The sequence below is a fragment of the Molothrus ater genome, chromosome 18, assembly GCF_012460135.2.
Source record: "Molothrus ater isolate BHLD 08-10-18 breed brown headed cowbird chromosome 18, BPBGC_Mater_1.1, whole genome shotgun sequence".
Taxonomy (NCBI): Eukaryota; Metazoa; Chordata; class Aves; order Passeriformes; family Icteridae; genus Molothrus; species Molothrus ater.
This window is the reverse complement of record NC_050495.2, coordinates 9961018-10085292: the sequence shown is the minus strand read 5'-3', so window position 1 is coordinate 10085292 and position 124275 is coordinate 9961018. Positions and strand designations below refer to the sequence as shown.

At 55.1% G+C, this 124275-nt stretch overlaps 11 protein-coding genes and 2 long non-coding RNA genes across 16 annotated transcripts in view; 9 read left to right on the top strand and 4 right to left on the bottom strand.

Annotated features, from left to right (window-relative positions):
* The window catches only part of TAOK3 (TAO kinase 3), a 44123-nt gene extending 42006 nt beyond the window's left edge, over positions 1–2117 (top strand). Inside the window, exons 19-20 of the mRNA XM_036392891.2 lie at positions 1–61; positions 593–2117. The exon at positions 1–61 is cut by the window's left edge and continues 122 nt beyond it. Of these exons, the coding sequence (XP_036248784.1) occupies positions 1–61; positions 593–754 (223 nt within the window). The 3' untranslated portion in view covers positions 755–2117. The remainder of the gene's footprint in view (positions 62–592) is intronic.
* A 932-nt stretch (positions 2118–3049) lies between these two features.
* Positions 3050–5868, bottom strand: PEBP1 (phosphatidylethanolamine binding protein 1). Its single transcript, XM_036392892.2, has 4 exons — positions 5684–5868; positions 5262–5371; positions 4561–4661; positions 3050–3821 (listed from the first exon to the last, which is right to left on the bottom strand). Exons 1-4 carry the CDS (start codon positions 5816–5818, stop codon positions 3604–3606), a joined length of 564 nt encoding a protein of 187 aa, XP_036248785.1. The 5' UTR covers positions 5819–5868; the 3' UTR covers positions 3050–3603.
* Positions 5869–6580: 712 nt separating this feature from the next.
* Positions 6581–13058, top strand: VSIG10 (V-set and immunoglobulin domain containing 10). Its single transcript, XM_036393407.2, has 8 exons — positions 6581–6765; positions 6978–7262; positions 9986–10267; positions 11024–11317; positions 11398–11508; positions 12119–12131; positions 12243–12403; positions 12519–13058. Exons 1-8 carry the CDS (start codon positions 6681–6683, stop codon positions 12584–12586), a joined length of 1299 nt encoding a protein of 432 aa, XP_036249300.1. The 5' UTR covers positions 6581–6680; the 3' UTR covers positions 12587–13058.
* Positions 13059–13465: 407 nt separating this feature from the next.
* On the top strand, positions 13466–15976 carry CFAP73 (cilia and flagella associated protein 73). The gene is made up of 7 exons (XM_036393408.1): positions 13466–13713; positions 14122–14257; positions 14388–14492; positions 14559–14759; positions 14853–15074; positions 15327–15485; positions 15582–15976. Exons 1-7 carry the CDS (start codon positions 13655–13657, stop codon positions 15675–15677), a joined length of 978 nt encoding a protein of 325 aa, XP_036249301.1. The 5' UTR covers positions 13466–13654; the 3' UTR covers positions 15678–15976.
* Positions 15977–16056: 80 nt separating this feature from the next.
* DDX54 (DEAD-box helicase 54) lies at positions 16057–21604 on the bottom strand. Its single transcript, XM_036393406.2, has 20 exons — positions 21555–21604; positions 20874–21015; positions 20717–20787; positions 20449–20634; positions 20311–20360; positions 20161–20202; positions 19822–19917; positions 19608–19729; positions 19385–19446; positions 19132–19263; positions 18670–18880; positions 18271–18405; positions 17836–18057; positions 17673–17746; positions 17393–17590; positions 17092–17234; positions 16903–17016; positions 16711–16815; positions 16432–16535; positions 16057–16353 (listed from the first exon to the last, which is right to left on the bottom strand). The coding sequence occupies exons 1-20, from the start codon at positions 21591–21593 to the stop codon at positions 16124–16126; spliced, it is 2478 nt and encodes an 825-aa protein (XP_036249299.1). The 5' UTR covers positions 21594–21604; the 3' UTR covers positions 16057–16123.
* An 87-nt stretch (positions 21605–21691) lies between these two features.
* RITA1 (RBPJ interacting and tubulin associated 1) lies at positions 21692–24918 on the top strand. Its single transcript, XM_036393431.1, has 2 exons — positions 21692–21918; positions 22043–24918. The coding sequence occupies exons 1-2, from the start codon at positions 21692–21694 to the stop codon at positions 22575–22577; spliced, it is 762 nt and encodes a 253-aa protein (XP_036249324.1). The 3' UTR covers positions 22578–24918.
* Positions 24919–25806: 888 nt separating this feature from the next.
* On the top strand, positions 25807–68310 carry TPCN1 (two pore segment channel 1). Of its 3 annotated transcripts, none has more exons than XM_036393215.2 (27): positions 25807–25823; positions 26110–26686; positions 43380–43504; positions 45925–46101; positions 46940–47053; positions 47891–48021; positions 49189–49277; positions 49854–49888; positions 50427–50485; positions 51221–51320; positions 52238–52354; positions 53209–53333; positions 54893–54941; positions 55140–55203; positions 55982–56026; positions 57215–57271; positions 57362–57415; positions 57754–57826; positions 58035–58142; positions 59323–59394; positions 60330–60419; positions 61114–61229; positions 61908–61954; positions 62360–62513; positions 63811–63947; positions 64649–64729; positions 65728–68310. In XM_036393215.2, exons 2-27 carry the CDS (start codon positions 26575–26577, stop codon positions 65848–65850), a joined length of 2454 nt encoding a protein of 817 aa, XP_036249108.1. In that variant the 5' UTR covers positions 25807–25823; positions 26110–26574; the 3' UTR covers positions 65851–68310. The 3 variants fall into 3 exon arrangements, with proteins under 3 accessions (XP_036249108.1, XP_036249107.1, XP_036249109.1); XM_036393214.2 differs by lacking the exon at positions 25807–25823 and adding an exon at positions 25865–25929; XM_036393216.2 differs by lacking the exons at positions 25807–25823; positions 26110–26686 and adding an exon at positions 40177–40719.
* Positions 68311–69212: 902 nt separating this feature from the next.
* On the bottom strand, positions 69213–74859 carry SLC8B1 (solute carrier family 8 member B1). Its single transcript, XM_036393609.2, has 15 exons — positions 74280–74859; positions 73684–73836; positions 73533–73585; positions 73379–73436; positions 73042–73147; positions 72782–72949; positions 72598–72705; positions 72459–72515; positions 72163–72293; positions 71867–72008; positions 71402–71523; positions 71069–71222; positions 70902–70982; positions 70324–70388; positions 69213–70240 (listed from the first exon to the last, which is right to left on the bottom strand). The coding sequence occupies exons 1-15, from the start codon at positions 74415–74417 to the stop codon at positions 70043–70045; spliced, it is 1734 nt and encodes a 577-aa protein (XP_036249502.1). The 5' UTR covers positions 74418–74859; the 3' UTR covers positions 69213–70042.
* Positions 74860–76031: 1172 nt separating this feature from the next.
* PLBD2 (phospholipase B domain containing 2) lies at positions 76032–80337 on the top strand. Its single transcript, XM_036393573.1, has 12 exons — positions 76032–76268; positions 76394–76487; positions 76561–76719; positions 77125–77225; positions 77615–77829; positions 77898–77992; positions 78063–78223; positions 78767–78862; positions 79151–79222; positions 79322–79474; positions 79590–79752; positions 79858–80337. The coding sequence occupies exons 1-12, from the start codon at positions 76042–76044 to the stop codon at positions 80023–80025; spliced, it is 1704 nt and encodes a 567-aa protein (XP_036249466.1). The 5' UTR covers positions 76032–76041; the 3' UTR covers positions 80026–80337.
* Positions 80338–81880: 1543 nt separating this feature from the next.
* Positions 81881–85361, top strand: SDSL (serine dehydratase like). Its single transcript, XM_036393555.1, has 9 exons — positions 81881–81939; positions 82352–82697; positions 82899–83093; positions 83192–83231; positions 83324–83463; positions 83688–83776; positions 83965–84192; positions 84274–84398; positions 84811–85361. The coding sequence occupies exons 3-9, from the start codon at positions 82917–82919 to the stop codon at positions 85002–85004; spliced, it is 993 nt and encodes a 330-aa protein (XP_036249448.1). The 5' UTR covers positions 81881–81939; positions 82352–82697; positions 82899–82916; the 3' UTR covers positions 85005–85361.
* Positions 85362–87987: 2626 nt separating this feature from the next.
* On the bottom strand, positions 87988–95774 carry LHX5 (LIM homeobox 5). 2 transcript variants are annotated; one of them, XM_036393553.2, is made up of 6 exons: positions 94908–95774; positions 92953–93176; positions 92329–92382; positions 91619–91896; positions 90404–90569; positions 87988–89466 (listed from the first exon to the last, which is right to left on the bottom strand). In XM_036393553.2, exons 1-6 carry the CDS (start codon positions 95078–95080, stop codon positions 89099–89101), a joined length of 1263 nt encoding a protein of 420 aa, XP_036249446.1. In that variant the 5' UTR covers positions 95081–95774; the 3' UTR covers positions 87988–89098. The 2 variants fall into 2 exon arrangements, with proteins under 2 accessions (XP_036249446.1, XP_036249447.1); XM_036393554.2 differs by lacking the exon at positions 92329–92382.
* A 176-nt stretch (positions 95775–95950) lies between these two features.
* LOC118693225 (uncharacterized) lies at positions 95951–99062 on the top strand. The gene is made up of 2 exons (XR_004981235.2): positions 95951–96002; positions 96483–99062. It is a non-coding gene; the product is annotated as an uncharacterized LOC118693225 (long non-coding RNA).
* A 3308-nt stretch (positions 99063–102370) lies between these two features.
* Positions 102371–105262, top strand: LOC118693037 (uncharacterized). Its single transcript, XR_004981206.1, has 2 exons — positions 102371–103601; positions 104401–105262. It is a non-coding gene; the product is annotated as an uncharacterized LOC118693037 (long non-coding RNA).
* The last annotated feature ends 19013 nt before the right edge of the window (positions 105263–124275 follow it).

Genomic DNA, 124275 nt, shown 5'->3' with positions numbered 1-124275 from the left:
AAGGGAACTCCAGAAGCTGGAGCAACGGGTGTCGCTGCGCAGGGCACACCTGGAACAGAAGGTACCTTCCAGAGGGGATTCTGGGACAAGGGAAGGTGGAGCTGTGCTGGGGGCTGTGCTCCTTGCAGAGGGGATTTTGGGGATACAGGAGCCATGGAGTGTGCTGGGGGCTGTGCTCGTGTCAGAGGGGATTTTGGGGATACAGGGGCCATGGAGTGTGCTGGGGGCTGTGCTCGTGTCAGAGGGGATTTTGGGGATACAGGGGACATGGAGCTGTGCTGGGGGCTGCTGACAATGCTCATGTCAGAGGGGATTTTGGGGACATGGAGCTGTGCTGGGGGCTGCTGACAATGCTCATGTCAGAGGGGATTTTGGGGACATGGAGCTGTGCTGGGGGCTGCTGACTGTGCTCCTTGCAGAGGGGATTTTGGGGGACACAGGCAGAGTGGAGCTGTGCTGGGGGCTGTGCTCCTTGCAGAGGGGATTTTGGGGATACAGGGGCCATGGAGCTGTGCTGGGGGCTGTGCTCATGTCAGAGGGGATTTTGGGGCCATGGAGCTGTGCTGGGGGCTGCTGACTGTGCTCGTTGCAGATCGAGGAGGAGCTCGCCGCCCTGCAGAAGGAACGCAGCGAGAGGATCAAGTTTCTGTTGGAAAGGCAGGAGCGAGAGATTGAGACGTTTGACATGGAGAGCCTGCGGATGGGCTTTGGGAATTTGGTCACATTAGAGTATCCCAAGGAGGACTATAGATGAGGTTAAATTTCTTTGCCATTTAAAAAAAAAAACCAACAAAAAACAAAACAAAAACCAACAAAAACCACAGAAAGCAAACCAAGTAAGGATAAAACTTGCAAACCCAACATTCCCCATGTTGACGGGCGTGCTCTCTCTCTTTCTGTCTCTCTTACTGACATCGTGTCGGACCAGTGCCTGTATATTCTTATCCATCAGGGGCCCCTTTCCCCCGTCACGTCCCGGTGCAGGACAGCTCCTGGCAGTCTTTTCCATAGTATGTCACAGTATTGATGTCTCTGTGCAATGATTAAAAATGTTTCAGTGAAAACTTTGGAGACAATTTTAATGGAGAAAAAAAAAAAACAATATATATATATAAAAAAAAAAGCCACCAAGTGGATGTATGTTGCTTCTGAGCAATCACTCATTTTACCACCAATCAATGAAAGTACAAGCAAAAAAATATTAATAATTAAATGATATCTACGATCCCAGGGGGAGAGAGACTGAATCCGCAGCCTTACCTTAACTAGCTGCTGCATAATTTTATTTTATTTTTATTTTTTTGGTATTTATTCATCAGGAATAATTAAATAATAAAAAAAAGTTTTATTAAAGATTGAAAAAAATTTGATACATTTTACAGAAAAAAAACTTAATCGTGCTGTACATATCAGTGGTGACATATTATTACTTTTTTGGGGGTGGGGAGGGGAGGGTGACGACGTGGTGATTTTTAGGAGAACCATGCCAGGGGCAGCAGGGACAAGCCCTGGCCCCTGGGCATATTCTTGATTGTATCATAATCATTTTCTGCTGTAGCAGAGAATGTGAATACACTTAAATGAGCCCACAGGATCCCAGTAGCACAAATTGGGCTTTGTCAAATCGTGTATTTTGTGTATAGAAGGAATTTAAGGAGAGCTTTTACTTATTTTCATATTGTATTTTAACTGTTTCTCTGATCAAAAATTTTTTTACTTCTTTCCCCCCCTCCCTTCCTGCTCCAGCCACCCCCCACTCTCCAGTTCTGTTCTGGAGCTCAACACTGTCTGTTAGATCATCCCAGCCCTTTTCAGTTTTTCTTTTATTTGTTTTTTTGGGGGGTTTTTTTTTGTTCCTCCCCCAAGTCCACCCCCAACCCCATGATCTTGGTCATAAATATTGCATTATTCACACTTTCAAACTGTGTATTTTCTTACAATAAAAAGAGAAAAAAAAAAGGCTTTACTTCTTTTGCATGCACTTTAAAAAAAAAACCAACAAAAAAAAGGACAAAAAAACCAACAAAACAACAAAAACATTTTTCAGGTTCCAGGGAAGAGCATGAATAACTGTCAGAGCTTTTAATTATATTTGTAAATAAAAGTGTTCATCACAATGCCTGGCTGTGTCATTGTGGGAGGGGTGGCTCGTGGCCCAGCACAGGTGCAAGGTGGGGATGGGGAGGGGACACATTCCACAGGTGTCCCATTCCACAGGTGTCCCTCAGCCTGGGCAGGGCTTGGTTTCCTGGCACTGGAGGTTCTTAGGGTAATGGATTTTTAATTTTTTTTATGTCCTCCTTGCAGCCCAAGCAGTCTCAGGCTGGATGAGCCTTGTGAGCCCTGCTCCAGCCTTAACTCTGTGGGCCTTGGGCTGGAGTAGCTGGGGCTGTTTTCCTGGAAAACCAGTGATCCTCTTGAAATGTTTTAATTGCTGGGCTGATAAAAGTGCCCTGGGCCAGCACCATCCACCTGAGTTCTGGAATCCCCCATTTTCACAGGGGTGCTGCTGATTCCTGTTTGTCAGACCATGTCAGTGCAGAGCTGTGATACAGCAGCTTGAATAAAAGGGGGAAGGCTCCTGATTCTGTGAAGCTGAATTGCACTGGCTTCACCTTTTTATAGCCTACCAAAGGCTCATTTCTGCTCTAGGCACTTAGGGGAGACCCCCAGGCCTCACTGCAGAGCTGCTGGAGCAGCAGGAAGCACCTGGGACCTGCAGCTGGGCTGGGAAGTGGCTTCAGGTCAGGGAAGCTGGTGGTGCCCAGACTGACTGTTGGGGTGTCAGATCTGCTGTGGTGATGGGGGGGCTCCTGTGGAGGGAAGGAGCCCCCACGGGTCTGGGAGTGTGGGGAGATCCCTTGGGAAGGAACTGAAGGCTGGGAATATTTTTAAGATAGAAAGACATGATGGCTTTGAGCTGCGTCCCTCCAGGAATGGGGAGCCCTGGCACAGGGTCCAGCCTCATCCCAGGAACACAACACCACCCACTGCTCCCTGAGCACTGCCCTCATCCCCCTGCCCCAAGAAGACAACCAAGCACACCAAGTACCTTGGGAAGTTTTTAATTGTACTGTGAGCACAGGGCAGGTCACCACAGGACTGAACAGAACAAAGTGGTCTCAGCTTTGGGTGGCAGCAGAGAACAGAAGGAAGTGCTCTAGGCCAGCTCCTGCCTCCCCTCAAGCTGCACCTTCACTACTGTAGTGGTGATGTGGAGGCACTGGCCAAATGTAGGAGGGGGGAAAGAAAAGAAAAAAGGGGGAGAAGTTTCCCTTGGACTGCCCTCTCCTCTCCTGGAAAAGGGAGTCTCCACAGCCAGCACCTGCCCCAAAGTGGTTGTGTACCCACACCCCTGCCACCTCAAGCCATCCCAAGACAGCAGAGACCCCCTGAATTGACACTAATTCACAAAGGCTACTGTTTCCCTTAAGCAGGTCAGTTTGGAGCCAGAAGCAGCTCTAGCTAGGATACCACGGGCATCAGCACAGGGACAGAGCAGGGACAGTGACAGTGACATTGTCAGAGCGGGACACTTGGCTTCAACTCATTAACAGAACACAGTTAGAGCGCCGTGCCCAGCCCCACCCACAGGCCATGGCCCTACTTCCCCGAGAGCTGCTCGTAGAGCTTGGGCACGTACTCATCCCACTCGGCCTGGTAGCAGGTGCCCGCCACGGGCGCCCCCAGCCCGTACTTGCTGCGGAAGGCGGCCACCTTGAACTTGCCGCGCTTGTCCCCGGAGCGGTTGGAGAGCACGGGCTCGCTGCAGGCCAGCTGCTGCGGCTGCTCGTACACCAGCCACACGTAGCGGTGCAGCCCTGCGGGACAGACGGACACGTTCCAGCAGAAACCCTTCAGCCCAGCTGGCTCGGACTCTCTGCTCAGTCACAACATTTTATTATCGTTCCTTGCTAGCCTTCTGATGAAATCCTTGCTTCTGTTCTTTTAGTATAGTTTTAATGTATCGTTTTCTTTTAATATAATATATATCATAATAATAATCATAATATCTTTTCTCCCGAGAAGCTGAGGCCTCAGAAATCAGTTGTAAACAATAATTATCTGCTGTTGTGGAATGCAACAGGTGCATCTTTGATTGGTCTTGTGTGGTTGTTTTTAATTAATGGCCAATCACAGTCCAGCCGTCTCAGACTCTCTGGTCAGTCACAAGATTTTATTATGATTCTTTTCTGTTCCTTGCTAGCCTTCTGATGAAATCCTTTCTTCTGTTCTTTTAGTATAGTTTTAATATATCATTTTAATATATCATTAATATATCATTTTCTTTTCATATATCATAAAATAATAAATCAGCCTTCTGAAACACAGAGTCAAGATTCTCATCTCTTCCCTTGTCCTGGGACCCCTGTGAACATCACCACACCCCTGTGCCCCAGGTGAGACCACAGCTGCTCAGGAAAGGTGCACTAAGGCTGGATCCCTGCTATGTGCAGCCCCCAGCAATCCTGCATGGATTGTTCCTGCAGGGTTCCCCCCACCCTGCTGCACTGGGTGTGATCCACACAGCAGCACCTGGGAGCTGCTGCAGGTACCGACCTGTTCCCTTGGGAGGCCCAGAGCCAACATAATCCGACATGACGGTCCCGCTGCCCACATTGTTGCCTTTCATGTTGGTCACCAGGAAGTGATGCCACTCTCTGAAAGGACAAGGCACAGAACACTCTGGCAGAGCCACAGATAAGAAGAACCTTTGTCACTCCAAGCTGCTGCTTTTCCATGAGGCTGTCAGCATGGAGTGAACAAAGAGCTGCCATTCCTTGTTTGCCAAACCCGAAGAGCACCAGTCCCAGAGCAGGCCCTGCTTTGTTGGGATGCACAACCTGCCAAAACCAGCCCCATGTGGCTACAGGAAACCCACAGCCTGACCTCTGAGAGTGGGGATTGCAACCACTGCTGAAGCTGACTTGAGGAAGGTGAGCTGGTCCCAGATTTAAGATTCTGCCGCCAGCAAAGACCTAATTCCAACTCACATATGTGCTAAATTAGAGCAAGCAGTAAATGCTGCGCTGCTCCAGCTACAACAGACCTTTGAGCATCCTTGATAAAAGCAGCTGCTCCTCCCCGTGCTGTCCCTGGCTCAAGGAGAGATGCAAGGACACGATTTCTATGACAAGCCACAGCCCCACAGCTGCACTTTAGGTAGAGCACAGCCCCACCTCCTCCTTAAGCCTCTGCTCAGCCCAAGAGAAACGCTCCCTTTTCCCCACGCAGGACACGGAGCTGTCCATCCCCACTACCTGAACTTCGGGTCCTTCCGACTGGGCGCATCAGGGTCTGTGAGAACCAGGGTGTAAAGCTTCTGGGGATCGCAGCCGTCCCACTCGATGCTGGTGGGGCGATTCTGGACCTGCAGGGACGATCGCGTTAGCACCGGCCCCGCTGTCAGCGCCAGCCACCCGCCCTGCACACCGGGCCAGCACCGGCCTGCGCTGGCAGCGCCACCCGAGGGCTTCAAGGCCATTCGCGCCAGCTCGCCTCGGCTGTGAGAACCACGGGTTTTCTCTCCTGCGGCACGGCCGCCCCCGCAACTCAGCCCCTCTCTGTGCCGCGCACCCGGGGAAGCTCCGGCGGCAGCTGCCGGAGGGACAGCGCAGGAGGCCCGGCCGCATCCCGCCATTTTGCCGCACCAACCCCCGCGAGCGGGGCCGGGGCTGCTTACCTGAGTGGGCGTGAGCACCTTGCCCAGCTCGTCGATCTCCACGGAGCCATACTTGACCCTCAGCGGCTGCGCCGGCTTCTGCTCCACCTCGGAGAGGCTCAGGGGCCCGTCCCACTTGGCCAGGTCCACCGGCATGGCGACGTTTGCGGCTGCGACGGCGGCGGCTCCGAGCGGCCCGTGCCCCTTGGCGGAGGCACCGCCCCGCTCCTCTCCCATTGGTGGAGACGCCGCTATGCTCCCCTCCCATTGGTGGAGACGCACCGCCGGCCTCTCCCGCGCCAGCTCTATGGCGCCCCCAGGCGGAGCTGAGGGAGGCTGGCCGAGCTCCGGTTACCTGGGCCAGCACTGTCACCCCTACCGCTAATTAGGTTAATTAATAATTAATGTACCAGGGCCCAGTGGGGCAACCCTGTGAGTCTCAGCGCTCTGCTTCACGCACGCCTTTGTGCTTCCAAGCTGCCATGTGTAAGGTGTCCTGGAGAAACCCGAGGATAGTTGCACAGTTATGGTCCTCGCTGCGGGGTTACACAGAGGAGCAATCATTTATCTCTGCTCTTCCCGCTCCTCGGTTTGTGCGGTGTCTCTAAGTGGGTAGACTAGAGGAGTTCTCTGGACGTGCGGGTCGCTTGCAGCTCAGAGAACACCCCTCAGCGCACACCGCGCTCTCCGGTTCAAACACTCCCGGTCCGTGGGCGGCACCGGGGGCAGCGCCGGCCCCGCTCTGCTGGGGCCGCCCCCGTGGCCGAGGGGGGGTGAGGTGACCCCAAGATGGAGGGCAGCCCCGGGGGAAGGGGGGGTCCCAAGATGGCGGCTGCCCAAAGCGGCGGCTGTGAGGCGGCGGGACCTGCTGGATGGACGAACCCCATCACGGGCCCCTCACGGGCCTGGCGGGCGGGTCCCCCCGGCCGGGCACGCCCGTTCGCCCTCCCCAGGCCTGTCCCCGGGGCGGTGGCCGGGCAGCTCCGCCTCCGCGGGGCTCCGGCAGTGGTGCACAGCCATGCAGCGCCTCGGCGGGATGCCGCCGGCGCGGCTCGTCCTCGCCCTTTGCTTCTGGAGGCTGGTGCCGCGCCGGGAGGCCGCAGGTAGCGCGGGCTGAGGGGAGGGGAGCTGGGAGCTGTGTCCCTTTTCCTGATCCTGCTGTGCGCTGGTGGTTTTTAGTCACCTCAGAGGTCCCTCAGCAGTCCCGTAACAAGCACCCCAGAGGGCTGACACAGACCAGATATCCAGGTCTTTGCTGCAGAAGGTGGCTTTGCCCATTCCCTCCATCCCTAACGCCGTCCCCTCTCTCTTGCAGGAACAGATGAAGTGGTTTTTGGGCAGGTGGGAGGAAGCGTCCTCCTCTTATGCCGCAACGTGTCCAAGGAAGCCACCGAGGTGGTCTGGTTCCAAGGGGATCCGCAGTCCTTCCCACCTCTCTTCTCCTCGAGGGTCTCCTTCCCCCCTGATGTCCGCTTTTCCCTGGTGGACAACAGCTCCCTGAGCATCTCCGAGCTGCGTGTGCAGGACGAGGGCAACTACACCTGCAGGGAAGTGCTGAACAAGACGGACCACGAGCACAAGGTGCAGCTCCTGGTGGCCAGTAAGTCATCCCCACAGCTGGGCTTCCTCCCCTCGGCCTCCTACGTCCCCAAATGCATCTGGCACTGGTGGAAAGATAATATTTAGAAGGTGCAAACGGCTTTATGGTGCAGAATTTCTCACATCTGCTCACAAGCACCAAAATGTGTGTCCAAATGATCTGTCATAGATCTAGCATGTGCAGGGGAAATGCCAGCATTCAAGTCCTTGCTGTGTTTCTTCTTCATTGCTGATGATAAACGAGTTTTTGGGCACATCTTCCATTCTCTGTAGCTAATCTCCATAAACCTTGGGGTAGGGGCTGCTGCTTGCTGCCTGCTTTCCCTTGTTAGGATAGATGTGCTGTGCCATTCCTCAGTGCCATCCTTTTAGTGGGAGAACTCTTCCCAGCTGAGGAGTCTTACATTGATGGAAGCATGAAATTCCTCAGGTTTATGTGGGAGCAGTGTCCTGGGAGCGTACCTGTTATCAGCACAGGCCAGTTCTTTCAGCCCTTCTGTGTCTTCTGGTGCTGTCTCCCTTTTCCATGTCTATTTCATCCATTCATTCCCTTAGAAATGTTCAGAGGCACAGGTGGAAGTCAGGCTGGAAAGCACTCCAGCCAGTTAATCCTTCCTGCTTCTGCCAGGGACCATTATTTTGCCCTGATGCCTCATGTATTCAATGGGAACAGCCCCCTCCAGATCTGGTGCTGCTCTTAGTCCCCTCAGGATTGATAAGAGGGAAAATCTGCTGCATTTTGGCCCTCTGTACTCCCTTGGCCCTTTCCTTTCTTGCTGCTCTTTCCATGTGTGAGACCTGTTTGCCTTGAGGGTGTTCCTACCTTCTACCTGTGTGTAAACACTGCACCTGTTCTGTACAGATTAACCTCTTGAAAGTTTACAGGAATAAAAATTCTCTTCCTGCAGCAAAGAATGTGCAGATGGGGGTGTGAAGGGTTGAACCCCAGGCTGCTTCAGGGAATAGATATGTAGGCACTGGGCTGAGGAGTGGGGAGCCCCAAATCTGGAGCACTGGGGCAGAACACTTGGGAGCAAAACATATTTATGGGGTGCCAAGTGTTGGAGCTGCACTGTGGACTTCATTTATTAGTCTGGAATGAATTGTATCACTAATGTCTGAGTACAACAAAGGTGATGTGGGCATAGCCTTTGGTAGGTGAGGAGGAGATTTCTGGAGATGCTTTAGCTCAGCAGGAGGAGCATCAGTAAAAGTTAGAAGTTTTACCTCTGACCTGTAGCAGGGCCCCATTTTTTTACAACCCCTGTTGGTGGAACATCTTATCCTGGCCTGGAGCAAATTTTGGACACGGCCTTGGCACTGCTGTGGAAGAGCCTCCCAGGATATGTAGAGGTTTTTGTGGGAATAACCAGCTGCCAGTCTTCAGCCCATCCCATGGGTGGTACCAAAAAGGTTCTCTTTTTGTTGGAAACTGCACTTTGAAAACCCCACAAGCAGTAAACATTCTAGTGACAGGACAAAGGTGCAGCCCTGCCTTGGGCTGTGGTTCTGTGTTTGTTTTGGATGGGAAGCACCTGTGAAGGAGACGTGCAGTTCCACACCTCCAGGGATTCCTTGGCACATCTGTGTGTGGGTTGATGCAAGAACTGTTGGCTCTCCTGGGGGTCAAACCACAACAGGTCCTTTTTGCTGCTGTTTTGTGAGGTTGAGAGGGTGGAGATTTTTAGGCTTTTGGTTTGTTAACTTTGTGGGAGCAGATTTCTTTAGACAGAGTTGTGCTGGGAGAGCCTGGGAGTTCAGGATGTAAAGCTGATGGCTTCAGGAGACTGTTCCTGAGCTCAGCACAGAAAGTGCAGCTCTGGCTGGACATCCTGGAGGGGCTGTGTCCACCTGGACATCCTGGAAGGGCTGTGTCCACCTGGACATCCTGACAGAGCTGTGCCCCATTGATGTGGGACAGTTTGTGCTGGTTCAGGCTGACAGGATGCCCTATTAACCACAGCCAGGGTTTGGGATCAGTTTGATCCTCCCCAGAGGTGGGACACAGGGAGTGTTGCAGAGAACTTTCTTGCCAGAGCTGAGTGGTTTCAAAGATCACCTGAGGTGTGTGTACAGTTCCTGCAGAGACAAGCCCCAGGAAGGTGTGTTCTTGCAGCTCACGTGAGAGTTTGCCATGATGGTTTTTTAATTAATTCAAGTAATTTCAAAGTCTCTGAATAAATGCTCCCTAAAATAAGCCTCAGACATCCTTCTGACACCTCTGGTGTGGGGCTTGTTTTGGTTAGATCTCTTGGTGGGGTCTTGTTCAGCATTGCATTGGGCACAGTGTGTTAATCCTGCCTGGATCAGAGTCCAGAATCCCTCTGGCTGTTAAATCAGCACGTGTGTGGTGGATCTGTGTGTGGAAGGAGCAGCTGGGAGAGAGCCAGGACTGTGCCTTGCTCTCAAGTGATGACTCAGTGGTAGCTGTGCCATGAGGACCAGGGCAGTGGGATTTCATTCTCCTGCTGTGTTTATCTCATTTCCATTGGATAAAGCTGTGGCAATAATTTTTTCCCTCCCTCAAGGCTTGGCTGTGGGGACTGTCACAGCCTCTCTTGGTCCCTGCTGGCTGTCTCTTACAGCTGTGCACACCTGGGGCTGTGGGATGCAGGTCAGGGAGCAAGACTGGCAGGGAAACAGGAAAGATTTTTCAAGAGGGATGATGAAAAATGAATTCCAGCCCTGCAAGTGTTTCTGACCACATGCTGTCCTTGCTGATAGATCCACCACAGGCAGCCCCAAAGTGCTGGGCTGAGAGCTCCTCATCAGGGCTGATGCTGCAGCTGTTCTGCAGCTGGCCTGGAGGGTACCCCCACCCCACCCTGCACTGGAGAGAAGAGGGGCAGGATTTGGAGAACTCCAGCTGGGTCATCAGCTCCACCAGCTCCTCAGACACCCACGTGGAGACCCTGAACAGCTCCCACCTTGCCCACAGGAAAGTCTTCACGTGTGTGGGCAGCCACGTGGTGAAGCAGGAGCAGCCTGCCTGCACTGTGGAGATAAGTGAGTGGATTGCTGCCTCATTAACTGCTAATGAAGCTGGTGAATGGGGGCAGGTGGGTATCCTGGTCATTCCCTGCTCTCCAGAGCACTGAGGAGGTCAGAGAAGGCAGGAGGTGGCATGGCAGGGCACACAAGTGCAGCACAAGGCACAGATGTCCTGCAGCTGAGCTCCATCATGGCAGAGCTGTAGGTGAGCTGTGTTTGGGCCAATCTTCAGGGGCCCCAGCAGTGTTTTCACCTGTGGAAACCTCCCACACACCTGTGTGACAGTGAGAGGTGGTTTGGGGGCTGTGGGCAGCTTGAGATGAGGTTTGGTAAGGGTGGGTTTAAGGGTTATGTGTGCCCTTCAGGCATCTCGGGGATCTGAGTGGCTGATGAAAATTTGGGCTGTATTTATCCTCCAAGGGTTGTCAAGGCTTCACAAGAGCTCTGCTGATCCCAAGGGAAATAATGCCTGGGCTGCTCTTCTCCTCTCTGCCATCTGCCTGCTGGCTACCCTCAGACCATTTTTCCCTGGGGATGTGCAGACAGGTGTCAGAAGGGACTGAGCACCATGAAAGCTGCTCAGGTCACCCCTTGGGAGGCTCCTGAGTGAGCCAAATGCCAAACCCATAGCACTCCACTCCCAGACTCCTGCCTGCCTCCCTTCTGTTAATGATTATTAATCAGCCAGAAGCTTGATTGCTCGTTATGTTAATTGCCTCCATTCCCTCCTTGACTCCTGTTTTTGTTTCCTTTTGCCCCGGGGGTGTTCAGAGCTCCCTTCCCTGGAGTCTGAGCCCCCTCAGACCTGCTTTGTGGGTGACAACGTGACGCTGACCTGCCGGGTGACCGAGAGCACGCCGGCAGCTCAGCTCAGCTGGCTCAGGGACATCTCCCAGCCCGAGGAGGAGATCCAGCCTGGGGGGAGGTTCCTCATCACCCAGGAGGGCAACGTGTCCCGGCTCACCATCCAGAACTGCTCCCAGGCCACTGATGGGGGCTGCTACGTCTGCAAGGCCCAGAACCCCGTCGGGCTCAGGGAGCTCTTCGTCTGCCTCACGGTGAAACGTGAGTGGGGCTGTGGCAGGAGGGCCTGGGGGTGCTGCACACCTGAGAATCCCTCATCCAGCTGTGTCCCCTCTCTGCAGAGCCGGTGAACATCGTTGGGGTCGTGGGTGCTGTGGTGGTGCTGTCTCTCCTGACTGTTCTCACTGTCACTGGGGTTGTGTTGTACTACAATCCCCTCCTGTGCCTCAGAGGTAGGGATTGGTTCCTCCTTCCTGGGGCTTTATCCCCAACCCACCTGTCCCTCCCTGTGTGCTGTACTCAGTCAGGGTTGCCTGTGCCACGTCTGGGCAGGTCACTTCCAAGTCTGTGCCTCTGCTTGGAGCTGCCTGGGGCTCCCTTGGGGGAGGCACAGGATTGGCAGGGGTTGTCCAGTCCAGTAAAACCAGTGGCACTCCCAAAGGTATGGTGATCACATATCTTCTGAGCAGAGAGAGACATAATTCTCTCCCAGGATTTTCCTGGGAAGCTGTGAGAAAGCTCAGAGAAAACAATTCTTATCTTAATCTCTGCACCTGTTGTTGTGCCCATGTGGAATGTGTTATGGAGATTTTTTACCAAAGAGTGATTCCTTAATTGGACTCTGGTGATAGGGTTTTAATTCGTTGACCAATTAGCTCCATGTGTGTGTATCAGACTGGCAAGGGTGGTGGGTTTTTCATATAGTATAGTGTGGTAACAATAAAGCACTGATCAGCCTTCTGCAATCACAGAGTCAGTGCTCATGATTCCCCACTCAGGGGCACACTGCTACCATACAGAGGGGCAGTTGCTAACGTTGTCTCTCTTTTCTCTCCTGTTCAGGTGCTGCATTCAGGTGAGTTGACATTCTTCAGCCCAGCCCCTCATGCATCACTACTCAGCCTTCCTGTAGGGCAGGGAACAGGCTCTCCTCAGCCTTTCATCCAGCTTGCTCTGCTCTTCCCAGGAATGCAGACTCAGGGGATGTCCTAGTACTGGTGGACTCTGAAGATGACGAGGAGGGGAAGGGGTCTGAGGAGGCCCTGAGCAGCCGCAGCGAGCACGAGGCCATGGCGCTGGTAGGTGGGAGCAGGGCCCAGGCTGCTCACCTGAACCACCTCACAGAAGGTGAGGAGCTCCTGCTCCCTGCTGAGCTCTGCCTCTTCCCAGAGCAGCTGCCAGGGAGGGAGGAATTCTTGATGGCTGTTGTAGCTGAGATGCTGCTGCTCTGTGCTCTGTGTAGGTGACGATGACGAGCTCCACAGTGGGGTCTCTGCACAGGAAGTGAGAGAAGAGGCACGAGGCTCATAGCTTCTATCCCTCCTTGAGGAAGCACACGGAGCTCCAGCTGGAATCCAGCATCAAGCAGGCCATCACTGTGTGTGGCTGAGCACAGGCTGTCAGTGCCCTGTCCAGGACACTTCAGGCACCTCTCTCTCCACCTGCCACTTCCACAGTTTCACTCCATCCTTCTCCAGTCATGGTTCTCCATTTCTTCTCTCTTCCATTTTCCTCCTTCTCTTGGGTGTCCCTAAAACAAGGTGGCACCCAGCACAGGCAGAGCATGGGAGCACCCCCTCACTTCAATGCCTGTAATGGACTCGAATTCCCATGTGAGATTTTGGCTCAGTCCCAATGAGCAGCTCTGGGATGGACAAAGTCACCACAGGGCCACAGTGGTCCTGGGGCGAGGGAAGAAACGAGGGCTGTGTGGGCAGGACATGGCTGACACTGACTCTGGGAAGGCTGAATTGTTTGTATTATGAATATTTTTTTTCTCTTCCTTCTGCAGTGTTGCTCTGTGTCCACATCAGGAGTTAATCTATTCCTTGTGTGGGTGTAGGGTAATAGGGACATGAGCACACATATAGGGGGACAGAGGGGACCTGACAGCACACAGGGGGATCTGATGGCTTGTGCAGAAGGGAAGCAGTCCTGGCACATGCAGAGAGAGGCAGGGTTTGTGCTGTGGGTGAAGTCAGGGGGTCTGAGCCATCCCTGGGGTGTCAGAACAGTGGGAGCTGGAGCAGGCTGAGGGGCACAGGGAGGGCTGGGGATGGTGCTGGGGTCTGGCTGTGCACAGTGGTCTCTGAAGGGCTGAACAGAGGGTTCTGAGGGGCTGGAGCAGGATCTGAGGGCTGGAGGGAACGGAGTGTGGGTGGAAGGCTGGGATGGTTTGAGAGCGGGAGCCCCCCTGCAAGCAGCCCTGGTGCATTCCCTGTGCCCCGCACCGCGCCCTCGCAGCGGCGCTCGGAGCCGAGCCAGGAAAATCCCCGGGAGCTGCGGGAGCCTCTGGCTGCCCCTGGCAACTCTGTTGTGCTGCCAGCACCTCGGCTGTCCCGGCCCCAGCTCTTCGGGCGAGGAGGAGGCACCGCCGAGATGGACCCGGAGTTGGAGGAGCGGGTGCGAGAGGCTTTCCGGGACAAGCTGCGGCTGCTGTGAGTGACACCCCTCTGCCCTCCCCATGGCAGTGACCAAAGGGCTGGCACCAGGCCAGCAATGTCCTGCGTACCCCGTGATCTCGGTTAGTGTTCCCATCTCCGGGATGGCTGTCAGGAAGGAGAGGACACTGCAGCCACGGGCTGGGGGCAGGCAGGGGGATTCCCCGGGGTCTAACAAGAAAGCTGAGATTGTGGTGTCACCTGTCCTTCCCTAGGGAACAGCACTGGTGCTGGGGGGCTCCAAATAGGGGAGGCTGAAGTGGGAGGGCAAGAGCATGAATGCAGGCAGGGCTAAGGCTGTGTGCCTCCTGGCACCCGGGGGAGCGGGCCAGGCACAGCGGCGGCCCCTGGCAGCCCTGCCCGTGGCACGGTGGCAGATGCCCTGCCCAGGCTTTCCCTCCGCAGCCCGGCCGAGCTGCACGCAGCCCGTGGCAGGACGGGGGCAGCGCGGGGCCCCGCCACGCTGCCTCCATCCACCCGTGTGCTCCTCAAGAGGCGGGAGGCGGCCGAGGCGGAGCGGGAGCTGCAGAACCAGCGGCAGGTGAGGGCGGCCCCAGCCCCCCGGGCGCTGCAGGCGTGCCGTGGGGACAAGGGGCTGGCAGGGGTGTCCCCAGCTCCCCTCAGGTGCCCACAAACGTTGGCGATACTCCCGGCGCCCTGCCATCCCGCAGGAGTTCCAGCAGCGGATGCAGCGCCTGGCGCAGCGCCGGCAGCAGCTGGCCCGGAGGCAAGAGCAGCACCGCGACGCCGTGCTCAGATTCGAGTCCTTCCTCAAGGTGCCGGACCGGGGGCCGGGGCCGGGCAGGCCGGAGGGTCCCCGCTGACCCCGTGCCCCCGTGCAGGCGGTGGCGGCCCGGCGGGAGCGGGCGCTGCGGCGGGAGGGCGAGGAGCGGGCGCGGGCGGCGGCGGAGCGAGCGGAGAGCGCCCGGCTGCAGCGGGAGCTGGAGCGGCTGCTGCGGCACCGGGAGCGCCTGGCCCGGCGCCTGCGGAGCCTCCGGCCCTTCGGGGACTACCTGCGGGACGTGCTGGCCAGGATGGGGCAGGTGAGCTCCTGCGGTGCCACCCTGCGTGTCCCCAAGCCCCTTGGCGGGGCCATCCCTCCGGCCCTGCCGCCTCAGCCGCCTCCCACCGCCCAGTTCCAGGACGTGCCGGCCATGCTGGTGCATTTCGGGGTGCTGGCGGAGGTGCGGGCAGCCCTGGCACGGGAGGCAGAAACCGGGCAGGAGCAGCTGGCCCAGGGCAGGGCACAGCTCCAGCGGTACCGCCAGGAGAGCAGCACCCAGCTCCTGGGCACCAGGAACGAGCTGGCCCGGCTCCACACACGCCTGGAGGCTGCCCGCCGGGATGTGCTCCAGTGGGTAAGGAGGATGTGGGGTGGCCCAGGACCCCCAGGGGGAGGGGGCAGTACAGACCCCAGGTGTGCTGCACAAGGAGATGCCCAGTGTGGTGGCTGCACGCTTCTGGGCTGAGCTGAGGATCCTCACATGCTCAAAAAGCAGCAGCTCTGCATGGGGGGGGATACACAGCCAGGACTCCTGGGTCCCTCGGGCATGGCCTAGGGGGCACAGAAGGACACAGGGCAGTGGCCAGGAGCTCACTCTGTCCCCCAGGAGTCCTGCTGGACCCGCATCCAGAGCACAGCCACCCAGAAGACCCTGCTGCTGGGGCAGATCAAGCTGGCTGTGCTGAACCTCTTCCAGCAAACCACAGCACAGCTCAGGATCCCCACGGACGGAGCCCAGGAGGATACAAAGGCCCAGCTGGACATGGTCAGCACAACACTCTCCCCAGGACAGTGGGGCTGGGGACACACAGGGGCACTTACATCCCTGGATGGCTGTGGCAGCAGTCTCCCATCTCCACAGGTGCTGCTCTGCATGCAGGCCCTGGGTGACATCTGTGCCACTGGCACACACCCACAGCACCACAGGAGTGCCAGGCTGCTTCGGGGCCAGGAATAGCCCCTGGGGACACCTGCCTGCTCCTGGGGCTGGGGTGGGGCTGCCAGGGCCAGCATGGAGCCACAGGACCCACGGGGCTGGAGATAATTCCCTGCAAGTCTGGAAACCCCATGTCTAGAGGCAACATGGACAGCAGTGGCACAGTCACACTGGGGTGGCATCACACCCAGGCAGGGCCAGGGCACTCCCGAGGTTCCCTCCTGCACAGAGCACCCCAGGCAGGAGGATGAGGAGGAGGGAGCTGCTGTTGGCATCTCTGAAGGTGCGTCACATCAAAATACACCCAGCCATGCAGCACAGCACTTGCTTCTTCTTGTGTCTCTAGGGAAAGAATCACCCCAGGCACGATGCTTGGAGCAAGGACAGACGGAAGCTGGGATGCAAAACCAACCAATATTTACTGTCCCCTTGCCCAGCTCCCAGCCCAGGCCCAGAGGACGTGTGCCCTACATCCTCTTCCTGAGCTTGCCCTTTTTGGCGGGGCCGGCACGGCGGCCGAAGGCCATGAGCCGCAGCTCCTGCACGCGCTGCCGCCCGCGCGCCCGCAGCCGCTTCAGGCCCCCGCTCTGCAGGAAGCGCTGCTTGGCCGCCTTCTTGCGCTGCTTCAGGATCTGCTGCTTGTTCCTCAGCTCCGAGCGCACCCTGCCCTGCGCCGGGGGCTGCCCAGGGCCTGTGCCTGCAGGGGACAGGGCTGTGCTCAGAGCCAGGCTGAGGGGAACAGTGCAGGGCTCTGTGGCTTGTCTCAGGTACTCACCGTGCCCACGCCTGTGCTTCCCTCTGAACTGCTCCCTGCTGCGTGGCCCTTCCTCATCCTCATCCCGCTCGTCAACCTTGTACTTCTGCTTCCACTTCTCATAGCTGGATTGGGTGGGTTAAGGGAACATGTGGGGGACTCTTCACTCCCCTGTGCTGTGGTTATCAGACTGTGCTCCCTCCCCTGGCTGCTGCCCTGGCAGGGGATGGAGCCCTGACACACAGGTCCAGCCCTGCTCCTGCAGTGCCCAGGCAGGCAGCAGTGCCCATGGCAGGATACAGGTTGTTCTTGTAGGAGCTGCTGATGTAGCGCCCGCTCTCCGTCCGCACCTTCTTCTTGTCCTCCTGGCCCGTCTGCCCCACAAACCGCTTCTTCTTGCGGTCCCTGAGAGAGACAGAAGGGTGGTGGGACCAAGCAGTGCCACCCCCAGTCCTGATTCCCCCTCCAGCCCACAGGGCAAAGCCCACTCACCACTTGAGAAGCTGCTTGTTCTTGTTGAGGTTGTGGTTCTCGTCGCCCATGAGATCCAGCACGGCCCCGGCCGCCTGCTGCTCGAAGGCGCTGCCCTCGCCGCCCACGCTCAGCCTGCCAAGGGGGGTGATGAGAGCAGCCCCCACACAGGCTGGGAGGGGACAGCAGCAGCAGCCCCCCCGAACTTACCCCCGCTCACTCTCAAAGTCCTTGGGCCGGTATGGGATGTAGAAGTCCTCAGCCTGCTGTGCCGGCTGCTGCGGCTTTTTCCTGGGACCATCTTCTCCTCGGCCCCGTTTTCGCTTCTGGCCCCCCACATTGGAGAACACGTCCTGGATGGGGACATGGAGGGTTCAGGAGCCACATCCTCCCAATATCCCCACAAGTCTCTGCACCAACCTCCAAACCCCAGCACAATCTGGGGCCCTGGTGCTGCCAGCACCGGGCTAAGGCGGCTCTGCAGCAGTTCCTGCATCCATGACCCAATTACCTGGAGGTCTTCCTGCTCTCCTTCCCCATCCTGGGGCTCGGGAGGGGCTGGGCACATCCCCTGCCCTTTAAGTGCTGCTGCCCGCTTCTCCTGCTGCCCACGCTGGAACTTCTCGATCAGGGCGTGGTCGTGGCGCCGCTTTGATCGCATCACAGTGCTGGCCGGTGTCCGGGACGTGGCATTGATCTCAAAGATAGTCTGTCCCCAGGGCAAGAGCATCATTCCCAGTGAGCCACATGGGCATCCCATCATCCATCCCATCCCATCCATCTCAACTCACCGCCTTGGACTTGTAGGTTTTAATGCTATCCACCAACTTCAGCCTCTGCAGCTCGGTGTCTTCGAAGCGAGCTCCTGGGGAAGGCAGGCAGGGACAGGGGCACAGATCAGTTTCATGGGGAGGGCAATGGGGTTCCCTCCCTCGGCATCCCCCCAGCACTCACTGAAGAGGGGGTGCATGCCCAGCTGGGACACATCCAGGTCCTTGGCCCTCTTGATGGACTCAGGCGAGGGGCCGGGCCGGGAGCGCAGGTACTGCTTGTGGGCGTTGTCGGCGACGCGGCGGAGGCTGCGCAGCTCCAGAGAGTTCTCGTGGTCCGTCAGCAGCAGGCATTCCTCATCATCCACCAGGCTCTGCGGGACACGGCCCAGGACCCCACCAGCATCTGCAGCCCAGAGCAGTGTGTCACCTCCCCAGCACCCAGCCTGCATTTCTCACAGCAGAGCTGACAGCTCCAGGGAGCTTGGCACAGTTCAACCAGCATCCCCACACACAGAGTGTATCACAGCCCCCAACACCCCATTTTCCCCACCACAAGACCACAAACTCCAGCACTGGCCAAGGCGAACACCCCAGTGGCCACACAGCCACCCCTCACCTGCAGGCATCTCCTGGGCTCCAGCGAGGACGAGTGGGCGCCCCAGGAAGAGGTGGAGGTCGAACACGTAGGGCATCTCGTCGGGAGCCACCAGCGAGTAGGCAGTGCCACTGCGGCCAGCTCGGGCCACACGACCTGGCACGGGCAAGAGGACAATGGGAAACCATGCCCAGCCTGGCCCCACCCAGGCAAGGGATCCCCGGTGTCCCTGGTAGTCTACACACGTGACATTTACCATGGGGGCATGGCTGGCAAGAGCAAGGGGAAACTCTACAGGGAAGATACCAATCTTGCTCCCAAGAGCCCTCACAGTCCAGCTAGGACATCAGGGACCCTGACACTGCTTTGTCCCCAGTCTGTCCCTCAATACCACAACACAGTGAGGGCACTGGCACCCACCGACACGATGCAGGAACAGCTTGCCCTTGGCAGGGAAGCTGAAGTTGATGACATTGTCCAGCATGGGGATGTCCAGCCCCCGGGCAGCCACATCGGTGACCAGCAGCACCGGGCACTTGCCCTGGGAGAACTTGGCAATGTTGATCTTGCGGGCAGTCTGGTCCAGAGAGCTGTAGATGTGGGTGCAGCGGATGCCCTGTGCCGTCAGCAGCTGGCAAAGGGAGAGAAGATTGGATGGCTGTGCCCTCAGCAGAGAGACAGGGCCAGAGACTCCAGAGTGGCCACCTGCACCTCCAAATCCTGAAGTGCTCCCTCCTCTCTCTGAGGGGTGAATGGATGCAGCACTTCCATGAGGACATATTCTGAGATTTCTCCTTCAACCCAGTGAAACAGAGGGAGAGATTCCAGCAGGGACCTGCCACAGCTGCAGAGCCCACATGGGCACCCCCAAATGCCACTCACCTCCCTCAGATATTCCGTGTGGTGCTTGGTGGCCACGAAGACAACTGTCTGGTCCTGGGGTTTCACCACGCTGCGGAGCAGGTGGAGCAGCACGGCCGGTTTGTCGTCCCCACGCACGTGCAAGAACACCAGCTGCAGCACGGAGGCAGCGCTCAGCCCCGTGCCACCATTGCCACCCTCATCCCCTCCTCAGCAGCAGGGGGCTTGCAGCGGGTAGGGGGCACAAAGCCCCTCTTGAATTCCCCCATCTCACCTTGAGCTGCTCACTCAGCTTGGACTCCACATCCAGGCGGATCAGCATGGGCTCAGTGAGGCCTGCGGTGACACACAGGACATGGGTCACTCAGGGGTGTCCTGCTGGGGACACCCGCTTGGCCCAGCATTAATCCAGCCTGGTTTTCCCAGTGCTAGGCTTGGCCTGGCTGTGGGGCTGTGCCATGTCCCTGTCCCCAGTGCCACCTGCCCCAGGTCCTCACCAGCCCGGGCAAACTCAACGAGCAGCTTGGGCAGCGTGGCGGAGAACAGCACGGTCTGGTGGCAGTCCGGGAGCCGGGCAATGATCTCCTGCAGCTGCTCAGCAAAGCCCATCTCAAAGAGCCTGCAGGGAGGGGATATGGGACATGGCAGGTCCCTCCCTGGGCCTCTCACCCGTGTGGGGACACTGCCAGCCCTGGGGACAGCCCTGCTGACCTGTCGGCCTCGTCGAACACCACGTACTCCACGGTGTGCAGCTTCAGCTTCATCTCCACTGCCACGTGCACCAGGCGCCCAGGGGTGGCTATGATTCTGTGGGGACAGAGAGGGTGACAGGTCCAGGCCAAGGGGGAGACAGTGTCCCCACACCATCCTGGGAGCAGGTCCCAAATCCAACCCAAAGATGACACAATAGAGACCCAGCTGTCCCACAGGAAGTTGCTCCAAGGGAACACCAGGAATGCCCATCAGGCACAACAGCTCTAAACACCAGTGATGTTCCCAGATGGCAGGTGGCCATTTCCCCACTGGGTCCCTTCCCTGTGCCCCACTCACATGTCAGGGTTCTCATGCAGGGCAGCAAACTGGTCCTCCATCCTGTGAGAGAGGGGAGAGGCTGGGGTGGCACCGGGCAGCTCAGCCCCTCACCAGGTTTTGGGGAGGCTCAGGGAAGCGGGGATTGGAGAGGACATGGGGACAGCTTACTTGTCTCCTCCCAGGATTAGGGCTGTCTTCAAGCCAGTGAACTTGCCCAGCTGCAGGGCAAGCAATAAACATATTGGTGGGATGTAGAACCAAACCCATTGTCCCCATTGTTCCCACTCATCCCCATGTCCCCTGTACCTCCTTGGTGAACTTGAGGGTCTGCAGGGCCAGCTCCCGGGTGGGTGAGAGGATGAGGGCGCGTGGCCCGGCCTGGCTGGGCGCCTTCAGCCGCTCGAACATGGGGATGAGGAAACAGGCCGTCTTCCCACTGCCCGTCCGGGCCATGGCCACCACATCCCGGCCACGCAGGATGGCAGGGATGGTCTGTGGGACACCATCGTCACCGTCACTGTCACTGTCCCACTGCCACCCCCTGGGACAGGGACCCACCGCTCCCCAGGCTCACCTTCCTCTGGATGGGCGTGGGCACCTTGTAGCCCTTCTTCATGATGCCCTTGAAGACAGGGTAGCTGAGGCCTGGGGGAACAGGGACAAGTGAGGGGGCATGGGCAGGAGGGGACAGTCCCTGTCCCAGGGACAGCTGTCCCCTGCCTCACACTCACCCATGGACTGGAAGCCCCCGGATTTCTTCTTCTTCTGGTTCTGGGCCCGCACCATGGCCTGAGTGTCCAGCTCAGCGTCAGCGTCGGCGCCATCGTCCTCTTCGGTGGCCGTAGGGAAGGCAGGCAGTGGGGTCGCAGGCACCTGGGGACAGTGGGGGACATGGTTGTGGTGATGGGTCAGGTCACTGCAGCTCTGCACTGTCGGCACGGCAGGCAGGGCCACCAGTGCTGGTGACTGTGGTTACTGGGGACATTTGCACTGGGACACGGGTACTGGGGACACTGGCACTGGGACAGTGGCATTGGGACATGGGTATTGGGACACTGGCACTAGGACACGGGTACTGGGGACACTGGTACTGAGACACGGGTACTGGGGATTAAGGTACTGGGGACTAAGGTACTGGGAGACGGGTGCTCAGGACAGCGGCATTGGGACACTGGTCGTGGGGATAGTGGTACTGGGGACACGCGTACCAGGAATACGGGCACAGGGGACATTGGCACTAAGGACACCGGTACTGTGGACACCGGCACATGGACACCGGGGCCGCAGTACCGGGCGCAGGGACACGGGGCGCAGGGACACGGGGCGCAGGGACACGCCTCGCTCGGGCCCAGCCCGTTTCCACCCCGCTCCCGCCCCGCCCCGTCCATTCCCGGCCCATTCCCGCCCGGTACCGGCGCTCCGCGGGGCTGGCGGCGGGCTCGCGGCGCCATGTCGGTCCCGGCGGCGGATCCACGTGTCGGGGGCGGGGACGGAAGGGGGCGGAAGGGGCCGGCCCGGTCCGAGCCCGCCCCGCCCCGGGGCCGCGGCCATGCGGGCGGCAGGTCCGGCCCCGGCCGCTGGTGGCTCGGCTGCCGCCGCCACCGGCCGCCCTCCGCGGGGTCCCCGGGGCCGCCGCCGGGTGCGGCCGTCCTTCGTGGACGAGTCGCTGTTCGGCCGGCCCGCGGGGGCCCGCCCGCCGCCGCCCGCCTTCCCGCCGCCCTGGGCGGCTCCGGCGGCTCCCTCAGCGCGCGGCTCCCGGCCCGGCGGCCAGTGCAGGTGAGCCGTGCCGCGGGGCGCTCCCTCCGCTGCCCCGCGTCGGTGCCCTGCGGAGCCCCTCGGCTCCCCCTCTGCCTTCCCCCGCTGTAACCAGCCCGTGTTTCTCCGCTTGTCGCCCTGCAAGGTCCCGAAGCCACGCTCCGTCCTTCTGTGACGAGTCCCTGTTCGGTGCCAGTCCGCAGGGTCCTGCCTGGGCAGCTCCGCGGATGAGGAAGGAAGATGTAGCCAAGCTCCACTCGCTGCTCTGGAGCCCCCCGCCCGTCCCCCAGAGCCAGCCCGGCCTCTCCCCACGCCGCCGGGGCGCTCCCCTGCGAGCCGTCCATCCCCCGGCCTCCGCGCCCCCGGCCACATCCGAGCCCGGCCACAGGGAGAAGTTGTGTGCCTGGAGACACCCCGGGAGCGATGCTGGCCCCAAAGGCTGGGCTGCTCCTGGCAGAGCACGCTCCCAGTCTGTCAGCCGGCTGAGCACCCCCCCGGACAGGATTCACCTTTCTTCCAGCCTCGGCACAGAAAGGTGGAAGAACCAGAGCGCTCCAACAACCCCTGCTGCCCCCCAGGGCCCTCTGGTGAGGGGTCGGTCCAACAGCGTGTCCGGATCTCCTGTGCCCAGGAATGCCAAGGCAGCAGGTGGCTGCACAGCCAGACCCCCCTGGAAGTGATGCCAAGTGTCCCTCTGGATGTACATCCAGCCTTAGTCTGCCTGAGGCCAAGCCCACCAGGACCCTGGGCTTTTCCATGGCTGGAAACGAAGGATGGGGCTGTTCCGTGCTGGAAGCCAAGCCAGGAGCCAGAGGCGACCACAGTGCTGGGAGCAGTGACCTCCTGGTTCAGGGCACACCCCATGGCACCAGAGCAGGAGAGCCTTGGTGGGAACAGCACCCCGTGATGTGCAGGGGTGTCAGAGGAAGTTCCTGCTGTCTGGGAAATCCAGCTGGGAGGTTGGAGCAGCAGGAGACAGGAGTGCCCCCAGTGCAGTGCAGGGCCTGTCCGGGCACAGGTACAGGGACATTGTGGGGACAGGCAGGGGCTTTGCAGCTCCCAGGACAGGGGGTGCTGCTGGGGTGGGGTCCCAGGTGAGTCTGGCTGGGGCAGTTGGGGTCTGAGGGCCTGACAGAGACCTTTGCTGAGAGCAGTCCTGCTCCATCCCACCTGTGCTCGTGCCTGCAGGAATGCAGGACATCCCTAGTCTGACCTGCTTGAGGCAGGTCCAGTCAGGTGGTGGAAACCCCTAGGAATAGAGGCTGCACAGCCTCTCTGGCCTCCTTCCCACTGCTCCACTGTCCTCAGGGTGGAAATTTTCCCTTTATCCAGTCAGGACCTTTCTAATTTGATTTAGTGTCCTTTCCTGAGCACAAACCTTGGCCCAGCCCTCATGGCCGCCTCCTCTTTGCAGGTATTGAGAGGCTGCTGAGGCCCTCCCAAAGGTTCCCTTCTCCAGGAAATGAGCTCCATTCCCTCTGCCTCCATGCACAGGATGTGCCTTGGTGTCTCCCTGCTGTCCTTGCTTTGTGCCACCAACACCTTATGGACTCCTCTGACAAAGCAGGACGAGGACGAGCACAGAGGTGAGGAAAACACTGCCCTGGTCCCAGGCTGGGTGGGATTTGTGACACACAAGGATCTGTCCAGGGATTTTGGCAGCTCGTGGTGATGAGGTGGTGCTGAGTAGATCCATAATTGTGTGGCTGAGGGTTGTGAGGTGCTCACAGCAGTGCCACGGTGTCACCAAATAAGTGCTCTGAAACAAATCTAGGATCTGTGGGATGCTGCTGAGGGACCTGTGCACCTCCAAAGCTCCTCCACTTCCTTTGCTGAGGTGGGAAAGAGCAGCTCTGTGTGTATGGAGGTGGATAAAGGACATGGGGTGGGTGATGTGGGTTTGCAGCCACTGCTCCCTGGGGAGTGAGGCTGCAGTGAGGAGCTGCTGGGGTTACTGGGAGTTTGGTAGCTCCCATGCTGAGGGAAACACTCACATTCACCCGAGGACACACCAAGCCAGGTTAAGAGCATCATTCTGCCCCCAGAAATGATTTTATTGCACCTTGAGCAGCAGCAGGATGGAGCCTTGACCCACTCCAGCAGGTGGAGCTGGAGCCAGCCAGGAGCCTGCACTGAGGGGAATTTTTGCTCATTTCTGGGCCTGACAGGAAGCAAGCATAACCTGACATTATTAAAACCTGAGAAGGTGAGTGAGGATCCTTGTGATTCACTCCAAGCTCTCAGATCTCTCCCTATGCTTCCCACTGAGGCAATCCAGCAGCTCTTCTCCACTTGGGGTAAAATTGGAGGGACAGGAAAGAACTGTGGCCTTCTCAGAAGAGGGGTTGGCAGTGCTGGTGTCAATCCCAGCCTGATCAGCTGTGTTTGGGATGTAGGCGCAGTGATGTGCAAGCTGTGAAGGCTGCAGGTGTCACTGGGCTGGGAGAGAGCCCAGATGTGGTTTGGACACTAGATGGAGACAAGAGGGTTGAGGATTGACACGGGAGCAGGAATGCTGTTCAGCAGCACGTGGGAGATCCAGAGAGGCGAGTCCTCAGCAAACTGGGGAACTGCCCTGGAGTCTAAGGGAAGCCTCTTAAAATAAGGAGAGATTTAATCTGAAAATCAAGTTAACAGTGGCCTGTGTGGCCAGGATTGGCCACTTTACCCCCATTGCTGTGCTCAGGGTCTGAGGAATCAGTGGGGGAAATTAGAGCCCATCTATCTCATCAGCCACACTTTGCAGTCCCACACTGGCCCAGGTTGTCACCAAGGCCTTCCAGGAGGTCAGAATTGGCACTTCTTGCTATTTACACGTGAGGACAATGTTGTTTAAGTATAAATGTGTTGTTTGTATTTTGTTCCATGATTCTCACTCACATTGGTGCTTTACTGTTGCCTTGTCCTCTTGTTCTGCCAAAGCTGTGCAGCCCAGCATGAGAGCAAAAGCTGCTCTGTTACTGCTGGAGCTGGTGCTCACGTGAAAAAAAAAAAAACCCACATTAAATCTGAATGAAATGAGGTGGGGGAAATGTCCAGTTGTTTCCTCCCTGCAGTCCAGCCTGTCCTGTCACTGGTGCCCAGCTCAGGCCAGAGTTATCGGTACAGAGGCCTGTACCCAGCTGGGGATCCTCCCTGCTGCTGCTCTCGTTTTTCTGCCTGCTCAGCACTGACACAAATCTCACTCTCCACCTCTGACCGCACCCTGCCTTGTTGCTTATTGGGGGTTGAAGCTGTGTTGCTGCAGGGCTGCTTTCCACTGAAACCAGCGGAGCACTGGGCTGGAGTGGGACCCTCCAAAAGCAGCAGAGCTGGCAGAGCTGGCCTTGGCAGGCTTCGTCTCCTGCAGGACCTTTGGAGAGCCAGCGCTGCTGGATGCCCCTCACGGCACCCACTGTGCCAGGGCACGGCTGGGCTGCACTCGGGCCCGACCCATTCCTACCGCCAGCAGGATCTGCGCACAGCGAGGGCCTGTCTCCCTGTTCTTCTCCGTGCGGCCCGGGGAGAAGCGGCTGTCCCGGACCGGGAGCACCGCGGGGTCCCGGGCCCGCTCCCCTCGGTCCCCCAGCCGCTCCCGCCCGCGTTCCGCCGTTGCCCGGTGACCGCCTGACCTTGGGGCGGGGCCTCAGCACAGCCAATGGCAGCCCCCGCTTCACTCCCCCCAGAGCCCACCCCCGCCACCTCGGACCAATCAGCGCGCCCATCTGTCTTGAGGGACAGCGTTGCTATCCAATGGCAAGGCGACGTGCGTGAGGCGGGGAGGGGAGGCGGGGTTAGCGCGGATCCTCTGGCAAGCGGTGGGGGTAGGCTGTGTGCGCGGATTGGCGGGAGCCGTGAGGTCCCGCCTCCTTGGGCGGGGCCCGTGCTGTAGCAACCAATGGGAGGCGGGGGCGGGGCGCGGAAGAGCCGCGTCGCTGCGGGCGCCGGTTCGGAGGGGCCGGGCCGGGCCGGGGGGTGCGGGGGTCCCGGGCCGGACGATCCCGGGGGGTTTGGAGGGTCCGGGGAGTCCCGGGGCCGCGGGCAAGGGGGCTGGTAAGGAGCGGGTTCAGCAGGGCTGGGAGGAGGGCGCTGGGAGGGCGCCGGGCCGGGCCTCCCCGTCGCGGTGACAGCGGCGTGCCGGTGTCCCTCTCACCGGACAGGGACAGCGGCTGTGAACTGTCCCCGTGGCGCCGTCCTGGGCCTGCCTCATCTTCCTTTTCCATCACCTTTTAGAGCAATCCGTGACCTTGTGGCATCGCGCAGTTCGCAAAAGCGCTCCGGGAACTTGATGTGCGCGGACTGCCGGCGGCCCCGGGTGCTGCGGGGCACGGACGGAGCCATGTGTGCCCGGGACACCTAGCGCCATGCCGGCCCTGCTCCCGGAGCCGCGGCACCAGCAGCTCGCCCAGGAGCGGTTCGTGCTGCGTGCCCGGGCCGGGAGGGGCAGCCCCGCCGTGTGAGCTGAGCCCTCACGGCCCCACCGAGCCCGCACGGCCTCACCGAACCCGCACGGCCCCACTGATCCCGCTGTCCTGCGCTGTTCAGGGAGCTCGGCGCTGTCCGGAGATGGGTGCGCGCTGCGCGGTGTCCCGGTGCCCCGCAAGCCGCCCCGGGCTCGGGCCGGCCCGGCAGAGCTGCTGACCCCGCGCCGCCCCAGAGAGCTGCGGAGAGCCCCGGGGCCGCCGCCGGAGGGACGGCATGGCGGTGAGCATGGACGATGATGTGCCGCTGATCCTCACCCTGGACGACAGCGGGAGCAGCGCCTCAGCCCCTCTGGATGAGCCGGACCGGGAGGAGCTGCCCAACGAAAGTAAGAGCGCTTTGTCGCTGCCCGCACGGGGTTTGTCGCGTTGGGGTGGCCGCTGCTCCCGCTGGGACCGGCAGAGCTGGGCTCGGTGTCGGGGCTGCCCGGTAACAGCGGGTCCGGCTGCTGCCGCTCGTTTATTGCTCACAGCTCCCTGTGACACCGCGGGGCCGGACAGGTCCCACCAGTGCTGTTTGTACCATACAGTTTTGTGGTTTCCCCCATGACCTTAAGCCCTTTCCTGCGCGCTGTCCTTCCCTTGGCGCTGTCCCACTGCAGTTATCTCATGTCTTTTCCTAGCACTGTAAACATCTGCACTTTGTGAGGCTTGTTTTGTCTGTTTCTAGTTTACATCCTGATTTTTCCAAGAAGAGAAGTATTGATAAATGCCTTCCACGTCTTTGTTGTGTTCTTATCAAAGAGCCTGCAGTAGCTTTAGACAGTATGTGCTGTTCAGTGGGGCATCGCCAGCCTGTGAGCACTGGCAGGGGGAAAACAGCAGCCACCATCCCTCAGAAGCTTTGCTTTTCTCCTCAGTGTGCCTTCATTAAAGCCCTCGCCCTGCAGCAGGCTGGATGTGGCAGCAGATGTGTCTGAGTGTGTTCACAGAGTTTCTGGTTGGTGTTACGCCTCGTGGATGGATCTGTGCAGTTTTGTCCAGCACATCCCCATGACTTCCAATTGCAGGTGCACACACAGAGCTCTTGTGATCCAGCCCTTGCTGCCACAGGCTGAACTTTTGGAACAAATGCATCATTTCCTGGCCAGGCATCCCTTTCTTCCATGTTATAGCTCTGTGCCATACTGCCTCTGAGATTTAATACCTCTAGCAATAAGATGAGTTCCCTTATGGCTTCCCAACCCAGGAATTAATTTTGGATAATCAAGATTCTTCTTCCCTCCTCCTCCTCCTCCTCCTCCTCTGCCACCCCACAATACAGATCCCTGAATAAATTGCCCAGTTGACTTTCTTTGAGCTCTGTTTTATCCTTGCTTCATCCCATCTGTTTGTCTTTTAAAGTTTAGCCCTCTATTTTTAAGTTAAATAGAAGAGAGATTTCTTCCTCCATCCACGGGTGTATTTATAGGATTCCTTGTGACTAATTTTAATCACTCTTCCCTCTTTTCTTTCCCTCGCCTCCCATCCCTTCAAAGAAGTTGTGTGAGGCTTAACAATTGCTGGAAGCCAGCATGACTGTGTTAAAGCACAGGCATGAGAATGAATGTATTAATAAATAAAGTTCTCCACATTGAAATACAGGGAGATTCTTTAGGGACCAATTTTGTGCTTCTTACAGGATCGCTGTGTGGTTTTTGAGAACTCATTTCCTGGCATCCTTCAAATGAAATGTCTCTTATTTGTATGTTTTAATCACTGTTAAAGTTGGATTTGCTGCAGAAATATAAAGCTTATGCTCTGGAAGCAATGGGGAATGATACAGAGCCTTCTGAAGTCAGGGTGGGATGAGGGATTAGGAGGGGAAGGCTGGCATCAACAACTTGAAAGGCACCTTTATCTCTGGGAAGCGGGAAGCTTAAATCAGGGAGTGAGCACACTGACAGCAGCACTGGCAAAAGTAAGCTTGTTTAAAAACCAGCACGTGTAGCCCAGCTTTTGCTCTTTGCCTGCACAGAAAATCTGCTGTGAAATGCAGCAAAGTTGTGTCTCGTGGAAGCTGTGAGGAGTCAAATGTGTCCCCTCTGCTCTGCCTCCCCTTGGCTGCTGAGGGCTGAAATGGCATTAACAGAACTGTGTGATGTCACCTTTTCAGTCAGAAGCTTTTATTTTCCAGGGGAAAAGTGTGAGAAGTGCAGGGGAGAGAGAGCCTGCCAGGGTTAAGGTGAGGACACAGGGACAGGGAAGGTCAGGAGGCTTTTTCCTTCTGGCTTTGCTTAAACTCTCATAATTGCATATTCAGCCAGAATTTGGAGGAGCAGCTTCCTCATTACTGTGCCTGGCCATCATCAACTCCAAGGGATTCAATGGCAGGTTAACCACAAAACTTTCACTGAGCTGTGTCCCCAGAACAGGCTGGGACTGCAGTGAAGGACCCCCCATCCTCTCCAGGTGACACCTGGGGAAAGACAGAGTGGCTGTAGCTGCCCCTTGTTCAATTCAATCACATGTTTGAGGTTGCAGATAATTAAATCTCACCCTTGCTTTGTGCTCCTGTGTGCACAAACTCCTCTGAATTGTAGTCCATTCTCCAGCCTGTCACAACCATGTCACTGAGTGCTGTGTGCCTCTGGGGTTCAGTGGATCAGCTCTTGTGGTTTTTAAGGAACTTCTTGTGCTTTTAAATTAAAAAAAAAAAAACAAACAACAACCTATCCATAGTCTGGTTTTGTTCCAGTCAGGTCTTTGGATAAATGAATTTGTAGTTGTGGATTCTTGGTGTTGATTGCCTGGAACTGGAGACAAGTTTCTGGGTGGAAATAAGTAGAAACAGGGTTTTCTGAAAGCAAGCCTGTAGCAGATGTGAAAAGAAAGGACTGAAGTGCAGGAGTGAATTCCTTTCCAAACCTTGCAAGGAGAGTCTTCTCCTGGGTAAGTGGGTGTCTTGGGGTTAGAATAAAAGAGAGCTAAAGGAGGAAAATTGTGTGGAAAATTGCATTCTTAAAGAAAATGTCCAGCTGCAAAAATTAATCTCCCAAATCCTCCAGCTCTTAAGCATTTAATGAGAGAAAATACTTGCATGGGGAGGAATATTAAACTCTCCCTTGCTTGGCTTGTGCTGGGATTCAGGACTTCCAGGGAGTTCCCATCTGCAGCCACCACACAGGGTCAGAGTCCTGCAAAGTTGACAGGAATTCGGACCACATCCAGAAAAATGTGCTCCCTGTGGTGCTGATGGTTTTCTGACTGGGCTGGGTAATTTTTCTTTGCAGCTCCAGCAGCTGAGGAGACAGGGAGAAGCTCTTGCATCACCTGGATGCACAGTAATGAATGTGAGCTGCCCTTCCCCAGCTCATCTTATCCGAGCATCTCACACAAACTCCAGTTAAGCTCCCCAGCCCCTGCCCAAGGGCAGTGACTAATAGGAAACTGAATTTCTATAGAAGGCAAGAAGGGAGATGTGAACCTGGCTTGGCCTTTCCCAAAATCCTGTCCTGAGAGTGATGAGAACCTGCCAGGGTTTAGTGATTTCCCATCCCTCCTGAACTCCTGGGAAATGTTTGAACAGAGCTCTCAAAATACCTCCTAAGTGCAGTGTCTGTTTCCATCTACAAAGGCAGCCTGGATAGCCTTGAAACTCCAGGACAGTGTCTCTCCTTGAGCTGATGGGAGCTATAAACAATAAATGAGTGCACATTGATTTATCCTGTATTAGATCAGAGACAAGATTCTCCTTTGCCTCCTGCATGGAAATTGCTGTAGCCTCAAGTAGAGTTGCAGTGTGTTCAGAGCAGAAAGTACAGCTCAGAGTGTTGTACATGGAACAATGGAATATTGTCTGTTTTGTCACTCAATGGGTGATGGCAGGGGGAAAGAAGTCATCTTTCAACTCTGGGTTTTTTACAAGAAAGCAACTGCATCTGCTATTGAGGTAAAAATCTAATTATTAGGGAGGTGGGGGAGCAACTGCAACAGCCAAGAGCGATGTTTTCTAGAAGGATTGTTGGAAAATGGGAACTTATAACTGCTTTGAGTGAGGTGCAATCTCACTTTCTGCTGCCTGAGAAGTGAATTGTCAGGAAAACCAGAGCCAGCCTGGCCTTTTGGGCAGGTGAATTGTTTGGGAAGGTGAATACATGCCTGGCACTGCTGGGGACGAGCAGGCGGCCCAGGGTAGGTGAAGTAAATGAGATTTCTCTGTTGGTGAGGGTGAAGGGGCTGCCCCAGGAGTGCTGGGTGAGGAAAGCCCAGGGCCAGAATGTGGAGTGTGCTGGAAGGGGCCCTCTGCCCTTGCCTTGGGACAATTCCCTGATGGAATGTGGGAAGGGGCTTTCAGCAAAGCTGTTCCTTTTGTAACTGGCTGCTGGAGACTCAGGTGGTGGTTCTGAGCACAGACTCTAATTACAGCATCAATGGATGTTGTAGACACCCAACTTGTCTTAAAATCATTTACTAAGCCCCAGGTAGACACTTGAGATTTGGGGCAGTTAATGTTCTTTTTGAGGCATGTGAATTACCTGGATTTTGATGTGTTTGGTAGCCAATCCAACCTGAAGTGACAGAAATCTCTTCTGTGTTGGATCTGGTTCCTGAACACGTTTGTGTTGGCAGTGAGAGGGTTAAACCTGTCCATGTAGTCCACAGCTTCATCCCATCTGTTCATGGCATCATCTCAGAGAATCCTGGAACGGTTTGGAATGGAGGGGCTTCAAAACTCATCCTATTCCAGCATCATGCCATGGCTGAGGTTTCCAGGTGTAAAACAATTCCTGAAGGGCTGAGGAAGCAGAGAATAAACACCTGAAACAAATTTCCCACCTTTGGGAAATGCTGCAACCACACAAACTCTTGGGACCTGTGCTGCTTGTGGAGTCATTCTGGCTTTGCTGCCTTTGGGGGAAAAGAGGCATTTCAGCCTCCTGGTAGATTTATTAAATCCTTCAGGATCTGTAGGTTTTGATCCTTGCGTGGAAGCAAGGGTTGTTCCAGAGGGGCTGTCTGGGCTGAGGCACTGGGTCTGAAATGCTGCAGCTAATTAAGGTGAAGGAATGAAGGGGTTGAGGGAACAAGCAACTGCTTGCTTTGGACCTGGCAGATTCCAAGATTTCTGACAGCCAGGCTCTTAAACAGCCTTTTGGATTATCTGGTGCCTTTCTTGGATGCTGTGCAGGATATTTCCTCATGTCATGGCCCCTAGTTCTACCAATTTGCCTTTAATTAGTTCCAGCAGCAGCAGTGCTTCTGCTGCTGCCTTTAGAGGTGAAACATGGCCAGAGCACAGGACTGGGGTCTCATTTTGGGGAGCAGCTCCTCCTTGCACCTAGGGTGAGTCAGGTAATGCCACTGTGGGTCACAGTCTCACCTGGAAAGTGCTGATTGCACCTGGTGCAGGAGTGGACAGGTAGGCTTCATTCCTTTGTTATGAGGAGGTGCTGTTTTGCATTGCTGTGCATGATTCATTTTTCTTAATATGCACCTGCTTAAAATTTATAGAGAGAGGAATTTTTTCCAAAGCACGAGTGGTGGTTTTGTGGTGGATTGTTGGTTCTGCCTCTGAAAGTCTCATTTCTCTGACCTAACAGCCTTGCATTCTGCAACTTCTGCCAGGGCTCCTCTAATCCTTTCCTGGCCTAGATGACTCGAAATGAATGTTTTAAGCAAGCAAAGCGAAGCAAAAATTGCCTCTGAGATGAGTGAGGGGTGAAAATCTTGGAAAGGGAAACGAACACCCAAAACATAAGGAGATTATTGTTTTCTCCTTCAGTACAATTGGTTTCCCTGGGTGATGAGCTCTGTAAGCTCAGAGGAAGGAGGGAAATGCTGCTTTTTAGAAGATGTTGGGGATCTTTTGCTATGATGTTAGAAATAATGAAAAATATTTCTGCTCTGAACCTTCCTCTGGGATCTCACTTGTCCTGCGTATTCAGGTTTTAAGGCAGGGCTGTGCTTAAATACTTGTGTAGAGCTGGTGCCTTTCTTTGATGAGAAAGAGCCCTGTGTTGTCCAAAACTCAGCAGCATTTGTGTGGAGACATTCTCACCATGGCTCTGTGGTGCCTGCAGAGGAAGAACCCCAAGCACAGTGAAGCACCAGGAGGTATCGAGGGCTGCAGTCATTGTGGGTATTTTTTCCAAGCCTTCCTTGTTTTCTGAGCTCTGCAGGAGAGTGGTTTGCACAATGCACACGTTGTGTGTCTCACAGTGGGATGCTCTGTCAAACAGAATCTCTGCACTGTTGACTCTTTCACGCAGAGAGAAAAAAAAAAAAAAAGAAAAAAACCCAGTGATTTTTGTCTTGAATGCCCCATGCTGTTCAAATCTGGGCTGACAACTGCATCTACAAGGTAGAGAAGACTTGGGGTAGTGTTCCATTATCCTGGAGTCAAATGGTTCTTTCTCCTTTGTCATCTCCTGCAGCACTGGGGATGGAGATCACCTCACACTGTAAATCCAGGGGGGGATCCTGCAGAGTGGGGCAAGGAGGCTGGAAGCTCCACAATCCCTGAAGATGAGAGTGATGACCTTGATGCTTTGAGGGTAGGAGCCCCTGCCCTTTGTCTCAAGCACATCTCCCATCTTTTTTGGGCTTAGAGAAGAGGAACAGGGTGTTTCCTCCCTGAGCTGACTGCTTTCATTGGAAAATGTGGGATAAGGCCATGTGTTGTGTCATCAGGGGGCTCTGCTTTTTTTTTTGAACAGGTGGTCCTGGAATTATAAAAGATGTTAAGGAGTTTGAAAGTGTTGGAGCTGCAATTTTCGATTGACAACTTTCCAGCTCGAACCGGTCACTCCTCAGCCACCACAGCTGACTTGGAAACATTTGGCTCAGGAAGCGGAACAACAGTTGGAAACAAACAGTGATTAGTTTTTTCATGGCTTCCCAGGGAATGCATCACTTTGTTCGTTTTCCCCCCTCATTTTGTGGTTCCTGTGGATTTTTAAGGCACTGTAGATGCAGGATGTTCACTTTAGCCAAGCCTGCGTACTGGCAGATTAAAATGAGCAAAGGCTGAGCACGCTGAGTTCACTCATCATAACCAATATGATGCTTCTCAGAACTTCCTTTGCCCTTGGTATCTTCACTGAGGAATCCTGCCTGCTGCCGTCAGCCCCCCTGCGTTGAAATCCCATTTTACCCATTTCAATGCTGTAAGAAGTGCTGTATAAACTAAACAGGAGCATCTGGGAAGTGGTTAGAGTTGTTGTTGATTGCCTTTTCCTTATTGCCTTCAGGGGATTTAGGCTTGAATTTGCTGGAAGTAGAATTTATGAGGCAGAACGCTCCATTTCTGATCCTTAAGCTGGGGAGAGTGTGGTGAATTTGATCGGGCTCTTCTGCTGCCTCCCGTGTCTCTGGCTTTTGATCTGCACCTCGCAGGGCTCTCTCTGTGTCTTTACCATAATTGCTTTTTGCATGTGGAGAAGAAGGCTGCTTTTCACATGGCTGCTTGCTTTCTGGGAGCTGCAGGAGCAGGGTTGGGGTTTGGGCCATCTGTGAGTGGTTCTGCAGGATGCTCAGGCACCTGTGCCTCACCTGGGGACACCAGGGAGGTGTCACAGCAGCACCTTGGCCTTGGGGACAGATCCTGGACATGGCCAGAGGGCACTGCTGTGGTTTGAATCACACTGAGCATCCAGTGCTGCTTTCACAATCTCAGTCTGGTGATGTCTGTTTGGAACAAAAGGCTTTTCTTCTCCTGCTTGTGTGTAGGGGAACAAAATTTAGGATGTTTCTGTCTGCACAGCTGTGTTAAACCCCCTGGTTCTGTGGGGCTGGAGAGCTCAGCTGCACTTGTATTTCCTACCTAATGTGTGTGTGGTTCTGTATTGCCACTTGGGAATGCCTGTGGTTTATTCCAGCTATCACTGTTTTTGCAGAGAGAGAGTATTTTCACTATCCCCCACAGATCTGGGGAAGATTTTTATGGCACAAAAGCAAAGTGGATTTCACTAGAATGCACCAATATGTTCCTGGTCTTCATTAACCAAATGAAGAAATGCCTGTGGAATTAAGACTAAGGGATGAATGCTGGAAGTGGGAGCACTGAGGAAAATTTTGACATTTGGGTCAGGGGGATGAAGTGACCAAGTCAAAGCCCTTTCTCTTCAAATACAAAGCTGGTGGCAGGACCTTATCTCTAGTGGTTGTGAAGGAGAAGACTTAAACATTAAAATTTTCTATACTTTGAGGCAGCACAAATGCCTAGAAAACAGAAATGTTGATGGAAGGTTTGCAGGTGTTGGAGAGGCAGCAAAAAGTCACAGTACCACATCTGAACTGGCTAACACAAAATATATACAGATATGTAGATAAATATATATCAAATGAAGGAATAGCACCTGGAGTGGAGGAGAATCCTGAAGAGAAATGTGGTCAGCGGAGTTAAAGGTGCTCTAAAGGACTTGAGAAATAAAAAATCATATTAAATTATTCCAGCCTGTCAGGAATTCAGGGTTTAAGCACTCCAATAGCGTTACAGGGAAGCTCAAGAAATACTGAATATATTCTATATTTGCTGAAAAGTCAGATGACACAGTCATTGTATGACATATTCTTCCATCCCCACAGTAAATAGAGATAAAACAGCTGATTCTAAAGGCTGGCATTTAAAAATCAGCAGATGACTTTTGATTTCTGCAGCTGAGGCAGTCTGAACATTGCCATGAGAGTGACTTTCTTCCAGCCCCAGAAGGTGTTTTGCACCAGGCAGGAGATTGCAGGCCAGCCAGCCAAGATTTCCAGGCAAACAATGGGAAACCAGCAGTAGCTCTTCTAAAATCTGGATTCAAAGGACATATTTTTTGTGTGTGTGGAAGACTTTTGAAATCAAAGTTGTCCATTTTCTGAAGATGTGGTTCTGTATGAGGGCTGTAGGACTTGAAGCAAGGACCAGTTGAGGGAAAATCGGCTGTTCAGCAGATGTCACATCAATGGTTTAACTCCTTCCTTCCTCTCCAGCCACTAAATGCAACCTCCAGTTGCTGCCAGCAGTGGTTTCCACCAAATGTGCAGAAGCCTTTTTTCCTAATGGAGAACAGCTCCCCAGCTCTGGGGACTGGGGTTTTCCCTGCTCCTTTACACGTGTCTTCCTCTGAAGTTGGCAGCTTCTCTTCCCTGTGTGAGGGACAAGGCAGAGGAGATGTGGCAGTGTTGTATTTCAAAGGAATCAGCGTGGTGGAGTCGTGTTCTAACATTACAAAACACAATTACCTCCTTAGCATTGCTGCACCACAGCAAATAACTCTAATTGGTCTCAGCCTGTCACGGGAAGATGTTGAGAGTTTGTTATTTAGCTTTTAAATTTATGTTATTTTCCTGTTATCCCTCTTTCTTCAGGGAAAAAAAGGTCAGTAAGGCACATACCTTATTACTGCTTTCTTCATTCTAGTGCTACTTTGGCCCTGCTGGAGGTTTGTTACCCAAATTAATCCTGGTTTCTCCCAAAGCTTCCTCTCTGCTTCCCAGTGCTGAATTTGTGACTTCCCTGGAGAGCTGCTGGTGGCTGGAGCTGGCAGTCAGTCCTGGCAGCACACTGCTCTCCTTTAAAAGGCCAGATTGCAGCTTAATCAAACATCTTTCCAAGCTGCATCAGGGAAATCCAGAGGCTCTGCTTTGGAGAATTGAAATGAGGAACGTGCTCCTAAACTGCTGACATTGTGTTGTTACTGAAGCCAAAGCAGATCTTTAATGTGTTAAAAGCAGGAGACACTGGTTTCCCTTTTTGGAACAAAAAGAGGAAATACCTTCATGTAACAGGATATGTTAAAGAAATGCTAGAGCTGAGGGACTCTGATATTGTCTCTTTCCATTACTTCCTCCAAAATTATGAATTAGAAATGTGTGTGTGTGTGTATTTCACGTCTGGCCTCTCTCTCTGCCTTAGGCAGAGCTGTCTCTTCTGTTTTTCCTTTTTGGTTCGGTTCAGCAAAACCTTAACTGCTTCCAATTGTTTTTCCCATTCATTAGTTGTTCCATAGAGCCCCTCAATGACTCAGATATTTAATTCCAGTTATGGTATAATTTTATCTCAGTGTGTGTGAAGCCTTTGTTGCCGTGATACGATCGGAGTGATGAGATTATGGAGCATATTGGCTGCTGAAAGGATGGATAATGTGAGTCGTAGGTGATCCTTCTGTTGTGGCTTTGGCTTCTCCTTTCTGGTGGTGTTGTGGTTCATTTGTCGAGATAAGAAATAAAGGATATGAAACCAGCAGCAATTTGGCTTGACACAAGTGAGGTTCTTAATTATAGCTTCCTAATGCAACCTTTCATTTTGTGGGACTTTTACTGAGTACAAATGCTTTGGATTGGACTTGGCAGCTCTGTTAAGGCAGGAACTCCTGTGCTCCACAGTTTTATTTTGCAGGAGTGCCTGCTTCCAGCTCTCCCTGTGATATATCATGGACTCTCAGATGCAGGAGGATTTAATCCCACATCTGTCAGGAGGCAGCTTGGTGGAGCAGGGTTTAGACAGGGGGTGGTCTGCATCTGTCAGTTCATCTTCAGCTGCTGAAGTCTTGCTAACCTAATTGTGGATTCCAGACATCCCAAAAAGGAGGGATCTGCCCCTCTGCCTCTTGCTGCTATGTATTCAAGAGTGAAAGTTGTCCCAGGATCAAACAGTTCCTGGCCAAAACTTCCCACATCATATTTCAAGAGGAAAAAAAAAGCTGGAGTGACTCAGGGATGAGATCAGAGGAGAGCAGGTGTCCTGGGGAGACAAGGCACTGAACTGCGCAGATGAGGATCTCCAACCAACAGAGCTTGGCTGCTGTACATGGGGAAAATTATCCTCATCCTTATTTTCCTGGAAGTCTTTAATTTTTAATTTTTTTTTATTCTTGCTTACAAATGTCTCTGTCCCCAGGAGGGTGGTGCAGGAAGTGAACATCCATGTGAATGATCACAGCCCTTCTCCCAGGCCTCAGAACAAAGGGTTAACTGGCTGTGCCTCACTCAGAGCTCCCTGGATGGAGCCAGGCTTTCTGCTGGGGCTAAACCATTTCCTACCATGCTTTAGCTCTTCTGGCATGGTGCTCATTTGTGCCCAGGGGGTTTTCCATGTGTGCAGTGCAGATGTTAGCGAGGATGCAGCGCTCCCCTAATTAAACAGCGCTGCCCATCAGCTGTCTGCCGTGGAAGGAGCACGACTGAGAAGAGGCAATGATATAGAAAATGTGACTTACCATGCTGAGGGACATCTGCTCCTCCTTCACGAGGATTCAGCTCCCTGTGGTGATGGAGGCAGGATGTGAGCTCGTGTTGCTGCATCCTCGAGTCAAGGCGAGGACGTCGCTGGAGTCGCCTTTCGCAGGAAGTGGCAACGTCCGTGTTTTCTAAAACAACTTTCCTGTGTTAAATAGGAAGCTGAAGTGACTTTATTTGTTGAGCTTCACAGCAAGTGAGTGCTGTGAGAATACAGTAAGACAAAGAGCCCTGAGGCCTTTGCATATGTTTCTGCTGTGCTGTTGTCTCCAAGGAAGAGCATGACTCAGTTACGCTGGCTCGAAATATTCCAAAGTAGATTATTTCTCCTGTAGCAGAAGGGCTTGGCACTGCTCTCTGTTGGAGATGCCCTTTTTTTCTAGGCAACAAACTGACAGCAAATTGTTTAGACTTCCCCATGGCTGTTCTCTTCCTTCCCACAATGTCCCCTGAACCAGGCACTGAGATGTTTTGGGCAGCAGGGACCAGCCCTGCGATGCTCCCGTTGGCACGGCACTGAGCTGGCAATCAGGCAGCAAAGGCAGAGATTTCCCTGTCTGTCTGTCTGTCTCACCTCTGAGATGTGTGGCCAAGCGCCAGACCAGCTGTGCTTTCCAAGCAGCTCCCAGCTTTTTTTCTCCGGGGTAGGTGAGCCTGGCCTTGAAGAGACAAGCCCATGTGTGTTTGTGCCTCAGTGCTTGGAAGGAGCAGTTTCTTATCACCCTCCTTGGAGGAGGGAGGGAAGATTTATCCTCTGGAGGTGAAGCTGCATGGCCTGTGAGCCCTTGGAAGGGAAAATGCCCTCATTGGTGCTGGGACAACTCCAATACTTGACTAAAATCTTGGCTTTGGGACTGGAGATGCCTGCACAGATTGTGTTGGGGAAGGGTAGGCATCTACCTTGTTTCCATGTTTTTTTATGGATTGGCACCTTCTGTAGTGAGTGTTCAGCTGATGAGAGCTTTCCAGGAGAGAGGAATGCTTGTGGACTGCTGTCCTCTTCTCTTGTCCATCCTCAGCACAGCCTCAGGGAGCAGTGTGGCTGAGAGAGCCAGAAACCTCAGCCAGCCCAGGGCTCCTGGGTGTGAGCTCAGGGAGATCCAGGAGCACCAAGAGAACCTTTGATCCTGCTGGGATCTGCCTTCTTCCATGGGCTCATGTTCAGTGCTGTGGGATGCCTGGTATTATGTTTGTCTTAAACCAAAAGCTTGGGCTCTGTGTCTGAGTTTGGGAATTACAGATCCAGTGAAGATGGAGAAATAGAGGGGGTTATGGCAGTGAGGAATGCAAAGCCTGAAAAAAAGGACTCCAGTTGGATGGTAGAATGGTAAAATCATGGAATGCTTTGGATTGGAAGGAACAGACACATTTTTGGAGAACAGGTTGCTCCCAGCCCCATCCAGCCTTGAACACACTGGTGCCTGGACAGTTTGACCTTTCCCCAATGCAGGAGGTGATGCTTTCCTTCCTCCTCCCTCTTTTGGTGGATCAGGGACCTTGCAAGGCCACATGAATGAAGATGTGTCCTGTCTCCAAAGCTGTGTGTCCTTGGCATTTCTTTTTTTGCCTGTCAAGAGAAACATTACTCACACATGGAACTCACTGGAGCAACTTGCATATTGCATCTTACATTGACTCCACACGTGATGCATGAACAGTATGAATGACAGAATAAGGATATTTTTTGCTGGTTTAAGTCACTTCTGCCTTCATATGTTCTGCAGTGTTCTGTCATCACAGATGTACTTGATAAAATAGCAATATCTGGGCAGGATGGAAACTTATCATCCAAACCATCCTCAAGCATTTAGGAGACAGCCCTGGGAAGTCCAGTGCAGGCTTTGGAGTAGGGCAGTGAGCCAGTAAGGGAATCTCAGTCTGTTTCAGTGCAAGGCCATAAAAAGTGTGTGCTGTCTGGCAGGCAGAACATCTGGCAAACTGGCTAATGAGAGCCAGGCTGGGGGAGCTCCAAGGCAAAAGGAAGAGCTGCCCTGTAGGGTTGGTTCATAACTCTCTGAATTTGTAGGAGGTTACTAGTTTGTTGGAATTTTGAAAAAAATACTATTTATTTGAAGAAGTGCAGACATCAAAAACCAGGAATTCCAGAGTGACTTCAGTTTGATGTATAATAGCTGGCTGGAAAGGGTGATTTATCCCAGCCTCCTGTGGATGTTTTCTGTCCCTTATTCTCCTCTCAGCTCTGCCCTAGAGATCCCCCATGGCTGCATGAGCTCCTCCGAATGAGAGGAGTTTGTTTGCTCTCGGCCCATGGAGAGTTTTTCCTTCCCCTAAGCAGGGAATTTGTTTTGCAGAGGGAGAGGTTTGGGCTCTGGAAAGTTTATGCTCCTTCTCTTTCTTCCTTGTTTTTTTGTTTTTTATTGTAATGATGACATATGGAAACTATTTACACAGGAGCATGCTCGGCTGCACTGAATGGAAATGCTGGAGTCCCGGCAGTCTCGTTCTGGATGCCTTGTGTAAGCAGCCAGCTGGTTTTGCTTTTCCTTTTTTCCTTTTTTTTTTTTCTCTTTCCCCCCCCCCCCTTTTCTTTTTTCCCCTCCCTCCCTGCCTCTCTCTGTTTTCAGGGAACGCCTGGGATAAGTTACACAAGTGTAAGGAAGGAAGCTTTGCCATCTGTGACCGGCTCACTTCTCTTCCTTTGGCGTGCCCCTCGCGCCGCAAACTTCACCAAATATCTGTTTTCTTTTTCGTGCTGGAGATCCCTTGCTGTGCCTGCTCAGCACTTCCACTCCTCTCCCCGTTAGCTCATCGTGAGCAACTTGTGCTAAATGCCAAAACACGAGAGCGCAGCACATTCGCCAGCACCACGCTTGTGCCTGGCAGCTCCTCGTCCTGCAGCTCAACCTTCCCAAATCTCACCCTGGGAAACACCCAGGCAAAGGATCTCACTCCTCATCCTGCAGCTCGACCTTCCAAAATCTCAGCCTGGGCAACACCCAGGGAAAGGATCTCTCACAGAGCCCTTCCTCAGAGGGGAGGAGGGGAGAAGCCGCTCACTTCTGCAGGCAGCAGAGCAGGATCTTTTGTGCGGAGCTTGGCCCCGAGGAGCAGCTTTGGGAAGGAAGGGGAGGCAGGAGCGGCGGGCTGCGAGCACCAGGGGCTGCCATGCAGTGGAGGGAGCTGCCTGCCATCTACCTCGAGGATCCCGGGAGCCCCGTGCAGAGATCCTCCTATCTCATTGAGCTCCATACTGATGGTAAACGCCGTCGGGGATGTGGTGCAGCACAAGCGGAGCCGAGCTTGCATTAGTCTGTGTCATTGTTATCATGGGAGCAGCTGAGGAAATTAGCTCGCTGGAGGGCTGCCAAGCACACAGTCAGAGGGCTGCTCTTGGAATTTATTATTATTTTTATTATTATTTATGACCCAGATGATGCTGTTGCCTCAGGGATGCTAGATCAACCTTCTGGTACCTGATGGGGAAGGAGCTGATCCACAAAATGCAGCTCCCCACCGGAACACTCGAGTGCATTTGCTGTTGTCTGTGCCTGGTTTAGACAGCAGGAAAGCATCTTGATTTCTAGAGCTGTTTTTTGGTTCTGATTTGCATCTCTGAGTGCTGTTTTGTATTTGCAACCTTGGTGTCAGAGCTGGGACAGCTCTCCTGTGGGAAGCACAGAGCCGGGTCCTGTCCTGGGTTTTGCTGGGGTGTGTCTTTCCTTGTGTCTGTCCTTTCCAGAGAGGTTAATTTTTGCAAAAGAGCTGCTTCAGGGTTAAAGGTGATTTTGGTATCTTTGTCAGGGTTAAAGGTGATTTTGGCATCTTTGTCAGGGTTAAAGGTGATTTTGGCATCTTTGGGCAGGGTCCAGTGTGTTGATGTTTAGGTTAATGCTACGAACCTTTGCTGTTTTGGTCACAGTGTGTTTTGATCCTCATAAATTTTGTATGTTCTGCAATGTAAAGTCCAGGTTCTGATGAAGATATGCTCCTCCTGTAACTGTTTATCATCAAATGTGAAAAGGTTTTGCTCTCAGGCTGCAGTTTGAGGGAGTCTGTCTTTTTGGGACACATCCCCAGCAAAACCTTTGTAAATAATAACATTTAAGAACTTTTTAGAGCTTGCAATATAACGCTTCTGATTTTTGCATATGGCTGTCATCTCTTAGTTAAAAAGCAGACAAACCAGAAGGCTGCCATTCCAACTCCGTGGATAAATAAAAACTCCATCATTCAGGTTTTTTTTTTTTTCAAGAGCTGTGCTAAATCAAGGGATGTGGGGGAGGAACCGGCCTCATTCAGACATTTGTCCAGATTTTGAGTGGTATTTTAAGGGTGTGGGGGAAGCAAGGAAGAGAAACAGGCTTCGTGCTGCAGAATGCTCAGCAACCTGAGTGTGCAATCTGGAAGGTCTTCACAAACCCCAGAGAAATGTTATCTTAATTTGATTTGGGGGTGGAAGAGGCAGCTGTGGCTGTGCACTGGTGAAGGGGCTCTGATTTCTTCCCACTCCCTGCCTCTGCCAGGAGCACATGGTGCCATTTCTCTTGGCGGGTGCAGAGTTTTTGGCATGGGCTCCCTCTCCACTCCAGAGGGTGTTCTGGAGAGACTGAATCAGTAATTCATCCAGGATTATTTTGTCACAGCAAATCTTCAGCAGGCTGTCATGAGAGGGGAAGAGAACCTCGTGGTGCTTTTTGCCCACTCTCAGATAACAACTCTGAACACAGAGGGAATGAGCTGCCACACCACAGCTCCTGTGCTCATAAAAAAAGGGGGAAATCAGCACTGCTGTGCTGGCAAGCTCCATTTTACATGTACCCACTTTGGGAACATGAGGCACTGGAGGAGGGAAGTCTCTTCTGAGAGCAGGAACAACCATGTGATGTGGGGAATGTTTGAAACTCTGAAGAACTGAGAGTGTGGCTAGCTCCACCACAGGCCCTAAGCAGGTGTCACTGCTGGGGGTTCTCTGCTCAGTATTCTTTGTCAAAGGTAAAATAAAACCTCCAGTCCCAGAAGAAGAAACCAAGTGACATTCCCTTTTTGTACAGTAATTGTCTTCTTGCTTAGTTGTCATCTGTCTTAATAGTACTGAGGCTGCAGAATGCAAAAATGGCAATTATTTTGGAGTTTACATACATGCCCTGTATAACTCTCCTGTGAGAAGGGCACTGTGTATGTGCAGCTCTTCTTGGGACTTGCTTTTTTGCAATTGAATTGTTTTGGGGTTTTTTTTAACAAAATCTTTATTTACAAAATCTGTTTAACACATTCAGTATGGCATTGTTCTGTAGTTCTTTGCTGGTGAGAAGGACAGGCGCTCAGAAATGTCAGAATTAATGTGTGCAGTGTGAACAGAAAATTCATCTTGCGGTTTGTTTGCATCAGAGGGGTGTCAGTACTCATCAGCACCTCCGAGTGTTGATGTGTTATTTAGTGAAGTGCTGGGAGAAATGGGGCTTTCTGCTCCAAGTCCTGACAGCTTCTCTCCTCACACTGGTGCCCCATGGCAGGGGCAGTGCTGTGTCCATCCTTCCATGGCCTCTGCTCCAGGGACACGTGCAAAAGCTTTCTGCTCCTGCAGCAAATGCTCTTCTCCTCACTGGGCTGGCCACCCTGGGAGGCTGGTGGCTGTTACCTGCCTGCTTGTAGATTGTGATGCTGATAGCAAGCTTCAGGCATGACAGCACACACCCCTGAGCCAGGAGAGCTGCTTGCTGTACTGAGTAGGAAGCTGTCTCTTCTGATGATCTTCTGGGAGCCTCCCCGTGTGCAAGTGCTGCGTTTCAGTGTCTCTTTAAAGCTCCTACCTGCCAAGAGTCAATTTGTCAGTGTGCAGCTGCCACTTTCCCAGCTGCCCTGGCTGTCTGTGATCCCAGAGCCTGCTGATGGCTGATCCCTGTTTCTCTGCTGCAGATGGAGGCAGCTACGACGTGGTCAGCGATGCCTCCAGCCCCGCGGCCAGGGAGTGCTGTGCCCAGCAGAGCTCTGCCCGCCACAACTGGGAGATGAACTACCAAGAGGCAGCCATCTACCTCCAGGTGAGCCCTGCTGCATGGGGGGACAATGCTCTGCAGGAGCTACACTGCTTCTTGGCCATGGGAAACAAACAGCTTCTGTTCTGGGCCTGAAAATTCAGTGCTTTGCCAAGGATTCTGCTTTGGGAGTGGGGCGGTGCTGGGGGCACCTCCAGTTAGGCTTTGGGAGTCATTTGGGGCAACCAACAACAAAATCCCCAAAAGGGATTTCCAAAGGACTGTGCTGGCTGGGGTTCAGGATGTGCACAGTTCTGCCACCTTGGCATGGAGGTTTCTGTAGCTGATCACAGATTGTCATTTCTGCAGTTGCTCCAGGGGGAATGGTCAGTGCTCTCCTGTTCTGCAAGTGCAGGTCCCAACCTGCCTAGGCCATGGGGTGGCCCAGTTAGTGTCAGTCAAGTCCTGCAGGTCATGTGAGACACAGGAGAAAGTAGAGGTCTTGATTTCTACAGGATTAAAGGGTGCTGGGATTAGGATCAGCCCAGGAGTGAAATTTATATTTAAAACAGCAAAGAATCAAACCCCAGCCATCCTTCAGAAACACCATCCTTACTGCAGCTAAGGGTTTGCTTTTTTAAGGTGCTGTACATCTGGTGTGAGCAATTAGCCACCAAAACTGAGCTTCTCCCAGAGCTGTCCAGTCTGAAGTGGTTGCTGGTTCCATTAGTGTCCGTCCTTCCTTCTCTTTGTTCCCTTTCAAAGCTCTGCGGTGCTTTGGACCCAGCTAGGTTGTTTTTTGTTTTGTTTTTTTTTTTTTGTTTAAACCACTGCAAGGTGACAGAAACTATTTGTTGTCTGTGCTCTGACCCCACAGGACTGAGAAATCTCACTTCTCAGATATTTTAAAACAGTGTAGGCTGGACCTTGACAACACTTGAGCTCTGTGGTGTGCTGTAGCAGCCCTGACAATGGCAGGGTGGCTCCAGCCTCCATCCCAGGCTTTTGTTTAAACTCCTGATTATTGGAGCATCTCTGCAAAGGGTCATTGAGCTGTGCAGCTCTGATGGTAATGGGCACAGCAGGCCTGGCCCTTTGGATGGGGATGATTGCTGCTGCTGCCTTCACCAATGGCCACGGTGACACTGTCCTTGAAATGAGGTAGAATTGCTTCAAGAGAGGTTTGTGAGCAGTGGCTGCAGGCAAGTGTTGGGTCTGGATAAGAGGGCTTTGCTGTCCAGGCACGTTTGGAATTGCTTGGCTCCCAAGAGGCAGGATTTAGGCTGTTTGTCATTCCACAAGTGTCTCCTGCCAGGGTGGATGGGAAGGACCCTGCTGATCCCAGCCTGGGCTCTGTGCAGGGCTGGCTCTGTCCTGCTCCAGCCCAGCTCTCTGACCCAGCAGTGTTTGTTCTGAAACCCAGTGTGAGCTGGAGAGTCAGTGAGACACATTGGGAACCCTCTCCTGAGCGAGTCTGGAGAATGCTTCACTTCCTAAAGGAGAGTTCCCTGACCTCGTTATCCTTTTGCAATCGCAGCTATTCTGCTTTGATAGTAATAGCTTGGCTGTCCTTGCAGTAATTGCCTGCCTGAGAAGATGTTAATTTAAATAAAACCTCACCACTTCTTGTGCATCTGTGTGGCCCTGCTGGGGAAAAGTGATCTCTTATGACAGTTCCCAAGAGGCAGCAAGTTTCCTGTGAGTAACAAAAGCTCCCTTGCCAGAACTGTTGACTCTAGAAAAAGAAGAAGCTGTTGGGTGGTTCTGATGAAAACCCTCTAAAATCTCCCCAAACTAAGTTTCATCCTAGGGGTAAAAATAGTCACGATGTAGCTGTTTGAAAATCAGTTGTAGGCAAAGTGTTAAGATGGAGTATCTGACCTTTTAATGTTAATTAAGCTTTCTAGTTAAGAGGGAATGACAAATCAGCATAGAGACTTGTTAATTTTGCATGGAGTCTGTCTTATATTCCTGAAGCAGAAAACACTGTGTGTGCTCCAATGTTTTCTCCCAGACATTTTGCAAGGCCAAGATAAGGAGGAACAACTGTCAGCCAGGTGCCCTGGAGCTTATCTGGGTGTTTTCGTGTTCTGTCCTGGAGAAGTTTATTCAAATAAGTCTGTAAACATGTGGAAGTAGTTGCAAGTAAATGAAGTGCTGTGTTTGTGTTGGGATGTCAGCTGAAGTTTCTTTGCCTGCCTTTACAAACTCTCCCAGCTCTCTGCCTCATTGTGAAAAGGCTCAGGGGTTTCTGAAGCAGGAGTTTGTGGATATTAAAGAGTTTCATTACTGAAATGTGGTTATGAATAGAAGGGGATATCCCGTGTGTGTAGAGTCCATTCCTCAATAAACACATTAACAACAGGCTGTAAATGGGAATTGTCTGTTGGGAATTGTATCTAATCCCTATAAAATCTGCATTCTTTACTCTTTTATAGCACCACGAGTCACTAATGCTGTTCCCTTCTTTATTCCTGCTGCCCTAGGAAGGAGAAAATAATGACAAGTTCTTCACCCACCCCAAAAATGCCAAAGCACTCGCTGCCTACCTCTTTGCACACAACCACCTTTTCTACCTGATGGAGCTGAGCACGGCCCTGCTGCTGCTGCTGCTGTCCCTGTGCGAGGCCCCAGCGGTCCCCATGCTCCGCCTGGGCATCTTTGTGAGTACTGGCCCTAAATGGCAAAGTCTGCTTGCTCTGCAGCCTGGGGAAGAGGAAAATGATGGCCAAACAGAGAGGAAGGAGGAGGCAGTAAGAGGAAAAAAATCCACCTGGTTTGTTCTGTAAATGGTTGACAGCAGATAGGCCAGACAGCAAAACTTCCTTTTTTCCATCTGATCTAGGCAGACCACAATGAAAGTGATACTCATTTTGTGTTATCAATTTGTGCAGTTCTTCATTTAGTAACAGAAATAAGTGGGTTTTTCCTTTTTCATGAGATAACTCAGCAGACTGTGGGTTTTGATGGGGTGGTTTCAAAGCTGTTGTCAGGGCTGGTGCCATCACCCCAGCACTACCACTGGTTCCTAGAACACAGATCAGGACCTTCCCTGTGATTGTCCAGAATTCTAATTCAAGGAAAAACCCTTCTCTCCCTGCCCAGAAGCTCTCCTTCCTGTGTTCCACTAAAAAAAATTAGTCTCCATCTTTTTCGAAGTGTTTCTGCTCAAATTGTTGATGTCTTGGCCTTTTGTTTCAAATGTATCAGTAACTTTTTTCCTGTGTTGCTCAAGCCCAGAGGGGACATGGATTTCAGGAATTTCTGGCCTGGTACTGCTTCGAGAAAAACTGCACAGGTTTTAATGAAAGCACAAAGCAGTAGATATAGAAATTTTGAAAAACACTGCTATGATAGCTGTAAAAGAGTGGCTTGGGGTTTTCCTGCATGCCACAAGGCAATGCTCAGACTGCTGTCAAACCCAGCTGCTCCTTGGAAAAGGAGGGGCAGGAGTGTGGCCTCTGCTGTGCTGCTCTTCTCACCAAGCCTGTGCTGCGGCAGGTCCACGCTACCCTGGAGCTGTTTGCGTTAATCGTGGTCGTCTTTGAGCTCTCCATGAAGATGAGGTGGCTGGGCTTCCAAACCTTTATCAGGCACAAAAGGACTATGGTCAAGGTGAGTTTTCTTGCTTGATTGTCAGGGTTTCTCCTTTAGCACCTCCAAGAGCCAAAGAGCCAGATGCAATACTGGCCTGCACTGCAGCAGGGTGACATAGCTGCTGTGTCCCAGCTCCCGGATGATTCATGTGAGATCCCTCAACTCTCAGGTCTCAGAATCTCTGCTGCTCACAGTGACCCCAAAATACGTTAGAAAGTCTAAGAAGGAGTCAGAACTCTTCTGTTCTCGTTCTCAAGGTTGTTTATTGTATCTTATTTATAAAATTCTTTCTCTGGCCTGCTGAGGTCCGTTCAGCAGGTCAAACAGAGGCACACTGACACCCTCAGGGTGGTATTATCTTTTTATACTAAAAACTATGTCTACATTATTTACCAAAACTTCCCAATACCTATCACCCAATACCTATCACCTATGTTAGACAGTGAGCTTCTACTTTAAACCAATCCAAAAATGCCAGCATCACCCAGAAGATGGAGGGTAGGAAGAAGAAGGAAAAAGGACATGGCACGCCCAAATTCCTCCATCTTGTGACCCTGAGCCCCCATTCTAAAAACCTCAAAAATCTTATTTTTTCACCCCGTGACAAACTAACTATTATTCTACTTAAACTCTCTTGACTTGTAATTCCTTATATAAAGGTGGTTATTTGCTCCATGGGTCAAGATCAAAGGCACAGGTGTCTTGGGCTCTGTGCCAAGGGCTCTGAGCCCCCTGGGCAGGGCAGCCAGAGGAATTTCCTGGGTTCTGACACTCAGGGACACCTCCCATCCTTCAGATGTGCAGATAAACAGGTGGTGAGGCAGAGCTTTGCCTCTGATCCCCCCTTTCTTGCAGACGTGTGTGCTGTTGGTGCAGTTCATCGAGGCCATCGTGGTGCTGGTGCGCCAGACCTCGCACGTGCGCATCACCCGCGCCCTGCGCTGCATCTTCCTCGTGGACTGCCGCTACTGTGGGGCTGTCAGAAGGTGATGCTGGGCTCTGCCCTCCCTCCTGGGGCTGGGCTGGAGGGAAAGCACTCAGATCCTCAAGCTGGGCATGGGTCTTGGGTCTTCAAAGAGAGAGGAGCTGTTGTTGGTTGGTGTAAGGTTGTTTATTGTGTGAATACATCAGTCTCAAAGATTTCAGAGTATTGAGGTCTGTGCTGAAGCTTCCTGGCATAGAGTCCTGATGTTCTGAGCAGCAGCTACTATCCCTTTTTTCCTTTTCCTTTGCACCCCATACGGTGGGATTTTATTCATAAATCATCCAATCAGCTAAAAACACGATTCTAAAACATTCTTCCTATCCGAGCTTGATTCTAATGTGTGAAAGTAGTGTCAGTTCTTACCCAAAATCTACACATGTACTTCTGTCTGTTCATGCAAATAATTCTGTCTGTTCTATCCAGAAATGCAAGCAATGTTCTGCTGTTTTCATTATGTCTGGCACTAAGTAAATTTTGTGAAAGGTAACGCTGCTGAACTTTAAACTAGGCTTTAGGGCTTTTACTAGTTAACACAGTTTCTTAAGGCACTTAAAATATATTTCTACTCACTTAAAACTAAAGCTTACACTTTTACTTCATGTCTGTGTGGCTCAATATATTTCATTTTCTCTAAAGGTTCCAATTTAATCCCTGCATTCCTTTCTCTCTCTGAGGGACTCAGAGAGGCTTCTATTTCATGCATTCCAACAAAATCCCGCAAACATCCCAGGAAAGTCAGTGCTTTCACTGGCATTTGTGTTGGAGATTGTTCCACTGTGAGCTAAGTGTGGATGTGCTGGTGGTGCACAGGGCTTGGGTGTATAAACCAGCTCAGGGAGACCAGCACAGGGTGTGGCTGCACTGGCTCTGCTCCTGTGCTTGCCTGGAAGCTGCACAGTGAATCAGGGCTGGTCTTCAGTCTGCAGAAGGAGAGCTGACAACATGACATTAGTGTTGTTTGCAGTACCTGAGAGCTGACTGCAAAGGACAGATGGGTAGCTTGGAAATGATCCTAATTTAGCAAGCTTTCTACTTTTAATCCTTGGAGGGAGTGGGAAGAAAGCCCTCAAGTGTGGGGGGGTGGTGGTGGGGTTTTTTATTTCCCCTGACAACCTGGAGGAGTAAATGTGCAAATTTTAATTTATTAATGTTTTCTCTTATTTTTCAGAAATCTGCGACAGATCTTCCAGTCCCTCCCACCATTTATTGACATCCTTCTCCTCCTGCTTTTCTTCATGGTGATTTTTGCTATTCTGGGTGAGTTGTATTTATGGGTGGAGAAGTGATGCTCTTAACCAGTGATTGTCCAAAAGCAACGTGAACAGCCTGGTTGAATATAAATGATCAGATCCAAAGTGTTGCCAGGATCTTCCATTTATCCCATTTCATCTGCAGTCTGGAAGGCAGAGTTAAAACATCCAAAAAATCTGAAAGCTGGGTATTTAATTTTGAGACTAAAGTCCTTTTGACCTCTTCCAGAGCACAGTCAGTGGTGTGTGTTTTCAAGCTCTGCTTCCACCAGCTCTTCCTCAGTGTAACACTTTATTCTGCATCCCCACAAATGCATGTGTCTGGAGTGTACTTGCTACAGCCCAAACCACCCCCAGAAAGTTTATTTTCCAAAAGGAGCAGTGAAATGCCAATGACATCTATTGGCAAATCTCTGTGGAGAAAATCTTCCAGATACTCCCAATCTCAGGGTGTCAGAGAGGATTTGCTGTTAGTGGGACCTTTCCTTTGGGAATTGCTTCACTGCTCGACATTGAACTGACTTTATTTTTGTTTGTTTTTTCTCCTTTCTCTCCTTCTCTATTTTCTCTGCTGCCTCTTTAGGTTTTTACTTGTTTTCTCCTAACCACTCGGATCCAGTGAGTATCTCAATTTTTTCATTAAGAATTCAACATTACAGTGCAGTCATAGTTTATTAAACCATGTGAGACCAAACACTGGCAGCTCCTGGCAGTGTCACCCTGCTTTACCCTCAGTGGGGAGGAAGACTGTGGAAGGAACCTACTCCAAGACAGGATGTCCCAAAGGGAACATTCTCAGAGTTGTTCCTTGTTCTTGGTGCCCTCATTCAGCCAAAAGAGCCACCTGCCCCTGTCCCCAGGGGAGGAGGTGTCTGGGGCAAAGCTCAGCCACTTCCACTGCTGTGGTCAGAGTCCAGCAGCCACTGGTTCCTGCTGCCTGGGAAAAAGTACTTATAAAAATGTGCTTTTGGCTTAACCCTTCACACACCATTTCTCAGGGAACTTTAAAAGTGCTGTAGTACTTTTCCCTAGGGAAGGCATCAGGGAATTGTGGGAGTGCCTGAATCCAAAGGGGTTGGGGGACTGGTTGTTTCTTTGAACAAAATGTCCCTATGAGTTCCTGCTTGCATTTTGTCATGGGAATTTTTTCTTTCAGTACTTCAATACCTTAGAGAACAGCCTGGTGAATCTCTTTGTGCTTTTGACCACTTCAAAGTAAGTTCATGCTCTTCTATCTCAGTCTTTCCCTTGTCCCAAAGGAGTCTGGCAGAGCCAAGAGTTTATCTGCAGAAATGCTCTGTCCCAAAATGTGTGACCCCTTTCCTTTGCCTGAGAGAGAGAGAGAGATGTCCAGGGTCAGCCTGCATGGGAAGAGCTGCTATTCCACTTTACTTTAGGACACTGTGACCTCAGCTGCAGAGTTATCTCTAAGGACTCAGATGTCTTCATCACTGTGAGGGCAGTAAGGGGGAAACAGCTTTGTTAGGCCTTGGTCCAAGAAGGGAAAATGTGTTTGTGCTCCTTTGTCAGCCAACAGCTCACTGTTGAGAAGTAACTTCCCATTCCTGTGCTGCACTTCCCCTGTCTGCTAGGAAATTGGGATAACAGCAGTGAGTAAATATCGATCTGCTGTCAGGGAGAGCCCTGGGGATTAGGAGATTAGCAAAGGATGGAAGAAATCTGAGGTGGTAACACCTGCACCAGGGCTGTACTGCTGTTGTTAAGTACCAAAGCATAGCCCTTAACCACACCACAAATCCCATTTGGTGTTTGGGGTGTGTGAGGAATGCGCTTGCCACATTTATTATTTTTCCACAAGTTTTGTACAACTGTGCAGATCTTTAGATGTGAGTTCATACACACACACTCCCTTCCCTGTGCCTGTTGCTGTGCAGTGGGCTGTGTGCCATGAGGTTTTTGGGGCTCACCCTTGTGTCCTTTGGGATGCAGTTTCCCTGATGTGATGATGCCGTCCTACGCCCGCAACCCCTGGTCCTGTGTCTTCTTCATCGTGTACCTCTCCATCGAGCTCTACTTCATCATGAACTTGGTGAGTCCCCAGGGGAGCACTTCCCTTCCCTCTGCCTGCTTTTGGAGCTCATTGCTCAGCAGTCTTCCCCATTCCCAGAACTGCTCTGCAATCATCTCAGACCCTTTGGCAGAACACTTCTAGAAGTGGCAGCTTGGCTACAGATAGAACTCTTTTAATGTCTAACCATGAGGAATTGAACTAAATCACAGAAAACCAAATTATATGAGCATCTTTCAACTACTCTCCCATTAATATCGTGCTTGGAGTGACATACTCAGTTACATGAAATTTATTATCCTTCTCTGTCTTAATTATTTATCATAAGATGGCATTTTATTATCTGGACTTGCCCGAAATACTTTGTAAATCAGTTTGAAGGGGATGGAATTACTCAGGATGGCAGGACTGCAGTGCTGATCACTGCAGAGTGAGAGCACGGCTGCCCAGGGGAGGATGTGAGTGCTGGAAAAGGCCTTGCCAAAGGAGCTGAGGACTTCTGCAGCCCAAGGTGAGGGATTTGATGCTTGTGGTTGGATTTCACTGCCTCCCCAGATGGAGGGTTAGCTTTGCTCTGTGTTAGCCAAAGCTCCCAGGAAGGGTGGATGCAGAGAGCAGCCCTCAAACCCTGCTTTCCAGGAACAGATCAGGGCATTTTAATAAATCTTTTGATATGGCTTTCTGCTGGCACTTGTGTAGCTCTTAAAACCCACTAGCAAGTGTTGAGAGACCAGAAACATCTGGACCTCCTCTAAAAAGTGGATCAGAGCTTGGGGGTCCCTTTGTGGGATCCCTGGTGCCAGTGGGACCTCACCAGCTCCATCAGCAGCATTCCTGCTGCAGGCAGTGCCTCTCCTTGCTTCCCTGAAACCCTGCAGAGTATAAAGGTCAAAACAGCACTTCTTTCTTTTTTTTTTTTTTTTTTTCTGTCTTCTCAGCTTCTGGCTGTTGTGTTTGACACTTTCAATGACATTGAGAAGAGGAAGTTCAAGTCCCTGCTGCTGCACAAGCGCACGGCCATCCAGCACGCGTACCGGCTGCTGGTCACCAAACAGGTACAGCTGGGCCAGCAGCACCCTGGCCTGCCTGCTGACCTCCAAAAAAAGGGCTTTTTTCTCTGTTCATTGAGATCAGGCTCACCAGGGGCTGGTGGTTTTTTCATTCATGTTCACCTCTGTTAGTGGAGAAAAAGCAGAGTGGTCTGAATTTCAGCCCTGCGTGAGGTTATGGCTTGGTAAAATGAGAGAGGTTTGTTCTGGAGTGCATGTGATCATTGATTTCTCTCTGAATCAGCCTGGGTCACTTGAGGACTTGTTTGGCTTACCAGGCATCACTACTGAGAGGAGGGATGGGTCATACAATTGAAAATATAATCCATTCTCTAGATCCTGCACAAGTGAGCAGTGCAGAAACAGAAGGAATTCACCTACAAACAGCTTTTTACAGGGATAAGCACTGTGGGGAGAGGGTTGATTTCTTGCTTAACTTGTTGGAGCAGCAAGAGAAATAAGACCCAAAAATAACTAACCCACTTCTAGTAGATTAGTTCATGTTTAGTGCACATAGCTGATGGTCTTAAAAAAGTGCCATGATGGGATCTGTTAGGCTGCCTGCTAATTTCCCAAGAAGAGGGGTTGAACTCTGCTTGGGGTGTCTGGTTGGACAATTTTCAGGTGATGGGGCAGCAGGGAACAGTTCTGCATTTGCTGGAGGGACCCATTGCCAGAAAGGCTTTCTGATCTCTGTGCCCTGGGATGAGCTTGGTGTGTTAAAGTAATAGCTCAGGGTGCTTTGGGGGCTCAGTTATAACGTATGAAATCCTGCTTAAAACAAATCCAGAGTGAGAATTAAAAGCTCTGTTCATTCCTGCCTGCTGCTGCTGCTTCTGACAGCATTCCTTTGTTGCCAGAGGCCATCTGGAATTTCCTTCAAGCACTTTGAAGGGCTGCTGCGGTTCTACAAGCCTCGGATGTGTGCCAGGGAGAGATATCTCACCTTCAAAGCACTGAACCAGAGCAATACCCCTTTAGTCAGGTAGGATGGTCCTGCTGCTGTGTCACTCACATATTTTATGAGAATCCTTTCGCTAGGATTTTTCTCCTGAGGAGCTGAGAAGCCTCAGAAAAGAAATGTAAACAGTAACTATCTGATGGCTGTGGAATGTGCTCTGGAGACGGTTTACCAACAGGTGCATCTTTGATTGGCATCATGTGGATTGTTTTTTCTTGATGACCAATCATGGTCCAGCTGTGTTGAGGCTCTGGTCTGTCAGAGATTTTATTACCATTCTTTGCTAGCCTTCTGATGTCTCCTTTCTCTTTCTTTCGTGTAGCTTTAGTATGGCATTTTTAATATAATATATATCATAAAATAATAAATCAGCCTTCTGAAACATGGAGTCAGATCCTCATCTCTTCCCTCATCCTGGGGACCCTCAAGCACCAGCACAGTGCTGCACCCAGAGCAGGGAGCTTGCTGCACTCCCTGCAGCTGGGCTGTGCTTTGGAGAGGATGGCTGGGTTTATGCAGGGTTTTTCTGGCAAGCAGGCAGCTGGGAGGGGTGGGTACCCTGAGAGATGAGGTGCTGGAGTTCCTGCCCTCTTGTGGATACAGCACTGCTGGCACTCCCAGGCAGGAGCTGCTCCCCTCTCCCCTGGCAGAGCAGAGGCAGGGGCTGGGGAGCAGCACTGGAGCCTGCCTGGAGCATTTCCTCACTCAGCGCAGCCTCGCAGCTTTTAACAAGTTTTTGCTTTTTTCCAGCAGCTGGCTGTCCCCCCCAGGGTTTTGTTAATTAAAATTTGGTTCTACTGGTGCTTTCAGGGCTGCCATCCTCTGTGTTATGAGGCAGAGAATTGCCATTCTGGTGGGGGGTGGGTGCTGCTAACTCCAGCTAGCAAGGGAGTAGAGGGAATTAGAGCAGGAGACCTTCTCTTCCTTTTCCTTTGTTCTGCCCACAGACAGGTTCCAAGTGACTCTCCTATGAAACTGGTGCTGATGCTTCTCCTTGAAGTCAAGTGCCACAGAGAAGTATTGAAAATGGCACAGGGAGAAAGACTGAGTTGTGAAATTTAGGCACCAGTGTCACCAGTAAGAGTCTGAGAAGTTCAGCATCCTCACTTCCAGACACATAAAAGCTGTTACAGGCCTGACCCTGGGCACCTAGACAGGCACTCATGTTCTATGAGTTTCTTTGCTTTCATGTCCTTTTTCAAACTTCATTTTTACCTTGAAAAGAAAATGTGCAAGGATGTTAGAAAAGGACTGTACGAGTAATTAAGCCAGTCCAAGACTTCTTCATGAAGAGCAGTGCAATCTCCATCCCTTGGAACTGGCATCTAAGCCTCAGGTCTTTCCTCTCACTGGAGTTCAGCAGAGTCAGAGTTTCCCTTGAGGCTGAAGCATTTCAGAAAGGAGATTCTGGCTATTGTCAATCAGGAACCTTTGGCCAGGCTGGGAGGAGGTCACTGCTGGGTCCTGTCAGCTGTGGCTGCAGTTCTGATAAGGAGTTAATAACTTCCAGGACTCTCCACTGGTGATGTCTGACAGGGACAATTAAGGATCTCTCTGATCAGATGTTTCTTTCTGTTTTGCAGTCTAAAGGATTTTTACAATTTCTATGAAGTTGTTGGCTTAAAATGGAAGGTAAGAGTTTGTTGGGTGGAGAGGAAGCAAACCGTGTGTGGGAGGGAGAGAAAAGGAGTGGTTAGAGAGGAGCTGGGTGAGAAACAAAGGCAATCTAAGAGAAGCAGTGCTGGGGGTAGGGTGGGTCTCCATCCCTGCCGTGTTTTTCTGGCTGGGTGTGGCTCTGGCTGCTGCTGACCGTGGCTGTTCTGCTTCCAGGCCAAGCGGAACCGCGAGCACTGGTTCGATGACCTGCCACGGACTGCCTTCCTTATCTTCAAAGGTAACTCACCCTTGGCATGGCAGCATGGGCTCAGCTGGCAGGAAGAGCCTTTCTTTACAAAGACAGGACACTCTGAAGGGACTTTCTCCTGTGTCCCTGGCAGACACCTGAGGGAAGGCCTTCTAACCAACTCCATGTGCATCCAGAGCCTCCGAGGCCAGAGACTTGGATTCAGAGTCTCCAGGGAGGATTTCTATCCTGGAAATATTCCTGCAGTGGCTGTGGACTGGGATTTGGGTTGTCACAAAAGCTCTCAGGCTGCCTGGTCCCATTCAGGTCAAGGACAGCAGTTTGGGAAGGGAAGAAAGGCCTGAAACCCCCATCAGAGTCATGTCTTGCCGATTTACCTCCTGTGTCCCAAGTTCCCTGACTGGATGTCACCATTCAGAATTAAGCACCTGCAGCTCTTCTGAGGTGGTGTGTGCTCCTGGGGAGCAGCTGACACCCTCTGATCCAAACACAGCTGCCACAGGAGCCCTCAGAGCTCTGCTGATGCTCCCAACCCTCCTTGTTGTTCCAAACACAGAGCATTTACCTCTGTCCACCCCAGAATTAGCACTTAGAGACCAAACAGGGCATCCTGGGGGCTAAGGATAAGGATTTCATTGCTGCTAAAATTCTAAAGGATATTTAAACTTGTTCCCAAAAAGTGGAAGCTAATAATCTGCTGATCTGTTTAGTTTCTATGGAAAATGTCTCTAGGGAGAAGAGAGAGGGGTCTGTGGTGTGGAGGATGGTGTAAACCATGGTTTGTTTTGTCATCCTTTCCTTCACACAGGCATCAACATCCTGGTGAAGTCCCGTGTGTTCCAGTACACCATGTGTGAGTAGGAATAATCTGCTTGGCTCCCTTGCTCGTGTGCCTCTGGTCTGCTGGCTCTGCCAGCCCTCCAAGGAACTTGGAGGAACTTTCACAGAGTCACTGGGCTGGAAGAGACCTTGAACATCATGGAGTCCAACCCAGCCCCAGCACCTCAGCTAAACCCTGGCACCCAGTGCCACATCCAGGCTTTGTTAAACACACCCAGGGATGGGGACCCCACCACCTCCCTGGGCAGAACATTCCAGAACTTTATCACCCTTTCTGTGAAAAACTTTTTCCCAATCTCCAACCTGTATTTCCCTTGGTGCAGCTCGAGGCTGTGTGCTCTGGTTGTGTCAGTGCTGCTGGAGAAAGAGCCCAGCCCCAGCTGAGCACAGGCACCTTTCAGGAGCTGTGCAGAGTGATGGGGGCAGCCCTGAGTCTCCTTTGCTCCAGGCTGAGCACCCCCAGCTCCCTCAGGGCTTCCTCACAGGCTTTGTGTTCCACCCCTTGTTGCCTCCTCTGGATGCACTCAAGCATCTCAATGTCCTTCCCAAACTTGGTGTGGTCTGAGCTGTGGTTCATAGACAAATGTTGGAGTTTTGGTGCAGAGGGAGGGAACTGCTGCATTGTCCCAGCAGCCTGGGCTCTCAGCTCTCGTTCTGGAGAGGCTCCCTGGCTCACTGCACAGCACCTCTGTGAGGCCTGTTGCATTTAGGTGGCTTGGTGGTCAGCTTTCCCAACCTTGGGGGGTTTATCTTGCAGCTGAAGGGTGCTGGATGAGGAAGTGCCTCCCCAGTGAGCCACATTCTGTGTGCTCTCAAGGAGCTGTGAGCATCCTCACTGCTGGAGGGATTGCTTGGCAGCTGAGCTGCCTGAGACAGGGAGTCTGTGCCTCTCTCCTCTAGAGGAGGAAGAGTGCTTCTCCTGCTGCTACCTGCTGGCTTCTAAGTGATTATTCCTACTCAGTAATTTGGGGTTTTTTTTACATTTTAGTTTTGCTTCTTTTTGAACATAAAGGCACTGCATCTCTTAAAGACCTGGAGAAAGACATGGGGGAAGACTCACAATTTATGAGTTCCCTTTGTTCACTGAATACCACTGAATTCTGGAACCAATACCATTTGTCCTATATTGTGTTCTTTTTGTTGGCCTAAGAAATGGATACCCAGGAGTGGTTTTGCTATGGGTTTTTCCTTTCTTTTCCAGACACTGTGGTGGCTGTGAATGGAATTTGGATTCTTGTTGAAACCTTCATGCTGCAAGGTAGGAAACAGCACAGCTTGTTGCTCCACCTTGGTGCTGGGGGACTGGAAAAAAGGGAGGACTTGAGAAAGCTGTTCTTGTGTCTTGCAGGAGGGAATTTCTTCTCCAGGAATGTCCCTTGGAGCTACATAGTCTTCCTCACAAGTAAGCTGATGCCTCCCAACAGAGCTGTGTCATTTCCTGAGGAGCTGGGAAGGGAATTGAAGTTATGGGTGTAGAGCCTCCATCCAGAACAATGGTGTGCCTGGCAGGGATTGTTTTGTAGACTTCTCCAGAGAGAAATCTCCATGAACACAGGGAAATGTATTGATTTGGAGGGGAAAAGTCCCTTTGGCACATCACTGAGAGTGAAGAGGATGGGTGGGGTCAATTAAACCCCTGTTTAACAGAAATCCTTTAAAACCACCACACATCCATGAGGGCAAGGCTTCCCATGGGCCTTTCCTGTGAGGCTGCTCATTCCTGATGCTCTTGTGTTGCAGTCTATGGTGTGGAGCTGCTCCTGAAGACCACTGGGCTGGGGCCTGTGGAGTACCTGTCCTCAGGCTGGAATCTGTAAGTGCACATCCATCTTTTTGGGTTGGAAACACCAACTCCTGAGCCAAGCCTGGAGAGAGGAGGCCATCAGCCAGCTGTTAAAATTCTTCTGCCCCTGGCCTCGTGCATCTTGTTAGGCTAGAGCAGCACCAACCCCTCTTCTCTGCTGAAGCACTGCTGATAAATCATTACTCTTACATTTATTTCATTTCATTTTTCTTTCCAGCTTTGACTTCTCAGTCACCCTGTTTGCATTTTTGGGGCTCATGGCACTGGCATTCAACATGGAGCCCTTTTACTTCATCGTGGTCCTGAGACCCCTCCAGCTGCTGAGGTGAGCTGGGAAAGGCTGGGAAGGAGGAGTTCCAGAGAGCAGGTGGGAGAAAACAGGGCTTGTTTTCCATCAGTCCCACTGGGGACTGAGCTCCTTAGCAGGAGAGGGCAAGGATTGCTCTGTGGGAATGTGACCGTGGCCAACAGGAATTGCGTGGGGTAATGGGATTAGCCTGAGTTATCAAAATGAGAGATAACAAAAACTTGGGATGGGATATGAAAACCCTGTGCTTTGGAGCTTAAGCTGATCTCTAATAGAGATCAAGGGATTTACTGGGGACAGATTATCCTGTGTCTGCCTTCGTGGGGTTCTTACACCTCCTCTAAATTGTCTGATGCTGTTCAGAGAAAAGCTTTTCTGTCAGGGTGAGATGGTCTGAGGCAGTTTAATAATTTCCATTGAATTACCAGAAATTACAGTTTTCAAAGGATGCTGCTTTCTAGGGTGAAGTACTGCCCTGCTCCAACTGCATCTCACACTTGGAGCAAGACCATGGCCTGTCACCTCTCTGCAGTTCAGGGAGCTGGGGCTGATTAACCCTCTCATGTCGAGGTACCCTCACCTTCACAAACACCTCCAGAGCCACAGGGGGAAGGGATTTGAGGTGAAATGTTTCATTAAAAACAAGCTGATGTAATTTAGCTCTTCAGTGAGGATTTTAAGAACACTTCATGACACTCAGGAGGGGAAAAAAAATAATGTTTTCTCTGTTCCTCTCCTGCCAAAGCCTGTTTGGCAGCTGTGTTTCTCTGTAAAGGCTGATGGGGTTGCCAAATCTTAAATTAGCAGGCACAGTGTAGTTTTCTTTCATCAATTTTTATTGGGTCATGGGGGAAACACAGAAAAGCTTGTGTCTGGGGGAAGCAGGAATGAATCCTGACCCTGTTCACAGGTCTAGTGTAAGTTCTTACAATTTTTAGGAGTTTTAAATAGCTGTTTATGCATCATGCCATGTAAAAAGAAAGCCTTTTTTTCCCTGAGATCCTCAGTCCTGTAGAATGTATCATAAACATTTAGATGGGACTGCAGAGAGGTGAGCAGACACCACTTGAGCAGAAAGTCAGGAAACTTCACTGTCATTGACCAGCAAGGTAGAGAGGGCTGGGATTCTCCTTTTTGCTCTTTCCCCCAACACCAGGAGAGCTGCAGGCTGTGGGTAACTCCTGGCCTCTCCTTTCAGGCTGTTCAAGCTGAAGAAACGCTACAGGAACGTGCTGGACACCATGTTTGAGCTGTTCCCTCGCATGGCCAGGTACCACCTCTGCTCCTGGGGTGGTGGCAGGGACAGGGGAATGAAGGTTTGGGGTCAGGCTGGGGGACCTGTGCAACCTGCTGAAGGGATTTAGGGGTGATGGCAGGGGGAAGGCAGTGAAAATTTGGGCTCAGGATAGGGGCCTGTCCTGCTGAAGGGATCTAGGGGGTGATGGCAGAGAGGGGAATGAAGGTTTGGGGTCAGGGCAGGTCCCTGTCCAACCTGCTCTGATCTGTCAGTGGGTAGTTAGTGATTCTTCTCAGCCAGAGGAGTGTTCATCTTCCAATTCCTTGGAGCAACAACAGTCCAGCACCCTGGGCTCCTCCTGCTTTGGTGCTAGGAGGATAACTAAGAATGATTTTTAGTTTTTCTCCCCCATCCCAGCTCTTGCTGGAAGACAAAGCCCCTGTGGGAAGAACATTGGCACAAATCCCCTTGGCCCCAGCTGTTCCCTGTCCTCAGCAGAGCCCCTGAGAGCGTTTTTGTGGAATGGTGGGGCAGAGGGAGCCTGGAGCTTGAGTGCTGCTCCTCAGCCCTGCCTCCCTGCCAGGAGTCCTGAGCTGGCTGGAGAGCCCTGCTCTTGGCACAGTCCCTGCCTGCAAGGATGTGGAGAGGGCACAAAACAGTGTGTGGTGTTCTTTAGTGAAGGAGCTGTGGAGAGATGTTTATTGAACAGAAAAGGACAGGCTGGGAGGGGATCCAGGCTGCTCTTTGCTTTCTCTCTTCAGTGAGTGGCAAACTCCTTGTCCAAGGGCTCTCTGAATGAGAGCAGGAAAGAGCTGCAGAGCCACAGCAGCAGGGAGGGTGGGCTGGGGTTTCCAGTGCTGCTTCCCATCCCTTGGAAATTCCTCCCAGAGCAACCAGCCTAGGATTTTGTGTTTCCCTGCCTTAGCAACTCTTCAGCAGCACAGTACTCTTTCTGTTTCTGCCTCCAGCCTGGGTTTAACCCTGCTGATCTTCTACTATTGCTTTGCCATCGTTGGCATGGAGTTCTTTGCTGGCGTGGTCTACCCGAACTGCTGCAAGTGAGTACCTCAATCCAGCCCCCTCAAGAGTGCTTTTGGTGCTCAGCCAGCAGCAGGGAGCTCTGGCAGCTCCATTTCCCTGTGGAGAAGTGGCCTGGGGCTGAATGGAATGGGATTTTGTAGCTAAGGCAATACATGGCAAAAATCCAGGAGATACTTCATTTCTCTTGCCCCATGCCTGGAAGTGTCCAAGGCCAGGTTGGACAGGGCTTGGAGCAACCTGGGATGGTGGAAGGTGTCCCTGCCCATGGCAGGGAGTGATGATGAGCTTTAAGGTCCTTTCCTACCCAAACCATTCTGTTTCTATGATGCCAGAGTTGCTTGTCCAGCAGCAAATTCACCCAACATAAATTCACCTGCTCCTGGACTCTAAGCTGTGCTTGTGCCCTTTTCACCTTTAATGATGGCAGACCACTTGGAAATGCCAAGCTTGAAGGGTGTGAGCCAAGAGCTCAAACTCTCAGTTTCTCTGGTATAATATTTGCTGAATGATTAGAAAGACTCCATGTACTCCATGTGCTCATGTGCTGTGAAGGGGAGAGGATTCCTTTCAGAGGAAAAGACAAATATTGGCCAAGAGGTAGAAATTGCCACTCTTCTTACCACCTTCTAGAGGGGCTGGTGTTTATAACTTTTTAGATTTCCCTTGCTTTTCCAGTCTCTGCTGATTCTTTGTCCTGTTTTCTCCAACCAGCACAAGCACGGTCGCAGATTCCTACCGCTGGGTGAACCACACAGTTGGCAACAAAACAGTTGTGGAAGAGGGTTATTACTATCTCAACAACTTTGACAACATTCTGAACAGCTTTGGTAAGGGCACTTTTGTCCCTAGAAAAGATTATCCTGTGTTCCTGCAGAGCTGGATGGCTCTGTAATGCTCATGTGAGCCTGGGACTCTCCCAGGCAGTCCTGCTAATGCACCTCACTCAGCATCCTGCTCTTTCTGTCTGGAGAGCTCCAGCTGACTGACTGTGCCAGGCACTGCTCTGCAGGGGAAGCAGAGGTCTCTCAGAGCCAGCTGGAAGGCAGCAGATCTGTTCTGGCTGGTGATCACACCAGAGGTGTTCAAGGAGGGCATTAAGGCACTGCCCTTCTAAGGAACCAACAGCCTCTCTTTAAACACTCTGATGAAGAATAATTTGAATGTGTTGATTGTTCTCCATGATTTTTCATAATGTGTGAGCAGAGTGATTATCTCCTGGAGATTTCAGAGGTCTCCATGCTCTCTGGTGAGGAGTCAGGTCTGATTTCCTTAGGAAACAGAGATGGAGCAGTGCTGGAGGTTCTGTGTGTCTGACCCTTTGTCTGAAGGAGCTGCAGTGGGGAGGGTCTGCATTCTCTCTGGATTTGCTGTTTATTTGTTTTTATTCAAACTTGGCTGGCTTGTGTCAGTCTTCCCTGTCAAACACTTCATCTAAAAATCACTGTAAAGCAGGTCAGGATGGATAAAACAATTACCTGTGTGTGTTTGCTCCCTCTTGTGTGCAGTGACGCTGTTTGAGCTGACGGTGGTCAACGACTGGTACATCATCATGGTGAGTGAGCCCCTGCAGGCAGCACGGGCTGCCAGCTCAGGCACACCTTCCACAGCACCACTGCTTTCCTCCCGTGGTGGCTTTGTTGCCAGGTGTCTTTTGGCCCTGATTGTTGGGAGGCATTTGACCCCTGCCATGCTGCTGGGCACGTTTCAGGCTTCACAGGCTGGACAAATGAAGTCACCCTGTACTCTAGTTTGTCACCCTGCTGTCCAAAGCCACCAGCTTTGGATGTTCTGTGTGTTTGCCTGTAGGAACATCTCTTTTTAGCTGTTGGGGCATTGAGCATTGCACAAGCACTCCCTGGGGGCAGAGTGTTTGTGCAGCTTTGTGCCTGTTGATAAGCAGTTAACGCTGCCTCTCCCTCCTTTTGTGCACTGCTCACTCCTTCCCTCTCCTCTTTAGGAAGGGGTGACATCCCAAACCACTCACTGGAGCCGTCTGTACTTCATGATCTTCTACATTGTGACCATGGTGGTGATGACAATCATCGTGGCTTTCATCCTGGACGCTTTTGTGTTCCGCATGAACTACACTCGGAAGAACCAGGATTCAGAAGGTCAGAGCTGAGGCCTGGCTGACCTGCAGCCTTGTGTCTTCTCTCCCTGGTACTTCATGTCTCTAGGAGAAAATGGGATTGGCCAGGAAAAAACAGAGTTTTTAATTTTCTTTTTTTAACCTGACATCCTGAGCTAATTCTTTTGCTCATTGTTCTTTTGCTTGAGCTTGTTCTTTGTGTTATGTTTCTGTCTGGTCTTTCTGCTCTGCCCTTCATCTCTCCCCCAGAATTCCCCAAAAAGCATGAGTGGGTGTATTTATGTGGGTTTTATATATATCTGTGCACACACACACAAACTTCAACCACTTGAGCCATTTCAACCAAATTCTTTGAAATAGGAAGTCCATGTGCATTTCATGCAGGGTTTCTAGGAAACATTGCAGCAATGATGTAGCAAAGCTCAACGAGGGACCTTGCAGGAAGGGAAGATTGATAATTTTTTTAAACCAATTTCCCTTCCTCACTAATACACTCACTGGTGGCAGGATGTGTCCCCAAGGTGATTTGCCAGCACTTTCTGCCGTGACCTGGAGGACAAGAGACACTGCCTGTGCAGTTCTTCCCACATTTTCTGGTTGTGCTCAGGCTGCTGACTCTGTGCTGGTTCTGGATGTGCCTTTCCCTCTAGGAACTGGCAGAGACTGGGCTCTGCATCCCCCTCATCCCTTACTCACTGTCCTGTTCCTCCTGAGCTGGGGTCTGGAACTGCAGGCCCCTTCCTGACCTGCCAGTTCAGGTGCCAACGCCACATTCGTGGCTCACAGCCCTTCTCCTGCTGTTCCTTCAGGTGAAGGCTCCATCCTCCTGGGGTTTTAGGTGCCAGAAGATCAAATTTGTGTGGCCCAGGAGCTGTTAAGTAGGGAAACACTTGTGCTCCTTCCTGCACCCAGTTTGAAGGGAGCAGTGAGGGACATTGGTTAGCCCTGGGCTCCCAAGCTCTCTTAGGCAGGTGAAGGTCAAAAGGCAGAAACTCTTGTGTGATTATTTGATTTCTTAATTTACAGGCTAACAAAAAAGCTACAAGATTTACTTTCTTTTAAGATACCAAGGAGCCTGATGAGAATAGTTTGAGTCAGAAGGTTTGCTGGCCCTTCTCACTAGTTAACTTTCTCCCTGCCTTGTTGGGGGTTGAACATACCCAAGTTCCAGTCACAGAAGCAGGTACAGACTGTACCTGACCTCTGGCTTGGTCCTGTGTGCTTTAGGCTTTGCCTTCCAGGGTTATGGTAGCAGCTGGTGAAGCAATGCTCATCTTGCTGACTTTTGTTCCCCCTCTTTCTGTTTCTTGCCTCTCCAGAAGATAATGGCATTGTTCTGGAGAAGGAGATCTCCAAGGAGGAGGTGATTGGCATAATTGAGCTGTACAAGAGGACTTCAGCTGCCACTGAAACAGCTCAGCTGCAGAAGATCGTGTTGCAGATGGACAAATATGGGGTAAGAGGAAACACTGAGAGTTCTCACCTTCAGGGAGGGAGGTGTGCCAGGGCCCCTTTGCCTGTCTGGAGAGAGGAGATCCCCCTGCCTGTGTAAAGTTCAGGGCTGAGCTGCTGGAGGGACTCTGCAGCATCACAGAATTTTGCTGCTCTGGAAAAGCAGCAGCTGCTCCTTGCTTAGCCTTGACAAAGTCTGGTCCCTGCTGCCTGACAACTTCCCTAAGAGCTGTCCTGGCCTCTGCTGACTGGAAAAAAAGCATATTTATATTTCCTCTAAGGAAGCCACTCTCTCCTAATTCTCCTGCTTGTCTCTCTGTGCCATCAGAGAGCCCTGAGGCTGGGACAGTCCTGGAGCATTCTGTAGCAGCATGATGGCATTGGTTCCTGATCCTTCCTTTCTCCATGACACTGCTTATGCTTCCATTCTAAAACATTCTACACTGGGAAAATGAGCTCTTGTCTCAGAACTGTTGTGTCATGCACCTGGGCAGAGCTGAGTGGTTGTTCTAGCAATGGCCACGGTTACCCCTGTGTCACCATGGCACAGGGCAGGTGCTGCAGCCTCTCAGGTGACAACAGAAGGAGCCTGGGGTGGCCTGAGCTCATCAGTGGGTGATGGGTGTCCACAGGAAGGATGCTTGAAGTTCCAGCTGCTCAGTGACTGATGAATGTCTTGGTGTTTGCTCCTTCCCAACTCTCCAGCAAATGTCCACAGTGTTCCTGGGACGCAGGTCCAGGACCAAGAGTGACCTGAGTATGAAGATGTATGAGGAGGAGATCCAGGTATGTGGGGCTGAGCTGGAGCTGCCAGCAGATCTGTGGTGAGAGCATTCCCTGGAGTAACAGCCCATCCTGTCAAACACTGCTTTCCTCTGAGCCCAGGGTTTGTTTCCCCACAGGGCCCATCAGAGCTCCTCAGTGGGTGCAGGAGTGTCAGGCCAGTGACAGTAACTACCCTGGGGGTGTGCACAGGCTTTGCTGAGCTGCCCTGGGCTCCCCAGGTGTCTGCTGGGGCTGTGAGCACGGTTTGGTGCTGCCTAGGGCTTGGCTGCTGAGCACAGAGCTCTTAAACCTCTGGAATGTGGTTGTGTTTGAGCTTAGGTGTGTCTGTCTGACACAGGAAGCAAGGCTGGCTTGTCCCAGGCAGGCCTGCCTGGTTTGCAGGCTGAGCAGGATGGGAGACAAGTAAATCAGCAGATTCCCTGGAGTTTTAGCACCTTCCTGCCAGTGCCACCCATGGTCAGGAGCTTTCTGCCATGGGTTTGGTCACTGCTAAAGGTAGTTGAAGGTTGTGGGCTAATGTAATGATAAGTGCTGAAAAAATCAATCTTGTAAGCATTTGAATCTGTCCTTTGTCCCCAGAGCAGACAGAGTGGGGGTGAGTCTTGAGTCCCCCTAAGGAAAATGCACATTATTTACCATGGGGCTGGGTCACCTGCAGAGAAACTTCCTGCCTGTTCTGCTTGGTCTGTGCTGAGGGATGTGACATCCTGGCACAGCCTGGGTGCTGCCCAGCACCAGGAGCTGCTCTGCAAGTCCCAGACATCATGGGAACAACCATCCTCAAGCCCTGGGTGTTCAGGAGGGACATCCTGAGGGTGGGAAGTTTCCTTGGGCTGTGGCTGGGAAGGCATGCTGCAGTTAGCTGAGCTGTTCCAGGAGGTTAAGCTGCACCCAAGGCTTTGGGAAGAACCCTCTGTGCCCCAAAAAACATGCCCCCACTGCAGGCTCTGCCCTTTTGGGGTGATCCTGATCCCTGCCTGTTTCCTCCCCTGCTGCAGGAATGGTATGAGGAGCACTCCAGGAAGGAGGAATCTCAGCCACCAGTGCAAGAGGCTGCATCTGCTGCCAGCAGCTCCCTGAAGCCCCTGAGCCTCCGGCAGCGCTCCCAGACTGTCATCTAGGCCCAGCTAACACAGCCACCTTCTATGCAATAACCTAGAGTATTCCTGCCCAGCCAGCCTGGATTTAGGGAGGGTGTATATAGATCTGTCAGTGTACCAGTGTAGGGATCAAACCTTGCCCCCAGCAGTGGTTGCTGAGAAGCCAGAGGCCCAGGGGGCTCGGGGGAAGGCTGCTGCACACAGATGTGATGCACATCTGGGCAGGACAGAGCCCTTGTCCCTCTGAGCCCCTTCCCAGGCTCCAGCTGCTGCTGCTGCTTGTCTTAGCTCTAACAGACCTTGGGGAAAGGGATGTGTAATCCATTAGCAGCAGGGAATTCGCTGAAGTCACCTGCTTAACAGTAAAACTTGGGCCCTTTTGGAAGATCCCTGTTGCTCAAAGGGTACCATTAACCTCGGGACAAAAGATCAGGGAGTGAGTTTTTGTTTCTGCTCCACCTTCCTTACGCAAAGAAAGGGGAGGTGGTGTGAAATCTCAGCACTTTTGGAAGGGCAGCCTGCCCTCCCCCTCCTTTTTGGCACACCTAGATGCACTCCAGCAGTAGCTTCAGCTCTGTAGTAGCTCCAGCTCTGATTACTGAATTTTGCTGTCCCCAAGTAGTTCTGAGGCAGAACTGAGGGCCAGCACCCCATCATGCTATGGCCATAGGGGGGGCAGGGCTTTGGGGACTCTGCATCACTGCTGGTCAGTCCTGCCCCTGGCACTGCCTGGGCTTGGGTCACCTCTGCAATCCCCAGAGCTCCTGTCTCTGCTCAGGGAGGGGCTTCTGAGGGCTGTGGGGCTCTGCCACTTGGCCACCTGCCCTGTGAAACCTCTCTGGCTGGTCCTTAGCTGGCATAAATGGCTGGGAAGAAGAGTGGAAGGTTTTGCAGCTCCAAGTCTGGCTTTCTTCTGCCTAGCTCTGGGTTAAGCAGAGCTCCTGGGCATCACACACTCCTGCTGGTCAGTCCTCACTCCAGCTGAGCAAGTCCCAGCACAGACTGGGGCTCCTCCCTTGCAGGAATGTTTCTCAGGCTGGAAAAGTTCAGCTCAGTCAGGTGTTGGTAAGATCCACTGAAGAGCTCTACTGTTCCCCTGGGTTTTGGTTGCAGGAGAACGTGGAAGTCAAGGATTCTTCTCACCTGCCTGCTTTTCTGCACCTGAGAGCTGAGGGATAAGGAGGAAAGGGGAGAAGGGATCCCTTCCCAGCTCTGCCACGTTTGAGGGATTGTGGCAGTTGTGTCACCTTTGGACCTGTCTCTCCAAGTCTTTGTTTTCCCTGTCAGCACTGGAAGTTCTGAGGGCTGGAAGTCCCTGGCAGCTGGGAGGTTCCCTCACCTCTTGCTGTTTATCTTTCCTCAGGTTCAGATTAAAGAGTGGAGCTTCCTGAGGAGGCTTCCCCCTTCTCCCAGTGCCCCAGGCAGTGGGAGATGTGTGTCCCCATCCCTTTGTCCCACATGCCTCTCTCTTCATGGCCTCACCTCGTGGCAGAGGGCTGATCCCACCTGGGCAGCTCAGGAGCGTTTCCTGGGTGGGTGAGACTTTGAGAGGGAGGCAAGACAGAGCTGCTTCTGGAAATCTCTCCCTCCATGGCACAGTGAGAGCACTTGGAAGGAGTAGGAGAGCAGCACACACGCACCAGTGGCTGCTCCCAACCCTTGCCAGACTCCCTGGGTGCCTCACGGCAACTCTTTGTTTTCTTTCTGGATACTTGCAGGTATGAAACCACTTCTGAGCTGACCCATGAAGGACCTTAAAGGGCTGTTTTCCAAACCATAAATTCAACCACAAAATGAAGGAGCAGTGCAGTTGTTGCTCTTGCAGTTGCTCTGCGTGGAGTGGCAGCCCGGGAGGTTTATCCAGATTAGTCCTGGGGCTGCAGGAGATGGTGTTTATTGTGCTTTAACTTGTGGCCAGGGTGAATGAGCATTATGAAGGTTAGTGGGGAAAAAAATGTGGCTGTGGTTAATCTCCACATTCCCCTACAGCTGATTTCTCCTGGCAGGGCTATCAGTGACTTTATTTTTTCTTTGGGGGTTGTTTTCGGGATGCGAAAGGAGCTGTGGCTTTAAGCTGTGCTGAGGAAGGCACTGAGGGCTGATCATGCAATAAAGGGCTCCCTGGAGGGCTGGGGGTCAGGGTGCTGCCTCCAAGGTGTTGATCCTCCCCCACATACCCCCTGTGTTCATTAGTTTTGTATAACCAAGGAGGGCAGCAGCAGTTTGCTTCTTCCATATGTCTTTGGAAGGAAACAAAGTTTGAGTACGGGGCATCCCCTTCTATTTATCCTCCTCTCCCTCCCCCCACACACAGACTGACAATGGAGACAATCATTTTGTAGGGAGCACGGGAGGAAGCACTGCAGGATTTTGTATGCTGGCGTTTTGTTTATAAAAAACCTGATTTTATGGACGTGTCTGTCAGATGTTCTCTAGATTTTTTTCAGGCGCACTAATAAAGAGCATCCTCGGCTTCGTAAAGGCTTCCTTTCCTCCTTCCCCTCTTACTCCAGAGGTGGGGTTGGCCAAGCTGGAGCATTTCCAGTGTTTGAAGAGGAGCCTGCCTGCCCTCTCTGGTGGCAAGTGCTTGTGTTGGGAATATTTTGTGTGCACGCCTCACTGAGCTGCTCCACATTCCTGTTCCAGGACATTACAGAGCCTGCCTTCCCCCTGCCAGCTTTTTCCCTAAACATCAAGATTACTCTTTCAAAGTTAGGTTTGTTAAGGTGCATTGCTGAGGCCAGCAGGGGTGTTTGACCCTGCACCTCTGTCTGGGACGTGTGCCAGGGTTTGGGTTGCTTTAGCCCTGCCTGTGGCAGGAAGTGGGCGTTGTGTCCCGGATCGTTCCAGCAGCTGCGGGAGCAAGGTCGGGGCAGAGCCGATGGCTGTGGGCACAGGGAGGGTTATTTTTTGTGAAAGCTGCTGGTGTCTGTTAGAAAAAGGAGAAATGCTCCTCAGGCCCAGGAGGAAAGGAGGAGGAGCCTGGTCTGACAGTTGTGGTGTTTTCTCAACACCCCCTCTCCCGTGGGGCAGGGTGAGGGTGTCCCTCTGCTCCAGCCTGTGCCCTGTGTCCTCTCCAGCTGGGAGCAGAACCCCCAGCCCACCCCTCCATTCTCCTGGCACTGTGGGCCCTGCAGGAGTCCCTGTCCCCAGGGCTGAGCTGTGCTGACCCTGTTGCCAGTGTGACAGCACTTGAGTGCTCTTGGGACATCAGCTACTGGAAACCACTTCCCCAGTCCCTTGGGAAAAACCACTCTGGGTGTCCCAGGCTCCTCAGCCCTGGCTGTTCCCTCTCACCCCAAAGGCTCTGTGCTGAGTAAGGGCTGAGTCAGACCACAGAGCAGGAGCAATGGCCCTTGCAGCAGGCAAAAGTCAAGGTTGGGTTTGTGTTTGTGTTGTTTTTTTTATTGCAGTTTTTTACAGTGCCTAAATCTAGTCCTGCCAGAGGTCAACACTGTGTGTGGAAACCTCCAAGTCCTTTCCTACAGCTCTGCCCACCACCCTAGGAGGAGGAGAAAAGTAGGATCTGAAATTCAGGTTGAAAAACATTACTAAAAAAAGCAGGGGAAAAACCAGCCTCCCTTGGTTTGGTGTTTGTTTTTCCCTCAGGCTTTGCTTGCACTAAACCCAGTGCATCCCTGAAGCACTGTGTCCCCTTAACCCTGTCTGGCTGTGCCCTGTCTGCTGCTCCAGCCCATGGTGCCAGCAGGACAGTCCTTCCCAAGGACAGATGTGTGCCTGGGCTGTGGCAGTGCCACCCTCTGCTGCCCCAGCTCTGTCCCAGAGCGTGCCATGGGGCTCAGGAGGGGAAGGTGGAGCTGAGGAGGCAAAACCCGCTGTCAACTGCCCCAGCTTGTCCCAGAGCATGGCAGGGAGCTCAGGAGGGGAAGGTGAGCTGAGGAGGCAGAACAGGCCCTGCTGTGCCCCTGAGCTGGAGCTTCCCCATCCCATGCTCCTGCTCTGCCCCCGACACAGCTGAGGTGTTGATGCTGCTCCTGCCCAGAGTTCCGTAAATTACAGATTAAAGGAGAGGATGTGGGCACTGAGAGCTCCTTCCCCAGAGCACAGCAGGGCCCGAGGGCTGGCTGGCACCTCCAGCAGCACGGTGAGGTGGAGGTGCCCTTGTCCCCTGGCAGGGACAGGGGAGGGCAGGGCCAGGCCCCGCTGGGGTGGGAGGCAGAGCGAGCTCCGGGGCTGGAGCTGCTGGGGCCGCTCAGGGGGTGGAGAAATGGATGACCCTGAACTCGGTGAGCAGGGCCACGCACAGGAACAGCAGGTAGGAGGCGATGAGGCAGACGCCATAGGGCTGTCCCAGCTGGAAGCACTGCGCCGGCACGGTCACCAAGGAGAACACCAGGCTCAGCCCCAGCGCCCCGGCCAGCACCCACACCAGGGGGCTGTCAGGCTCCAGCTGTGGGGAGAGCAGCGTGATGTGGGGTGACAACGGCTCCTGCTGCCAGCCTGGCCTGTGTCACCGTGTCACCACGGCCTTACCTTCACCAGCGGCTGGCTGCTGGTCATCTGCAGCAGGCAGCCCAGCCCCACGCCGACCAGGATGTCTGGAGCACGTTCAGGACGGACACACAGCACTGAGCCCATCCCTCTGCCCCCCATCCTCCTTCCTGCATGGCTGAAGCATTCTCTCTCTCTGTGCCAAATGCTACCCTGAGCACTCGAGGAGAGGCTTCACCCAACACCCACCCGAGCAAGGCACAGCCCCCTCCCCTCCTTCCCTTTGTAAAATCCCAAATCTGCCACGCTCCAGCCCAAACTCCCGCCCAGCTGGGGCTGGGGCAGCTGTGGGGACAGGGGGGTCCTGTACCCACAGCTGTGGGTCCTGTACCCACAGGGGGTGCTGCTGGCTGGGTGCCTGCCCCTCCCCAACCCCTCACTGTCCCCTTGCACTGCGGGAACACTGCGGGCTTTGCCAGCGTTGGAGGGACTCTGGCATGGATCCCAGCTCCTCTCCAGGGATCCCACAGCACAAGGGGCTCTCCTGGGCTGCAGGCAGGGAAAATTGGGCAGCTCCTGCCCCACATGCCAGCACGCTGGCCCTGGCATGCACAGGATACTGAAGATGATGCCCCCGAAGCAGGCGGAGAAGGCCATGCGGGGATAGCCCTGCCGGGCCATGGTGAGGTCGGAGAAGGTGTCTGTGGAGGGACAAAAGGAGACCTTGGGCATGGCAGGGGCACCCCAGCGTGTCCCAGAGGGGCACTGGGAGCTGCAGAGCCCTCACCCCCGATGCTGTTGCCCCAGGCCAGCAGTGTGAGGCCCAGCACGGTGTTGCTGAGCTGGAAGATGATGCCCAGGGTGCGCAGGATGTTCACCAGCTCCATGGCTGCGGCATTGATCCACATGGCACTGGCCAAAAACCCAAGGAAGGCAAACACCTGATGGGAAAAGGAGCAAGCTGGTCCCTGTGTGCATCCCACAGGACCCTGCACACCTCCCGGGACATTGGAAACTGGGACAGAGCTCCAGCTTCCTGCTCTGCCCCAGGAGCCCCTGCCCAGTCTGGAGCAGGCTATGCTGGTCCCTGGTGGGTGCTCAGGGCTGGGGGACACCTTACACAGTGATACTTGGGTGGCTCTTCATTGCTCGTGGTGATGAAGATGATGAGGGCCAGGGCTGAGGCAACCAGTGTGACCAGTGCCCAGACTGGGAAGATGCCCTGGATCTGGTAGAGCCCATCTGCACATGGTGGGGAGAGGAGGGACAGAGAGGCTTGAGGTGGAGATAAAGCCTTGTCAGCTACAGCCACCTCTGCCTACGTCCTTACAGAGCTGCTCCCCTCTGTGCCTCAGTTTCCCCAGACTAGGCCAGGCTGGGCCTGCTCCATTTTCCCCCCAGGACCTGGATGGGGCCCAAGCCCCCTTGCAGGGTGTATCCAGCTGCAAACAGCTTGGCTCTCCCCTGCCCATCCCTCCTCCCCACAATGGGGAGCCAGCTCTGATGCGCTCCTGCAGTCCCCAGGGCTTTGGTGGCCTCTCAGTCCTGTCCCCTTCTGCAAGCTGGGACTGGCCCAGGCTCTTACAGGCGCCTGATTTCAGGGTGAGGATGCAGAGCAGGGGGCTGGTGACAATGTGCAGGCAGTTGAGGGGTCTCTTCCAGTTCAGGTCATCCTTGTCGGGGTCCACAACAGGAACGGTGAGCAGCAGAACCAGCTCCACGGGCACCTGGCACGGGGACACCCATCTGGGACACCCTGCAAGGTGCTCCCAAACCCACTGCCCCTGCCCCAAAGCCCCGGGGGGACAGAGCCCCAAGGGCCAGCAGGGATGGGGATGCCCCTTGGGGGGCTCCTCCTGGCTCCTGTTGCCCCCTACTCACCCTGAAGGCCTTGAAGAGCCGCCAGTACCACGGCTTCCTCCTCCACTTGCGGTAGTCCAGGGGGCTGAGGGCCGTGGTGAGGATGTGCAGGGAGCTCTCCCGGGAGGGCAGCAGGGGCCGGTACTCCTCCCCTGCGAGGGGCCACGGGGCTGAGCGGTCTGGGAGCTCCCTGTGTGTCCCCAGGGAGCTCCCCCTGTCCCATGGGCTGTCACCCCACGGGCTCAGTCACTGGGGGGCTCTGGGACCCCCGAGGACGGAGCAGAGCCAGCCCTGAGCCCACAGGAACTGGAACGTACCATAGTCCCCGCTGTTTGTGCTCGAGGGCTCCGGCTCTTCCACATCTGTCGGCATCTCTGTGAGGAAGAGGAGAGGGCAGGAGCACTGGAAGGGCACCCCCACACCCCGGGGGTCCCATCCCAGCTGGGCAGCCCTTACCTGGCTCCCAGGCTCCGGGAGGGGCCAGCCCGTCCCCGCGCTGCCGCCGGTGGATCCAGGTGCAGAGCACCACGGTGAGCACATAGAACACGTAGAGCCCCAGGTAACCTGAAATGGGGGAGTGATGGGGGGGTCACGGCACCCCCAGGCTGCTCCCACCTTGCCCAGCTCCCACAGCGCTCACCCAGAGCCTCTCCCAGCCTGATCCTGCCCAAGTAGAGCACCACGAAGGTGAGGAAGACGGCCACCATGTAGAAGATGACGTCCCTGAGGAAGGGCCTGGAGGCGGCTGTGAAGGGCTTGACCAGGGCAATGCCCCCGGCCACCACCGTGGTCACAAACACACCGGCACCTACCAACACAGGGGGACTCTCTTGGGACAGGGGAACATCCCACAAACCCAAAATGTCACCCTGTGAGGACATGGCACTGGGGCTGCCTTACCAAAGATGGCCCCGATGGCCAGCCCCGCTGTCCGGGGGTCAGAGAAAGCCACCACAGCACTGAAGACATCAGGAGCCCCATTCCCAAAGGCCAGGAAGGTGACACCATGGAGAGGGGACGTCAAGGAAAAGACCTGGTGTCCTCCTCCCCGTGGGGACACGGGTGCTGTGCACCTCTGTCCAGTGCCAGCACATGACCACTCGTCCCACTGAAACCTCCCAATGGGTTTCCCCTGGCATGGCACCAAGGGGACACAAAGTGACCCTGTCATGGCCACCTCCCCTGCCCTGTCCCCACATCCCTCCTAACTGAGGCCCCTGTGATTTGCCAAGGATACTGCCACGTTGTGGGACAGCTTCAGGTTGGTGGAGATGGCTGATAAATTGGGGCAGAAGCTGGAAGGGCAGAAAAGCAGACAGAGAGAGGTGATGGGGCTACCTGGGGCTCCTGCTCACTCTGGGGACAGTCCCCTCCTCTGCAGGGCCACTCACAACTTCTCTGCTGTCACACCGAGGATGATGAACAGGTACAGGAGCCAGAGAGCCTGTGGGGTCAGGGGTGGCACAGAGAGGGGTCAGTGGGGTCCCCACCACACACCCCCCCCAGCAGAGCATCCCCAGCACTGCCCTTTCCCGTCCTTACATAGAGGGTGACAGCCAGGGGCAGCAGCCGGGGCGGGAAGACACAGAAAACCCCATCGAGGTAGTCGAGGAAGCCCCCGTCGAGCCGGCAGTCGGGGTTGCTCCGGATGAAGTGGCACCACTCGGAGCTGTTGTGCTTCCGAACCTCCCAGCACTGCGGAGCACAGGGAAGGTGCTCGGCCGGGCCCCCCCGAGCACACAGCGCCCACCCCGAGGGGACAGCGCCCACCCCGAGGGGATACTGCCCCCCAAGCGCTGCCATGGGGCGGCTTTGGCAGGTCACTGTCAGCCCTGCCTCAGTTTCCCCACCTGAGCTACACATGCGTGGGTGCAGGGCTGCGCCAGGGCCAGCAGAGGTGGAAACCCTTGTCCCCACCCCATCCATGTCCCCACACAGCCCACACCCACCCCGGGCCATGGGAAGGCGCCGGCCTGGCAGGCAGAGAGGTTTTCGGAGGAGAAAACCAGGAGGGGAGGAAATCCGGGTGAGATCCCTGCTGCGATGGTGAGGACATGGCAGCAGGGACGGGACGGGACCCCACCACCCCGGCAGCACCCAAATCCCTCCCGGAGTCCCCCCCAAATGCCCAGACTTACATCCAGGCTCCGTGCGTGGCTCAGAGCATCCCCGGCGGGAGGCACCGTGTGCCCCGCGTCCAGCAGCAGCGGGGGCCCGGCTGGCAGCGCCCCGGGCAGGCTGAGCGCCCCGGGCAGCCCCGCGGGCCCCTGCCCCATGGTGCCCTGTCCCTGGCGGGGACAACCCCGGGGGACACCTACCAGCGGCAGCGCTCCCCGGGGACACCGAGCGGGGGCTGCCCCCGGAGCCCCATCCCGCGCTCCCCGGGCGGGGCCAGAAGGGGTTAAAAATCAATAGTAAAACTGGAAATTATAATTAATGCTAAAAATAATAAAACGGATAAAAAGCAGAGCCTCCCGCGGGCAGGTTGCGCCACGGCCCCGCCGGGGGAGCCCAGCCCCGGGGGAAAGGCACCCACACCCCGCAGAGAGGGACCCGGGGGCACCCCCGGGGGCAGGGAGGGGACAGAGAGGCCGCGGGCGGGTGGGGACGGTGACCCCGGGGGTGTGGGGGATCCCGGGCGGGGATGCGGGGATGCGGGGATAGATGGATGGGGGTACCGGGGGAACCCCACCCGCGGCGCGGCCCCACCGTGTCGGCTCAGCCCCGCTCCGAGCACGGGCAGCTGATCCCGCCGGCCCCCCCGCCTTAAAGGGGCCGCCACCCTCCGCCCTTAAAGCGACAGCGACACTCTCCCACACGGCCGGCCGCCCACAGGGGACACACGCGGCTCTGTGCTCCGGGCCGCCCCTCTGAGGCCGGACACCTCCCACACACAGCCCCACACGGGTGAGCCCTGAGAACGGGCGGGCTCAGCGCGGGATGTGTCCCGTGTGGGTGGGACAGCCTCGGCACCGGGCTGCACAGACCCCGCGCCGGCGGTCACACACCCTCAGAGGGCACGGGCTCCTCTCCGCAGCGGCGTCCCCAGCTCCAGGACACCCCAGCCTCAGCCGTGCCCCCTGCAAGCGCCGTGCCCTGTTTGTGGGGTGCAGGTTGGCCCTCACGGCCGGAGCCCCAAGACTCTCACGGGGTTCAAAGAACCCGTGGGATTTAAAGAACCCATGGGATTCAAAGGTCCATTTCCCAACCTGGCCCGTTTCCCCCCAGCGCTGCATTCTGCCCTTCCCCCGGAGAGAGGCGAAGGGAATTGCGCAAGGCCGGGGCCGCCGCTGCCCTGGGGCCCGAGGGAAGCAGCAGCGCCCCGTGTGTTCCCCCCACCCCGAGCATGGGGACACGCCGGGCTGTGACAGCTCACACCAGGGGTCCACGCGTGTCCCCCGAAGGCGGGGAGGAGGAACTTGCGCCCATCTCCTGAGGGCGTGGGGCTGGGAGAGGCGGGAAGGGAGCGGGGTTATGAGCGTGGGGCCGGGACCGTGGGTATGAGCGTGGGGCCGTAAGTGGCATGGGGGGACAGGGGCGTTCTGGGGGGGGTCTCAGGGGTCCCCACACTTTGGAGCGGTTGGGGGCGTGGCCTAGCAAGAAGCCATCCCCGTCCCCAGTCCCCGCCCTGTGTGAGATGTTTATGCAGGATAGTTCTGTGGGGGCGTGGCCAGTGCACTGCCCCGCCCCCAAATCGGGCCATCCCATTGATACCCGGCAGTGCCGATGGGGGCGTGGCCACTCTGACGCTCCGGCCCCAATCCAGCCCCGCCCCACTAATACAACGGCGCGCAGAGGGGCGTGGTCACCATGAAGCCCCGCCCCATCCCCACCCATTCACACGCGCCCGTGCTGATGGGGCGTGGTCCCTCCCTAGCCCCGCCCCTCGGTGTCCCCGCCATGGCGGCCCCGCGGGCGCTGCTGGTGGCTTCGCTCCTGTCCCCTCTGCTGTCCCCTCTGCTGTCCCCGCTCCTCTCCGCCGTCCCGGCCGCCGCAGCCCCGTCCCCGGTGCCCCGCAATGTCTCCGTGCTGCTGGAGCCCGGCTCCGAGCGGCTGCGCGTCCTCCCCGGCCGCCACCCCGCTGCCGTCGCCTGGGCCAGCCTCGATGACCGCATCCCTCACGTCGGGTATGACCCGGGCCGGACCGGACGGGACGGGGCCGCTCAGGGATGAGGTGGCGGCGGGGAGCCGTGGTGGGTGGGGCGCCCCGTCCCAGCCGTGTCCGTGACCCCCCGTGCCCGTGTCCCCACAGCTGGGCCTTCCTGGAGGTGGCCACCAACGCCTCGTACAATGACAGCCTGCAGGCCTACGCTGCCGGGCTCGCCGAGGCTGCCGTCACCGAGCAGGTAAGGGGGACCCGTCCAGGAATGCGTGCCCTGGTGGCTGTCCCCAGCGGTGACGCGCGGCCCTGTCCCCCAGCTGATGTACATGCACTGGATGAACACCATGGTGGGATACTGCGGCCCCTTCAAGTACGAGAGCGAGTACTGCCAGAAGCTGCGCAGCTACCTGGAGGCCAACCTGGCCTGGATGGAGGAGCAGATGGAGAAAGGGCGCAACACCGAGTACTGGCACCAGGTGAGGATGGGGAACCCCCACCAGGGGAGCCCCCTGGGTCCTCCTGGGCCTTTAACCCAGAGCACAGCACAGGGCAGCGAGCTGTCCTGGCCCAGCTCCAGGTGGGATGACAGGGATGTGGTCATGCTCCTTCCTGGGGTGAGTAGAGGTGACTCGTGACTTTCTCCTCGCCAGAGCCTTGCATGCTGCAGTTGGGGTGCACAGGACATGGCTTTGTCACCCTCGGCTGTGGGTGCTGAGTCATGACCTTGCTGACAGTGACACTTCCCCCCTGTGCCTCTGCAGCAGCACTGAGACCCAGCTGATGTGCTCTGTCCCCTGGGGGAATGAGGGAGCCTGTCCCGCAAAAGCTCTCAGCCTGCCTCCTCGCAGGAGCCAGGTGCCAGCTCTGTCCCCTGTCCCCAGGTGCACCTGGCCCTGCTGCAGCTGAAGGGGCTGGAGGACAGCTACAATGGGCGCCTGGACTTCCCCAGGGGCAAGATCACCCTGGCACCCTTTGGCTTCCTGTAAGCTCCTTCTCAGAGCTGGGGGAGAGTGGGGGAGGGTTGTCCTGGGGTTTGGAGCGCTGTGGGGACAATTCCTGCATGTCCATGAGCAGCCAGTTCTACTCCCAGTCCACCTTTTCTGGGCATTTGGGGCAGGTTGGAGCTAAGGCAGGTTGTTCTCTTCCCCACCCCGTGGGCTAGGTGGTGGGTTCCCCCTGCAGCCCCTGCCTCAGTTTCCCCACTGCTGTGCTCCCCCTTTCCTCCATGCTCATGCCTCCAGGGTGCTGCCAGCACAAGTGCCTGCCCTGGGGTGTGGTGGATATGGACAGACAGACAGAGAGCTCTGAGCCAGCTCAGCTCCAGGCCTGCGGCACCCCTCACCTGACATCTTTTGCCTTGCTTCTCCCCAGGCTGCTGCAGCTGGGGGGGGACCTGGAGGACCTGGAGTCTGCCCTGAACCGCTCCTCCCCTCAGCGTGTGCTGGGCTCGGGCTCCTGCTCGGCCCTGGTGAAGCTGCTGCCGGGCCAGCGGGACCTGCTGGTGGCCCACGACACCTGGACCTCCTACCAGGCCATGCTGCGTGTGGTCAAGAAGTACACGCTGCCCTTCCGCACCTCGGCCGGCGGTGCGTGGGCTGGGCTGGGGGGGCTGCGCCTCACACCCCCCCTCTGATGCTCTGCATCCCCCCTGCAGGCAAGTCCCAGATCCCTGGGAGCGTCCAGGTGTTCTCCTCCTACCCCGGCACCATCTTCTCCATGGATGACTTCTACATCCTCAGCAGCGGGTTGGTGAGTGGGTCTGGTCCTCGGGCACCTCCCCTCGGCCCTGCTGCCCTCCCCATCGCTCCCTGCCCTGCAGGTCACGCTGGAAACCACCATTGGCAACAACAACCCGGCCCTGTGGAAGTACCTGGAGCCCCGGGGCAGCGTCCTGGAGTGGCTGAGGAACATCGTGGCCAACAGGCTGGCCCGCAGCGGGCCCGAGTGGGCCGCGGTATTCCAGCGCTTCAACAGTGGCACGTGAGTGGGCTGGGAATGGAGCCTGGAGGGATGCTGGTGCCTTGGGAAGGCTGATCTACAACAGGGTTAAAAAATAAAGTAGGGATTTATTAAAAGCCTCAATGGATCCACGTTGGGCAGCACAAGAGCCCAGCCAGGGCTGCACCCAAAATGAACCAAAATGGTCCTAAAATGCACGACCAGGCACGGGGTCTCTCACTTTGATCAGTTCTGCTCCATTTGCACATTGGAGTTAATTGTCCACTTATAGCTTTAGGTTATGAAGTCCCATCCTTCTTGTTTTTCTGTCTTCATTCTGCCATTGTTTATGCTCTTGGGCCTGAGATTTGGATCATTTGTCCTTGGTCTCTAGATAGAGAAGGAATTGTTTTGTCTCCCTACTCTATGAAGAGAGTTCACCATCCCCTGATATGAAGGTCAGAACTACTCACTAAAGCAGCACAGAATCTGAAACATAGAAAAGCTAAAACTTAAGGCATCAGTGGGATGGGATGGAGAGTGCCCAGGCTGCCAGAGGGATGCATTCCTTGCTCTCCATGCCAGGTACAACAACCAGTGGATGGTGGTGGACTACAATGCCTTCACACCGGGCAGAGCGAGCCCAGCGCCAGGCGTGCTGACAGTGCTGGAGCAGATCCCGTGAGTGGCTCCGTTCCTCCCTCAGCCCCTGCTGTCTCCTCTCCATCCCTGTGGGTTTGGGAAAACCCTGGGGGTGGTGCCCGCCCAGCCCAATGGGTGGTCACAGGGCAATAGGGCTGTCTGTGGCTAAAGGCTCTGGGGGTGCTAGTACTGAGGTGATGGGTGCCCAGCACCTCTGGCTGGGATGAGGACCCCCAGTGTGTGTTCCCCCCACCCCAGCATGCCCCCCACTATCCCCGGTGACTTTTCCCCCCTCTGCTCTGACCAGTGCTCTTCCTCCCAGCACAGGGGCCTGGTGGTGGTGGCTGACCAGACAAAGCTGCTGTACCAGCAGGGTTACTGGGCCAGCTACAACGTGCCGTGAGTGCCATCCCTCCCCAAGGCCTGCCCTGGAAATAGGGGCAGCAGTGCCCACCTTGCACCCCCTTGGTGCCAGCTTGCTGGGTTCCCCCTCCCCAGGTACTTCGAGCAGATCTTCAACACCAGTGGGAACCTGGAGCTGGTGAGGAAATATGGTGACTGGTTCACCTATGACAAGAACCCTCGTGCCCAGATCTTCCGCCGGAACCAGACACAGGTCCATGACCTGGACTCCATGATCCGCCTGATGCGGTGTGTGCCGGGCACCCCACACCCGGAATTCCCTGAGGAACTTCCCCCAAGGGATTTTCTGTCATCTGTGGGCTTTTCCTACATCTTTACTGGGCTCTGTCCCCTCCCTCTGCAGGTCCAACAACTACCTGCAGGACCCCCTGTCGCGGTGCAGGGGCTGTGACCCCCCCCAGAACGCCGAGAACGCCATCTCTGCGCGCTCCGACCTCAACCCTGCCAACGGCACCTACCCCTTCCCCGCCCTGCGCCAGCGCTGCCACGGCGGCATCGACATGAAGGTGTGCCAGCCAGGCAGCCCTGCTCTCCCCACAGGGGCTCCTTGTGGGGCTGTGCAGCCTGTGCCCAGCGCTGACTCGCTGCCCTGCTCCGTGTCCCCACTGCAGGTCACCTCCTCGGGCATGGTGCCCACCTTCGGGCTGGTGGCAGTCAGCGGCCCCGCCTGGGATGACGTGCCACCCTTCCGCTGGAGCACGTCCCCCTGCAGCTCCCTGCTCCACATGGGCCACCCCGACCTCTGGACCTTCCCCCCAGTCAAGGTCCACTGGGACTGAGCAGGCGCTGGTCCGGTCTGTCCATCTGTCCTGTGGGGGATCCCTCTGGGGGTGTGGGGGGTCTCAGCTCTGTGTAACAGGGTCCCCCCTGTTCTTTCTGCCTCTGGGGGTCCTGGCTGTGCTGCACAAGCCCAGCGTGTCCCCTCCCTGCTGTGGGGCTCTCCAGGCTCTTCCCTGGGTGCTGATGCCTGGTTTAGGGGGGCTCTTCCTGGAAAAGGGGCATCCTGGGAGGCTGGGGCTCGCCCTCAGCGCAGACAGGAGGGCAGTGAGCTGGTTTGGCTGTGGTAAATAATAAAGTGCTCTGTGCTGGTGGCTGTGCTTTGCTCTCTGCTGAGGTTCTCTGGTGGCTTTGTTAGGGCTGGGCTCCCTCAGGGGTCGCCGTTAACAGGGTGATCTACTGCTCTGCTGGTGGGAGAGCCTGTGCCCAGTGAGGCTTTTGGGGTGCAGGCTGTGCAGGGCTCTCTGCTGTGGGATGGGGGAGCCCCACTCTCAGCCCCCAGGAGTGGGAGACCATCCTCATCACGCCTTTTGTCTTCCTTTCCTCTGGCACCTGTGTGCCCCGTCCCCAAAAGCCACGGTGCAAAATCCTCTTAGGCAGCTCCCTTGATCCGCTCTGGCTCGTTAGGAATAACGAGGTCATTACTGGGGGATTAATGAGCTGTGCCTCGGCAGAGCTTTGAAGGCACCGGGTTCCCACCGGGGCTGGGGGCCCCTGGGGGCTGCAGGGGGGTGGGAGGGAGCAGCTCTGGGCTGTTGGGGTGCTGGCACCCCAAAAACTGGGATGGGTGCCCTGGGAAAGGCAGGGTGTCTGTACCCTGCTGTGCTGGGACAGATTGCAGGTAAGCCTGTGTCCCCATGGTGGGGGGACTGCTTTTGGGCTCTCCGTGCCTCAGTTTCCCCAGACAGATCGCCATCTGGGAGGTGAGCAGCAAGGAGGAACAGGGCATGCTGGAAATGCCACAGTGTTGCTGATTCCCTTTTTTTTTTTTTTTTTTGTTGTTTCCTTAAACATGGAAAAACAAACAAAAAGTTGTTAAATACCATCCCAGCTGCTGCCACAGTGTCAGCCAGGGACGCTGGCCAAGGGAAGTGACCAGGTGGCAACCTGGCATGCCTTCCTCATGGCAGGGATGGAGCCAAAGGGGAGCAGAACAGGCACAGGGAGGTGGCTCTGGGGTACAAGAGGACCCTGGAGCACCCCAGGGCTGAGCTGGAATGTGGTGTCCTCCCAAGGGGGTGTCCAGCCTCACCCCTGTGAGCTGGGACAGGCTTCTCACACCCCTCCCCAGCTCCTGCTGCTGTCCCACCCTCATGGAAGTGGCTGCAGTCTCTGCCTACTGTGAGGTGGGGGGGTCACTCCAAAGGTCCCCAGAGGGACTGGAGCTGTGTCCCCCTGATGGCCCCATTCAGGAAATCCTCCTCATTGCCCTCCTTTCCAGGCCCTTGTGTCCCAAAAGCAGCGTGGCCCTGCAGAGGGGCAGTGCTGTGCTCTGTGCTGCTCTCGGGAGCCCAGGGATGTTTTGTTGGTCCCAAAGATCAGCTCTATGAGGAGCAGGACAGACCCAGAACTCTGTCCCTGCTCTCTGCCTGCCAGCGGGGCTGCTCTGGGGGGGTTTGCAGCCCACTTTGGGTCAGGGCACTAAAATCCCATATTGTGTTTTCACTGCTGTGTGCAGAGCTGGGCACACTGTGGGGTTCCCAGTGCTCCCTGTTTGGCCCGTGTTGGTCCCAGTGCAGTGTCCCCCCCTCAGGACTCCTTGTGCCCTTGGCTTCCAGGCTGCTCCAGCTTGGCCAGAGCAACAGAGGAGCCTCCTGCGGCTGCGGGGCTGCGGGCCAGGACTCGCCCTTCCTCCAGATCCCACCCTCCTCTTCCTCCCTGCCTGCTGTGCACAGAACCAGCCCCTCAGAGCAGAGGTAGGACTTTTACCCTGGGCTGTCACCAGGGCTGGGTGACAAGGAGGGGTCCCAGAGGAAGGGAGGGGGCTCTGCCTGCTTTGCCTGGGGGCTGCTGGGCCTTGGGTCTGGGCCAGCCCCTCCCTAAGGGATCTTTGTCCTCGGGGTGCCTGGCATGGCCAGCTGGAGCAGAGGGGCTCATCCCGGGGGTCTGCCCCAGCTGGAGGGGCTGAGCCCCCTGGGATGGGAGCCTTGGAGAGGATTGAAGGGCTGCCATGGGGTGGGGGCTTGGCAGGGTGAGCAGAGGGGTGTGATGGCTCTTTTGGAGGCAATGAGAGGTGTTTTGGCTGGGAGTTTGGGGTGTGCAGGCTGCTCTGGCTACACCAGGGCAAAAATCCTAAAATCCGCTGGTACGTGTTTTTGTCTGAACCAGATAATACCCACTGCAAACCCTTGAGAGCCCCCAAATTCATTTTGTGAGCTGCCTTTCCTCTTCCCCCATCTCCTGGGAGCCATATCCCGTTTCCCTGGCATGTGAGAGCTGGCAGGGCCGCACGTGTTTGTCCCCGCGGGTCACCGGCAGCGCTGCAGGCTGCAAAACCCGCGCAGGGCTGAGCAAACAGCGAGCAGCCGGGGCAATGTCCGAGCCCTGCCCTCTGCATGACTGAGCACGGCGACCTGGGGACACCGGCACGGCCCCTCGGACGTCACCTGTGCCTCTGTGTGCCGCAGGCTCGGCGGCGGGGGAGGACAAGCAGGGACATCCCACGGGACAGCAGGTAACCCCAGCCTGGGGACAGGCCAGGCTGTGCACCTGGGGACACCGCGAGGATGCAGGAGGGGCTGGCACAGCCTGTCCTGGGATCCTCCAGGGAGAGCTGCTGCATCCTAGACATGGGAGGGGACACTGGGGACAGCCCCGTCCTCATCGGGGAGTACCCTGGGGAGCAGCTGGTGACTGCACCGCCTCTCCCGGGCAGAACATTCCTTGTCAGGCCATGGCAGCCCAGCCAGTCGGGGGGCAGAAGCCCCAGAAGCCCTTCCACGTCGTTACACCCGTCCTGGAGAGCCTGTCCCTCTCCAAGGCCGTGGGAACCAAGGTCTTCATGAAGATGGAGAACGTCCAGCCCTCGGGATCCTTCAAGATCCGGGGCATCGGGCACCTGTGCCAGGATGTGAGTGCGGGCACGGGGTGTGCGGGGGGTGCTCCTGCCCTCGCGGGGGGCACAGTGGGGGCACACAGCCGTCCCCTCGCCTCTTTCTCTCCTTTCAGGCTGCCAGGAAGGGCTGCCGGCGCTTCGTCTGCTCCTCAGGTAACTCCACCCCGAGCCGGGGGGATGCTCCTGAGCAATATGGGGATGTGCGGGGGGGTCGAGCCGTGGCTGAGCCCCCTCCCTTTGGGCAGGAGGGAACGCGGGGCTGGCAGCAGCGTTCGCGGCCCGGGAGCTGGCCCTGCCCATCACCGTGGTGGTGCCCAGCAGCAGCGGCCCCACCCCCGTGCGCAAACTGCAGGAACTGGGGGCCACCGTCGAGGTCTACGGCAAGGTACCCCCAAAAATGGGGTCTGGGGGGGTCCAGAGAAGGCTGAGCCTTGGTGCTTGGCAAACCCCATCCTGAAATGTCCCCTCCTGCATCCCCAGCATCACAGCAGGGTCACCCTGGGAGCCCTCACCCGTTCTGGTGTCCCCCAGCCCTGCAGGGACACGGGACCCACCCGGGGTTCTGAGGGCTCTGTGCAGCCCTGCTGAGCCCCCCCTTGCCCCCACCAGGTGTGGGATGATGCCAACAGCAGAGCCCAGGAGCTGGCTAAGACAGAGGGCTGGGTCATCATCCCCCCCTTCGACCACCCCTTGGTGTGGTGAGTGCTGCCAGGGCTCAGCTCCTGCCCCCTGTCCCCATCTCCGGGACCCAGGGGAGCCCCCGGGCTGCATCCCCAACTCCTGTCCCCATCCCCGGGGAGCCCCTGGGCTGCATCCCCAGCTCCTGTCCCCTGTCCCCATCCCCGGGGAGCCCCCAGGCTGCATCCTCCCGTCCCTCCCCCTGCAGGGAGGGTCACGCCAGCCTGGTCCGGGAGCTGAAGGACTCTCTGGAGGCCAAACCAGGGGCCATCGTGGTGGCGGTGGGTGGCGGGGGGCTGCTGGCCGGGGTGGTGGCCGGCCTGCAGCAGGTGGGCTGGCAGGATGTCCCCATCATCGCCGCCGAGACGCTGGGCGCTCACAGCTTCCACGAGGCGCTCAAAGCCGGCCGGCTCGTCACCCTGCCCGACATCACCAGGTGAGCAGCCGGGCGTGCAGGGAGCTGGCAGGGCTCGCCGCGGTGTCCTCGCCCTGACCGCCTTGTCCCCTGCTGTCCCAGCGTGGCCACCTGCCTGGGAGCCAAGACGGTGGCGGCGCGGGCGCTGCAGTGTGCCCGGGAGTGCCAGGTGATCTCGCAGGTGGTGCAGGACGAGGAGGCCGTGCGGGCTGTGCAGCAGTTCCTGGGTGAGCGGGGTGACAGGGACAGCGCCGGGGTCAGGGTGACAGGGACACCGCTGGGGTCAGGGTGACAGGGACGCTGCCGGACCCTGGGGACTCTGGGGTCAGGGTGACAGGGACACTGCTGGACCCTGGGGGTGCCGGGGTCGGGGTGACAGGGACACCACTGGACTCTGGGGTCAGCGTGACAGGGACACGGCCGGGCTCTGGGGACTCTGGGGTCAGGGTGACAGGGACACTGCTAGGGTCAAGGTGACAGGGACACCACTGGACGCTGGAGTCAGCGTGACAGGGACACTGCTGGGCTCTGGGGGCACTGGACTCAGGGTGACAGGGACACCGCCGGGTGCCGGGGCCGCCGGGTGCCGGGCGAGCTGTCGCTCGGTGGGTGCCGCACGTCCCCTCTCTGTCCCCGCAGATGACGAGCGGGTGCTGGTGGAGCCGGCGTGCGGGGCACCCCTGGCCGTGCTGTACTCGGGGCGGCTGCAGCGGCTGCAGAGCGAGGGGCGGCTGCCGAGCCCGCTGCGCTCCGTGCTGCTCGTGGTGTGCGGCGGCAGCAGCATCCACACGGCCCAGCTGCGGGCCCTCCAGAGCCAGCTGGGGCTGCAGTGACACCGGGCACGCCTGTGGCAGAGCCCGCCCGGCAGCTCTGCTCGCTTTCCTTCACAAAGAACCGGAATAAAGCCTGGGGATGGGGGGCTCCTCTCGCAGCTTTTTGCAGCACACAGCGCCCATGCAGGGATGGGGAAACTGAGGCACGGGGGTAGAAGTGCAGGCTCAGGGTGGTGCCTGTGCTGAGGGGGGACTGGGACCCCCACACATTCCATTTTTCCCCTGGGACGTGCCAGGTATTCTCCTCTGCCCCTTCTCCTCCCTCCCCGTGCTCCTCCCCAGGCTGCTCGAGCTGCATCTCCCCACCTCAATTAGCAAACGCTCCCTCTCTGACTAATTACTTTGCTACTGTCTTTATGCATTATTATTGTAATGATTATTAATTATTACAATCCTCTCCCGTTCCTGCCACGTTGGCTGCGGCCAGACGAGAACAGAGCTCTTGTTATGGTGATTAATCCACGGGAATCCCCGGCCGGGTTTAACGCCTGCGGGCTCCGAGGTGCTCTGACTGTGGAGGGGATATACCCCATCCTAGACCCCCTAAGATCCCTTTTCCCCCCATCCCACTCTTTTTTCCGTTCTCTCTTTCCCCCGGGCTTTCCTGCTCTCTCTGTAGCGCTGGGTTTGCTTTTAGCCCTTTGCTGTGGCGCCTCCTGGGGTTCTTTTTGTGTCCTCCCAACATTTCTCCCCTCTCCTTCCTCCCATTCCGGGTGATGCAGGGTTTTGCTCCTGCTGGCTCTCCCCAGCCCCCCGATTCCCTGCTGAGCCTGTGCCCTGTGGGTTGGACAGGGAGAGAAGCATTTTGCCAGCCCCAAACCCCTCTCATCCTCCTCCCCTTTGGAGCCGGCGGGTGTCAGCCCCAGGAGCAGCTCACCCACATCTCCCCACAAATCCTGACCTGAAGCCCCTCCCTGCCCTCAGCCCCTTGCCCTGTACCTCCCACCGCTCGGGCCACCTTCCCAGGTGCTTCGTGGAGGCCAAACCCCCATAAATCACAGCTCTGCCACTCCACCGTGAGCAATACCTTATGTAAAAAGGTGTTTCCAGGGAGCACCGAAGGCTGGAGAATCCTATTACGAGGCACACTATTAATTATAAGGAGTCAGCCCAACCTACTCTGGCTATTTTTTATCCCAGGTCCAAAACCTGATTACTTTCCACCTTCTGCAGACCTTCCCCTTTCCCAAAAAAAAAAAAAAAAAAAAAAAAAAAAAGGCAAGAAGGTCAGGAAAAGAAAAGAAAAACAAAACAAAACTGAATAGCTTTAAAAAGGAATTTATTCCCGTGATTCTGCTCGGGGTGGGGTCAGGGCAGCCAGGAGCTCCCCATGGTGATTCCTCAGCACAGAAGGGTCATTGCTGGGGGTGGCCCGGGCAGACTGGGGGGTTTGGGGTGACCCAGAGGGAGCTTTTCCCCTCCTTGCCTTCCCCTGGCCTTTGGGTGCCAGCTGGGGGCTGTGGATGTGCCTGGCAGGGATGTCAGCTGTAGGGTGGCTGGAACACCCCTGAGCTGTGGTCGCTCTGCAGCTGGAGACAGGCAGGAATCCTGGGTGCTGCTGCCTTCCTGGCACCTCCAGGGTGATGGGGAGCCCGGGCTGGGCTCCTGCACCCGGCTCGGAGCTGCAGAGCTCCTCTGTGCCAGGGGATTATTCCTTGGGATCTTCCCTGCTTTGATGGCTGCTCCTGCTGAGTCCCATCCTCCTGGGAGGTGGCAGCTTGGAGCATCATCCCCAACCCCTCCTGCAGCCTCTTCTGTCCAGGTATCACAGATGAGGTGTCTCAACAGCCCTCAGCTTTGTGCCTTGAATTTTGAATTAATAATAATAATAATAATAATAATAATAATAATAATAATAATAATAATAATAATAATAGCAACCAGTGTTCACCCTGTGATTGACCATTTTTTACTCCCCAAAATGATGCTGTGAGTGGGTTATTTACCAGCACATCACCCTGCCCTTATGAAAATTCCCCATTGCCTGCTAACACCGACAGCCTGGGAGCGCTGGAGCAGCCAGCTGTGCTCCTGCCTCAGTTTCCCCGTTTGGGAAAAGGGGAGAAGGTGTTTTTCTTGGGGATGGGGGTGAGGGAACCTCAGTGTCTGTGCTGGCCCCAGCTCCTGTCTGAGGGCTGACTCGGGGCTCAGTGTGGCTCCTTGGCCACCCCGTTATTATAATGCCAGTAATGGTATGGGAAGGATAAATTCCAGCACTTGGCTGAACAGAGAAAATATGCAGAGCTGTGGCTGGCTTTCCATAAATCATTGCTGCTCCCTGCTACAACCGAGCCAGGACTTAAAATTCAGGTCAGGAGAGAGGGACTCTGGTAAGCCAGCAAGGGAAGGTAATTTATTCTGTTTATATCGTTTTACTGCAAGACAAGGAGCGGGGGGGACGGGGAGGGGGATGTGGCGGGGAGGGTGAAAAACTCTGCCATGATTTTGCATTTTAAATATTAGTTCAGAGCTGCAGCCTGCTTGGGACTTTTTATTTTTATATCTCAAAGGATAGAAAGCAGGAGAGAAGGGGAGTGAGCTGGGGTGCTGGGGAGGAGACCCCCTCCAGGGAAAATGGGGCAAAATCTGCGGCTGGCACTGCTGAACCCCAGCTTGGGGTGTCCCCCGGGGCTGCTCTGCCAGCGGGGCTCAGGTGCCCCTGGGCTGCCCTGGGAGGGTCTTGGGTGCTCCCCAGGAGAAAGAAATTGTGCATTGTGCTGTCTGCTGTGGGGAAGGGGCTGAGCTGGGTACTGTGCCCCTTCCCAGTGCCAGGGAGCTGTGGGACTGGGGGGAACTGGGGGGAACTGGGGAGGGGTGGGGGCTGCAGCAGCAGCATCACCTTGTGCAGGTGCACATCTCTCACCCAGGGCAGCGCTGGGAGCTGGGCTGGGGGACGGTGGGGGAGCCCGGACAGCGTTCCTCACGGGCTTGTGTTAAAACAAATCAAAATAAAGTAAAATGAAAGGGACCAGGTGACCGAACAGTAGGTAACTAAAAGGTTTTTTATTCACATTGAACAACAAGAGCCATTCACACTAACAGCCTCCGCAAGAGGCAGCGGGGACAGGAAACCCACGACGCTTTCAGAAAACAACTTTTTTTTTCTTTCCTTTTCCATTCTCCTTCCTTTTATTTCCCCCCCTCTCTCTATGCTCTCACCCCCCCCTCCCCGGTGCCATCCCCTCCCTGCCTTCAAAATAGAAAAAATTCGGAGCCTCCGATGACTAAAGTACAATAAATAATCAGTAAACACAAAAACATACTTTATTTGTTTCTCCTTTATACAAAATAAAGAAACTAGAAGCAAAAACTATAATACATCCTTAAATTGGCGGAGCCTCTGGGAATCGTTGGGGTGGGACTCGGCGTCGAGGCTCGGGTGAAATTTCTGCTGCTGTGGTTTGGGTTGGTTTAGTTCGGGGGTTTATTTTTATTGTTTGTTTGGGGTTTTATTTTGTTGTTGCTGTTGTGTTGGTTTTTTTTTTTTCCTGTTTCTGCCTCTTTCTGGCGTCTGTTCCACCACGTGGGAGCCCAATCTCAGCCAGTCACTGGGGCCTGGCCCCGCTCAGCCCCCTCCTCCCCACCGCCAAAATCCGGCTCCAAACCCACCTTCTCCTCGGGGGTCAAACGGGAACAATAAAAACGAGGCCAGGGAGGGGCCACGGGGGGGGGTTATTCCTGCTATTCCCCATTCCCCCCCTTCCTGTGGCAGGGGATAATTAAAAAGGACGCTAATTAGCAGGGGGCAGCCCTGCCGCAGCCCCTCCCCCGGTGCGGGACCCGTGTCCAGGCGAGTTCAGCTTTGGTCCGAGAGGCGCTGGGCCCGACTCCCGCGGGGTCTGCAGGGCTGGGCACCCTTCAGTGCCCCCCAGAAAGCGTCGGGGGGAAGGTGCCGGGAGGGGGGAGGTAGCGGGGTGGCCCCAAGCTCCCGGGGGTGCGGGGATGGGGAGGACGGGCGGAGATGCCGGGAATGCGTTCGGGGGGGCTCCAGCGGCCCCTGCTGCGGGGCGAGGAGGGGGACACGCGTGGGCTGGGGGGACCAGGGGGGGTTTTTCTCCCCCCTGCACACACGCACACGCGTGCCCGGGCCGGGCCTACCACACCGCCGCCTCGCTGAGCTCCGGGTTGGGGTGCGAGAGAGCCCCGCTGTAGCCGCTATTGCTGGACATGGAGAAGGGCGGGCTGGGCCCCCCGCTGAAGACCTCCCCCGGAATGGGGTGCAGCGAGCCCGTCATGCCCGGCTCGGGGCTGGGGGTGTCGGGGTGCGAGATCATATCCGTGTACCTTTGGTTTTCTGAGGAGTGGTGTCCGCTTAGGGGGGGCTCCAAGGGTCCCAGGGGTGTGGAGCCGGGTCCTGAGTTCTGAAGGTAGCTGGAGTCGGCCGGGGACTGGGCTTGGGAGGGCGGCCCGTGGGGGAAAAAGTCATAGTTGCCTCCCGGCCCGTAGTAGTCACCTTGGTAATCTGTGGGAAGAGGGGAAAATGGATGGATTTGGTCTCCTGAAATCCCTCTGCGCCCCAAACCCTTGCTGTCCCCTCCGAAACGCTCTGCTGGCTCCCAAAGGGGGACCCCAAGGGCGGGTGGGATTTAAATCCAACCTGAGAGGAATGAACCCATCCTGAGAGCTGCACTGCCCATCACCCTCTCTTTGCCCAGCCTGGAGTGAGGGAGGGCAGCGAATTCGGGCTGGGAGAGGTGAGGGGGCCGGGAAAATGGGCTCAGTTAAGTGCTTAATTAATGGGAGAAAAAAAAAAAAAGGCATGCATATATATATGCATATATATTTATATATGTGTATATAAAAGGAGAATGGGGAAAATATAGATATAAAAAGAACGGGCAAAAATGAATATAAAACGGGAAAAATGTATATAATGGGAAAATATATATGTACATTGGGGAAATTATATATAGCAGGAAAAATACATTAAATAATATATATATATAATGTGGAATTAATATATGTGTTTAAGCAGCTTGGAAGTGATCTAGGAACTAACTGCAGGGCAACAAGGGGTGCCTGGAAAGCCGCTGGTCAGATGGGAGGCTTTGAAAAGGCAGCTTTAGGGGGGGCTGTGCGGGGAGCAGGGGGAGAGGGGAGGCTCTGCGGGGCCGCCCCGCTGCGCCCATCCCGCCCCGCCGGGACAGCGGGGCCGGCCCGCACTGACCCTCCATATGCTGCGGGCCCGCGAGGTAATTGCAACAAATGCGGCCTGAAAGGGGGACAAAAGCCCCGCAGCTGGGGCTTTGTTCGCGGGAGAGGGGCCCCGCAATGCCGGGGGGTGCGTGGAGCCGGCTGCGCGTGTGCTGCGGGCACGCGTGTGAAACGGGGACACCCGCGGGGAACGGGATGGGAGGAACAAAGGACACGAGGGCGACAGGGCAGGGACCGTCCCTCACCTCCGTAGTAGGTGTAGGGCGTGGAGCCGAGCATCTCGGACTCGTCGAGGCGGCCGCCGAGGGGCCGCATCCTGCGGGGGCTGCGGAAGAACGCGTGCCGGCGGGCGCCCAGCGCGCTCAGCTGCTTCATCCGCCGCTCCTTCGACCGACGGTTCTGGAACCACACCTGTGGCCGGGCTGCTGTCAGTGCCCGCCGCGGATGGGCGAGCAGGGACCCCTCTGGGTCACCGACATCCCATCCCTGGGGAAATCTTGCACCCACACGGGGTTTTCCAATATCTGTTTGTTTTTTGGTTTTGTTTTTTTTTTACCAATACCGACCCCCTTTCCTGCTGCTGCTCAAAAAGTACATGGGGACACCGCACCCCACAAATATCCAGGTTATTTAAAACCCTGCTCCTCCTTCCCGCAGCTGCACACCCTCAACCTCTCTGCCCCTGCAGATGGAAAATGCAGGAGGGGGAAATTTCCCCTATGGTTAGGGGAAAGAAGGGAGGAAACGTGGGAAGGAAAAAAGGGGATCTGGATCATGGCAGGAGCGGGCAGAAAGCGGAGAGCAGGGGGATGAGCACCTGCGGCAGCAGGCAGGGATTCAGAACAGCCGGCGGTGAGGGTGGGAATAAAAGGGAAAGGGGAGATGTGGCCGCCTCTCCACGGGCATTGCTTCTCCGAAAGCTCACGCCTCAGCAGCCTGGTGGGGCGCCTGGATTATTGTCTCACTCCCCCAGGGATGGGGCAGCTCAGGGGGACGAGCACAGCGCGCTCCTGCGGGACTCTGCCAGGAGCCGGGAACCGCAGCTCCGCTACCGGCAAAGCCGGAGAGTCCTCCCCTATTAATGCCTCTATTAAAGCCCATTAATCCCTACATTTCCGCAGGGATTTTCTTCACGGGGGCAGCGCGGTGAGGAAGTGCCGGCTGCCTGCAGAGCGCGATGGATGCAAGGCTGGAGCATCCATCTCCCGGCACGCCGGGATCCTGCTCGGCCCCGCGCAAAACCTCGCGTGTTGGGAACGAAACGCCTCGCGTTTCATCCCTTCCCACGGCTGGGGGATCCCCGCTCACCCACGAGAGCGTGGGGGGGCCGCAGGGCTGGGCTTGAGGTGGCGCTGGAAGGGGACAAATGGGGTTGGCCCGTCCCCACTGTCACAGCCTGGGACACCCCCGTGCTCCCCCCCGGGACCCCCTGTGCCCCCCCGGCGGTCTGTCTGTCCTACCTGGATCACTCTCATGTTGAGGCCGGTCTCCTGGGCCAGCTGCTCCCGGATGTGGCGGGTGGGTTTGGGGGTGGCGGCGAAGGCGGCTTTGAGGGTCTCCAGCTGCTTGGCTTTAATGGTGGTGCGGGGCCCCCTCCGCTTGGTGCCCGAGTTCTGCTCCTCGTTCTCGTTGTTCGTGGTCTCCTTGTCCGAGGAGGTCGAGTTGTCCGTTTCCTTGGTGTCGTCCTGCATGGGGTCCTGGAGATCCGGGGACAAACTCCTGTCTGTACATGAGGACACTGTAAAGGAGACCCAGAGAGGAAAGGGGGGGTGGATGACTTCGGGGAGACATTGACCCCCCTCTCCTCTGCCCCCCCCCGGCCCGCCTGCTTTCCCGGAGAGGGGTTGGGGGGTGCTGGAGAGCAGCAAGGGGTGCAGACGGCCTCTGCCCCCCTGGTTCCCCTAAAGCATCGCCCCGCAACACCACGAGGAGCTCCGGGCACCGCTCCAGCCCTGTGGAGGGAGCTGGGCAGGGGGTGACCCCCGTACCCGCGCTGCCCCCCGCGCTCCCCCTCTATCCCCGTGCCGGGAAAAACGCAGCCGGTCCCTGCCGGGGTTTGGGGAGCCCCCCGGTCGCTGCCTCGAGCCTGGCTCACCCCCCCGCCCCCAGGCACCGTGTTCCCCCCGGGGACCCTGCAGCCAGCACCCCCCCAAGGCCAAGCTCTACTCGCCTCGCTCACAGCAGCGGCCCCACTGACTGGCGTGGCAGGATCCGGCCCCGGGTGCTGGACGGAGAGAGAGCCCACGGAAGGGGGTGAGCAGGGGCGCCCGGCATGGCTGGGACAGCAGGAGGGGGCCTGGCCCTGCTCTCCTGACGCAGAGACAGCTTCCAAGGAAGTCAAATGGGAGCTTTGCCTCTGGGTGAAAGGAGGCGAAGGATCAGGCCCGCGGCGCGGGGGGAGCGGCCGCACTCGCAGGGGGGCTCTGGGGAGTGAGGGGCTCCCGGGGCAGCCCTCGGGGGGATCGCGGCTCCCCCCGCCCCACGCGTGTGCGCGTCCCACGGGGGGTGTCACAGAGGCTTCCACCCGTTTCCAAGCCTTTCACCCCGCATCGCTCCCTCCCCCGACGGGCTGCGGGGTGCAGCGCTCATCCCACAGATCCGAACCAGGAGGTACCGGCAGCTCGGGGCTTGTGCCCGGCGCTCTCGGCGCTGCCCGTCCTGCCGGGGCCGGGGCCGGTGCCAGGGATTGCCGGGGGGTCGGGCTGACCCCTCACCCCACAAATCCAAAGCTCCTGCCCGGCCCGGAGGAACCGGCGGCGGGAACGGAGCGGTGGGCGGGCTGAGCCGCTCGTACCTGAGTTGAGGCTGCCTTCCTTCAAACTGGGAGAGTTCAAATAATCCTCTTTGCAAACAAATTTGTTTTCGTCGATGATATAGAGTTCCTCGCCCGTGGAGAGCTGCTTGTTGCAGACCATGCAGGTGAAACAGTTCAGGTGAAACACTTTATTCCGGGCTTTCCGGACGAGGTCGCTGGGAGAGATCCCTTGGGAGCAGCCGGCGCATTTGGTACCAAACCTCCTGGGAAGGGGAGAAAAGCGAGAGCTGGAGCCCCGGCCAGGCTGGGCTGCGGCGGGGGCTGTGTGTGTGCTCTGTACCGACCCCCCCTCCTCAAGCCCCCCGCGGGAGCCCCGCTTCTCCAGCACGTCCCGATGGAAGATCTGGGGGAGCAGGGCGAACCGCAGCTGTGGGGCGAGGATGAGGAGAGCCTTCATCCCCGCCAGCCCTGGGGCCGGGCTGCGGGCACAGCGCGAGGCTGGGGTGTCCCCACGCGCGGGGGACACGCACCAACATCCTCGGCCGGGTTTGGCCCCGAAGGGACGCGAGGGAGGGGAGAGCGGCCGGGGGTCCCCCCGCACTCGGCGGGGCAGGATTTGGGTTCAGCCGGGAGGGGAACGCGGGGCTCCGGCCTGAAAATCCCCGAAAATGGGGCTGAGCACGGCGGGAGAGACGGAGAAAGGAGCGGCGGGAGCGGGGATCAGAACAACGGCGGCGGAGGAGGGAGCTGCGCTCCCCAAAGCGTCCCATGGTCCCAAATCCCCCATCCACTCCCCAGCCCGTCCCGCTCTCCCGAGAGGGAATTTTTTCAGGTCGGGCAGAGTGCTTTGTAAATCTCCGGTTTTCCTTTGCTTCCCAGAGCGGGTCTGGATTCAGGTGTGTTTTTGTTGTTTTGGGGTTTTTTTTTTTTGTTTGTTTTTTGTTTTTGTTTTTTTTTTTTTTTTCAGGAGATTTTTTAAAAATTAAAAACAAAGAAAAGAAAAAAATTTCCAGGGAATCCGAATCGACTGGGAAAAGTCTCCCAAGGGAAAAAAAAAAAAAAAAAAGGAAATAAAAAGAGACAAAACCAAACAACCAAAACCTGCCACAAACCCCACAAAACAAAACCCAAATCCCCACCAAAAAAAAAAAAAAAAAAAAAAGAAGCAACAAGAACAAAACATAAAACCCACGGCAAAATAAACAACTAAAAAAATTCCAACAAAGCCCCCCAAACCAACTGAACAAACAAAAAAGAAAACGATACAAAGAAAATGAAAAAAACAAACAAAAAATAAAATCAACCCCCAAAACAAACAAAAAAACCTCACAGAAACAAAAAATCTGCCTGCAGAACAGGGAGCAGGGGCTGTCCCCGAGGTCCCCGGGGGCTGCCAGGCCCTGGGGTGCCCACGCAGGGTCCCCCTTTTCCCCTTCGGGCCGCGGCACCAGCGGTGCCCGTGTCGCTGCTGGCCGTGACGTTGATGTAGTGCCAGCATTAGGAGCCATAAGTCACGGCCCCCCCTTGCCACACCGGCCCCTAATTCCCTCCCGGCCCTTATCGCGCTCATTAGGGGCGTTTAAGGTGCGGAGCCCCGGGGGGGGGGCGGGTTTGGGCACCGTTTCCAGCGGGGCCTGCGGTGCCGGGGGGGAGCCGGGGCTGCCAGGCCGGTGCTCGGTGTCACCGGGGCCCGGCGCCGCGGGACGGGCGGTGGCAGCGGCGGAGCGGGGCCGGGGCTGGCGGGGGAAGGTGCGGGGAGATGGGGAGGGGGGCACAGCCTCGCCGCCCCCAGCCCGGGCTGCAGCAGCGGCCGCCGGATCCCCCCGGGGCTCCCCCGGGCCGGGGCTGCTTCCGACAGAGCAGGGAGGGACCGGAGGGGACCCCCCTGAGCTCCCCAAAACTCCGGGGGAAACCCCAGGGAGGACCGAGCGCGGTGAAGAGCTCCGCTCCCTCCGCTCCCTCCGCTCCCCGCTGGGGTGGGGGTGAGGACTCACCTGAAAAAGTCATTTTTGCAGTAGAGTTTCCCTTCCCTGGAGAAGCATTTCTCGGTGAGGTTGCACTTGCACTCGCAGCACTGGACGCATTTGATGTGCCATGCCCTGTCCAAGACGTTCAGTAGGAAGCGGTCCAAAATCGGCCTCTCGCAGCCCGCACAATGCACCATCATAACCTCCGCCGGGGGATGGAGACGCTCAAAAGGAGAAGCCAGCCCCGCGCCGGCACACGGCGGCGGCAAAAAAAGAAAAAAAAACCCAAAAAAACAAACAAAAAAAATCCCCCCAAGACAAACAAACAAGCAAACAAACAAAAAAGCGGGGGAAAAGAATGGAAAGATAAAATAAAATAGGGAAATAAAAAAGGAAGGAAAAAAAATGAAAATCAAATGAAAGGAAATGAAAAGAAATCAAATAAATTAAAACGGAATAAAATAAAGGAGAATAAAAATAAAATAAAAATAAAAAAACCAAAGGAAAATAAAACCCGAACGAAGCAAAACAAAAATTAACAAAATATAGAAGCAGGAACAACAAAAAATTCAGGGGAGGGCAGCGGGGCGGCTGTCAAGTTCTTCCCCCTCTTCTCTCCGGAGCCTCGACGACGGCAGGGAAAAAACGATGCCCCCCCCAAGAATAATCCAAACCACCCCCGAGAAATAATAACAACAATAATACTAAAGAGCCCCCGAAATCGGCCTCCTCCGGTGCGTGCGGAGCGGCCCGGGAGGCGGCGGAGCGGCGGCCGCGCTGCTGGCGGGGTCTGCGGCAGCGGGCGCGGCGGGAGGGGTGCATGAACCCCCCCCTGCAGCCGGCAGCCCCGGTGCCTCGCTGTGCTCCGCCGCCGCCGCGCCGCCACTCTCATGCTGTCCCCATCGCCAGCTTTGTCCCCCGCCTTAGTAATTCGCGCATCCTTATTCAGATTTGGTGACGCCGAGGGCAGCGTCACCCGGGATGCGGCCAATGGTTGGGGGGTAACCATGGCAACCTCTTAATTTATAGCATATCTAAATTGGCTCCAGCCTTGTGCTTGGCACAGAGGGAAAAAAACAACGCGCCTCTATTGTTGAGGGTGGCTTGTACCTGGGCCGCGAAGTGAGTACGCACCTGGCTGGGGGGCCGGGGGGGCAAGGCCGAAAATCCGCTGGCCCGCCGTTTTTTCCTTTAATTTTTATTTTCATTTGCATTCATTTCTGTTCAAGCGATGCTCGGGGAGGAGTTGCGGGGTCCCGAGTTGCTCGGGGGCAAGAGCATCGCCTGGTTTTGGGGGGTTTATTTTGTTTTGCGCAAGGGGAAGAGAGGCTTTTGTCTGGAAGAGCAACAAGTGGGAAAAAGAAGAGGGGGGGGATTGATTTGGGAGGGGGGAGGGGGCGGTGGGGATGGGGAGGAGGCCGGGGGCTCCTTCCCGCAGCGGAGCGGGATGCAAAGTTCCCCCGGAGGTATGCGGCCCCCCCGAATCCCCGCGCTTTGTCCCCCGGGCCCTTCCCCGCTGCCCGCGGCAGGAGCGGGGCCGGGCCGGCCCTGGGGGGCGGCGGCCGCGCCCCCTCCCACACGGAGATTTCTCTTTAATTCCAGGTGCGGCGGAGCCGAGACCCCGCGGGAGGGAAGGGGCAGCGCCGGCCCCGGCCTGGGCTCGGGGGGTTTGGGGAGGAAGATCCAGCCTGGGGCCGGGGCAGCTCTGCCTCCGTTCCCCGCGGCTTTCGGGAGGGGACGAGGCAGCGCTGGGGTCCGGCCGTGCGGGGAGGAGGAGGAGGAGGAGGAAAGCGGCGGGGCAGGTGAAGGCCGAACATTCCTTCCCATTCCCCGTCGTTTTCCATAACCAAAATCCCTGTATTTTTATATTAAAAATATATACTTAAAAAAAATTATTTTCCCCCGCTCCGGCCCGAAATAACCCGTGGCTGTGGAGCCTCCTGGCGCTGGGAAATGCTCCTGGTAATGGCAAAAAAAACCCCCAAACAACAAAAAAACCCCAGAAAAGCCTCATGTCAAAATCCTAACAAATCCTCCCTCGGCGGGAAGTGGAGCAGGTTTTGTGTGTAGGGATATTTATGGAAAGAGGGAGAATCGAAATGAGAAAATAAACAGAGAGAAGAGATTCAGGGAGGAAAAATAAAAGAGAAGGAAAAAAGGGAAATAAAAAGAGGAAAAGCGCAGGAGGAAAAAGGAGAAATGTATGCAGGAAAAAAAAAAAGATAGAGAAAGGGAAAGGAAAAGAAAGAGAATGAGGAAAAATAAATTAACGGAAACGAAAAAGGAGCTAAGAAGAGACAGAGGAAAACCACAGAAAAACGAAGAAAAAAAATAAGAGAAAGGCAAAGAAGCAAAGAAAGAAGAAATAAATGAACGAAAGAAAAATTGCACAGAAATAAAGAAGGCAAGGAAGAAGATGGGGGGGAAAATGAAGGAAAAAGAAGGGAAAAGGAAAAATAAACGGAGGAAAGAAATAAAAATACAGAAAGAACGGCTAGAATAGAAAAGAATGGAAACCAAAAGGGAAGGGCGAAGGAAAAGCGCTAGAGAGAGGGAACAAGGAAGAGGAGCAGGAAAAAAAGAAAACAAAGACAGAAGGAAAAAAAGCCACGGAAGAGAGAAGAAAGGAAATGAAAACTGCAGCGAGTTTAAAAGGGGAGAAACGGGCAAGAAATCGAAGGCACGGGAAGGAGGAGGAGGAGGGACCGGAGCCGGGGCCGATCGCGGCCGCGCTCTGCCCAAGTTTGCGGCATTCCCTGGGCGCTCCTGGGGAATTTGGGATGTGCGGGATGTGCGGGGATGTGCGAGATGTATGGGATGTATGGGATGTATGGGATGTATGGATGTGTGGGATGTGTGGGATGTGTGGGATGTGTGGGATGTATGGGATGTGCGGGATGTGCGGGATGTATGGGATGTATGGGATGTATGGGATATATGGGATGTATGGGATGTATGGGATGTATGGGATGTATGGGATGTATGGGATGTATGGGATGTGCGGGGTGTGCGGGATGTATGGGATGTGCGGGTCGTGCGGGGATGTGCGGGATGTGCGGGCCCCGCTGCCAGCGCAGCCTCCACGGCTTTCGGGGCAGGATCCAGCACGGGAGCGGGGTCGGGGCATCGGGAGCAGCGGGCAGGCCCCGCTCCGGGCACGGCCGGGGTGTCGAGGGGCTGGAGAGCCGCGGGCACACGCGTGTCCCGGGCAGGGCTGTGCCCTCCCTCGGCACCGGGCTGAGGCACCGCGGGCTGCCCGGGGCCGCGCCGCCGAGAGCGGGAGTGCGGCTGTACCCTATGGATAACCTATGGATAATCTGGGCTGTATGGATTGCCCCTGCTGGGTGCGGCAGCGGCACCCGCGCTGTTGGTTTTGCCCACGCACACCCCCGTGGGGCCCCTCCCCGCCACCCTCTGTCCCCCCCACCCAGCCGGGACCCCCAGCCGGGGACCCCCAGCCCGTCCCCCGCTCCCCGCGGCCGCCCCCGGTTCCTTTTTCGTTTGAAAGTCGAGGAATAAAAAAATCCAAGGGGAAAGGGAGGAGGGGAAAAGCCACCCCGAGCCCCAAGAAACTCCCCCAGGCCACATTCCCCCACGGGAACAGATGGTAATTCAGGGCCCGTAAGACCGCCTATATGTAACTAATAAACCTTTTGTGCTTTAACAGGGTAATGCGTGGAGAAGCAGCGTCGCTTATACAAGATGTTGATGGAATTTACTATATTATTAAAGGAAAAAAAAATCCCCTTTCAAGAATAAAGTGTATCAACTTACAACACAACAGACGGCAGAGGGATAAGTGAAACAGACAAAAGACAAACAAGATAATAATCTGTTTCCAATCAGTTAAGCCCTGTAGAATTTGTAATACGCGGTTTGCATATTCCCCCTGTGTTTTGTAATTAATTATCTATCTGTTCGGATGCTCCGCCGCCGACTCCGTAGATATTCCCAACTATTTTTGGGGTTGTAGGCGGCGATCTCGCCGGGCACGGAGCGCGGAGCGGGGCCGGGCTCCGCGGCTCCGGCCGGCCCGAGGATGCCGAGCCCGGGCGCGGTGGGAGGCGGCGGCTCCGCGGCCTCCGCGCTCCTCCGCGGGGCCGCTCCCCCCGCGCTCCCCTCCTTTCCCCTGGTAAGAGGGGGGACGGGGCAGGTTTTAACATTAAACAAACCCAGCAAGCATCTCCTCGCCGGGCCATAGGCGTTTCTGAGTGACTGCGTTACAAATTGTAAATTTAAATAGCTCACAGGATTCATTACCTCCCGCGTCTGATTTCACCCAGCCGTGAAAAATTGTCCTGGTGTACCACTGAGAAAGGGTTTGCTGCAAAGAGCCACAGTCTAATCACCAGCTTTCTCTCGCCAACAAAAGTGTAATTATTTTGTTTTGGGTGTAAATATAACCCACGGTACAAAAAAAAAAAAAAAAAAAAAAAGAAAGAAAGAAAAAAAGATAAACCTCCAGCAGCGTCTGAATGCATTACAGGGCTGTTTAAAAAGATCCGTCCTAAATTAATACCAAGGTTAAAAGGGGAAGGCAGCTGGGACATGGAAATTTCCGTATTATTGGGGCGGGGGGGGACACGAGGTGAGTGTGAGTGTGAGTGTGAGTGTGAGTGCGGGCTTGCACAGCGCGGGTGAACAATGCGGCCCCCCCGGCCCGCACAAAGCCCCACGCAGCCCCCACGCCTCCAGCCGGGCCCCCCCACCCGCGGCTGCTTCTCCCCCTTGTCCCCAGCCCAAAAAGGGGCCCGGGGAAGGTGCCGGGCACAGGGGGTGCCCCAGCTCCTCGCTGCCCTCGGTGCTGCTGGAACGGCCGCGGGGGTGTGAAAAAGAAAGCAAACAAACCAAGCGCTCCAGCCGCACGGCGGATAAATACAAACGAACAACCGGGGGGGTTTAATTCGGGTTTTTACCCTTTTTACTTCGTTTTAACGAATTTTTGTTTCCTTCCCTCCGAGCTCCGGCACGGGGTTTCGGTGGGAGAAAAGGCACAAAACGAGCGGCGATGCCGGCGGCAGGGAGAACAGGGAGAAGCCCCGGCAGAGGCGGAGCGGCCGCGGGACCGCGCTCGGTTGAGGCCGTTTAACGGGAAAAAAGCGAAACAAAACCACACCAACAATTAAAAAAAAAAAAAAAGAATGGAAAATAAATAAATTCCAAATCAAAGTGAAGACACAAATATCTGGAGCGGGGGCAGAGAAGCGGCTGGTGGAGCTCGGAGAGCCGTCGGTGCGGGCTCGGAGCTCAGCGCGGTCCCCGGAGCGCCCCGAGACTCGCGGGACCCCGGCCGGGGCTGCTGCTCCCGGCTCTGGGGGCAGCCAGGGCCGAGCCAGGTGCTGCTTTGCCCTGCTCCCCTCGACCTTTCTACATCCCCCATCCTTCTCCACAGCCATTTTAACCAGTCCTCTTTTTTTTTTTCCCCGCGGGTTGCAGTAATTGGCGAAGCTTTAATTGCACCCCCAGCCCCTCCTGGCTGCAGCACGATGCCGGGACCCCCATTCCCACCGCCCGACGCTTCCCCGGGGCTAAGCCGGCCCTGGCTGGGGTCCCGCTCTGCGTGGAGCCGCGGGTGGGCACAGCCCGGCCGTGAGCAGCCTGTGCTGACAGAAACCAGCCGGAGACGGGAAACGCACACCTTCGGAAACTTAGTGACTTGAGGGGCATGCGGCAAAGAACTCGCTCCAAATTTCCTCGGGTGATCCCCGGCCCGCTCCAACCTCCCGTCGATGCGACCGCCCCCCCGGAGGGGCTGCTCGAGCCGTTCCCAGCCGCTCCCCCCGCCGCCTCCCCGCTAATGAGCGTGTGTGTTGACACGGCGAGGCGATGCCCCCGTTTGCTTTTGTTTGGGAGGTGTGAAAGAGGGAATCTGCATGAGAAAAGCCGGCGGCAACCGCGGAGCTCCGCGCAGCAGCGGCGGGACGGAGCGAGCCCGGTGCGTGGGGAGCCCGCCCTGGGAGCGGGGGGGTTCGGGGGGCACACGGGGCAGGGAAGGGAAGGGAAGGGAAGGGAAGGGAAGGGAAGGGAAGGGAAGGGAAGGGAAGGGAAGGGAAGGGAAGGGAAGGGAAGGGAAGGGAAGGGAAGGGAAGGGAAGGGAAGGGAAGGGAAGGGAAGGGAAGGGAAGGGAAGGGAAGGGAAGGGAAGGGAAGGGAAGGGAGCGAGCCCCGGTGCTCCCGTCGGGGGTCGTGGCTGAGCAGGGCACTGGCGGGGGTCTCACCCCGCACACGGGACCCCCCCAAAGCTGTCGGGGCGTACGGTGACCCCCTGAGGCTGCGCCCCTCGGGGTCCTCCTCCCTCCCCTGGGGTTGTTTGGGCAATGGGAGGGGAAGAGCTGGGGCCGCACCTGCGGGGGGGATGGGGGGCGCGACACGGGGGACACACCGGGGACAAACAGGGGACACACGGGGGGACACAGGGCGGGCACACCGGGGGACACACGGGGGACACACGGGGGGCTGAGCGCGCCCCGCAGCCACGCAGAGCGAAGGATGCCGGCAAAGGAGGGGGAGCAGCTCCACGGGAGGGGCTCGGGGCGCTCTGCAGGGGGAAAGCGGAGCAGGGATGCCGCTCCTTGCCTTGCACGTCCCAAGTGGCAGAGGAGCCCCGCGGCAGGACGGAGGTGACAGCGATGCTTTCAGCAGGGCTGAGCCCCGGCATGGAGAGCCCTGCTGGGACCGCGGTCCCGCCGCGCCCCGCTCGGTGTCCCCGGTGTCCCCGAGAGCTCTCCAGGGTGCTGAACCTCGCCGGGCCCGGCCCTGGCCCTCGCCTCGTCCCGCGGGCACCGGGCACGGCTGCCCCGCACCCTGCCCCATTCCCCGTCGCCTTCGTGCTCTCCACCTCGATCTTCCCGTCTTTGCTTTTCTTTTTTTTCCTCCCTTGGTTGGTTTTCCTTTTTTCCTCTTTATTTTCTCCCCGTTTTCTTTATTTTTCCTGGTTTTCTGTATTTCTCTCTTTTTCTGTGGTTTTCCCTGTTTTTCTCTTTTATTTCTTTTTTTTGTTGCTGTTGTTTTTTTTTTTCTTTACCCACCTATTTCTCTCACATTTTTCCCTCTGTTTTTCTCATTTTATTTTTCCTGTTTCCTTTTGTTCTTCCCGCCGTTTTCCCTCAATTTCTTTTTTTTTTTATTTGCCTCCTTTCCTTTTTCCTCCCTCAATTCTTTCTCTTTTCCTCTCTCGATTCTTCCTCCCTTTCTCTCCCCTCCTTTCTCTCTCCCCACACCCTCTGCTGCTCTATTTTTCGTTTTCCCCTCTCATTTCACACACATTCCCTTCCGATCTCTCTGCCACTCTCTGTTTTTCTCTCACTTCCCGTTTCCCTTCTCCCACAGAAAGACTGGAAATTTGGGGAACACCTCCATAGAATTATCAGACACCCACCGGACCCCCGCGATGCCCTCCACTCCTTCATCCCGAGGGGAGGGGGCTGAGCTGCCCAGGACCCCAGGATCCGTTGGGACAGGCGGGATCTCAGCGCGGGTTTTGTTTTTTTTTTGTTTTCACTTTAAAAACGATGAAAAACGACCCCAAAAAGCCGAGTGCCAGCTCAGGGTGGGGGGAAGCTCACGGCGAGAACGAAGCCCCGAGTGTCACGGAGAGGCGACGCTCGGGCGTTTGTGCGAACGCTCCTGTCCTTGCACGCTCGCACGCCCAAAGCACAGCGAGCAGGGGCCGCCTGCGGGGTGTCCCCCCCTGGGCTGGGGCTGGGGGTGTCCCCCTGGCCGCCCGCAGAGCTTTTTGTCCTCCTCAGCCTCTCCCGCATCTCCCTTCCCTTCCCCGCCCGCCCCGTACATCCCCGCATTCCTCCGCGCGTGTGCGCGGCCCCTGCTCACACTCGCAGCCCAAATCCTCTCTCCCCCATCCCTGTTACACACCAAAGCAAGCCTTGCACACGCACGTTCCCCCCGCAGCACCCATGGCCGTGGCCCTGCCTTCTGTGACGTACCCAGCTCCGGGGAGCTGAACCATCCCTGTGCCCCATGGTTTATGTCGGGGATGAGCTTTGTGTCTCTCCGTGCAGGCCAGGAGACAGAGCCCTCTCTGGGGGTGTCCTGGCCCCGGGGATGGGGCTCAGAGTTCGGCCTAGGTGGCTCCAGCAGCGCTTTCACGGCGCGGGGGATGCCTGGCGTTGGGCAGGGATGGGATAATTCCTCCATGGCCTCAGGGAACGGGAAAGCGGCCCGGGACCTCTCTAACCTCATCAGCTGCCTGATGTGCAGCCGTGCTGGGTGTGCTCGGACTGTCACTGTCACCTGGGCGCAGGGCCACGCTGCTTTCTCCCTCCTGCATTCCCCTCTCCTCCAGCCCTGCTCCCATCTCTGGCAAGTCCTCGCTGGAAATGCACCCCTGCCTCCTTTAATTGCAATCAGGGTCACAAAAACGGCTCCACCCGCTCTGATTCAGGGGGTATCCCGATGATATCTGGGTATCCTGGGCTTCCCAGGGTGTCTGGAAGACAGAGGATCCAGAAGCAGGGTAATCTGTGGGGCTGTGCAGGGTTTAGAGGGGATCAGAGTCTCTGGGGACATGGGAAGCTGTTGGTTTCTTCCATTTTTTTTTTCTTTTAATATTTCTGATAGGTTTTATTTTTTTAAATTAAATTATTTTTTAAACAGCAAGAGGAAAAAAAAAAAACATCAGGAGAAGAACACAGGTTTAGCTTTTCCATTGGAAGTAACTCCTCACAAAGGGAGACAGGGATGGCCAAGGATCAGCCCAGCCTGGGTGAGTCCCGAGGCAGGGGCAGCCTTAACCCTTGCAGTGCCTGCGTGATGACAAAATCCCCTTGTTCCAAGCACTGGGAAGCATTGGACAATTGAATAATGAGCATTAAACAGTTGAGGACTTGCTGGGTGCAGTGCTGCTCTCCTGAATTCCCATAAAGAAATGGGCAGCTTCCCATGAGGGCTCATGTCAGCACGACAGGGGAGTTTGGCAGGGATTTTAGGCCAGGCTGATGCTAATTATGAGAGGATGAGGTGTCTGTGTGTATACATGTGGATGTGAAGGTGTTCCACACCGGCTCTAAACCCCCACAAAGCACCCGAAGCTTCCCCTGACACCCCAGAGTGCTCCTCTCCACTTTGTGGGTGTGCAGGGAGTGGGGCTGGAGGGGGGAGCCTGCTCCTCCCGAGCCCCCAGGACCCCAAAGCACAGCCAAAGAGGCCATTGTCCCTTTGCCTTGGAAGCTGAGGGGGGTTAAACCTGGCAGAGGCAGGCTCAGGTCTCTGGCTCACAAATTCTTTGTCCAACTTCTCCAGACTTCAGCAGGACAGAGCTGGGAGCAGCGCCCAGCCCTGGCTCCGAGTTTCTCTGTGTTGGTGCATGAGGGAGAGGCTGCACCTCTGAGCTCCTTGGGCACAGCTCCTCCAGCTCCTCTCTTTGTTCCCCCTCACATCCCCATCCAAACCCTCTGCAAGCCTCTGGCTGCCTGCAAACCTCAGGCACCAATCCTGCTACAATTCCTTTATAATTCTCTTATTCTCTCTTTTTTTTTTTTTTTTTTTTTTTTTTTTCCCTACAGAAACACAAGGGACAAACACAATAATTTCCAAGAAGCAAAAGCTTCCCTCTGGAGAAGCCAAGAGAGACCTGCAGCAGTGTCCTGGTACGGTGTGGCAGTGACACTGATTCCATCTGACACCTGGGTGTCTCCAAAGCCATCACATTGTGTGCTGCAAATGTATATTATTAACATTAGTATGCATTGGCACAATATGGATCCATTATTCCAAATGCTTATGAGAACTAGGTGCTGTCTAGGAGCAGCTGCTGCTTTTTAAGCCTCAGAGCATCAATAGATTCATAGATTTTAGGGCCAGAAGGGACCCCAGCGAGCCTGGAGTCTGACCTCCCACCTAGTGGGAGCTGGGGGTGATTTTTGCATCCTGCCCCACAACTTGTGGGCTGCCAGCTGAGGAGGGGTTGATGTCTCCCTCTGGAAATTTGTTCCCTTGTTTTATCACTTTCCTCGTTAATCCTAAAAGAGCAGATTTTCATTTCAAAGCTCAGCTTGTGTAGGTCCAGCTTTCCACCTCTTGGATTTGCCTCCTCTGTGTAAGAAAACCCATTTTCCCTCTTTTGTTGGAGTAGCAGCAATGTTGGAGAAAAGAAAAACAAAATCAATGTCCTGGAATGTCGGCTGGAAAAAGGATTGGTACTTCTTAAGGGTGGAAATGGTACCTGGCAAGTGTTCAAATCTTGGGTGATTCCCTGCCTGTAAGCACTTCAGCTTTAGTCTTTGTTTAAAAAAAAAAAATAAATCTGCATTTTGTAGAGAGGGGTGATGCTGGAGGACTTTGGGTTTATAGTGCTTCCAGAAAATGAAAGAAAAGAGAGAATGAAAATCCACTAAATCAACGAAATAAAAGGAGCTGAAAGTCCTATATTATGGTCACAACAATTCTTCACACAAACACCTCCTGGGTGACAGCTGAAGATGGGTAATTATCATTCAAACCACCTCTGATCCCCAAATCCCTGGCAAAACCTCGCTGAAGAGTGAGCCAGGATCAGATGCTGAGTTTGCCTTCCTGCAGGGGTTTGTTCCTTCTGCTTTCCCCTCTGCCCCTCGATTTGGGGACAGCAGCTCTGTCCCCCATTGTCCCCCATCAGATTGGTGGCTTCAAGTGTGGTGCCAGCCCCAAAACACAGCAGGTCCTCAGCTTTTCTGGAAACCACCACGTGTGAGCCTCTAGCCAACCTCACACCCAAATTTTAAAGCAGAAACCAGTTGAAAGTGGATATTTTCCAGGAACATCACCCTGTGCCTACTGCTGAACACGTGGGAAAGGAATGATCAGTTGATGGGCTGGGTTGGAAGGCGTTATCCAAAGGAAAAATAGGAATAATTTGGTGCCTTCAGTTTGTGCCTCATGAGAAGGGAGTCACTGAGAGCCATGGGAGAGGAGACAACCCCAGCACTGGGGTATCAGAAATCCAGAGCAGGGATACAGGGATGGGACAACTTCCCTGGGGTGGGACAGCACTGGGGGAGGCCTCAGGGGCTGGGATGGGGCTGAGCAGGGCCTGGTGGCCACGAGGGATCTGCCCTGTGCCCTGCCCTGGGGTGATTCCCAGCTCCCTCCCCATGCAGGATGGAAAGCTGCCCTTGGCATTCCCAGGGGAATGTCCTGGCTGACCTCAGGAGTTTTTTGCCTCCTTTCTGAGGTTATGTGATGTCCCTGGCAGAATTCCCAAACAGGCAATGGGGACTAAACCCCATTTCATGCCTTCAGGTGCAGGTGGCAGGGGTAAGATTTAAAACAGGTTGTGCTTCTTGCAAGCAGCTATCTCTAGAACTCCTGCTGCAGGATTGAGAGGAAACTGGGCAAGCTCTTAGGAGAGAAATTCCTGGAGGATGTTGAGAATGCTGAGCCCCAGGAGCACCCTGAGGAGCTGTGATTTGGTCTCCTGGGAGCAGCAGGCTGAGGGATGTCCTCTCCCCTCTTGGGATGGGCCATTCCTCTGTCCTGGGGCGGTGGCTGCTGCTGTCCAGCTCGGTGCTTTCTCCTGATCTGACAAAGGGAGGATCAGCTGCACTCCTGGGAAGGAAGGATGTCCCCAGCACGACTCCTCCTACCCCACCTGGCATGAGCAGCTTCCTTCTCTGCTGCTCAGCTGAGTCCTGGTTTGCCTTTTCCACTGCTGGGTTCATGTGGGAGCAGACACAGCCCTCACCTCTCCCAGGCTCTGACAATGAGCAGAGGAAATGAAAAAAGAGTATTTAGTATATTTTTTTTCCTCTGACGAGACGATTCGTGTAGGAAACACTTTCAAAGAAGAGGGATGAATCACACAACCACAGAAATTAGAGATGGAAAAGACCTTTTAGGTCAGCCAGTCCGTTTTCCCTGTGAATGCAGAGAAGCTTCTGAGTACAGTTAGATTTTTTTTCAAGGACTTTGTCCAGTCTAAACCAAATTTAGCAAGAAAGCTTCCACTTAAATCCATTTTAAAGCAGCTGTAGCTGGAAGAGGGATGGTCTTCAGCTGAGTGTCATTTGAATGCTCTGAAACTTCCAGGGCAGGTGTGAAGCTCTTTCCTGAGGAGGAGTTGCAGAGCTGGAGGCCTGGAGCAGCCAGCAGATCTCTGCAGCTCAGCTGGCTGGAAACCAGCCCCTTGCCAGCCCTCAAAGATCTGGGGGATTGCATGGGTGTCTTTTATTGTAAAACACAAGCACTTATATACTGTTTTAAGGAGACTAGTAATGTGTACTACAATAATTAAGTTAAGATACACAAACTTATACATATTAAACCATCTCTTGCTTACAAAGTTTAATGAGATTTTTTTTCTCCAATAAACCCATTTGATTGAATCTTCTTACAATCCAGGTCTAATTTTCAAAGTTCCGCTTGCTTTTCCCAAAGCATCCTGTTATCAAATCTCTTATGTTAACTAAGTCCAAAATCCATCATCCGTCTTGCGTCCCCCAGCATTCCAACACATGGGGACATTCCAGCGGCCTGAGAGCGAGGGAGGGGCTGTGGGAGTGTGGCTGCAGGGTGATGGGCACAGATCTGCTGGCACCACCTCGGCTGGGAAGCCCAGAGCCTGAGCTGGGTGGCCATGGGGTCACCACAGAGCCACAGGATGGGCCAGGCTGGAAGGGACCACAGCAGGGTCACCTGATCCAGGCTCTCTGCTCCAGCAGGGTCACCCCAGAGCACAGGACTGTGCCCAGATGGTTCTGGAATATCCCCAGAGAGGGACACTCCACAGCCTCCCTGGGCAACCAGCTCCAGTGCTTGGTCACAGGAAAAAGCTCTTCCATGTTCAGCTGGAACTTCCTGGGCATCAGTCCCTGCCCGTTCCTCTTGTTCTCTTGCTTGGCACTTCCACGAGGAGCCTGCTCCGTGCCCAGCCCCTCCCTGCAGATATTTACCTGCTCCTCCCTTTGCCGGGGTCGGGGCTCTGCCCTGCTCAGGGCTCCGTGCATCTCCTCGGGCCGCCACGATCCACGCTATGAATGGCAAAGCAACCATTCCCACCCCAGGCTCTGAATTCAGCATCCCAGGCCACCTTCTGAGCCGTGGAAAACCTCCCTGGAGGTCAAACTACAATTAACTAACAATGCAGCCGGAATTAAAAGGGAGCAGATCCGCTCAGACATTTCATCTCCAACCGGAGCCGCTTCACACACAGCCCCAGGCTGAGCCCTGAGCTGCTCCCAGGCAGCTCCTGCTGCTCCCAGCTTCGGTGGGAGCCGTGTGGGGACATCTGAGCCTCGGCCCGGGGACACGGGAAGCTCCTTCCTTCTTCCCAGGGAAGGAGGAGGGTGCCAGAGAGGTGGGCAAGGGCAGGTGAAGTCATGATGATGATGATGATGATGATGATGTTCAAAGGGAGCTCCCCAGCCCGGGGGTTTGCTGTTGAATAGAGACTTTTGGGCGCGTGAACTCTCCCTCAGTGACTCTGCAAATCCTTGTATTTACCTTTTTTTGGGGGTGGTTTTCAAAAGCCACCTTGCCTCCGAGCATGGCACGCAGGCAGGAAGGGCCTCGCTAATTAACCCAGGAGGGGGAGCATCCCTCTTGCCTGCTCTGACCCTGCACGGCGAGGGAAGGAGCAGGATTGCCAGAGCTCCCCTAGAAACGCTCCCTTAATCCGCCTCCCCAAAATCCCCGACCCCTGATCCGCGCAGAGACAACCATTTTAAAGAGACAGTGTCACCGTGTGCCACCTCCTTCTCATAAGTGGTCACCTGCCAGCTTCGACTGAAGGCGTAATTACCATCCTCGAGGCCTGATCCATCTTATTCCCCTTGAAGTCGATGAGGAAACCTCCCCGACTCTGCTGGAAGCGGTGTTAAGATTCCTTTCCCTCCTCCCCATCTCTTTTCCTAGGATTTATCTCCTTGTGAGGCTGGAGGATCTCCCCAGCACCGAGGCTGGAGCGGCCGGGGATGGAAGGAGCTGCAGGGAGGCAGAGCCGCCGGGAGGGAGCGGGTGAGAGGGGGAGAGAAAGAAGAGCAAACACAGGTCCATTAATCCGCAGTTAGTCTGCCTTTTTTGTTAGGAAGATGAACTTGATGAGTTAATTAAGCCACAGCCTGTAAAACCAGTTTATTTGCATAGCAAACTCCTGGGCCAGTGTGCTGTGAGCGGGCATAGACGTGCAGACAATTCCGGGGAAATTACAGCCTCATTAATATGCTAATCTGGTTGCAGGCCTGGAACGAGTTTTGGGTTTGCGGTGCTTTGGGGGGGGTCGGGGGGGAGGGGTTGCTTAGCAACCCTTTCCTCCAGGTAACCCTTCTCTTCCTTGCCCTTGATATCCCCCAAGGGCCGCCGGGGAGGGGGGCTCGGGGCCACGCACCAGCGAGCAGAGCGAGAGGCGAGCAGGGAGCGGGGGGATGGCTGCCCGGGCACAGCATCCGCACCCCAAAATCGGGGACAGCTCCCCCTCCTTCCTTCCTTCCCTCCTTCCCTCCCTCCCGGGCCGGCTGCGAGGATGCGCGGCCGCGGCTGCGAGCGCGCAAATGAGAGCGGGCACGGCCCGGGCTGGGCACGGCCGGGGCTGGGCACGGCCGGGGCTGGGCATGGCCGGGGATGGGCAGCGCCTCTCCACCCCCCTGGCCGCCGCCGCTCCCCGGGGGCTGCTCCCCGCCGAGGGAACCGGAGATGGGCAGCGGGCACCCCAAACCCTCCCGGCTCCGCTCGCCGGCCCAGCAGCGCTCCCCAGTCTGTCCCTGCCGTGTCCCCTGCCAGCCCCGAGCAGCACCGAGCCAGAGATCTCTGCCTGTGCCAGCTCCCTGCGGCCCTGCTGGGGATGGGAGGATCAGGGATCTCAGGGGGGATGCAGCATCTCCACCCCCGCCATCTCCTGCAGCTCCCGCACTGCCTGCCGCGGCAGGACAGCCTTCCCTTCCCTTCCCTTCCCTTCCCTTCCCTTCCCTTCCCTTCCCTTCCCTTCCCTTCCCTTCCCTTCCCTTCCCTTCCCTTCCCTTCCCTTCCCTTCCCTTCCCTTCCCTTCCCTTCCCTTCCCTTCCCTTCCCTTCCCTTCCCTTCCCTTCCCTTCCCTTCTCTTCCCCACTGTCCTGCATGGGAAGATTTGTGCCCCAGCTGTCCCGGTGTCCTCCTGCATTCCAGCAGGAATTCTGCAGGAATACTGGGGCTTTCCCAGCACCATGGCACCTCAGGCAGTGTCTGTACCCTGAGGGTCAGGAGGACAAAGCTGCAAGAGGAGATGGAGTCTGGGAAAGCCCCACATCCTCCATCCCAAGGGATCACACTCGGGTTCATCCTCAGCCCTTTTCTCCCAGCAAGTGCTCCTACCTGCCAGGTCTCTGTTGACAGATAAGCAATGGGGATTCTCTTGTCCCAGTGTTGGCTCTCCAAGCGCGGGTTTCCAACCCTCCCCTTGGTCACCAGACCTATCCTTCCTCTCCTGACCTTGTTTGAGATTTGAAGATTTTCCTCCTCTGTTCTAGGCTGCTTCCCTGGGAGCTCACCCACGGCTCTGGGATGAGCTGGGGCACTCCTGTGGCACCTGACTGGGTGCCAGAGCAGTGTGACTTTCTCCCAAAGCCCTGTTCTGCACGTTTCTGTCATCCAGAGGTGCTGTGCAGCTCCAGCAGAGCTTTTCACCCTGCTGCTCTCCTCAGGGTGTGGTGTGGCTGTCACCTCACAGACACCAAAACCTTGTGATTTAGACCCAATACCTGCAAAACAAGGCCAGGCCAGGTGCCTGGGGCTGATGGTGACATCTGGGGCAGGTCCATGGAGTGCTCTGCCCTCAGGACATTCCCTCAGCTGGAGTTTAGAACTCTGGAGGTGCAGCTCAGCTCCCTTGCTCTGCCACCAAGCCTCAGGCCAGGAGAATCCACACCTGGCTGCAGGAGGAATTGGACCTAATTAAAGCCTGAAAAGCTCTGAGAGCCCTTTGCTGACCAATCTGGCTCTTGCTCAATGGGAGCAGAGTGCTGAGATGGAGGAGGTTTCCCTCTCTACACAGGTTTGCCCTGTGATGCTTGGAAATATTCACCTCTACTCATTCCCCAGCCCAAACATTTAAGTGTGAACAAATGTGCTGGGCAGCGAGTTTTAATGTCAAACACTTCCCTGCCAAGAAGAAACTCTGACTTCTCAGGAGGAGGCAAATTCCCTGGCTCTCTGCTGGAGACACTGCCATGTGGAAAGGAACTGCTGCCTTCCTACCTGGGGAGTCCCAGTCTCCAGGGTTATCCATCCGTTAACCTTCATGAGCTCAAATATTTATTATTCATATTACCCTGAAATGTGCTAAAAAGATGAAAAAAGGAATTAATGTGCCAGATCTTGCATCCACCTTTTAGCTTATTACAGTGCTAAAGCAGTATTAACATTTACAGTGTGTGAGCTCTGCTTTGCTTGTGCCTGAGGCCAAGGGGTTTAAGCCAGTGCTGGAGTTAATAGCAAGCTCTGGTTAGAAAAAGCCCATTATGTCATAAAGTTGGAATTTGACTTGGGCAGTGGCCACTGGCTCTTTCCATTTGGGATGCAGTGCCACCCCCTCCATCCCTTTCTGCTTCGCTCTCCCTCTCACAAACAAAATCAGAACGGGGAAATGGTGGGAAAATGGTGTTTTCTTTTCAGTGCTGCTGAGAATTGCTTCAAACCCTGGCCAAGGAGATTCTTGGGTTGGTGCTGGAGGTGCCGTGCAGTCAGAGGTGTTCTTGGGCTTCATTCCCCCTGCTGGGTTCCTTGACACCTCCTCTTTTACAGCTTGAGCATATTTATACATCCAGCATCCCTGTGTTCTGCTGGAGGGTGCCTTGTTAGCATCTCCTCCTCTCCTTAGGAAGATCTCTATAATTCTGTGAGGAGCAGCTCTGCTTTTTTGGCTTCTCCCTCAAACCTGACAGCCCCACCACGAGGCAGGGTCTGCCCACGTGCCTGCTCCAGGTGACCAGACCTGTCCCTGAACCTGCTCTCCCCTGTCCCCACAGCCCTTATGGCTCTTGTGGGCAGTCCATGGACAGAGGTTCCTTGGCCAGCCCTGTGGCTGCCAGGACTCTGAGGACAAGGCTTTACCCAGCCAAAAGCACTCACATTCCTTGGAGAGGTTGGAATGGAGCTTGCTGTGCCCTGCTGGGCAAAGGGAGAGTGCTCCATGGAGCCAGGAAGAGCCCTGAACGTGAGTTTGGTACAATTCAGCTTGGTTTTGCTGCTCTTGAGGCTCAGCTGATTTTCTTCTGAGCACGGGGTGTGTTAAGGTTTTTGCTATTTTTATAACTCAGTTCTCCTCCTGTGCTCCTGCTCACAGGGTAGCTGTTCCAGTGATCCCAGCAGGAAGAGTTTATTTGGAGGAATAACCCTTCAGGAAATCAATATTCCTTCCAGCTCTCCTTGTCCTTGGAGTGTGGGACCAGCAGTCCCAGCTGGGGGTACCGAGTACCCAGCAGCACGAGTGACAAACCCCCAGCCCTGTGTGCTGGAGAGCTGCTTTTCTGGAGGCTTTGCCACCTGGATTTTAGCAGGTGGCTGCTTTTGGATGCAGCAGAGGTGTGGGAAGGCTCTGAGATCTTGGTGGCACTGGGACAGTGGCTCCTGTCAGCGCACCAGGGCTCACACTCACCTGAGCACCCCTTCACCTCCACTCAATGGGGACTCGTGTTCTGCAGTTCCCCCCCTGGTGATGGCAAGGCCTTTGGAGCACCTTCTCCATCAGGAGACCTCTGTGACCATGGGGCAGCCCAGTTCCATCCCTCAAACCCCTGTGCAAGGCCAGCACTACCCTGAGCACCCAGGCATTGCACTGAGGCTCTGGGCAGGGATGTTCCCTCTGCAAATGGAGCTCCTGGGCTCCTTCCCCTGCCTGCTCCCCAGCAGAGCCACCCAGAGCAGGAACACAGAGCTGAGACCTGCTTGGAATTCAGAGGGCACCACCAGTCCATGTCATTGGCAGGGAATAAATAAATAAACACCTCTTGGAGCACGCCAGGAGTGATGTGCTGCTGGGCTCAGCCAAGGTCACATCCGTAAACATGGACTGGGGAGGCACTGAGCAGATCCAGGCTGGATCCAGCCCTGGCTTTCCTGCAGGAAAAATGTCCCCCCTGGCTGCAGGAGCACCCCCTGGGGGAGAGGGTATTGGAACAAGGCACCCCTGACAAAGGGGAGAAAGGAGGCATCTGACTCCATCTTATCAGAAGGCTAATTAATTATGATATGATATTATATTTATTATATTACATTACATTGCATTTATCATAATTATATTATATTATATTATATTATATTATATTATATTATATTATATTATATTATATTATATTATATTATATTACATTATATTATATCTAAATTGAATTTGTTAACTACTTAATTGGGTTTTTTTTATAATATTTTGTGATTGTTAGCTGACAGTTTTGATACACGCACGCATGTGGATTTAATTGGTCAATGAATGAAAACACACTAGAATTTAATTACTAATTTTTTTAGGTAAACAATTTTTTATAATGTACTTTAATTGTGAGCAACACAGGCGCAGCAAATGAGATAAGAATTGTTCTGATCATTCTCTGAGGCTCAGGGAATGTGAATCTCAGAAATATTTTTGTGTTTTGCATTTCTCTGTGAAGAGAAGTGTGGCGAGAAGAGGCAGTGCTGGGGTGTGCCCTGTCCTTGGAGGGTGCTGGCACAGGGCTGGGGTGGCTGGGAGGGGTCACAGTGACACTGGGCAGGCAGGGTGAGTTTCTGAGGGTGTGAGCTGTGTGTGACATCCAACAAGGGGTCTCTTCCATGAGAGTGCCTGATCCTGGTTCAGAGGCTGCCTCAGTACCCCTGGTACCCGGTGGATCCCACTGGGACTCTGTGTCTGGAACAAAACCTCCCTGGGGAGAGCTCTGCTCCTGAGGTGAAGCCCAGTATCACCAGCCGGGGTCTGTGTACAGATCACAAACGGGACAGGACTGCCAGGAACTGCCTTGAGCTGTTTTATTTTCCAGCATCAGTCTCATTCCATGGTTATGGCAATGGGAAGATGCCAGCAGCTCACATCCCAGGCAGCAGACCAAGAGCTTAATGTTACAACTCACTTTATAAGTTTTTTGCCCAATCACACAAAGCATAAGCACATTGACAGTAGTTCCATCCAACCACTATAAGCACAGGTTCCTTTGGTTAAACAATGCTTGCTTATTTCAAATACAATACCTGCTTGTAAGCCTTAAAACACAATGCACAGAGCTCCATTATTAAGCTTAAAACTTCCTAATATCTCACTAGATAAACTTTTCTGTAGCTTAGGGAGTTATTCTAGACAAGCATTAATACACAGGCCATTGTTCTATTTGTCCTTACTTTTCTACTTTTTAAATCATTTTTCTGCTGACCAATCTCATGGCTACTGCTTAGCTGCAATCACAGTTCTGCTGTCTCTGAGGGCTGCCTTCTGCAGCTTTCCCAAAAACCTTCTCAATTTATGGATTCCCACAACCCAGCATCTCTGTGGTTGATCCAGCCTCTTGTCCACAGCCTCTTGCCCTCTGCAGGCCCTGCAGAGCCCCTTGCTCTGGGCAGTGCCTTTCCCTGCTTGGCTGTAAAGCTGCTCCAGGGCCCTGCTCATCCCCAGGCTCCCTTCCCCATGGCTTAACCTATAGAAGAAGCAACCAAAGAGAGGGAGCCCAACAGAACCCCACCCTTGTGTCACTACAGGACATGAAATAACACAACACAGACATGCTGCTCTTTCAAGGTAAAAAGAGACCTTTTAATTTCTGACTCCAACATTTATAGATTTCCAAAAGTGACAGTGGATTGGAGGGTGACAGTGCCACCTCTCCAGTGACACTGGACAGACCAACAGCCCATCAAGTTTCTCTTCTTCCATAAAACAATGCAAAACAATGAGTTATTTACAGAAAGGGTGTGAGAAAGTTTGTTACAAGAATGTAAACATCAGAAGGCTTAGAAAAACTTCAAAAATCAGGGTGACACCCTTGCTGTGCCAAGAGCCCCTTCCTCCCATGGCAGGGCAGGGACCCCAGGTCCGAGGCTGCTCAGCTCTGTCTCGGTGCTGCTCCCTCACCCTTTGACAAATCCTGGCATTTGCAAAGTTATTATACCTCATTATGAATTGGATTTTAATCTAGTGTAAATAGTCCTACCATTATAGTGTCATAAGAAGCAATTAGCCCCCCTGCCTGCTTCTATGCATGAGGGGAAAGCTTTAATATCACGGAGCTGTGAGGGCTTGATGGGGCTTCAGCCTCCACGTGCAGGCAGAGGCTTTGCTCTCCTGGCATTCCCTGCCCAGGCTGTGCTGGGCTGTGTCACCTGTGTGTCCCCTGTGCAGGCTGTGCTGGGCTGTGTCACCTGTGTGTCACCTGCCCTGTGTGTGCTGATCTGTCCCCTGTGTGTCACCTGTCCAGTGTGTGCTGATCTGTCCCCTCTGTGTCCCCTGTCCCATGTGTGCTGATCTGTCCCCTGTGTGTCACCTGTCCAGTGTATACTGGAGTTGTCCCCTGTGTGTCACCTGCCCAGTGTGTGCTGAGCTGTCCCCTCTGTATCCCCTGTCCCATGTGTGCTGATCTGTCCCCTGTGTGTCCCCTGCCCTGTGTGTGCTGATCTGTCCCCTGTGTGTCCCCTGTCCCATGTGTGCTGATCTGTCCCCTGTGTGTCCCATTTGCCCTCCATCTCCCGATCCCGGGCTGATTTTGGCCGGGATCTCTCCTGTCTCCGCCTGTGCCCAGCAGCACGGCTGGAGCTCCTCCTCCCGAGGATGGCCGTGCTTCCAGCAGATGATAAATCGCGATTTCCTCGCCTTGCCCCAGCCCCAGCCACACAGGGGATTATCCCCGGCAGGGTGAGACCGTCTGCAGGCGCTCCCTGCCTCGGGGTGATTATTTCCAATCTCTCCTGCGCAGGGAATTCATCCTGCGCAGCTCCCGCACGGCTCTGAAGCAATCCCAGCCTGTCCTGTGTCACCTGGAGCCCGGGCACTCCCGGCAGGGCTGTCCCCACCGGGGAATGTGCGTGATTAACAGCAGCCAGGTTAATGGCTCTGAATGTTCTCAGCTCCTCAGCTCCGAGCAGGGCTTTGATCTTTGTTTGAGGGAGGTGTCTTTGTGCTCCTGCTGCCTGTGTGGCTCTGGACACCGAGGGCTGAACGACACAGGCAGGGCCAGGTGTGCTCCAGGGCTGGGACTTTGGAATTGGAATTGGGAATTTGGAATTTGGGATTGGGAATTGGGAATTAGGGTGTTTGTGGTGATGGATGTGAGTTCAGTGCTGGCCCCATGGATCTTGGGGGATTCTGGTACAGGGTGGGGGATTGCTCAGAGTGTGGCACAGCAGAAAGATCCATCCTTGTGCCATTTTAGCAAACATTTTATCAAAATTATCTTTTTTTTTTTTTTTTTTTTTTTTTTTCTCCCTGCACTGTGGCTGTAGCAGAGGAAAGGCTTTAACACCCCCAAGGATGGGAAAGGACCCAGTTTGTGCATGGAGGGAAACCAGGGCTGGGCAAAGGGGGCTGTGGTGCATCCCTCCCTGCCCCCAGGGTCCTGCTCACAGCCTGGCTGTGCTCCCTGCTCCTGTGAACAGTCCTGCTGGAACTTGCTCTCAGGGGATGGGCACAGAAAAACACCCCCCAGCCCTCCCCATCCTTTCTTTGTCACATGAAAGAAAAGCTGGCTGCCTGTTAATTACATGAACCTTCTCATGGGCAATTGAGCTGGCCCTGTGTGTGTGTATTCATGCTGCCTGCGAGTTCTTGTCTGATTCGTGTCACAGGTGACTGAAAGGAAGCCAAATTCTACAACAAAGCAGGGCCCTGCTGGCTGTGTCAGCTGCATCCGGGGCTGTGCACACAAGGCATGGCTCTGGCTCCAAGGGCAGGGACAGGGACAGGGACAGTGCCACCTCCATCCCAAACTCACTTTTGGAGTGCTGTGATGTCTCACCCCAGGGCCAAGATGTTACAGAGCCCCAGAGGTGGGGACATCTCTCTGCCTGTCCCTTCCTAACCCTGAGCTTTCCCAGGGAAGCCCTTCAGCCTGAGTCTTGGTCCTTCCCCAGGGGGATCTGGCCCCTTCCCCTTCCCCTTCCCCTTCCCCTTCCCCTTCCCCTTCCCCTTCCCCTTCCCCTTCCCTTTCCCCTTCCCCTTCCCCCTTCCCCTTCCCCTTCCCCTTCCCCTTCCCCTTCCCCTTCCCCTTCCCCTTCCCCTTCCCCTTCCCCTTCCTGGAGCCTGGAGCTTTGGGCAGGGTCTGGGGTTTGATTCCAAGGGGGGCAGGGGGAGATGGAACAGGTGACACAGAGGGGACATCTCAGCACACCCTGGGCAGGGGACACAGAGGGGACATCTCAGCACACATTGGGCTGGGGACACAGAGGGGACATCTCAGCACACCCTGGGCAGGCAATGCCAGGAGAGCAAAGCCTCTGCCTGCACATGGAGGCTGAAGCCCCATCAAGGTTGGGGGATCATCCTTGTGGGGATCCTGCTGCTGCTCCGTGTGTCCCAGTGGGGCCCAGTGACCCCGCTGGCTGGGGACAGCCCTCTGGTGGTCCTGCCAGCCCTGGGACTCCAGTCCCCATGTCTGGCTGCCCTGTGTGCACACAGGAGCTGCTGGAAGCCCAGGGAGGTGCTGGTTCCTGGCTCTGCATCCCAGATGCTCCTCAAGGTCCCTTCCCTCCCGCTGGGATTTGCTGGGAATGTTGGCCAGCAGGGCTCCCAAAGCCTCTCTGGACACATCCACAGGGCACAGATCAGAGCTCTGCTCATCTCTGGGTCTCTCCTGGCACAATTCTGGCCCATTCCAAGCAGTGCCTTCCCAGCCAGTCCCTGGGAAGAGCCGAGGGTCGGCCCAGGACACAGGAGGGGATGTGCCCCAGCCTCCCGTGACTCTGCAGCTCATCTCCTCCCTGCCAGCTTGATTCCAGCCTCTCCTAAGCTGAGTCTCCAGGCCCTCATTTCCAGCTCTCATTGCTATTCATCGGTGCATCTGAATATTTTAATCCTTGGGGAGGGGGGCCTGGAGAGCAGCATCCTCCCCCTGCTTTCCCAGGCACCTTCCCTGCCTTATCTGCTGCAGCCAGGGCCAGGCTGCCCCGGCCTCTGTGGCTGAGACAAATCGTGCAAGGAGCTTAAAGCAAGACCAGCATCTCCCACCTTGTGCTGGGAGGGGGCTGGGGAAGGAGAGGAGGGAGGGGGCGAGGGAAGCAGCTTGTAATTACAGAGTAAGAGGCAGCGATAAAATGATAATGGAAGAGTTCTGACCCGCCTGAGCCAGTCCTGCAAAGCTGTGAAATAAATTTAGCAAAAGAGCGAGGGCACGGGGGGCTCCCGGGCTGGGTTACAGCTGAAATGCTGGTTTCACAAACAAGACGTAAATTGGATTGCAAACATCTAATTAACCTCCTTGCTTTTTTTTTTTTTTTTTTTTTTAAGTGGGAGAGGCGACAGATTCCAGCTAAAGCTGATAGCGTGGCTTGATTTCCCTTTGCAGGAGAGAATCTGGAGGAGAGGAGAGGCAAATGATGCGCTGCTTTCACCTGCTGGCTCCCTCCTTGCTGTCCAGGCACCAGGGAGAGGAGGATTTGCAGCTCCTCTGACCCTTCTGCCTTGCTGTGGAAGCTGTGTGTGTGCTGTTTGTGACAAGCTCATCCTGGAAGGAGAAGGTGCTGCTGGCACTTCTGCCCGTGTCTCTTTGTTCTTCACCTCACTGCCAGGGGCAGGAATGGGGGCATGGGGATGCCCCTCGGCTGCTGCTCTGCCCTGGGCCACAGCTACCGACTCACTTTGGGGTTTGACCCACCCTCTTTGGAGAGCAGAGTAAGAGCTGGAAACCCCCTCTCCTCCTTCCCTGGCCTCCAAGCGTTGCTGTTTATTTTCCTGGAGAGCGACCATCCCATGTGGATTTCGGCTCTCTGTGTGCCCCCCCCTCCCTCCCCAGCCCCTCACCGCCTCCTGCCTCCCCCTCACCCCAACCCCTTCTCTTTTCCACCCCACCTTCCCCCAGGGACATCCAGCCAGTGCAAACGGTCCCTTGGCAGCAATGATGAAGATGGATGTGTGATTGATTCTCTCTCCTCTGTGCAGCCCCCTCTGCAGCCCCCCCTTTTCCCTCTCCCCCCCTCTCCGTGCCCTTCTGGCAGAAAATTAAAAGGCTATTTGTTAAAGGGCGAAAGCCCTCAGGTGCAGCCCCCGGCTGGACAATTTGTCTCCATGAAAAGGATGCTATTATGAGAGCGGCTGGATCCAGGAGGAGGGGGAGAATTTGCCAGCAAGAGAAGGGAGAGGTGGGGAGGGGGAAGGAGGCATCTCCCGGGGACAATGAGCTCGGCCTGGGGGGGACACGGGACATTGTCGGGGCTTGCCGGCTGCGCTGCCGTTCTCCGGGAGCGCCGAGGGGCGGGAGAGCCGTGCGCCGGAGGGAGGGAAGCCAATCCTCTTGTTCTGAGCCCGACCTGCCAAATCCTCTCCCACTTCAAAGGGAACAGACGCTCGGGCCGGCCGGGCACCCCACGGAGGGCTGGGACCCCGCCTGGCCTCCCCCTGCTGCTGCCGCACGGCTCTGGATGCTGCTGGGCTCCCCTGCACGGCCCCGGGGCTGGCCGGCCTCTGCTGTGCTCCAGAAAGGAGGGAAAGGAGGGATTAATGCCCTGCTGTGCCTCCTGGCCACCGAGCCCAGCAGTCAAGCGTCTGCTGCACCCCGAGCCCTCCCTCCATCCCTGTCCTGCCATCCCCCCCTTCCTTTCACCCTCTCTGTCACCCAGCAGCCCAATTCCCCCACACTCACCTGTTTGTCTCTGATTGCAGGGTTTGATGGGGCAAAATCAAAGCCTGGCTGTGTGCTCCCTGAGGATCTGCACAGCAGCCTGGAGCTCGGAGCCTGCAGCTCTTTCCCTCTGAAACTCTGCAAAAACTCTCTGACAGAAGTCACTGCTGTGAGGAAACGGCTGCAGGAGTGAGATCCTCTCATCCAGGCTGGAATTGAGCCCTGAACTAAAGAGTCTGAGCATCCTGGAGCTCATTTCTCTCACACTCACCTGTTTGTGTCTGATTCCAGGTTTGATGTGACACCTGGCTCTGTGCTCCCTGCCTGGAGGAAGGTCCCTGTGAGAGCCTGCAGCTCTGTCCCTCTGAAACTTCAAAAACTCTTTGACAGAAGTCACTGCTCTGACTGCAGGAGTGGGATCCTCTCATCCAGGCTGGAATTGAGCCCTGAACTGGAAGAGTCTGAGCATCACTGAGCCCATTTTCCCCACACTCACCTGTTTGTGTCTGATTCCAGGTTTGATGTGACACCTGGCTCTGTGCTCCCTGCCTGGAGGAAGGTCCCCATGGGAGCCTGCAGCTCTCTTCATCTGAAACACTGCAAAAACTCTTTGACAAAATCACTGCTCTGACTGCAGGAGCGAGATCCCCTCATCCAGGCTGGAATTGAACCTGGAAGGGTCTGAGCATCCCTGAGCTCCCCTGGGAGGCACCAGGGCAGGGCTGAGGCCTCTGCTTCACCCCTGACCCCTGGGAGCTGCTAACAGCAGCTGAGATGACAGCAGGGGGACTGGGAAGAGGGTCCTGAGGGTGCTGGGGAGCTGCCCTGGCTGTGCTCTGTGCCCAGCAGGACCCTTCCACCATGAGCACGAGCCTGGATCCACCTCCTTTGTGTCCATGGAGCTCCTGCCCTTCGCTCTTCTGCTGTGCTACCCCAAAAATGAGGGAAGCCAATTGTCCCTTCACCTGGGAGCAAGCAGGAAAGCACTCTCAGATGGCAAGAAACAGCCTGATCTAAAAATAAAATTGGCTCTGCCAATAAAAATAACATAAATATGGATGAAAATGGCTCTGCTGGAGCAGTTTCCAAGGGGTGTTGCTGCTGTCCAGGGTGGTGCTGCAGCTGGGGAGATGCTGACCCACGTGGTGAGGCTGCTCTGGAGAGCTCAGCAGGGCTGCCTGGGTTTGGGTGGAGGGAAAGGCAGATCTGGGTAGGGAAAGCATCTCTGCAGGGACCCTTCCTGAAGGCCAACCCATGGGACAGGAGCCTCTGGCCATGGCCACGGGGCAGGACAGGGCTCCCTGGCAGTGTCACCAGCTCCCTGCACTCCCTGAGGGCTTTTCCCACTTTCATCTTCCTGCCAAGAGTGAAAATAGCTGTTAATAATGGCTGAATCCAGCAGCTTCCCAAGACAGGATTGCTCAGGGCTATTTTGTCCAACATCTTCTAGAAACTCACTTCTCCATCGAACAAAGAAGGAGAAAAAAGGCAGCTGTGAGTAGGGCAAGGGCAGGTGCTGTGTGCATTTTTGGGGTGTGCAATGGGGAGGGTGAGCCTTGTTGGAAGTCTCTGTGTCCTGTCTGGTGTCCCAGACTGCCCTGACTCTGTAGGACAGGAGTCAGCTCTCCCTGTGTGTGTGAGCAGGATTACACTGAGTGCTGGCTCACTCTCACACCTGCCTGAGCCAGAGGTGCAGCCAGGGCTCAGAAACCATCTCTGAATTTGCATGATTCCCTTCTGCCCCTGACTTAAAACCCCCATTCAAAAAAATTGCTTTATTCTAAATTTTTACTCAGGACAAATTCAAAATCCACAGTTTTTCACAGGGGAAAGGATTTTTACCTTCAGGCAGAGACTGGAGCTGCCTTGGCCTTAACCATGAAAACCAGGGATTGCTCTGCTTTCCCTGGAGTGTTTTATTTTGGTTTTGCCTTTAAAGCCTGTTGCCTCCATGCACAGCCCTGGATATGTGTTCTAAAGCCAGCTAGAATAGGTTCCAGTGTAAGATTTAACGATTCAGCATTTCTCTTGCCACTGATTTACTGACTGATGCTCAACTTTTTCTTTTTTTTTATCAGTCAAAGAACTGCTTGGCCATCGAGAGCTGCAGGCAGCTGCAAAGGGAATGAAATAATAATATCTTTGGGAGATAAAAATGCCTGGATGGAATGGAAAAGGAAAAGTCAGGATAGCAGCTCAAACAGGGAGGAGATCCCTTCATGAACTTCTGTTACTTAACACAGGCCTTAACCCACAGACATGCCAAGGAGGCTTTTAAATTTATTTTATATGAACCAAACAATCCCTAACGGTTTGATTTGAGGAGACAAAGTGCTGCTTTGACTCTGTCTGAGGTTTGTGGGAGGGGTAACCAAACCCCTCCATGGGCCCCAAGCCCCCTGGCAGCAGTGACCCAAGGAGGGCAAAGCCCCCAGGCCATTTTCCTGCTCCCCAGAAGCTTTTCCAGCTGGGGCTGAGTGGGACACCCCCATTTGTCCCCAGGCCCATCCAGGGGCAGTTCCCAGCACAAACAGCCTGGCAAAGCTGGGTCCTTGGCACCCCCCTGCCTTGGGTGGGATGGGGGCACAGCCAGGCACCCCAAGTCCTTCCAACACCAATATCTGGGGGTTTTTACAATCTAATTCCTTTTTTTCTCCCTAAACTCAGGCAGATTTTCCCAGGACATGAAAGCTGGACTTGTAATCCAGTCCCAAACCCACACCCTGTCATTCAGTCAGGCAAAAATTCAAACCCAGCCACCTCCCTGAGTCCACATGCAAATGTTTTTCCCCTTAAGCTCACGATGCTGAAGCAGCCTCAGAAACAGCTGATCTTCATCCCTTCTCTCACCACAGACCCTCTAACCTTGCTGGGCTCTGGGTTCCCTGTCCTGTGCCATTCCCAGCAGTGTTGTCCCCTCACCCCTGCTGCCCTGGACTCGAACAGAGATGTTTGCATCCAATTCCTGCTGAAGAAAAGAGCAGAGGATTTGGGCAGCCTGGAATTGAGAGGCACCTGGGAGGATCTCAGGGGCAGCCCAGACACCCTGAAGGTCCACGTGTCTCCCTGGGCACGGGCAAGGAGCTGCTCCACGTGTGCAGGGAAAATCCCTGATGGGATTGCTGGAGATCAGGAGGGAGGAATGGTTTGCATCAGGAGCAAATGGCGGAGAGCTGTGGCTTTGCCAGCCAGGAGACATGGATGTGGGGCAGAAGCAGTGCCCTGGGGTTAGAGGAGGCTCTGCAGAGAGGTCTGGAGCTGTCTGAGAGCGCACAGGGGGTGAAATGAAAGGGGTGTGAGCACTGCTGGGGCATCCTGGAGCACCTGGCACACTTGGTCAGGGCCTCCTCTTTGAGCAGGCCCAGGGCAGAGCTGTCTGAATGTGCTGAGGGGCAAAAACAGTTGGGAAGAAAAGGTGGGGGGGAAAAAAGGATGGCCAGAATGCAAAGGCAAAGCCCCTCTGGAGACAGCCAGAGCTGCTGTGTGCTGGTGCCTGCAAAGCACGCGGAACGTGAAGCGGAAAGCAATGAAGCACAGTGAGCACGGGGAAATGAGCCCTAATTGAGGGACAAAAACAGGAGCAGATGGGCAACCCTGCCCACCACCCCTTTCCAGGGGTCTAATTTGCCGTGGAGGCCGGGGAATGGCCGTCCCTGACAAGTGGGGGCTGCTGCTGGGGCTGGGGGTGGCCTTGTCCTGGTATGTTCCTGGAGGGGCTCCAGGGTGTCCTGTGGGAGGGGGCTGGCAGCATCCCACAGCCACCACCCCTCCACAAAACCCTGCTGAGGCTGGGGGGCTCAGGGCCTTCATCCTCAGGGCCAAATCCAGTGACTGCAAGGGCTCAGAAAGTTCCAGAGCTCCCCAGGTGAGAGTGGTTCTTTGCTGGCACAAAACAAATGGGTATTTCCCCTGACATTTTCATTTTTGCCACAAATATGTGAGTTAGGGGGGGTTGTTTAACCAACTCTGTCCTGCTCTGCAGTCAGAGCCTCTCTGTGTTATATTCTGACACCCTCTGTGTTGTTTTAGGACAAGTGCCAGCAGGCAAACCCCAATTCCATCTCAGGAGCACTCCTAGCATCTCTTTGGTGGTGCTGAAAATCCCTGTGTGGTGGTTTTCCTTTGACCCCTGAAAGGTGCTGCAAGTGGGCCCACCAAGGAGCCCTTGTGTCTGCCCACCTCAGCCTCCATCCGTGGGGGAAAGCAGGGAATTCCCTCTGGAATGCCTGTGGAGGTGAGGACCGAGGGATGCTCACTGGAAGCCAGCACCAACCCCTTCCTCCCTCCCACCACGGCCTGGGGAAGCTTAATGAGTTAATGCTGATTAAGTGCTTTCAGATAATCAGATAAAGGTGTCATAAAAGTGCTTTACAGTGATGATGATGTGTTTTATGGTGAGGAGAAACTGATGATCCTAAATAAAAATCCAAATTAAATCGGGGGGGAAGTACAAAGGTGTCTTCAGATCTGGGGTGAACTTCACATTAAGGGCAAAAAAAGCATTCAAGCGTTCACCAGGTTCCCATCTCTCCTCAAACCGTGCCTCATTTTGACCTCCCCCCTCCTTTCCAGGAGCCTTTCTGCTCGAGACCAAGATTAATTACCTCCCTCACAGCCCTTTGGGCTTCCCCCATCTGATAAGGTGTGAATAAGGCTGACAGGACCTGCTAAGGGTCTCACAGCTTTCTC

What these genes read in the sequence shown, in the direction of transcription:
- PEBP1 (XM_036392892.2), bottom strand. Translation starts at nt 5,818, where the DNA reads ATGCCGGTGGACCTGGCCAAGTGGGACGGGCCCCTGAGCCTCTCCGAG. An exon ending in AGGTGCTCACGCCCACTCAG is followed by an intron (nt 5,372 to 5,683) that starts GTAAGCAGCCCC and finishes TCGTCCCTGCAG; the next exon opens with GTCCAGAATCGCCCCACCAG. An exon ending in CGGAAGGACCCGAAGTTCAG is followed by an intron (nt 4,662 to 5,261) that starts GTAGTGGGGATG and finishes TTGTCCTTTCAG; the next exon opens with AGAGTGGCATCACTTCCTGG.
- VSIG10 (XM_036393407.2), top strand. Translation starts at nt 6,681, where the DNA reads ATGCAGCGCCTCGGCGGGATGCCGCCGGCGCGGCTCGTCCTCGCCCTT. An exon ending in GCCGCGCCGGGAGGCCGCAG is followed by an intron (nt 6,766 to 6,977) that starts GTAGCGCGGGCT and finishes TCTCTCTTGCAG; the next exon opens with GAACAGATGAAGTGGTTTTT. An exon ending in CGTCTGCCTCACGGTGAAAC is followed by an intron (nt 11,318 to 11,397) that starts GTGAGTGGGGCT and finishes CCCTCTCTGCAG; the next exon opens with AGCCGGTGAACATCGTTGGG.
- CFAP73 (XM_036393408.1), top strand. Translation starts at nt 13,655, where the DNA reads ATGGACCCGGAGTTGGAGGAGCGGGTGCGAGAGGCTTTCCGGGACAAG. An exon ending in GATTCGAGTCCTTCCTCAAG is followed by an intron (nt 14,493 to 14,558) that starts GTGCCGGACCGG and finishes GCCCCCGTGCAG; the next exon opens with GCGGTGGCGGCCCGGCGGGA. An exon ending in GCCGGGATGTGCTCCAGTGG is followed by an intron (nt 15,075 to 15,326) that starts GTAAGGAGGATG and finishes TCTGTCCCCCAG; the next exon opens with GAGTCCTGCTGGACCCGCAT.
- DDX54 (XM_036393406.2), bottom strand. Translation starts at nt 21,593, where the DNA reads ATGGCGCCGCGAGCCCGCCGCCAGCCCCGCGGAGCGCCG. An exon ending in CTGCATGAGAACCCTGACAT is followed by an intron (nt 19,918 to 20,160) that starts GTGAGTGGGGCA and finishes CTGTCCCCACAG; the next exon opens with AATCATAGCCACCCCTGGGC. An exon ending in AACAAGCAGCTTCTCAAGTG is followed by an intron (nt 16,816 to 16,902) that starts GTGAGTGGGCTT and finishes TGTCTCTCTCAG; the next exon opens with GGACCGCAAGAAGAAGCGGT.
- RITA1 (XM_036393431.1), top strand. Translation starts at nt 21,692, where the DNA reads ATGCGGGCGGCAGGTCCGGCCCCGGCCGCTGGTGGCTCGGCTGCCGCC. An exon ending in CGGCCCGGCGGCCAGTGCAG is followed by an intron (nt 21,919 to 22,042) that starts GTGAGCCGTGCC and finishes TCGCCCTGCAAG; the next exon opens with GTCCCGAAGCCACGCTCCGT.
- TPCN1 (XM_036393215.2), top strand. Translation starts at nt 26,575, where the DNA reads ATGGCGGTGAGCATGGACGATGATGTGCCGCTGATCCTCACCCTGGAC. An exon ending in GGCTGCTGGTCACCAAACAG is followed by an intron (nt 52,355 to 53,208) that starts GTACAGCTGGGC and finishes CTTTGTTGCCAG; the next exon opens with AGGCCATCTGGAATTTCCTT. An exon ending in AGACCCCTCCAGCTGCTGAG is followed by an intron (nt 58,143 to 59,322) that starts GTGAGCTGGGAA and finishes CTCTCCTTTCAG; the next exon opens with GCTGTTCAAGCTGAAGAAAC.
- SLC8B1 (XM_036393609.2), bottom strand. Translation starts at nt 74,417, where the DNA reads ATGGGGCAGGGGCCCGCGGGGCTGCCCGGGGCGCTCAGCCTGCCCGGG. An exon ending in AGCTGTCCCACAACGTGGCA is followed by an intron (nt 73,148 to 73,378) that starts GTATCCTTGGCA and finishes TCCCCTCTCCAT; the next exon opens with GGTGTCACCTTCCTGGCCTT. An exon ending in CTGGGGCAACAGCATCGGGG is followed by an intron (nt 70,983 to 71,068) that starts GTGAGGGCTCTG and finishes GTCCCTCCACAG; the next exon opens with ACACCTTCTCCGACCTCACC.
- PLBD2 (XM_036393573.1), top strand. Translation starts at nt 76,042, where the DNA reads ATGGCGGCCCCGCGGGCGCTGCTGGTGGCTTCGCTCCTGTCCCCTCTG. An exon ending in GACCGCATCCCTCACGTCGG is followed by an intron (nt 76,269 to 76,393) that starts GTATGACCCGGG and finishes GTGTCCCCACAG; the next exon opens with CTGGGCCTTCCTGGAGGTGG. An exon ending in CTTCCGCACCTCGGCCGGCG is followed by an intron (nt 77,830 to 77,897) that starts GTGCGTGGGCTG and finishes TCCCCCCTGCAG; the next exon opens with GCAAGTCCCAGATCCCTGGG.
- SDSL (XM_036393555.1), top strand. Translation starts at nt 82,917, where the DNA reads ATGGCAGCCCAGCCAGTCGGGGGGCAGAAGCCCCAGAAGCCCTTCCAC. An exon ending in CCGTCGAGGTCTACGGCAAG is followed by an intron (nt 83,464 to 83,687) that starts GTACCCCCAAAA and finishes TGCCCCCACCAG; the next exon opens with GTGTGGGATGATGCCAACAG. An exon ending in GGCTGTGCAGCAGTTCCTGG is followed by an intron (nt 84,399 to 84,810) that starts GTGAGCGGGGTG and finishes CTGTCCCCGCAG; the next exon opens with ATGACGAGCGGGTGCTGGTG.
- LHX5 (XM_036393553.2), bottom strand. Translation starts at nt 95,080, where the DNA reads ATGATGGTGCATTGTGCGGGCTGCGAGAGGCCGATTTTGGACCGCTTC. An exon ending in GGAAGGCAGCCTCAACTCAG is followed by an intron (nt 92,383 to 92,952) that starts GTACGAGCGGCT and finishes CTCTCCGTCCAG; the next exon opens with CACCCGGGGCCGGATCCTGC. An exon ending in GCCCTACACCTACTACGGAG is followed by an intron (nt 89,467 to 90,403) that starts GTGAGGGACGGT and finishes CTCTTCCCACAG; the next exon opens with ATTACCAAGGTGACTACTAC.